The 138,285-nt window shown below is 40.1% G+C and overlaps 1 protein-coding gene across 2 annotated transcripts; it reads left to right on the top strand.

The window, feature by feature from the left end:
- The first annotated feature begins 19,541 nt into the window (after positions 1-19,541).
- dtwd2 (DTW domain containing 2) lies at positions 19,542-116,038 on the top strand. Of its 2 annotated transcripts, XM_060844594.1 has the most exons (6): positions 19,542-19,758; positions 61,507-61,597; positions 65,045-65,139; positions 82,232-82,424; positions 111,852-111,980; positions 113,441-116,038. In XM_060844594.1, exons 1-6 carry the CDS (start codon positions 19,604-19,606, stop codon positions 113,609-113,611), a joined length of 834 nt encoding a protein of 277 aa, XP_060700577.1. In that variant the 5' UTR covers positions 19,542-19,603; the 3' UTR covers positions 113,612-116,038. The 2 variants fall into 2 exon arrangements, with proteins under 2 accessions (XP_060700577.1, XP_060700588.1); XM_060844605.1 differs by lacking the exon at positions 111,852-111,980.
- The last annotated feature ends 22,247 nt before the right edge of the window (positions 116,039-138,285 follow it).

The following is a 138,285-nucleotide window of genomic DNA, read 5'->3' as shown; positions in this document are numbered from 1 at the left end:
CAGATCTAACAGTTGAAATTCTAAATTGGAGGAAGACAAATTTTGATGGTATGAGGCAAGAACTGTCAAAAGCTGATTGTGGGCAGATGTTTACAGGTAAAGGGACCAGTGGAAAAATGGGAAGCCTTCAGAAATGAGATAATGAGAGTCCAGAGACAGTATATTCCTGTTAGGATGAAAAGAAAGGCTGGTAGGTGCAGGGAATGATGGATGACTAGAGAAATTGATGGTTTGGTTAAGAAAAAGAAGGCAGCATATGTCAGGGTCACTGAGCCGGAGGGTGAAGCAGATTATGTTCAAATACCCAATCACACTATGGAAACAGGTAAATACCTCAGGCCCTCACATCACATAATCCGCCTTACCATGCTAAAGACTTGGGCCCTTTGGTCCACTGTGCAATCACCAGGGCTGATCCACAATGTTATCATCTGCAAACCGCCAAGAAGGGATGACTGTCCTCTATTATCGAAATCCTACCTCTCACCGGGCCTCACTCCTGTACCATGAAAGTTGGGATGTCCTTGATTTGTTGCACCCTGATGTATGGGCTGAAACATTCTCCCATGTTGGACTTATGGAACGTGAACCCATTCAGATCACTTTAAAACCAACCAAATGTTACTCTGCCATCGACCTGTCAATACCCACTGAAACAAAAGACGATACCGAGCCTTACTGCTCGAATTGATGATTTTCTCCATCAAGGCATCCTGGTCCCTTGCCAATCACCCTATACCGCCCAAAATCTGGCAGTATAGACTGGTTCTAGACTTAAGAGCTATCTATGCTATTTTACAGCCTCTTCATGCCCTGGTCCCAAATCCAGCTCATATTCTAGTCGTGGAACAATCACATGCTAAATTTTTCACTGTTGTTGACCTGCAACAGGCTTTTTTCTCTCTACCCATTCATGAAGATAGTCAGTACCCATTTGCCTTTACTTTTAATGGCCAACAGTTGATGTGGACTTGACTACTTCAGGGCTTCATACATTCACTGACGCTTTTCTCTCAGGCCTTACAGAAATAATTACAGTCTCTCACCCTCACAGATGGGTCTGCACTGATCCAATATGTAGACGACCTTCTTGTTGCCAGTCTAGATGAAGAATCTAATCACTCCGATGTTGTCCTCCTCCTCAACTATCTGAAACTCCTGAACTAGGTGTCTCTCGATTGCACAAACCTAGGAAAAGTTCCTAGGTTTCATCCTGTCGGCTGACTCATGCACCTTGAACAGAGCCATATAATTCCTATTGTCAACTTCCTGGTCCCGACAACTGCAAAACAGGTTTGTCAGTGGCTGGGCATGGTCAATTTCTGCCGACAATGGATCCCTAACGTTGCTGTCCTCGTCAAGATGTTGACCCCTTTTACTTCCTACAAAGGTACCTTCGAGCTTACCTCAGAGGCAAAGCAAGCCTTTGATGAACTTAAACATGCCTTGACACAAGCTCCAGCTTTGGGAAAACCCCTCTATGACAGACCTTTCCAACTTTACTGCACTATTCTGGATGACTGTGCTTCCTCAGTTCTCACTCAACTACATGGAGATCGATACTGCCTGGTAGTCTATTTCTCTACTAAACTTGACTCTGTTGCCTGAGGACATCCCCGTTGTATTCAACTTTTTACCGCTATTTATCTTAGTTTACAGTCTGCAGGGAATCTCATACTTCAGCAGGACATTGCCTCATGCAATGATCGCAAACAGTTGCAAACTCAACATTTGACTGCCGCTCGCCAAAACCATTATGAGGTAGATGTCCTCAACAACCCCGGACTGACCTTTATGTACTGTACCACTATCAATCCTGCGATTTCCTTGCACATTCCCCTGTCACCCTTATCCACTCCAGATCATGACTGTTTTCTCCTCACCTTTGAAGACATCCAAATTCATCCAGATCTTTCCAATGCCCCTATCCCTGACCCTGACATCAATATGTTCACTGATGGTAGTTCTTCTACTGACCATACAGATACTCGCCTTTCAGGCTACACGATAGTTGATGATCATGGCTCCGTCTTGAGATCAGCTTCTTTTGAGATTTTCTTTTTTGCCCAACAAGCTGAACTTTTTGTCCTGATTCGTGCCTGCATCCTCGGGACTGGCCTTCGAATTAACATTTACACTGACTCCCACGATGCTTTTGGGGTTGTGCATGATATTGTTCAGCTCTGGAAAAATAGAGGGTTTTTGATGTTTTCAGGTACTCCCATTTCTCACGGCCAGCTTGTCCCAGACCTTTTAACCGCACTCCTGCTCCCAAAACAGGTTTATAGAACATAGAACAACACAGCACAGAACAGGCCCTTCGGCCCACGATGTTGTGCCGAACATTTATCCTAGCTTAAGCACCTATCCATGTACCTATCCAATTGCCGCTTATAGGTCACCAATGATTCTGACTCTGCCACTCCCACAGGCAGCACATTCCATGCCCCCACCACTCTCTGGGTAAAGAACCTACCCCTGACATCCCCCCTATATCTTCCACCCTTCACCTTAAATTTGTGTCCCCATATATCACTCTGTTGTACCCAGAGAAAAAAGTCTCTAACTGTCTACTCTATCTATTCCCCTGATCATCATAGAAACCTCTATCAAGTCACCCCTCATACTTCGCTGTTCCAATGAGAATAGGCCTAGCACTCTCAACCTATCCTCGTACGACTTATTCTCCATTCCAGGCAACATCCTGGTAAACCTCCTCTGCACCGTCTCCAAAGCTTCCACATCTTTCCTAAAGTGAGGCAACCAGAACTGCACACAGTACTCCAAATGTGGCCTTACCAAGGTCTTGTACAGCTGCAACATCACCTCATGACTCTTGAATTCAATGAACGCTAATACACCATAGGCCTTCTTACAAGCTCTATCCACCTGAGTGGCAACTTTCAAAGAGCTATGAACATAGACCCCAAGATCCCTCTGTTCCTCCACCTTACTAAGAACCCTACCGTTAACTCTGTATTCCACTTCTTATTTGCCCTTCCAAAATGGACAGCCTCACACTTTACAGGGTTGAGCTCCATCTGTCATTCCTCAGCCCAGCTCTGCATCATATCTAAGTCCCTTTGCAGCCAACAACAGCCCTCCTCACTATCTACGACTCCACCAATCTTCATATCGTCTGCAAATTTACTGACCCACCCTTCAAGTCCCTCTTCCAAGTCATTGATCAAATTTACAAACAGCAGAGGACCCAGAACTGATCCCTGCGGAACTCCACTTGTAACTGGGCTCCAGGCTGAATATTTACCATCTACCACCACTCTCTGACTTCGACCGGTTAGCCAATTCTCTATCCAACTGGCCAAATTTCCCCTATCCCATGCCTCCTGACTTTCCGCATAAGCCTACCATGGGGAACCTTATCAAATGCCTCACTAAAATCCATGTACACTACATCCACTGCTCTACCCTCATCCACATGCTTGGTCGCCTCCTCAAAGAATTCAATAAGACTTGTAAGGCAAGACCTACCCCTCACAAATCAGTGCTGGCTGTCCCTAATCAAGCAGTGTCTTTCCAGATACTCATAAATCCTATCCCTCAGTACCCTTTCCATTACTTTGCCTACCACTGAAGTAAGACTAACTGGCCTGTAATTCCCGGGGTTATTCCTATTCCCTTTTTTGAACAGGGGCACAACATTTGCCACTCTCCAGTCCCCTGGTACCACCCCCGTTGACAGTGAAGACGAAAAGATCATTGCCAACGGCTCTGCAATTTCCTTTCTTGCTTCCCACATAATCCTAGGATATATCCTGTCAGGCCCGGGGGACTTGTCTATCCTCAAGTTTTTCAAAATGCCCAACACATCTTTCTTCATAACAAGTATCTCCTCTAGCTTACCAGCCCGTTTCATACACTCCTCTTCAACAATACGGTCCCTCTCATTTGTAAATACTGAAGAAAAGTACTCATTCAAGACCTCTCCTATCTCTTCTGACTCAATACAGAGTCTCCCACTACTGTCCTTGATCGGACCTCCCTCGTTCTAGTCATTCTCATCTTTCTCACATACACATAAAAGGGTTATCCTTGATCCTGGCCGCCAAAGATTTTTCATGCCCTCTCTTAGCTCTCCTAATCCCTTTCTTCAGCTCCCTCCTGGCTATCTTGTATTCCTCCAACGCTCTGTCTGAACCTTGTTTCCTCAACCTTATGTAAGTCTCCTTCATCCTCTTTACTAGATATTCAACCTCTCTCGTCAACCAAGGTTCCCTCACACGACCATCTCTTTCCTACCTGACAGGTACATACATATCAAGGACACATCCTATCTGTTCCTTGAAAAAGTTCCACATTTCAAAGACATCCTTCCCTGACAGCCTATGCTCCCAACTTATTCTCCTCAGATCCTGTCTTGCAGCATCGTATTTACCCTTCCCCTAATTGTAAAACCTACCCTGTTGCACGCACCTATCTCTCTCCATAACCAAGGTGAAAGTCACAGAATTGTGGTCACCATCACCAAAATGCTCACCCACTAACAAGCCCATCACTTGTCCCGGTTCGTTACCGAGTACCAAATCCAATATGGCCTCCCCTCTGGTCGGACAATCTACATACTGAGTTAGAAAAGCTTCCTGGACACACTGCACAAACACTGCCCCGTCCAACCTACTTGATCTAAGGAGCTTCCAATCAATATTTGTGCAGTTGAAATCGCCCATGACTACTACCCTGTGGCTTCTGCACCTTTCCAAAATCTGTTTCCCAATCTGTTTCTCCACATCTCTGCTGCTGTTTGGGGGCCTATAGTAAATACCCAACAAAGTGACTGCTTCTTTCCTATTTCTGACTTCAGCCCATACTACCTCCAAAGGCAGATCCCCCTCGAACTGCCTTTCTGCAGCCATTATACTATTTCTAATTAGCAACGCCACACCCCCTCCTTTTTTACCACCCTCCCTAATCTTACTGAAAGATCTGTAACCAGGAACCTCCAACAACCATTCCTGTCCCTCTTCTATCCATGTTTCCGTAGTCTCAAGTACTGATCCACGCCTTAAGTTCACCCACTTTATTTCTGATACTCCTTGCTTTGAAGTATACATACTTGAACCCATCTCTGTGTCTGCAAGTATTCCCTACCTTCTCCACAGCCTCCCTACATTCTTAGACATCCTGAAAAACAGCTAACCTACTTGCTGGACTACAAGTCTGGATCTCATCCCCCTGCCAAATTAGTTTAAAACCCTGCGAAGAGTGCTAGCAAACCTATCTCCCAGAATATTGGTACCCTTCTGGTTCAGGTGCAACTCGTCCTCTATTATCAAAAGTGTTGCCCATACCACTGGCCAATCCCCTGTTGACATTGGTAACCGTGCTGCTGATGAGTCTACGAAAGATGCCTCTCGTGGCCATCTTATGATTGTGCCTAAAATGATGAGCCAGACTGAAAGCTCTGACAAGGCTGAGTCGACCTCTGACAAACTAATGCCAACCATTTAAGATGTTGTTATCTTACAGGGGACACCTCTGACTCTGAAAAGCTGCTGTGGTCCAAGGCCAGCTGTTATTGTAATCCTGTTACTAATCTCTGGACCACTTTGGCTGGTCAAATTTGTATGTCTGATGCTCTTGCCTAATGGGTCATTGACTGTCTCCACAATGCTACTCATTGTGGTGCTCGCTCGACATCTGACCTCCTCTTGACTACCTGGTGGCACCCTCACCTCCAGCAGATGGCCCAAAGTGTCAGTGCTCGATGCTTCACCTGTCAAGAACACACCCCGGGCAAGTCACACTCCGGTGGGGCAGACACCCCTCCCTGAAGGGCCTTCCAAACCCTTCAGCTTGACTTTATTGAGTTCCAAAGGTATTAGCACTATTAGTACATTCTGGCACCTCCATCTTCCCAACTGTGGGATGGAAGGAAGCAGCCTGGGACAATAACAGCATCTCTTATTGAAAGACCCACCTCTTTTTATTGAACAACATTCACCCTAAGTGCCAAGGGCAACCATATTTTGTAGCCAAGGACTGCCTGTATGTTCAAGGTAGTCACAAAGATAGGCCTGCTTCTTATTGGGAAGCCCCCTCCATTATCTATACTAAGCCCGGTTATTACTTTTTCAGCCAAGGCAAAGCGACCAACTTCCTTGTTCTAGATGAAATAGGTACTCCCCGTGCTGTAGCTGTAGGGACACTCTTCCCAACCACTTGTCCCTGTTCAACTACCTGGGAATGGGGTTGGGGTTTCCCTACCAAACGTTGAGTTTCACCTGAATTCTGCACGCATTGGAAGAATGCTAAGGCTTTGGGCAACAGTAAAGCCCATTCTTGGGGCTACGCATGTCTTAGTGCTTTTTCCTTTGGAGGATCTGCAGGAGTTATTAGCCATCAAAACTGAAATTATCTTATTTGCGGTCTCACCCTCTTGGGCAATGAGATGGCCTTGGCAGGAGTTAATGATTTACTCTCAGAATTACATCTATTTTACCAGGAAAACCAGTACGCCCTCGACTACCTACTCACCAAAGAGAGTGGGGTTTGCGCCATAGTAAAGGGCAAGTGTATGATGGCGGTTACTGACCTCATTGAGAACATTACCAAGTATGTAGATAACATCTGCACCTTCGTCAATCAAATGATAGAAGGCACTGAATGGGGAGATTGGTTTCGGCTCATGGAACAACTAGTTGATAAATCTGGCCATGTATATTGGTATTATTTTAATTTGTCTCTTTGCTGGCATTGCTATCATTAAATGTATTATTGCTGAGCTAATTAATTCTGTTGACAACATTGATTCCCCTCAGAGAATGCTCCTTCTCCGTCCAGATGAGGATGAGGAGAAGCAGTTGTGAACCTATGCATCCTCCTTGGAGGAGGAGCAGGAAGTATGGCTGGCTGTAGCATCCATTCAATTGGACTGATCTAACCTATGTCCTCCCATCCTATGGTGTGGTCATGAAATGACCAAAGGGGGGGGGTGACGATCTAAAACTTGAATACAGGCTGACGTGACTAACTGTAGTCAGGGGCAACCACTTAACGAATGCTCTAAATAACTATTGGTGGCAACAAAATGGCTTCTCGATGCAAATAACATGACAAAATGACTTCTTGGCTGCAAACTGACAATTCTGCTAAAGCTGCATAAAATGGCTTTTAAGTTACTAACTGTTAATTCTGCTATAGCTGCATAAGTGACTAACCACAGTCTGTGTCAATAGAGATTAGCAGACAATGCGCTCTTTAAAAGCTTGAAGGCTTGGTTAGTGAGATAAGGGTGGCCTAAGTGTTGGAAAATGAAGTTGGTTCCCAGGAAATATCATTGGACCAAGTAACTATCAAATAAAGCAGTATCATGTATTGATTGGTAATAGTTTGAATGTACTATGAAAGCCTGTACCCTTCTCTAAGAAAAGTATAGAAATGCCTTTGTTTTAAGCCATGTGTGCAGCTCTTCCAAGGAACATGGAAGTGCATAACCTCTGTGTTTCAGGATGCTCTGTGCCCGGCCGTATGAAAAATCAAGAGTGAAGTCTTAGCAGCCAGACCGATTGCAAGTGTTTATTAACCGATCGCAGAATTGAGAAACTCTGTGGGGGTCCAGATCTTCACTGCCTCTATTACATCTGCTCCCAGGAGGAGCAATTCTGCTGTAGAACATCTTAGATGACCTCCTTTTTTCAAAGACCCCAAATTGGTCCCACGTGGTTGATGATGTCCTACAACATATCTCCTCCACTTCCCGCACCTCCTCCCTTGAACCCCACCCTTCCAACTGCAAGAAGGATAGAATCTCCCTGGGATCACCTTCCACCCAACCAACCGTCGGATACAACGTATCATCTTCTACCATTCCACAACCTACAAACAGACCCCACGACCAGAGATGCATTTCCCTCCCCACCCCTATCTGTGTTTCAGAGAGACCATTCCCTCGGCAACTCCCTTGTCAGATCCACACCTCCCATCAACCCACCCTCCCCTCCCAGCACCTTCCCCTGCCATCGCAAGAAGTGCAAAACTTGTGCTCACACCTCCTGCTTCATCTCTGTCCAAAATCCCAAAGCATCCTTCCACATCCGTCAGAAATTTTCCTGCACTTCCACACACGTCATCTACTGCATCCATTGCAACCGATGTGGTCTCCTATACATTGAGCAGACAGGTCGCCAACTTGCGGATTGTTTCAGAGGGACACCTGCACAAACCAACCTCACTGCCCTGTGGCTGAACACTTTAACTCTCCCTTACGGATTGTGGGTCTTCCGGAAGGCGAGGATCTTGTCGGCTTCTTGCAGGGGTGGCTCCCAAAGTTCCTGGGGCTGGAATTGGAGTTGGCCCTGGTTAGTGTGGAACAGGCCCACCGGATCGCAATGCTCAGGATTGGGCCAGATCTGCACCCTTGCACGGTCCTAGTGCGGCTTATGTATTATAAAGAAAAACAATTAACAGTTGAAACAGCAAGAAGACTGGGAATGAATTCACAAGCTTTAATGTACAAAGGCTCAAGGATAATGTTTTTTTCAGGACTTTTCGGAGCCCTAATTATGAGGAGAAGGACATTTGATGAAGTCAAGAAAGAATTAAGGGACCTGAACATTCAATACTCCTTGAGGTACCCCACCATGTTGTGTTTCACCCATGGGGAGATGATATATAATTTTGACTCCACAAAAAAGGTAAAGGACTTTGTGAAGTCTTTGAATTGAAGGATCTGAATTGAGGTGGGAGGGGAAGGGACATGATTGCGGACAATGGTATGGTTTTTTTATTGCTCTTTTGTTTTTATTTCTCTCTCCCCATTTCTTTTTGTGGTTATTGATTTTATATGTACAGCTTTGTTGTAAAATTGGAATTATTTTATATATCAATCGGTTGGGTATTATCTCAGGTTATTTTTTACTGCTGCCCTTTTGATATTGCATTGGGGGTGGCTATATCTGTGGCTAAGATGAGTAGAGGGGGGTGATGGGCATCCATTGTTAGCTTTCAGAATGTAAATAACAGGTTTTCCTCATTTGCGAATTGCCTGGGGCTAGGGCATGGCCTCAGCTACAGAGAGTTAAAGTGGTCGTAAGGCTTGGGAGGGGTGTCCCCTATGGGCAAGGGGGAAGATCTCGAGCAAATTGGGGTCATTTGGGTGTTTGTTTCAGTTAAATGTAGAGGTTTTTTTAGTTGTTGTCGTCTTTATAGGAATAGTTTTTAGATCTCGTAGAGTTAATGTCTGTAGCTCATCGTGCCTCAGATAAGCTCCCTCCTCCTGGGAAACCGCAGGCTGCCCTGGACGACCATGGCTAGTGATTTGTTCAGGTGGTGCATCTGGAATGTAAAAGGGAGTCATTCTCCTATTAAAAGAAAGAAAGTCTAATCAAGCCTTAGGAAGGAAAGGGTGGACATTGCCTTGCTGCAAGAGACGTATCTAACTGTTAAGGAACATCTGAAACTGCAGCAGGGGGCTTATGACAGGGTGTTTTTCTCATCCTTCAACTCTAAGAGTAGAGGAGCGGCTACACTGGCAAGAAGGAACCTCCTATTCCAGGTAACGGAGCAGATTAAGGATGAACATTGACGGTTTATCATTCTTAAAGCCCCTAATACACGGAGAAGGGTATGGTGGCTTGAATGTAATATTGTCCCCTGGTGCACCCTCTTAAATTTCTAATTGATGCAGTGACTAAATTAATTAATCTTGGGCAATGCCGTATGATTATAAGAGGGGATTTTAATCACCTAATAGATCCAGAGGTTGACAGGTTGCCAAAAGGCCTGGCAGGTATACCCACACAGTCTAAACATTTGGTGGACATGTGTGAAGAGTTGGGACTAGTGGATGTGCGGAGGTCCTCCACCCTAATGGGAGAGACTTCACGTTCTATTCCAACCCACACAAGTGTCATACGCGACTTGACATGTTTTTATGCCAGCTGACGGTTTGGACAGAACATTCGTGTGCAAAATTAGGAATATAGCTGTTACGGATCATTTGCCAGTATGGTTAGATGTTAAAATCAAGGGTAGTGAAATGGATGTATGTCACTGGCACATGTATCCATTTTTGTTAGGGGATAGCAAATTTGTTGAGTATATTAGAAGAGAGTTCAAGGCTTTTTGGGATATCAACTCAGGTACGGCTAGTAATCTGCCATTACTTTGAAAGGCCACTAAGGCATATTTACGAGGCCTGATCATTTCATATTCGATGTCTAGAAGGTGGCAGAGGGAGGAGCAGCTATGGATGCTGGAGGCCCGGCTGAAGGGAACTGAGAAAACATATTGTGATAGGCCGTCATTGGTTAAGCTGCAGCGGGTCACAGCTCTTTGGCTGCTGTCAACTCATTTCACACACAAGGAGCTAAAAAAGAGGTCTTTTACCAAATGAAGACTGTTTGAAGTTAGAGATAAGCCAGATAGATATCTGGCTTATTTGACTAGGAGGGAAAAAAACTTTCCAATCTATCATGTCTGTTAGGGAGAAGGCCGGTATGATTACCCATGAACTGGAGAAGATCAGTGTTAGGTTTAAGGAATATTTTGCGGAGTTACGTTGGTCGGAAGTGGGGGCGAACACGGTACAATGGAAATGCAGTCCTTCTTTGAAAATCTGGACCTCCCAATATAAACACGAAACAGGCTTCCCTTTTGAATGTGCCTATAATGGCACAGGAAGTGTAGGAAGCAATAAGGCATCTCCAGAGTGGCAAAGCACAAGGGCCAGATGGATTCCCAACTGAATTCTATAAGGAATTCATAAACATGTTAGTGAAGCCACTTCTGGGGATGTATAACAATTCTTATACACAGGAGTGTCTGCCACCCTCTCTTAGGGAGACTAATATCTCCCCCATTTTAAAGAAAGGGAAAGACCCAAAGAATGTGCTTCAAATAGCCTAATTTCACTGATGAATGTAGATTTTAAAATTATATCCAAGACACCGAGTCTGATGTTAGAGAAGGACCTGCACCATATTATAAAAGAAGACCAGAAGGGTTTTGTTAAGGGCCGTAGCTCCTCCAACAATTTCAGGAGAGTACTGAACACAGTGCAGGTATGTCAACAAAGATTGATTCTGGATTTGGAGGTCTCCCTAGACACAGAAAAGGCACTTGATTGGATAGAATGGCCAAATCTATTTGAGGTCCTGGAGCGCTTTAGTTTGGGGGGATCCTTTGCCATATGGGTGGCAGTATTGTATAATGATCCTAAGGCAGCAGTCATTCCAAACAGTACTAAGTTAGTCAACTTTAATATTGCAAGAGGTCGTCGACAGGGGTGTCCTTTATCACCGCTGTTATTTACCTTGGCAATTGAGCATTAGCTGAAGCTATCAAGAGGGACCCTGAAATAGTAGTGCCAAAGGTTGGAATGGGGAGCATAAGATCACCCTATACGCTGACAACGTCTTTTTATTTTTGGCCAATCTGAAGAAGTCTGCTCCTCGACTGATTCAAACAATTAATTCATTTAGTGGTTTCTTGGGTAACAGGATCAATTTTACAAAATTGAAAGGCATGCCAATAGGGGATTAGTGGAGGTGCATAATCTGAAGGATGGAATGCAGTTCCCGTTTAGATGGTCACCAAAAGGGTTTTTGTATTTGGCAATTTTTATTACCCCCTTCCTCCCACCAGCTGTATAAAGCTGACTATGTACAACTACTAGGATTTGCAGTGGTGGGATGGATTACTGTTATCGAATCGCCCTGATTAAAATTAATGTTCTTCCCTGCCTGCTGTATCCCATGAGAATGCTCCCATTGTTGTTACCTAGACAAGTGTTACGGAGGCTCAATGGTTGGCTAGGGTCCTCCAATTAACTTTACTAAATTGCAGCTTTCGCAGGATGAGGGAGGGGTGGATCTTCTGGATTTGAAGAAATACCAAATAAGCACCCTGTTAACATATGTTGGTGACTGGGTACGGGGAAATTCGGAGTTGATTTGGCTTGATATTGAAGCTTCACAGTCAAGATGTCCTTTAATTAATTTAGTATTTATGGATAAGATGAAATCAGTGACCCAGCAGTAGAAGAGCCCAATTATTTTAAGTACGGTGAGAGCCTGGAGGATAATGAGGCAAGACGAGGGCAATTGGCTAAGATTTTGCAATGGACTCCGGCTTAAAGGCATGGGAGAAAAAGGAAATCTCCTGTCTGGAAGATTTATTCAGGGGGAGGTCCTGATGTCATTTAGTCAGTTAAGTCAGAAATACAGATTGTCCAATAGGGACCTTTTCCGATACTTTCAGATAAGGGACGATATACAGAGGAAGACCACGCTCCTGGTCCAGTGTTAGGAATCAGATGTGGAGAAAAGAGTACCCCGGTGTACGAGTGCTCTTTCAGTCAGTACTTTACAATATTTACAGAAAGGTCATGTCCTGGGGGACATGGAAGGACTCTGTAGGATGTGAGTTGAGAGTTAGGAGAGGATATTTCATCAGAGTAATGGGAAGACATATGGGGAAATGTAAGGAAAATTTCAGTTTGTAACAGCGCAGGCCATGCAATTAAAGATCTTACACAGGGCTCAAAGGCACCAGAGAGGTTAGATAACTTCAAGAGAGGAGCGTCATCAGGGTGTCCCAAATGTAACATCAGTATAAGCACTCTTACATACTGCTACTGGTCATGTTGTAATATCCAGAGATACTGGAATGCTCCAGTAATGGGGCTAAAGGTCACCTTGGGGATTGAAATTAACATGGATCCGATAATTCTTTTTTTGGGGTTGCCGAATTTGTCCTCTCTGGGGCAACACAATTCTTACCCATTGTTCGAGGAAGAACATTCTATTGAATTGGATGTTAGAAACACCACCAGGCCTTATGGGACGACTACCTCACAAATATGGTGCACCACAAAACAGAACTGTTTTACAATATGTTGCGGCCTTTTTTAAATTATATTGACACTGACTTATCAGCAATATATAATTAAGGCCATGGTATAATCATGGGAATCAGTATAGTTGCCCATGGGGCCCCGGGAGGAGGATGCTGTGGGAAAAAAGAATATGGGTACTATAGATGGTGCTCCCAGGGATGGGAGCCTCAGTGGAGGTGTGATGAGTGAGATTGAATAAAGTAGTGAGATATGATTCAATTTAAGTTATTTTAGTTTAGTTTAAGTTAGTATTGATTTAATGTGTTGGAAGCTTAGTTTAAGTTAAGTAGATAAGTTTGTTCCGATAGAATAGTAGATCGTTCATTTATAACAGTACTGTGTAATTGCTTTGTTGTACTGCCTTTTTTCTGTTTCAGTTGTGTTTTTTCTGTATACAGATGTTTTGTAAAAGATTTAAGAAGATTTTCAATAAAAATATTTATAAAAATCTACACAAGGCACTAGTCAGACTACAACTGGAATATTGAAAATAGTTTTTGTTCCTTTATCTGTGGAAATATACACTGGCATTGGAGACAGTTCAAAAATAGTTCATTAGATTGATTCAGGGTATGGAGGAATTTTCTTATGAGGCATCATTGAGTAACTTATATTTATTGAACTTAAGAAGAATGGGAGGACTTCTTGTGAAAACATATAAGCTTCAAAGGGGTTTGACAGGGTACAGTCTCAGACCAAAGGGCTTGATCTCAGAATAAGCTGTCACCCATTTAGAGCACAGGTGAGGTTTTCTTTCCTCTTAGAGGGCACTGAATCTTTGGGTGCACTCTGGAGGCTGGATCATGTAGAATATTCAAAGCTAAGATAGAAAGATTTTTATCTGAAGTGAATTAAGGATAATGGGGATAAGGTAGGAAAATTCAGGGTTATCAAAATAGCCATGATCTCATTGAATGATGGGGCAGTCTCATTTGGTCAAATGGCCTACTTCTTTTCCCATGTCTTATCATCCTTTGTTTGATTTGGTGTCTCTGTATTTGATTATATAATATTCATTTTTTTCCCTTAATCTGATTTTATTCTACTCAGGATTCCATAGAATTGCAAACTGAGTCTGTTTTGGAAATTCAGTCCCTTTTACCAAATTGCAAATCATAGCTTGTGCTATATTTTTATGTTTCTTTGTGTATAATTATCTGTTCAGCTCACAGAGAATGCTTTGAGATCTTTGGAATCTTATAGATGACTATGGGCTCATGCCCGAAACGTCGATTCTCCTGCTCCTTGGATACTGCCTGACCTGCTGCGCTTTTCCAGCAACACATTTTCAGCTCTCATCTCCAGCATCTGTAGTCCTCACTTTCTCCTATAAGCACATTATCCAAATATCATTCCTGCTTTTCAGAAGCATGGGGCTCATCACATTATTATATTTGAGGTCAAGTTCAACGTGGCAGAGGCTGAAGGACTGAAATTACCATTAAAAGATACTACTTGGATGAGATGTGATTTGGAGATGCCGGTGTTGGACTGGGGTGTACAAAGTTAAAAATCACACAACACCAGGTTATAGTCCAACAGGTTTAATTGGAAGCACTAGCTTTCGGAGCAACGCTCCTTCATCAGATAGCAGTGGAGGGCTCAATCCTAACACACAGAATTTATAGCAAAAATTTACAGTGTGATCTAACTGAAATTATACATTGAAAAATTGACTGTCTGTTAAGCCTTTCATCTGTTAGAATACCATGACAGTTTCACTTCTTTCATGTGTAAATCACAAAACCTTTTTTTAAGATTAAAAATCACACAACACCAGGTTATAGTCCATCAGGTTTAATTGGAAGCACACTAGCTTTCGGAACAATGCTCCTTCATCAGATGATTGCCAATCACCTGATGAAGGAGCGATGCTCTGAAAGCTAGTGTGCTTCCAATTAAACCTGTTGGACTATAACCTGGTGTTGTGTGATTTTTAACGTTGTACGCCCCAGTCCAACACCGGCATCTCCAAATCATTTTTTTAAGAAGTTGCATTCTCAGGTTAGCTGTTAACAATGGTGATAGCTAGACAATATGTTGAAGGTGTTAGCCCCCTGTGTTCTCTGTCTATGCCATGATGTTTAGATTGATTCTAATCTAAATAACTGAGTTTTACATGAATTCATGCAGTTTTTGAGCAAAGTACAATGTAACTCTGCAAGTACAAACTCACCCCACAAAATATATGTGTGCATGTGGGTTTTTGTCTGTCTGTGTGTGTCTGTCTGTCTGGGTTGGGGGTTTTGAGTGTGAGAAAGTGTATGTGTGTGTGTAATGAGCGCAGAGTGTCTTAAGTCTGTGAGGGGGTGCATGTGTGAGTGTGGGAGTGTGTGTGTCTGTAAGGGTGTGTGCGGGTGTCTGTGTACACGTCTGTGTATATGTGTGTCCGTGTGTAGGAGTGCCTGTGTGTATGTGAGAGTGTGTGTGTGTAGGAGTATCTGTGTGTGTGTATAGTGCAGTGGTGGTCACCTCTAGTGTTGAGGCCCTTCCTACGAGTACCAAACTTAGCTATCAGATGGATGAGATGTGTAAGAGAATGAATGAAGCAATCCTGAAGATTCTCTGGAGTAAGAGAATTGAATTGCCAGGAAGGAGAGGTAAAAAGAAACAGATAGAAATGTGTGCTGGCAGCTGCTTAAGGCCAAAAACCAATCGCAAAAGTGGAGTAGGTGCATGAGAGGGTGGCAGTTCAAACTAACATATAAACAAGGTGACTGAGGAGCAAACACAGTGGGGAGAAGTCATGAAGGAGTCGGAAGAGGCTGCTCAAATTGAAGTTGCGTCTCAGATGGGCATGTTTTTGATCCTATCTAAGAATGATACATATGTTTTTGTAACCAGTGTTTCCATAATGTTATCTAGTTTTACCTCAAGTTTCTTAGATCTCTGCCTATTCTAAGAGAGCTGATCTTTTAAAACTGATCATTTAGAAGGCAAATGGAAGCCCAGGGCTAAATTATATATGTAAATTTTTAAAACAGACATTTAAATATACTTAATTCAAAACATATGCCAGAAAAGCTTGATTCGAAGCTTCATTTGAATTTGAAAATTGGAAGCAATTCCATGACGTTACGGTAGCTGATTGTTTGCCTAAATCGAAAATTCACCAACTAAAATCAAGTCCAAAAGTATCAAAGTTACAACAGTTAAAAAATATCATATTTTATGCACGTTTTTTCAAACTTTGTCAGAATATTTAGATTCCATTTGCAATCTAATTGTTATCTAATTTGGTACATGGAATATAGGGTATTGAATTCATAGTTAGTACTTCAATAACGCATATTTATGTAGCATGATTAAAAAAGAATGTTCCAGAGTGCTTCTTGGCTTTGTGTAAGGAAAGTAGATAAGCCAGGAAGGGCGGCAAAGGGCAATATGACTAAGGCTGAAAATGTGTTGCTGGTTAAAGCACAGCAGGTTAGGCAGCATCCAAGGAACAGGAAATTCGACGTTTCGGGCCAGAGCCCTTCATCAGGAATGAGGAGAGGGTGCCAGGCAGGCTCAGATAAAAGGTAGGGGGGAGGGACCTGGGGGAGGGGCGATGGAGATGTGATAGGTGGAAGGAGGTCAAGGTGAGGGTGATAGGCCGGAGAGGGGGTGGGGGCGGAGAGGTCAGGAAGAGGATTGCAGGTTAGGAGGGCGGTGCTGAGTCCAAGGGAATCGACTGAGACAAGATGGGGGGAGGAGAAATGAGGAAACTGGAGAAATCCGAGTTCATCCCTTGTGGCTGGAGGGTTCCCAGGTGGAAGATGAGGTGCTTTTCCTCCAACCGTCATGTTGTTATGTTCTGGCGATGGAGGAGTCCAAGGACCTGCATGTCTTCGGTGGAGTGGGAGGGAGAGTTAAAGTGTTGAGCCACGGGGTGGTTAGGTTGGTTGGTTCGGGCGTCCCAGAGGTGTTCCCTGAAGCGTTCTGCAAGTAGGCGGCCTGTCTCCCAATATAGAGGAGGCCACATCGGGTGCAGTGGATGCAATAGATGATGTGTGTGGAGGTACAGGTGAACTTGTGGCGGATATGGAAGGATCCCTTGGGGCCTTGGAGAGAAGTAAGGGAGGAGGTGTGGGCGCAGGTTTTGCATTTCCTGCGGTTGGAGGGGAAGGTGCCGGGAGTGGAGGTTGGGTTGGTGGGGGGTGTGGACCTGACGAGGGAGTCACGAAGGGAGTGGTCTTTGCGGAACGCTGATAGGGGAGGGAAGGGAAATATATCCCTGGTGGTGGGGTCCGTTTGGAGGTGGCGGAAATGACGGCGGATGATACGCTGTATACGGAGGTTGGTGGGGTGGTACGTGAGAACCAATGGGGTTCTGTCTTGGTGGCGGTTGGAGGGGCGGGGCTCAAGGGCGGAGGAGCGGGAAGTGGAGGAGATGCGGTGAAGGGTATCGTCGATCACGTCTGGGGGGAATCTGCGGTCCTTGAAGAAGGAGGCCATCTGGGCTGTACGGTATTGGAACTGGTCCTCCTGGGAGCAGATGCGGCGGAGACTAAGGAATTGGGAATATGGGATGGAGTTTTTACAGGGGGCAGGGTGGGAGGAGGTGTAGTCCAGGTAGCTGTGGGAGTCAGTCGGTTTATAGAAGATGTCTGTGTTGAGTCGGTCGCCCGAGATAGAAATGGAAAGGTCTAGGAAGGGGAGGGAGGAGTCTGAGACAGTCCAGGTGAATTTGAGGTCGGGATGGAAGGTGTTGGTAAAGTTGATGAACTGTTCAACAAAAGGCCCCCAACGCCTTATCTTCACGATGGACTCCTCCATCGCCAGAACATAACAACACGACGGTTGGAGGAAGAGCACCTCATCTTCCGCCTGGGAACCCTCCAGCCACAAGGGATGAACTCGGATTTCTCCAGTTTCCTCATTTCCCCTCCCCCCACCTTGTCTCAGTCGATTCCCTTGGACTCAGCACCGCCCTCCTAACCTGCAATCCTCTTCCTGACCTCTCCGCCCCCAACCCCTCTCCGGCCTATCACCCTCACCTTGACCTCCTTCCACCTGTCACATCTCCATCGCCCCTCCCCCAGGTCCCTCCCCCCTACCTTTTTATCTGAGCCTGCCTGGCACCCTCTCCTCATTCCTGATGAAGGGCTCTGGCCTGAAACGTCGAATTTCCTGTTCCTTGGATGCTGCCTAACCTGCTGTGCTTTAACCAGCAACACATTTTCAGCTCTGATCTCCAGCATCTGCAGACCTCACTTTTTACCCGCAATATGACTAAGGGTTTGGTCAAAGAGATGATTTTGAAAGAAGGCATAAAAGATTTAGAAGTTTAGAAGGGGAAATACAGAAATTGGGAGCCATATGACTGCCAGCTCTCTCAATATTGTTGAGACAAAGGGAGGAGAAAATAGTCAAAACAACAATCAAAATAATGCAGTGCTGCTTTGGAGAGTATTTGGAGGAATTAGAAGTTGCAAGCATTGTGTGGAAGTTATGAATGCAAATACAAAATTTGCACTGGTAAACTGAAAGTGTAGATTAGTGAGAATAATGGACATGAAAGGGTAAATGAATTGAGATAGACATCAGACATTATTTAAATGGTGAAAAGGCTCAAGGTGCTGAATGACCTAATCTTGTTCCTACAAATGATCTTTGCTCAGGACAGGACGCATGTGACACAGTTTTGCACACTTGAACTTTTGCAGTGTAAAATTAAGGAAAAATATAACTAAAATTTAAAAAATGAAAATAATGGAAATATGTGAGCAACTGTGAGGTGAAACAACCTTACTCCCAAACATTTCTGTATAAATACTAACAAAGAACTGTGTTTTTTTAACTTTCAGTTGCTTTGAAACTCAGCCACGTGGATCCAGTTCTGCTCAAATATCATTGCCTGTAGTCAAAATATAGGAACAGGTACAGGTCATTCAAATCTTGAACCTGTTTCAAATTCATTTAGATCTGTATCACAATGCCAGTTACCCATTAATCTTCAGTGTCCTCACAGATCTACGTTGACTTTTGATCATTCAGTCCAACAAATGAACAAGGCAGAAATGGAGACTGCAGGTGCTGAAGATTAGAGTCAAGATTAGAGTGGTGCTGGAGAAGCACAGCAGGTCAGGCAGCATCCAAGGAGCAGGAAAACCGATGTTTCGGGCAAAAACCCTTCATCAGGAATGATGATGAATGAACAATAAATGAACAAGTAGAGTTATAGTCTTATAGCATGGAAACAGATACTTTTATCTGTCCAATTATTCCATCTCAACCATGTTCCAAAACTAAATTAGTCCCACCTGCCATATTCCTCCATTTTTGTTTCAATTTATGTATTTATCAAAATGTCTTTTAAACATTGTAACTATAACTACATCCACTGCTTCCTCTGGCAGTTCATTCCACACAGTAACCACTCTCTGTTTAAAAAGGTTGGCCCTCGTGTCCTTTTAAATCTCTGTCCAGTGAAAAAGTCCCAGCCTATTTTTATAACTCGAACTCTACTTGACATACAGAATAGTTTCAAAATTTGCATATGATAAGAAAAACTTCGAAGTGCTGTGAATTTGAAGAAGATAGTGCAGAATTTCTAAAAGGAGATAGAAGTGACTTGTTCCTTCAGTGCACCAGCAGAGACAGGACGGGCTGAATGGCCTCTTTGTGTGTTGATTGTGTCATGAGGACAGTGTTGGTGCGCCCTCTGATGGAGAGGGTGGCACGGTGCGCCCGCTGCTCCCTCTGCCGGTGCTTTCTGCCCTGCGCTGGGGACGCGCCCTTCCTTCAACCTCACTCGTGTGCAACATGGAACCCGGCAGGGTGGCAGGAGAAGCAGCTGCAGACACGCAAGGCGGGAAGTTCGGTGCAACCTGTGCCGAAGAAGAACTAAATGTCTTGCAGGAGCTGTCCGAGTTGCCGGTGGAGACGGTGGGGAAGAGGCCGACATGCTCTCGCTGCAGGTACTGAAGGTGATGTTGGCAGGAGGGGGTCAGGCCTCAGTGAGCTAGAGACAGCCCAGCTGCAAGTCAGGAGCTGAGTGTCACAGGACGGAATATTCCTGTCTCCCCTGCATCAAACCTCTAACGATGCTACTTGCATCGAAACATGTCTGTCTCAAGCCCCTATAAATGCTATTGTAATCGAATATTAAATTATTTTTGACTTTATAAATCACCACTAATCGTTCTGCTCCAGGGAGGTTTTGGAGGTCTTGCTAGTTTTGACTGAAAGGCAGCCTATTGCCCCCCGTCCTTAAATCTTTAGTCGTCATGGAAACCGAAAGACGCACTTGGGAAAGTCCTGTTGCAGTTCTCACATTTGTAAACACCTCGAGATTTGTCCTCCTGAAATAATTCATTAAAAAAAAGTTTCAACAGGGTAGGGCTTTTGACCCACCATGTTTATATTAGCTCTCTGTAAGAGTTATTCTGGTAGACTTAATCCATTTTCCACATAGGCCCTGCAACATATCTCTTCCAATAATTCCAATACTTATCTTTTAAAAAAGACAATGTGCTTATCACCACCAAATTGTCAAGGAGTGCACTCCAGATTCTAACCAGGCAGTGCATAACATATTTTTCCTCCTGTTCCTCAAGTTTTTTGCCATTCAACTTACCTAGAGTTATAGAGTTATACAGGATGGAAAGAGACCCTTTAGCCCATCATGTCTGCACAAATCATTAAGTACCTATCTACTGTCATCCTGTTTTCAGTACTTGACCTGTAGTCTTAGATGACCATTTGAAGCATAATAACATATATGTACTACTTAAAATGTTGCGATGCGTTCTGATCAGTACTACCCTTTTCAGGTAGTGAGTTCCAGACATCCATTGTCCTCTGCATGAAAAAGTTTTCCTCAACCCCATCTGAACCTTCTGCCCCTCCCCTTAACTATCTTGCTGCTGATTATTGACCCCTGTACTAAGGGGAAAAATTTATTTTTCCTGTCTACCCTATGTTTGCCCCTCATAATTTCATGGAGTCAATCAGGTAACTCCGCAGCCTTCTCTTTTGTCAGAAAAATAATTCCAGCCTGTCTACTTGAAACTCTTAAGCCTAGGCCACATCTTGTTGAATCTCCTCTGTACCTTCTCCATTGCAATCACATCCTTCCTAAAATGCAGTGACCAAAACTGAAAACAGTACTCCAGCTGTAGCCTAACAATGACCTCTGATTCTTGATCATTCTGACAATGAGACAGTTTCTTTATGGACAGCACATGATTTTGAACACCTCAATCAAATCTCTCAACTTTTACTCCGGGTGCCAGGCCCAGTTTCATCAATTCACACATGTAAATGATGTGTTTCAAACTTCTCAGCATTCCACTGCTTTCACTTCCTGATATGCACTGCCCAGAATTGGATGTACTATTCCAGTTGAGGTTAAACCAGTACGAAATGGATGGTCAGGGTAATATCCTTCTTTATAAAACATAAGGTACCACATGTCTCATTAACTACTTTCAAAAACCAGCCCAGCCACATTCAGCAGTGTGTGTACATTTATCCCAACGTCCTTCTGATACGGCAGGCAATTCCGTTAGACTTTTTAGAATTATCTACTTTATATTGCCTTCGTGGTGTGCATACAAGTGCATATATGTATGAGCTGAAAGATGTGTGCATATTACTTAAAGTGAATGCAGTGAAAACCAGCAGCTGAAGCATTTGGATATAAAGAAATTTTAGAGTGGAAGATTGTGATGAATTGAAAAAAAAAAGTTGTTCAAAACATCCACAGAAAAGTGTATTATGCTGTGTATATTTTTCATAGTTTCTTAAAAGTTACTTGCAAAAGCATTGTTGGATAATACAGTGTATAAGTATGTTCTGTCGCTGAAGATGGTCTGAGCTTTTACCGTTAAAAAAATTATTTTATAAATAAGAATAACATAAGGATATTTTCAGTTCTTGGGAAACTACTTTCAAGTTTATAGAATATGACATTTTCACCTGCAGTATACACATTTGTATGTGTCTTGATGCCTGAAATGTGAAGATGTATTCTAAAATGTGAAACACACAATGAAATCCTGCAACGAATAGTCTGGTATCTGAACAATGATTATTTGTTTTACATAGTTTTGTTCCAAGAAGGGGAAGATCAGCAAAGTGTATGGAAATGGAGAATACAATACACTGATGCTCAGGAGGACAGTAGTAGACATGGAACTAGATCATGGAATATGTCAAGTACATGATTCAGAATTTTAATAACAAAACCATTGGATAAAAGAAACATGATGTTTATCTATTTATTCATGCCAATGATGGCAAGAGGTAATGACAGCACTAATGAAATTTATTTCCTCCTGGTATGATTTTTAATCACACCATTGTAGCTATGTCAAAGATTTCTTTGGTGTTTACTCAGAATCTTAATGCTATTCATTAATTCCAATTAGTACTAAAATAATTGTTAAGGTATTGCACTAGATAATGAAGAACATTACCAAAAACCTTATCCATATTCTCAGAATTTTTTTGTCCAACAATGTTTACAAAAAGATTTTCAAACAATTCATAATTAAAATATTGCTATTTCCTCCTTCCAGGTTGCTTATTGATAGCAGTTTGTTCACTACTGCTTTTTAATTTTGTAATTTTTATCCCACCTTTTATTATAGTTCAGTTGCTGTTAATTTCAGCTTTCCATTGGGATGTTACAAACTTAGTTGTAATTTGTGACTTTTCTGGGAATGAAAAACTGGAGCCAGATTTGCCTGTGTGACACATCTATAGACACATGGCTATTAATAATAATTAAACAACTACGCAATTTTTACACACACCAAATTTTTTTTAAAATTCCCTAGTATTGGTATATTGTCATCCCAGTTGAAGCATAATGTTCAAAGACAGTGTAGTTTAACTCCTTCGTCTCTCCTTCATCTTTATTCTGGGCCCTGGAGGGAGAGAGAACGATTGCCCATGTGCACAGGAACTTGTGTTCACGGTCACTTCTGGAACAGCAGTTTCTCAGTGAACTATATACTGATTTTACAGGGAAGAGCATCCATTACGGCAACATACATATTAATTGGGTGACCGTTACAATCAGTGAGTGTCAATAATAAAGATTAAGCCATCTGCTGTTACACAATGAATAACTGGCTCCACATAATAAATACTTTCATCTTGTTAAACTGACTTCCCATACTGAATGCTACCTCATCTTGTTAAATGGCTTTACATAATGAATGTTTTTCCACTTTGTTAACCCATTACCCTTGCCTGCAGCACCCCATTGTTAACTGTAATTTCTTATCTGATCTGAGTCATGCTCAGCTGAACCTCTTGTTTCAGAACTTAACTCACTAAGGCAGAGAAAGGGTTTTGAGAAGATTGGCACCTCAGGTTGAGGTGTTGGATGTAGGTTTGCTCGCTGAGCTGAAAGGTTCATTTCCAGACGTTTTGTTACCTTACTGGGTAACAACTTCAGTGGACCTCATGCGAAGCAATGTTGAAAATTCCTGCTTTTTATTGATATGTATGGGTTCTTTGGGTTGGTGATGTCATTTCCTGTGGTGAAGTCACATCCTGTTCCTTTTCTCAGGGGGTGGTATATGAGGTCTAACTTGATGTGTTTGTTGATAGAGGAAATCTTCAAGACCATCAATAATACCCTTACTGGCATAAAATTTACTAAAGGGGAGGAAAACAACAACAAACTGCCATTCCTAGATGTTACAGTAGAGCGAACAGCCAATGGGGAACTTCAAACCAGCATCTACAGAAAAACAACACTTACAGACCAAATATTGAACTACAGAAGCAATCATCCCAACACCCACAAACGAAGCTGCATCATTACTTCAACGAACCAACACACACTGCAGCACAGAGGAACTACGCAGAGCAGAGGAAAATCATCTATACAGTGTATTCAAAAAAGAATGGCATTGAATACCCAATGAACACAGTCAGCTGATTTCTCAGCTACAAACCCAAACAAGCAGATAAAACATGTCCAGAAACCTTAGCCACTCTGCCCTACATCAAAGACATCTCGGAAATAACCGCCAGACTACTCGGACCTCTTGGCATCATGGTAGCCCACAAACCCATCAAACACACTAAAACAGCAGCTAATGAACTTGAAACACCCTATACAGATGATGAGCAAAACGAACATCATTTACAAAATACTGTGCAAGGACTGTAACAAACTACATTGGACAAACAGGCAGAAAACTAGCCACCAGGATATGTGAACACCAACTAGCCACAAAAAGACATGACCCTCTTTTACTAGAATCTTCACATACGGGTGAGGAAGGACACCATTTCAACTGGGACAATACATTCATCCTAGGACAAGTCAAACAAAGACAAGCACGAGAATTCCTAGAAGCATGGCATTCCAACCGGAACTCGATCAACGAACACATCAAGTTAGACTCCATCTACCACCCCCTGAGAAAAGGAACAGGAAGTGACCACCAGAGGAAATGACATCACCAACCCAAAGAAATCAAACCTATCAATTGAAAGCAGGAATTTTCAGCGTTGCTTTACATGAGGTCCACTGAAGATGTTATCTAGTAGGGTAACGAAATGTCTGGAAACAAACCTTTCAGCACAGCGAGCAAACCTACATCTTTCCCTGCCTGCTTATACCCCATGCACGTTCTCGGGTGGAGGATGTCATGACCACAGGGTAGGATGTGATTTAACTTGGTGCATTGTGAAGGGAATTTGGCAAAATTTCTGGATTGGAAAGGGTGAAGGAATGTAGCATTTGGCTCACAGCTGGATAAGTGGGAGCAGTGGTGTGAATAACTAGTTTGAATATGCTAATTTGTAGATTTACGGTCAATTTTTACAAACCATGTTCTAGGTGAGAAAAATTTTGACTTGTGGAGTTCAGTGTGAGAATGTACATAATTCTTTGATGCTTGCATCAGATGTAGACAGGGCAGTTAAACATTTGGCATACTTGCCTTCATTGCACAGGTCTTTGAGTAGAGGAGTTGGTACAACATGTTTCTGTTGTACTGGGCATTGGTGAGGATTCTTTTGGAATATTGTGTCCAGTTTTGATCACCCTGTCATAGGAAGGATATTATTAAGCTGGAGATGTTTCAGGAAAGATTTTCTAGGATTTCTGGGAATGGAGGGTTTGAGTTTAAAGAGAGATGGGATAGGCTGGGATTTTATTTCACTGGAGCGTAGGAAATTGAGGGGTGATCTTTTCGAGGTTTAGAATCATGAGGGTGTAGACAAGATGAATGGTAGGTGTTTTTTTCCCTAGGGTGGGGGATTTCATGACTGGGGGCATATTTTTAAGATGAGTTGAGAAAGATTTATAAAAGACATGAGGGGCAACAGAGAATGGTTTGTGTGGAATGAACTTCCAGAGGAAGTGGTGGATGCGTGTACAGTTACAAGGTTTAAAAGCCATTTGGATATGTACAAGAATAAGAAATGTTTGGAAGGATATGGGCCAAGCATAGGCAGGTGGGACCAGTTTAATTTGGGATTATGGTTAGCATGGACTGGTTGGACTGAAGGGTTTGGTTCCGTGCTGTATCACTCTGTCTACGGTCATTCACTTTGAATCCAAGAAAAACAAATGGGATATTTTCGAATTGACAAAACCAGAAACCTTGCATGCATGAGTGGATTTGTATGAGAATTTGCGTACATCAGTTGGAACTAGTTATCGCATTAAAAAAAGTGTGTCAATGAGCTTTAGTCTTTTACTTCATGGGAATTATCTTATGGGGGATATCATATTGTCAAAAGTAATGTATCAATAATATTTTGGAAAACCACCTAAAATTTGTCATTTCTTAATGGCATTATATATAATACAGTCTGGATTCTTTGAAGAAGCATAGTACTCTGAGGTGTCTAACTACAATTACTAGAGAATGTTTTGTATTAAGTGTAGTTTGTTGATTTTTGAGCTGTAGTTTCAGGCACCTTAGTAAGACTGCTTCGGAGTATTGCATTCAGTTGTGGGCATTGTTTTGCAGAAAGGATATATTAACCTTGGGTTATACTGCAAATTTATCACTTTTGTTCAAGAGTTGTAAGGAATATAAAATTGAGGAATACACTGAAATATTGTTCAAGTAGTCAAGTATTGCACTTTTCCTTCTTCACTAAATATCTTCACAACAATACATTGTTGCTCTAAATATTTTTTCAAAATAATATTGTCCAACTTCAGGTCTTTGATTCAAACCTTATCTGTGTGTGTCAGAATTAAAGAGTCCTTTACAAAATTCCACCTGTATGCACTTTTTTACAGTTGTTTTGAGTTCTCCAAGAAACATGCATAAATCAAAAATCCTTAAATATATTTTGAAATAATTTAACAACAGAAATATTTCTAAGTGTAAAGGTTCACTTGACGACATGATAACATGCTGTATTTCCAAAACAAATAGTTCATGGAATATAATAAGTTATTTTTTCAGCAGAGTTACCTCAGAAAATGTTGAAGAGTTCATGCCTCACTTTGTTTTGGTGTTTTATACAAAAACAAAACATAATCTGGTTACTTTCCCATTTCATGATTTTCATGGGGGCTTTTGTCTTCAGTACTCCTTCATCGATGTACAGAAGTAAAAGGGAATGACACTTTAAAACAGTAACTTATGCCAAACTCCATAGATTTTCCTTGAATCAAGTGCAGTCTGAGTAAAGAGCAGGACACAGTGGGTTTTTAAAATTATGTTCTTTTAAGTTTCTTTGGATGACATATCTCCAGAATGCAAAATGGACTCTTGTTTTGCACTTCTGATTCACATTATTATCACAACCAAATCTATTAAAGCAGGGGCTAATGTATTGGTTCTTTGATAACTTACCTGTGAATTTTGTATTTGAAGCAACAGTAGCAATATTGGTTAAAGATGGAACCCACAATATTGACTCGTTGAGAACTACTCAGTTCACTCACATCATACATTTGGATATTGTTGGTAAGGTGAACATTTATCCCAAAGCACATTATGGTTTCTGTGCTAGGAGATTCACAGTGGAATTATATCGTCATTCTTTGACTGTGACTGGCTGAAAATCCTGGAACATCCTTCCAAGTAGCACTGTGCGTATATCTACATTACGTGAATTGCAAGAAAGAGCTCACCATCGTCTCAATCCTGCTCTGCCATTGAAGATTTTGGAAAATCTGATTACTCTATATTGCTGCCAACTCCCAATAACCTTTTACTGCTTGCTGAACAAAAATCTATCTACACCTGTCTTAAAAATATTTAAGGACTCTTCTTCCACCATCTTTTCAGGGACCGTTTCAAAGATTCTCAAACCTGAAAGAGAAAGAAATTTCCTTACTCTATTTTAAATGGGTGACTCCTGATTTTTAAACAGTGACCCCCACTAGTTCTACATCCTCTTAGAAGAGGAAACATCCTTTTCACATCTGCCTGTCTAACCTTTCCTCACAAGTCAGATTGCCCATTCTAGGTATTTGTGAAGTAAACCTTCTCTGAATTGCCTCCTACACATTTACATTCTTCCTAAAATAAAATGACCAATTTTATGGCCAATATTCTAGATGCAGTTTGACCAGTGCCCTGTATAATTTCACCTCACAATAAATGATAATACTGTAATAGCTTTCTTAGGTATTTGCTGTAGCTGCATACTAACCTGTTGTGGTTCAAGTATGAAGTTACCCAGATCTTGCTGCAATTTGTCACTGTTTCAAGAACATGCTTTTTTTTAATGCTTCCTGCCAAAATGGATTACTTCATATTTTGGCACATCTTTGTCCACTCAATATAAGTTTTCAATATCTTTCATCCTTTTCACAATTTATTTTCCATCTTTGTGTCATAAGTAAATTTGGCAACTATATCACATTTATGCAAATTGTAAACAGTTGAGGTCACAGTCCAATCGCTGTGATGCACCATTTATTAAATATTACCAACCTGAAAAAGGCCTATTTACACCTATTCTGAGCTATCTGTTTGCCAGCCAATTTTTTTTTGTTGATGCCAATATGTGATCCTGTACACCATGAGTTTTTAGTTTTTGCAGTAACCTTTGACGTGGCACCTTATCAAGTGCCTTCTAGAAATTGAAATATGGCGCATCTATCAATTCCCCTCTATCCATAGCAAGTATTATCTCTTCAAAGAACTCCACTAGATTGGTCAAATATTCCCCTTTCACAAAACCATGTTCACCCTGTTTGATTACTTTCAACTTATCCAAGTGCCTTGCTATAATTTCTCTAATAATATCAGCTAACATTCTCCCCATGACAGATGTTAAGCTAATTGGCCTGTACTTTCTAGGTTTATGTCCATCTCACTGTTTGAATAAAGGAGTTTCATTAACTATGTTATGATCTAGCAGGACTGTCCAACCACTTTTAGGATGAAGTGCATCAGGACCTCGGCACTTGACAACCTGCAGCTCCAATAATTTACTCAGTATCACTTGTCTGTTGGTTGTGATTGTCTCGAGGTTTCTCTCTCTCTTCCATTTCCTGATTTGTCACTGCTTTGAGAATGTTTCAAGTGTCATTTATGTCACCCCATAATGACAGATACAAATGCATCTCCTTATACACTCTTGATAGTGTGGCCCAATTTAGCTCTGACTCCATTTATAAATTTGATGACACCACTGTAGTGAATCAGATCCCAAACAACAACAAAACAGAGTACAGGAAAGAGACAACTTAGTGGCATGGGTGTAAAGACAACAATCTTTCCCTCAATGTCAGCAAAACAAACAAGTTGGTTATTGACTTCAAGAAGCGGAATGGAAGAAATTACAGACAGTTGTGAACACAACCCAGTCTGCTATGAAAACCAATCTTCCTCCCACTGACTCTATCTACATTTCCTGCTGCCTCAGGAAAGCAGCCAACATAATCAAAGACCCCCTCCCACCCAGATTATACTATTTTCCACCCTCTCCCATTGGGCAGAAGATAAAAGTTTGAAAACATGTTCCAACAGTTTCAAGAACACATTCTTCCTCACAATAGCCAGACTTCTGGACAGACCCCTCCTACATGAGAGTTGATCTTTTTCTGCATCTTCTCTGTAGCTATGACATTAAACTCTGTATCCTGTTTGGTTACCCTGATGTACTTATGTAAGATATGATTTGTCTGGTTAGCACATAATATAATACTTTTCACTGTACTCAGTACTCGTGACTATAATAAAGCAAGCCATATCAAATACCTGTTTAATTCAATTGCCCTTTATTTTACATTATTAATTCCCCAGTCTCATTTTCTGTCAGACTCACTCACTTTAATAACTATGTTTTTAAAAAGTATATTTTTTTAGAAACACTTTCTGTTTTTGTATTTCTCTAGCTGAGAGTAAATTAGCTTACTCTAATTTTTTCATCTGTTAATTTTTTGGTCATTCTTCACTATTTTTAAAACACTCTGTCCACTGTTCTGACCTGTCGCCTGCCTTTACGCAACTCAACTTTATTTGATAAATCTTTTACATTTCTTTTCCTTATTCATTGGAATGCCCCTCTTCTGCAGGTTCAGAAATATCACTTAAAGGTCTGCCACTCTTCTCCGTTGTCTTATCCTTTAAACTAATGTGCTAATTCACTTTAGCAAGCTTTGTTTTCATGCCCTATAAATGCTCTTTAAACATTTTATTTTAAACAAGTCATGGACCCTCTTCTCTCCCTCAAACAATGTAAAATTCAATAAATTTTTATTGCTGCTACCAGAGGACATCCTTACAATTAAATCATTAAATATTCCTATCTCATTACACAACACCAGGTCTAGTATAGCCTGCTCTCTGGTTAGCCCCAGAGCTGTTTTAAGAAACTATCCTTAAAAACATTTTATGAACTCCTAGGTTATCTTTGTCCATCTGACTTTTCAAGTCACTGTGTAAATTAAAATCTCACATTATTATCGCCATACCTTTCTGACAAGCTTTCATTATTTCTTCCTTTGTACTACCAAACTATGGGGAGACTATAAGGGATCATGTATACCACTTCCTTGAATGACTTTTTGCCTTTATCATTTCTCATTTTTACCTAAATTATTTCCACATCTAGCCTTCTTGAACCAAGATCATCCTCCCTATCATGCTGGTACTATCATTAACTAACAGAACCATCGGCCACATTTTTCTAGTTTCTAGTTATTCTTAAATGACCTGTATCTTTCAAGACTGTGACTCCAGCCCTTGTCATCCTACAGTTCTGTTGCTGTAACAGCGATCAGATCATAACCATTCATTTCTATTTGTAGTGGCTTTTCAATTTTTTTTGTTTTGAATGCTACCTGCATTCAGAAACAGGGCCATTTATGTTATGTTTTACTGTCTTTGTAAATTCCAGTTTTATTTGTTAGTTCACTCTTAGATCCATACTCTTTATTTCTATGGTCTGTTTATCATTTTTCCATATTAACACATTTGTCTTTGGTCATGGTTCCACTATTTGATTTGCCACATCTTCCCATAGTTGGTCTCTTTCCCTCACTATTCTATTTAAAATCTTGTCTATTTCCTTAATTATATGGTTGGCAACAATACTGGCAAACAGTTGGTTCAGTTGGACACCACATCAGTGCAGCAATGGTCCCTCTAAGTTGAGTGGCTGAAAGTGCATGCTACCACTCCAATATTCTGGGTCAACATGCCGATCGCTGCATTGAATTGCTGTGATTAGATTAGATTGGATTCCCTACAGTATGGAAACAAGTCACACCAACCCTCCGAAGACTAAGCCACCCAGATCCTTACCTGACATTTACCCCTGACTAATGCACCTAACACTATATGTAGCATGACCAATTCACAGGACCTGCACATCTTTGGATTATGGGAGGAAACTGGAGCACCCGGAGGAAACCCATGCAGACATGGGGAGAATGTGCAACCTCCACACAGACAGTCGCCTGATGCTGGAGTCAAACCCAGGTCCCTGGCGCTGTGAGGCAGCAGTGCTAACCACTGAGCCATCATGCTGCCCCGAGTGCATACACATTTCTTCACTACAGCAACTTGCTGCCAGCCCATATGTTTGAGGATAATGTTTCCTGGCTGGCTACAATTCTTAGGGAGCAGGAAATTTTGAAGAGCATCTTCCCATTTTCCACACTTAGCTCTGAATCTGTGGTGACTGACATTTGCTGTCTCCTTGATATGCTTATAATGATGAGCATTGTTAATCCTGCTATCATTTCAGCATAAAATCCACTTCATTTCATCCAAGTGAGAATTCAGAAAGCATGAATTTTGGTGATGATTAAAGTGAATAAAGCAGAAAGGCGGGGTTGACAACAGAATGCTCTCTTGATTGCAGTATACCTGGGTTAAGGACCTGTCAAAGCTCTTTTAACATTGTCCCAAAAATGTATGTCAACCAAAATAACAATAGCTTTGCACATGGGCATCAAAGCTTGCGCAGCTGTTAATAATATTTGAGGGAATGCTGATTCTCCAGTTGCAGCACTTCTGCCCCACAAATCTACTTTTCTTACACTGGTGTTTGAACACTGCATTCATCTCTAATCAGATATGTCAATGTGCATTGACTCTGGTAATAATGTGGAGATTATGTGCTTTGAGATTCTGCTTAATTTAAAGAATGAGAGGTAGTCTTATTTGAAATGTGTGTGATCCTGAGGGTATTTATTAGTGTTGGTGCCACAAGGCTGTACCTCTAGTGGAACACACTAGAACTCGGGGACAGAATTCTAGAATATAAGTCTTCCTTTTGTGATCAAAATTAAGACAATAATTTCCCTATGTAGTTAGCTTGTGCAATTTTCTTACCCAGAAAACAGTGGAGGCTGGGTCATTGAATTTATCCAAGGTAGGATTAGATCAATTTTTCAAAGACAAGAGATTATGTGGGGCAGACAAGAAAGTTGATATGGCAAACAGATCAGCCATGATCCTGTTGAATGGTGGAGAGGATTAAAGCACCAAGTGGAGTACCTCTGCTCTTAAACCCTATTTCTGACCACAAACATAATTTTGAGCTTCTGGTTTTCATTTCAGATTTAGCATGATAATATTTTGCTTTTGTATTCTCATCACCTCCTCTCATTTGTCATCTCACAACCAGACTTCTATTCACACAATACATAGAGTCATAGAGATGTACAGCATGGAAACAGATCCTTCGGTCCAACCTGTCCATGCCGACTAGATATCCCAACCCAATCTAGTCCCACCTGCGAGCAACCGGCCCATATCCCGCCAAACCCTTCCTATTCATACACCCATCCAAATGCCTCTTAAATGTTGCAATTGTCCTGAAGCAAATTGCACATGATCCCTGAGTTTCAAAATATACAATATATAATTCAGTCTCAATAAATTCAAGCCTGAGGCTGAAACATGCATTCCATCTCAAATTGATCAAAGAACTTTCTCAATTTTTGTAGCAAATTGGACCACTGAGTATCTGAATTCTCTCTTACTGCTCTGATCCCAAGTGGTTATTATTGAATAAGTCAGATTCCAGACTGAAATCTAGGTTGATTTTTTTTGCCTTTGACAATGTAGTTTTTACACTGAAACACAAACACAATGCTGCAGATTCAGTTTTAAAAATACAATATTAATATTGTACACTTACATCAGGAAGTGTTTCATCTCCAAAAGGAAAGTTAAAAATTAAAAAGTAAAGTTTTGTGCCTGGTGCCCACCAAAAAGAATCTAAAACAACTCAATTTAATTTGTACACAATGAATTCTGTTCACTGGGTATGTATATCAGTTAGAAACTTGAGTACTGTGGTCTGTTCAGTTGTATTGGTCCATTCCATTCACATGGTGGTGCTGTGGTGAACAGCTTTACATTAGAATCAAAATCCGAACCCTTAAGTATAGAACCTCCCAGCTGAAATGGGTTATCATTACAAAAGCTGAACAGATCTTGGGAGTTTTGAAATTCATTATTTGAAGAAAACTTTCAAACACTGGAATTTTTTGACAGTGGAATGTGACATTTCATATGTCTGTTCTGATTTCCTTCACAGCAAATTGAACAGATCCTTTTTTCTTTTGAATAATCCAGATTACAGTTTGATATAAGGTGAATAAAATGTCATACATTTTGGGATTAAGATTTAGAAATAGAGGCAGATGGGCATGGGTCAGATCTGAAGATGATTCATTTTTACAATCATTTGAAACAGTGATCTAAATGCATCAATTCCAAGGTAGTGTATGACCGTTTCTTGTATCTGGGAGTATCCCAATAGTGTTAATGGCTGGAATGTTTACTGAGTTTACAACAGTCCAGAAAGCCAGCAGATGTGTGCTTCTCTGTCGAAACGACAAAAAAAAACTTGTGCACGCAAAAGTATGTGATTTGTGACAATAGAGGATGGTTCATTAATACCAGAGGACGAACAGACAGCTAACACACTGGGCGCCAATTTCATTAGTGTTGTAAAATCGGCATTCGGCTAGCCAAAGTTTTAAGAAATTCTTGCCTGAGCCTTCCTTCTCCTCTTTGGTCTATTTATCTTCCAAAGAAGACAGCTGTCTGGACAGCATTGACACCTGTTGAGGGTTGCCCTCCCTGACTCTAAGGTATTGGTGATATACCATAATTATCTGGGTTGATGTTTTACCCTATATGAATCACCCATTTAACCCTCTAGTCATTGGATATGGGACAATTACTCGTGATGTCAGAATAACCATGTCTCCTTGCTCAACCATAGCTTGAGGTCAGCTACAATATTGTGAGAACAGACTCTTATTTTTCCTCAAAACCTTGGAAATTGAGAGTCGGTGGACTGGTAGTCTTTGTGAACTTTATCTTTAACTTGCCTTTTGTTTGTCAGAACTCTTTGTGTTTGGACAAAGTAGATAATTGCTGTTGTAGCAGTTTTATAATCTGTTTAGTGAGTGATGTAGATGCAGTTGTCTCCTGGACTTCTGGCATACCCACAAGCTCTTAATCTGTGATGTGACCAGTTTGGTAAACATGCTATCCACATAGATGTTAGCTGCAGTCTCATTGAAACCTTCAATCATGTTCTAAAACCAAAGCGCAAATTTTTGAAGTTGGAGATGCTTCCCAGACATGTGATTGTCAAGGACATGTGGAGCGTTCATGACTGCTTATGTGGCAGGTAATAGACATTCCATACAACCATATTGTCTTGCTTTGCCTTAAGCATTCTTTCAGACTATTCACTTTAAATAAGAGACTAGAAAGTTCAAAGTAAAATGACTCACCATGCAGCTCCTGCCCATCCAGCTCTTGGCAAACCGATATGTATTAGGTGCTCAGCAACCAATCAGCTTATGGATTTGATGTGATCTGATGAATTTAGTCAAAACTTGATGCATGCTGATCCCGAGCTGCTGTCTATGAGAGACTTCCATAACTTGCAGGTAAGAGAAAACCTCAATGTTTGGTCCAAATTTGTATCTCCCCACTCCACATTGTCTCCAAACAGCTCTCACTGCATAATTTGCAGCAAAGTATGGCATAAAGGAGCCCCAGGAAAACTGAAGTCAATGGGAAAGAAAGAAAATCACGACTGATTTCTTATCTAGAAAATAACATGGTTCTGGGTGTTGGAAGTCAGTCATCAACCCCGGAACATCACAGCAGAAGTTTCTTTGGTGATGCCTCAAGTCCAACCATATTCAGTTGCTTTATCATAAGGTTTAACTTCAGTACTGGAACCGAGTATCACTGATCCTCCGTCATCTTTCAATACTCACATCAGCTACAAATATACAGATGTTAGAAGAAAGTGTCAGATTTATTCTGTGCTGTTGGTCTCATTACTACTGTACAAAATTTAGGCCATTCATTAAACCTGCTGCTAAGTTTGATCCTTGCTTCGCTTTGGCAAGTTTGAAATTTTACCTTTAGATTAAAATATTGGAGAAATTTACTCACTTGGTGAGACTGTGAAGCTGATTGTTACTTGTCCTATATATCTGAATTCTCCAGTTTGTTGATAGTGATTGTTTATTTTTACGACAGACAACATGTAAGACAATTGGATTTAATTTTTATAAAGTAATCTTTTAATTTAAAAACATTTAATTTACAAGATGACTTTGGCAGCTGTATCCTAGCTTTTTTGAAATAATGAAGCTGAATGGTTAAGTTTCAACATCTTTGCGATTTTCTGGAAAACAGCAATGGCAAGCAGCTCTGTCATTGAGAATATATCTGCTTGCTTGTGACTGATTAGAGCATGTCATAATGGCAGTCACAGCTGGTGCAAATCAAGCAATACCATAATCCAATCTTTTTAATTAAACAAATGTCAAGTCTGTTTTGATCAAAATCGTTTTTGCAATTATTAGCATTTGCCATCACATTCAAAGGGATAGCTTGATGGCAAATCACAGAACTGTCATAAAACCTCAGCATGATTTTGATAGCTTGCTAAAATAAATATAACTTCTATTTACTTTTTATTCGTTGTAGTTTGTACACAGAACCCCCTCATAAGTCTTTCCTGCAGAAACAGCAGAGGTCTTATGGCTGTCAATTAGCTGTCGCTTTGCTCGAGAAGTCACAGTGGGGCTTCTTTGTGTGCTCTTTGTTTTCAGCTAGTGCTTCTCCCAGGGTGTTCCAGAACCTCTGCACCACTCAGTTCCCAGTATGGCAGTTTTAAAAGCCTGGATTATTCTGGACCAGCTAACTGGAATGAATATGTGAAACGCACACACTGGCCTTTTAATTTGCACTATTGATAAGATAACATAGTAACTGGCAAATTGATATTTGGACATTTTAGCATTTAAAAATTACATAAATATTTGTTACTGCTGATTTACAGAATCTGGATAACTAAAAAGCAAGAGCAGGTATTTTTGTTCAAACATCTGGCTGTAACTCTTTGTATGTTCTGGTGCAGCAGAGGAATTTGTAACATTGCTGCTATTGTGCTGTGTGACTGCATGAAATTAATATTTAAATATTATTCAGAGCTGATTCTAACATTGTGGACATTTATCTGAGTTAGAGCAGATATTGCAAATTGCTTAACTCCATCTCTTTCGGTATGAACAAAAAGTACAGTCCTTTAGGATTAACAGATATTTTAGTAAGATTTTAAAATTGCAGAGGGTCAAAGCAGGGATTTGCAGGTGATGCAGTCTCATGGTGTATTATGAGTAGATTCAGGGTCATGGCTTATACCTCAGAAGGAAAATAATCAAATATTTGTGCTACAGTGGTTCTATTCTTCAGTAAGAGTGAAATCACTTGTTTTGATCAAATTAAATATTTGTTTATAAAATGTATTTATTTCAGATCTTTGTTATCATTAAATGAACAAGCTGTCAGAAAATACTACAGTACTTCTACGAGTAAACATATTGATGGTATTTTTCATTACAAGTAGAATGGGAGTGGTATGAGTAAACTTTTTAAGTTACTATTGTAAGCATTCTAATGCATTTTTTTTGCTGTTTGATACTCGGGGACTGGCTGAGTTTGCTTCTCCTTCTAAAAATATTTCAGTTCCTGAAATATTGATTCATGTGGAGCTCAGTCTCCAGTAGTTCTCACTGCAGTACAATAGTTGGTCTTCATGTGTGACTGAAGACAGTGGATGTTTCATGGTTACTTGGCCATGAAGTGAAGTATCAAAAACGAACCTCCACTTGACCTCCCCGATCTTTACAGGTTTTCAGTATTTTTTTTAAGTGAGGTTTAATTTTAGAGCAATAAAGAACCACGGCCTTACTTGATATATTTTTCCCTTCCCTAACTGCTTGGAAATTGCCATTGAAATTTTGATTCGTGTGGTTCAGTATGATATAAAATCACATGATATTTTAACAGCTGAGCCTATGACAGGGTTTTCACACCTGATAATATTTAGATGGAATGGGGGAAATAAAATTTGCTTTAGACATCAGGAAAGCAATGGCAGCTTTGATGGATGTGACCGAAACCTTTGAAAGATACAATGGTCTAGCTCTATTCTGATCGTTTGTAGAGAAATGAGATGCCTGGAATTTTTAACATGAAAATTAATTAAGTTGTAATCGACTGCCTCTGACTGATGATGGTTGCCAGCTCTTCCTGGTAATTAAGTTGTGTTTGAAATAAAAGGTTATCTGGTTTAACTACAAGAAATGTTTTAAACATTTTAATCAAATTAGATTCGGACAGAAAGTGAGCAACCTACAAAAACCTTGTATAACTTTCTATGCCGTGCCCTTTGCTTTGACATTTACCTAATATTTTTAGGATCCCCAAATGTGTTGTACTGTAAAGTGTAAAATTATATTAGGCTTTTTGGGTGATAATCTCACATGGGGAGTTTTTTCAATTAAATCTGTAAATGACATTTTGATGTCAAAAATAGTAAAAGAGTAAGCTACACTCTGACTCTTAGAGTATTTCTTAAGGTGCACTAATCCAAGTAGAAAATCCGTTATAACCATTATGCAAATCCAACATTTTCTCTTACAATTATATTGTTTTTACCCAAATATCCATAACAACTCAACCTTCCAGATTCTTCAGGATTAGTGTTTATACGTGGAAAATAATCTAATAAAAATTCAGTGGAATTACCAGAAAATCAGTAATACTATGATCTCTTCACATTTACATGACAGTAGTATAAATAATATTTGTAATGACCTGTTCTGACCAGCTGCTCTCTGTCTTTCTCCGACACACCTTACCCAGCTTTTCATCTTTGATATGCATTCTAATTTTTCATAATTTTGTTGTGTGACAGAAAATGTGAATAAATAGGGCATGAGGAAAGAGGCAATAAAAATTCCCACAGGGCCAGTAATGTTTGAAATCATGAAGCACTATCTTCTAAATATCTTAATCACAGCTGGTTATAATGTAAACTTCTTTTTGAGGAAAAAGTACATGATTTAATTATTGTCATGGCAGCCCTTCATTTTACCTTGGGCTTCTTCACTTCTAACAATTGCTTTGTTAAGTGCCTTTGAGCACTGAGTGAAATATTTTCCACCCAATATCAATTAAAATCCAGAATATCAATTCATGTATTAAAGGAAAAGTTATTCTATCTACACGACTACAATTTAATTATCTCTCAAATCCCAGTGTTAATACACTGTTCTCAACTTACACTGTAGAGCAAACCCTCAGTGCTGGATTATCATACTTGACAGGGTAATTTTGATGTGGAGTCAATACTATGGTGTAATGCTGCAGCAAGATTGTGGCACGTGTCCAAGGAAGATTATATTATTCTGCAGACGGGAGATTGCATCTATGAATCCTGACAGTGTTGTTTGAGACCTACGTCTTAAAAAAAGTGCACTCCCAATATGAAAGAAGGAAAGTAGATGAAAAAAGTTCTCTCTCTGAAAGCACCATATGGTACAAGACATAAGGAAGTCAAGAGTTCAGCAGTTATGGGGGATTTGAACCTACATATGAAGTGAAAAAAATCAGACAGGAGAAAGTAGCCAAGATGTGAAATTCCTTTGAATGTACTTGGGACAATTTCTTAGGCCAGCATGTTAAAGCACCAACCTGAGAGCAGGCTATATTGGACTTAGTTTTGACGAATATGATAAGATGACTTACTGGTCTCATAGTCAAAGTGCCTCTGTATAACAGCAACCATAAAATGATTAAAGTTTACAAAGTTTCAGGGAGAGAAGTGTGAGTCCAAAGCAGCTGTTTTGAATTTAAACCAGGGCAATTAAGAGGGCCTGAAACCAGACTTAATAAAAGTGATTTTGCAATTTCGGGTTCAGGGATAAGTCAGTAGAAATGCATTTGCAAACATTTAAGGCAATATTCCAAAAAGCGCTGCATAGGTACATTCCAATAAACAAAACTTCTAAGGGTCAGAACTGCTATCCATGGTTAACTCGTGTCATTGAGTCATACAGCACAGAAGAGGCTCTTCCAGCCATCTTGTCTGCACCAACCTATCTATACTCCTGCTGCTTGATGCATAGCCTTGATTGTTATAATATTTCATCCACATGCATTTTAAAGGTTCTGAGGTTTCTGACTTCCATCGCCCTCTCAGGCTATGGATTCCAGATTCACACTTTCCTCGAAGCTCCATTCGTCCTCCTGTCCTTCAATTTAAACTTAGTCCCCCTTGTTATTGAACTTTCAACTAAGGGAAACAGCTACTTACTGTCCACCCTTTCCCCTTCAGCATTTCTTGCCCTAAAGAAAATGACACAAGACTGTCCAGCCTCTCTCCATAGTTAAAATGCTCCAACCAGGTAATATCCTGGTGAATCGCCTTTGAAGTCCTTCCAGTACAATCATCCTACAGTGTGCTGAACCAAATTGCACAGTAGTCCAGCTGTGGCTTAACTGAAATTAAAACTAAAATATCAAAATTTCTGTCAAGCACAAAGAAAAGGCATAAAATTGTGCGAAGGTAAGTGGCATGTCAGAAGATTGGACAGAATATCAAAAACAGCAAATAATTACTAGAAGACTAATAGGGAGGAAAAAATTAGATTACAATTACCAGAGCAAGTTGTTGGATCTGTGGGTTGACAAGTCCCCACATCCTGATGGATTTCATGCTAGGGTCTTAAAAGAAGTATCAAACGAGATGGTTAATGTGTTGACTTTAATTTTCGTGACCACATTGGATTCAGAGAAGGCTCTGTTAGATTGAAACATAGCTAATGTAATTACTTTATTCAAAAAGGGAAGAAGCAGGAAACTATAAGTCAGTTAGCTTAACATCTGCCATAGGGCAAGTGTTAGAAGCTATTATTGAAGATATTATAACTGACACTTGGATCATTTTAAGGTCATCAGGCAGAGTCAACATGGTTTTGTCAAAGGGACATGCTGTTTAATTTATTGGAGTTGCTCTGAGGAGTTCTTTCAAGAAATAACTTGTGCTGTAGGTAGAGGAGAACTAGTGAATGTGTTGTATTTAGAGTTCCAGAAGGATTGAAAGGTGTCACATCAAAGGTGATTGTGGAAAATAAAAGTTCATGGTGTGGGGGTAACATATTGAATAGAAGATTGGCTGGCTAAAAGGAAGCAGTGTTTAAAAAGGTGGAATTTTGATATAATGGCAAGATATCAGGAGTGGTTTGACACAAGGAACAGTGTTGGGCCCTCAACAGTTTACAATTTCTATTAATTATTTTGATGAAGAGATTGAAGGTATGGTAGCTAAATGTGCTGGTGACACAAAGATAGGTAGGAAATGAGTTGTGAAGAGGACACGGAGGCTCAGTGATTAGCACTGCTGCGTCACAGTGCCAGGGACCTGGGTTCGATTCCACCCTCGGTTGACTTTGTGGTGTTTGCACATTCTCCCTGTGTGCGTGGGTTTCCTCTGGATGCTTAGATTTCCTCCTACAGTCCAAAGGTGTGCAGGATAGACTGTTTGGCCATGCTGAATTGCCTATAGTGTCCAGGGATGTGCAGGCTAGGTGGATTAGCCATGAGATGCAGGATTACAGGGATGGGTAGGGGGTGGGATGCTGTTCATAGGGTTGGTGTGAATTGATGGGCCAAATGGTCTGCTCCCACACTGTAGGGAATTTTTAATTCTATGTGGCTGCAAAGGGATAGGTTAAGTGATTGTATTCCATTTGCCAGATCTTTATCCAGTATGTGAAATTGTGAAGTTGTTCATTTTGGCAAAAGAATATAAAAAATACATACTCTCTGAATGGAAAGAGGTTGCAGAGCTCTGAGATGCAGAAAGGTCTGGATGTCCTCGTGCATGAATTGCAAAATGTTAGTATGTAGATACAACAAGCAATCAAGAAAGTTAATAGAATGTTATATTTTATTGTGAGGTGAATTAAATGAATAGGATGGTTTTGGTTCAATTATACAGGGTATTGGTGAGACCACATCTGGAGTACTGTGTGCAGTAGTGGCCACCATACTTACAGAAAAATGTTCATGTGTTCGAAGTAGGTCACAGAAGGTTTACTTGACTAATATTTGGAATGAGGGAATTACCTAATGCAGAAAGGTTTGATGAACTAGGCATGTATCCTTTGAAGTTTAGCAGAGTTGGAGATAAGTTGTCATAATTTAAAAATAAGGGGTGCCCATTTAAAGCAGAGATGAGGAAACATGTCTTCTGAGAGTTGAGAGTCTTTGGATTCCTTCTTTCAAAAAGTAGTAGATGCAAAATTATTAAATATTTAAGACAGATGTAGCTAGATTCTTGATGACTAAGGGAGATGAAAGATTATCAGAAATATGCAGAAATGTAACTTTACAGTTAAAATCAGATAAGCCATGATCTTATTGAATGGTGGAGCAGGCTTGAAGGGCTGAATCACTTACTCTTGTTTGGTTGGTCGTATGAAGGGTGGAAATGTAGAGAAGGGCATTAATGTAAGATAGAGTATGTTGGACCATATTACATGGGAGCTTCTAAAACCTAGGTTCAAATCCGTTTTGTTCAACTGGGTGATCTTAGTAACAACTATGTGGGTCTGCCACACTTGACCTTAGTCACAGAAAGGAAAAAAAGAATTTCTGCTGCTGATAGCCAAACATGAAACCTACTGGACTTAGGTGGACATTAGAAGAGGGCCTACACTGTGCAGCAATGTGGAGCCTTCCATAGTTTGACAACCTACCTTTCTGTTTACAATATTGGCGAGGTACCAAGTGGTGCTAACTAGAACCTGTGAATCTGTATCCTGGTATGAATCACTAACTTCAGAAGATGAAACAAAAAGGATATGTAGCTCTATATGAAGAATAGTTGTTGGTTTTGCTAAAAGTGATTGAATCAAAATAAATTGAATGAACGATTCTGAGTTCAGTAATGTTTAATGTAGTTCAACCTTCACAATATATATGGAGAAAATTGTTTAGTCTGTATTAGTTTATTTCAGAATATTTAGATTTGTTTCTCTATATTTTACAAATGCAATCTGTCTTCACTAAATGTGGAGACAGTTTTTGTCATTTGCATGAACATTGAGTTGATTCCAGGCACTGCTGTAGTCAGTCACGTAATTGTTGTGTAGATTAAATACAGGTGAGTCTGAGAGCAGCAACACATACATTACTCTTGGAAATCCAATTTACTTGACTGATTTTGTCAATCGCAATGACATTCCTAACCACTGGAGAATTGTTTACCTTAAAATTGAAGTTATGCCTTGGTAGCTTTCAGAATGCAATGTATGTCAGCTTGTCAGTTATTTGACTAGGCCCATGATTAAAACTAGGGAATGCTTTCATTATGGTTGCCCTATTGTCATTTATTGTCTATTCCCTTTCTGTTCTGTATTTACTAGATAGCTGTAGAACTCCTATGTTTGGACACAATGATTTTGGAAAATGGAGGATAAATAAAGAAATTTAATTTCTGCTTTTAATTGCTATCCAGTAATTCTCTGCAGAAAGTTCACATGTGGATACTGGATATATAAGGATCAGATCATCTGTAATATTCTCCCAAGCACAAACATCGCTGTTTAAAGTATGCAAAAATCATAACTTTGTTTTGCCTGTGTACACTAATAAGGCAAAACAACCTGATATTGCAGTTACTTGTTCTCAAATGCCAAAGATTGTCAACTCAAGGAATATAAAGAATAATTAATATTTTCATAACTGAACCACATTATTTGTTGCAGAAGCCCACTCAACTTGTGAATTGCAAGAATCAGCAAGAATGTGACAATTTATGAAGTAGAAGCATGTTTGTGATTTCAAGTTAAATATCCGAAAGGAAGCAATTTGAGTAGTGAAACAAAAACAAAATTTGCTGGTGAAACTCAACAGGTCTGGCAAAACCTGTGGGGAGAAAGCACAGTTAATATTTTTAGTCCAGTGACTTTTCATCATTGCACTTTTACATTGTAAAACAAGATTTCACACAGAGCTGCATAGGTGGTATTAGGACTGATAGCCAAAAGCTTGGTTCAAGAACTGTGTTTTAAATATTGTTTTAAAGTTGGAAATCAACAGCGAGAAATATATAAGTTAGAGATGGAATTGCAAAACGTAGGAACTTACAACTTCAAAGTACAGCAACGTGGAGTGGATTGAGTAAAATCAGCTGTATTTGTATCAAGCCAGAAAATGAAGGGACATTGATTATCTCTAAAGGTTGTAGGGTTGGAGCAGGTAACAGAGATAGTGAGTTGTGAGACTGTGGAAGGTTTGAGAGCAATGAGAATATGAAAATTAAGATTTTGTTTAACAAGGAGCCAATTTAAGTCAGCCTATAAAAAGTGTTAGGTAAACTGAATGGCAATAGAATTTTGGATGGCTTTAAGTTTGAAGTGTATTGGGAGACTTGTCTGAATTGGTTGGAATAATAAATTGAGAGATAAAAATGACGTTGAAAGGTTTTGCAATTACATAGCAACATTCATGAGCACCCCATGCTTTACTGTTGAAGTGATTGTTGAAATGTAGCAAAATGGAGGCCAATATATGAGCAACAAATGTTCACAAACAATGTGATAATGATGAGTTTTTCTTTGTGATGCTCATTGAGGAAGTAGTATTGACCAGGATGACTAGGATAGCTGTCTATTCTTCAAAATTATGCCACAGGATCTTTTACACCCATCTGAGAGGCCAGTCTGAGCCTTGGTTTAGAATGGTGGCGCAATATGACAGTGCAATAGTCCTTCAAGCTGCTCTGGAGTATCAGTTTAAATGTTGTGGTTCTGTTCGCCGAGCTGGGAATTTGTGTTGCAGATGTTTCGTCCCCTGTCTAGGTGACATCCTCAGTGTTTGGGAGCCTCCTGTGAAGCGCTTCTGTGATGTTTCCTCCGGCATTTATCGTGATTTGTATCTGCAGCTTCCGGTTCTCAGTTCCAGCTGTCCGCTGTCGTGGCCGGTATATTGGGTCCATGTCAATGTGCTTGTTGATTGAATCAGTGGATGATTGCCATGCCTCTAGGAATTCCCTGGCTGTTCTCTGTTTGGCTTGTCCTATAATATTAGTGTTGTCCCAGTCAAACTCATGTTGCTTGTCATCTGAGTGTGTGGCTACTGAGGATAGCTGGTCATGTCGTTTCGTGGCTAGTTGGTGTTCATGGATGCAGATCGTTAGCTGTCTTCCTGTTTGTCCTATGTAGTGTTTTGTACAGTCCTTGCATGGGATTTTGTATACTACATTGGTTTTACTCATGCTGGGCATTGGGTCCTTCGTCCGGATGAGTTGTTGTCTGAGCACATCGACCTGGACCCAATATACCGGTCACTGCAGCGGACAGATGGAACTGACAACCGGAAGAGGCAGATGCAAACTACTATAAATGCCGGAGGAAACATCACAGAAGTGCTTCACAGGAGGCTCCCAAGCACTGAGGATGTCACCTAGACGGGACGAAACGTCTGCAACACAAATTCCCAGCTCAGCGAACAGAACCACAACAACGAGCACCCGAGCTACAAATCTTCTCCCAAACTTTGAATCTCAGTTTAAATCTTTATACTCTGACACTGGAGTAGGACACGAAGCCACATCCTTCTGACTCAAAGGCGAGGTGTTAACAATTGAGACACATAGATAAGAGTTTCAGCAACAGAGGAGCTGAGATACCAAGTTATAAAAACAAAGTGCTGGAAAAACTCAGGTCTTGCAATATCTGTGGAGTTCAAAATAGAGTTAATATTTTGAGTCCAGAGTCATATTGACTTCAAAGCATTACCTCTGTTTTTCTCTCCATAGATGCTGTCAACTCTGCTGAGTTTTTTCAGCACTTTGTGTTTATATCAGATCTCTAGCATCTGCATTATTTTATATTTATTTGCAACTTAAAGTAACTGGGTGCGATTACTTATGTGGAAAGTAAGCAGTCTTAGAGCTACCAGGAGTATGCTATTGGAAATTCATTTTAGGCTGAAGCAGGGCATCAAGATTATGAACAGTTTAGTTAATTCACAGTCAACTGATAGGGAAAGGAAAGGGTAACTGGTTAGGGAACAACGTGAAGTGAATTTGAGTTCATCATGACTGGATATTGGATAAACAGTCTTACAATTTAGAAATACTAGATGTGTTGAGAGAGGCAATAGTGATTTCAAACTGGGTGTCATCAGTCTGCATGTCCAAATTGACAATGCAGGTTTGTACATCGAACATTACAACGCAGTACAGGCCCTTCAGCCCTTGATATTCCACCGACCTATGAAGCCAATCTGAAGCCCACCTAACCTACACTATTTCATTAGCATTTATATGCTTATCCAATGTCCATTTGAATGCACTTAAAGTGGACAAGTTCACTATTGTTGCAGGCAGTGCGTTCCTCGCTCCTACTAATGTGTGAGTAAAGAAACTACCTCTGATGTCTGTCCTACATCTATCACCCCTCAGTTTAAAGATATATCCCTTTGTGCTGGCCATCGCCGAGGAAAAAGAAAGTGTTCACTGTTCACCCAATCTAACCCTCTGATTATCTTATATGTCTCAATTAAGTCACCTCTCAACCCCTTCTCTCTAATGAAAATAATCTCAAATCCCTCAGCCTTTCCTCATAAGACCTTCCCTCCATGCTAGGCAGCATCTCCTCTGAACCCTTTCCAAGGCTTCCACATTCTTTTTATAATGCAATGACTAGAACTGTACGCAATACACCAAGTGCAGCCACACCAGAGTTTTGTACAGCTGCAACATGACCTCATGGTACCGAAACTCAATCCCTCTACTAATAAAAGCTAACACACCATATGCCTTCTTAACAACCCTATTAACCTAGGTGGCAACTTTCAAGGATCAATGTACATTCACACCAAGATCTCTGTGCTGATCTACACTACCAAGAGCCTTACCATTAGCCCAGTACTCTGCATTCCTGTCACTTCTTCCAAAGTGAATCATCTCTCACTTTTCAGCATTAAATGCCATTTGCTACCTCTCAGCCAGCTTTACAGCTTATCTATGTCCTTCTGTAACCTATAACAATTCTACTGACCATAGTGTCATCTGCAAATTTACTAACCCATCTTTCTATACCCGCATCCACGTCATTTATAAAAATGACAAACAGCAATGGCCCCAAAACAGATCCTTGCCGTACACTATTAATAACTGAACTCTCGGATGAAAATTTCCCATCAACCAACACCCTCTGTCTTCCTTCAGCTAGCCAATTTCTGAACCAAACCGTTAAATCACCCTCAATCACATGCCTCTATATTTTGTGCAATAGCCTACTATGGGGAACCTTATCAAATGCTTTACTGAAATGTTTGAATGATGTTGCTGAGGGAGAGCATACAAATAGAAAAGTAGGAGAGGATAATGGGGAATTGAGTGTTCACCCCTGTCAGAGGCTTGCAGACAATGTCAAGTGGAGGAACAGCTCCTCATTTTCCACTTAAGCACTTGGCCTTCAGGGCCCTCATATAGTTCAACAGCTTCAAACAATGAGCTCTGTCTTCCATGTTGAATACCTTTCCGCATCAAACTCAACTGTTGCCCTAATGTCTTGTAGGTTTGGTTTTGCCCGAAATAGAACTGATCTTTATGCTTTTAAACACTGACCAGTAGTATGTATTCGTCATTAACATATTTTCTTGATGACCATTAGCATTACCTTTGCCTGTACATCTGAACACCACTATCATCTTTTAATCTTCCATCACTCAGCATCAAAAAATAAGTAACAACAAAAACAACATCCACGGGCAAAAAAAAACAAGTCTGCATTTTTGAACTTATTTTTCACTTATTTTCACTCATGAATTTCATAATTTGCTGGGGTTCTCAGGAATGGAACCTTCATGACACAGAGGAATGACTGTATATTCCATTACTTTTCATGAAAACTGAAGTGGGCTGGTAAAGTCTTTTTGGGTTCAAAACATTAGCCCTGTTTCTCTTTCCATCAATCCTGCCCGATCTGAGTTTCTCCAACACTTTGTTTTCATTTGAGAGGTGAAGGGATAGTTTACCTTTATCATAGTACTGCTCCTTCATCAGTTGAAGTATGAAACATGAAGTTCTACTTGGTAAAATAGAAATGGATTTGGGAAATGACAACACATTCTTGGGCTTTGAAATGGAAGGGGAAGTTGGATTTGGATCATAGCTTGCAAAGGGAGAGGAAATGCACCAGAGCTTTGAACACTATGGATCATGTGCTGGGAAATAGGATTAATATAGATGTGTGTTTGATGACCAGCATCAACACAAGCAGTGGCAGAAGGTTTTCTTTCCGTGCTGTAATATTTTACGACTGAATGAAAGCAACTGGGGAGGTGGTAGTAGTCAGACTGTAATAAAAGGGCATAAATCCTTTGTTCTATGTTCATTCATTGGGTGATTTTTCTTGATGTATTGTTGAATTGCTCACTAGCAACCTTTCTTGAAAGAATTACTTCTGCACTCCAAACTTTCATTCCTCCTTTTCACATGTTGCAAACTTGCTGCTGTTTTCATTACATTTTCAGTCTCCAACTTTTTTTGCCAACCTTTATGAAAGCTTGCTAAACCCTGTATCTTTTGTATACTCTAAGTTTGTTACTCAGTCTGTACGGTGCTTACAGACATTCCATTACTATATTTCCCAACCCTACACATACAACAAAAAGGCAGCCAATAGTTTGGAGATGAGTATTGCTAGTGTGTAGGAAGAGGGATGCTGTTGAAACATACAGATTTAACATTCGAACCTTGGACAAGGTTGAGAAGTACGGTCGGGAAGTATGTCATGTTTAGATGGAGGGGCAGGGTTATAAAAGTAGCAGAAACCTAAGAATGTGAAAAGGGATGGTCTTGAGCTAGATCTGGAAATGAGTGGGGCTATGTGGAGAATTATTAGGCTCTGATGAGACTTGGAGCAGATGACAAAAATTGCATTGCCAGAATGGTTAGGGATGAGGCAGTCTTGTGTTTGGAAAGGGCAAAAAGCTAATAAATATAACATGAGGAAGGAGAATAGACTATAGAACTTTGAATTGTGTCTGAAGTGACACCACTGGAACTTAGCCAGTATTGTGAATAGGGAGAGATTTGGACGTGTCAGACTAGGAGTCAAAGGGCAGGAGTTGTGCATCAGGCATATTTGAGATGGTCCCAGAATTGTATCTAAGTTCAAGGAGCATTAGAAACCAGTCTGAGCCAATAAAGTTGAGAATTTAAAATGAAATGAAAATGAAAATATTTTGAATACTAAAGCAAATTGAAATGTATTTCTGCCAGCAATGTAGTGAGCCTGTTTCATGATGTTTTAGCATTGACTCAGTATTAGAATTTGATTTGTCCATATACCTAGAGGGCCCAGCCAGTTTCTGTTAGAAACTCACCATAATGTAGAAGATTTTTTTTGTAGCTGCATCCACAGATGCGTCAGTCCAACTAGTCCATGCTGACCAAGTTTCCCAAATTAAACAAAGTCCCACTTGCCTGCGTTTAGCCCATATCCCCGTACACCTTTCCTGTTCATGTATTTTATCCAAATGTCTTTTAAATGTTGTAACTGTACCTGCATCCACCACTTCCTCTGGCAGTTCTTTCCACATATGAACCACTTTCTATGTGAAAAGGTTGATCTCAGATCCCCTTTTCAATTTCTCTCCTCTCACCTTAAAAATATGTTGACTAGTTTTTGAACTTCCCCACCCTAGGGCAAAGACCTTTCCCTAGGGTAAAGACCTTTGCTATTCTCTTTATCTATGTCCCTTGTGATCTTATAAACTTCTCTCAGGTCACTCCTCAACCTCCTGTGCTCCAGTGAAAAAAGTCCCAACCTATCTTTTTAACTCAGTCCCATCAACATCCTGATAAATCTTTTCTGAACCCTCTCAATTTAATAACATCCTTTCTATTGCAGTACAACCAGAACTGTACACAGTACATAAAAAAGTGGCCTCACCAACACCCTGTACAACCTCAACATCCCAACGCTATTCTCAATGGTCTGAGCAAAGAAGCCAAGTGTGCTAAATGCCTTAGTAACAACTCTGTCTACGTGTGATGCAACTTTCAAAGAACTATGTACCTGAACCCCTAGAGGTCTCTGCTCGACAACACCACCCAGGACCGACCCTTGTTTGTTTTACCAAAAAGAAATACCTCACATTTTTCGCAATTAAATTAAATGATTGACTGAATTGATCGAGATTCCTTAATAACTGACTTAAACTGAGTCATTTAGTTTTGTGGTTTATATCTCCTTATGTTAAGAAATGGCTCCTTTTCTAACACTACTATGATTTATAAAATACTTATGAACTTTGCATATCCAACACTGAAAATTGTAGTAACAAATTCAAGATCAGTTCTGAAAATTTTAACTTTTCCTTCTTTCCTCTCAAAAATATTGATTGTGAAATTATCTCACTTGGTGAATTCTTTGTTTTCTGTTGGGATGACTGTATTGTTTTGACATACCTCTCTGATGTCACTAGAGGTCAGTGTTGTATTTTCGCAGATGTTAAGACAAAGTATGTTCCCGGATTAGAGATGCTTGTCCTCATATTTTTTCAGTAATTCTCTTTTAGTCAGAATTGAACTTTACTTCAGTGAAACATAGATTAGACAGCTTGAGTGACTTTTTTTAATTACAGCATTTTATTTTTCAAACTATCAACTAACGTTTACATGCATGGATTCATTCCTGACACAGGAGAAGTGGTTGAGTTTCCTGTTGGGTCAAGTGTGATACTAAGATTGTTGGATTCAGCTTTAGATATTTGTCAGAGAAGGTTGGAATTCTTAATAAGAGTACAGATGGAAGACAATGTTGGATTAGATTAGATTCTCTACAGTATGGACACAATCCCTTCGGCCCAACATGTCCACACCTACCCAGACCCATTTCTGTACGCTATGTTTACCCCTGACTAATATGCTGATGGGCAATTGAGCATGGCTGATTCACCTGACCTGGACATCTTTGGATTATGGGAGGAAACTGGAGCACCCAGAGGAAACCCATGCAGACACTGGGAGAATGTGCAAACTCCATCCAGTCACCTGAGGCAGGAATGGAACTCGGGTCCTAGGTGCTGTGAGGCAGCAGTGCTAACCACTGAGCCACCATGCCGCCTGTTGGTGGTCATCCCTGTACTTAATTGGAGAAAATTTCTGCTTATCCAGCCTTGTCATGTCAAATTAGCAGTCCGACTATTTTGAGGCAGTGGAGGTAGTAATGAGTGCTTTACATGTACATTTGGAAACCGGTGTGGTTTTGTTGCTGAGGTTCAGCATATGTATGAGATATAGAAGGTATCCAAGGGTCAATCCTTTGGGTCATCAGATATAATAGTGTGGAAATGGGGAGAAGCACCATTGATGATGATCCTATGGTTATGAAAAAATAGATGAGAATGGAACCAAGTGAGAATAGCCTCTCCAAGCTGCATGACAGAGAATTGTAAGGTGAAAGACTAGGATGGAAGGTTTATTTTTGTCATAATCCGAAAGGACATCACTTTGTGACCATGGTAAAAGTGATTCTGTGTCAGGGTTGGAAAATTTAATTCTGGAATTTCAAGAAAGGTGAGCATATATTTGGGAGGTGATAACAGATTCAAGATGGAGATGTGACAGGGAGATTTAAATGATGGAGAAATTAAGCGTTTTTTGAGCAGAATGAAGATCATAAATTTCAAGAAAAGGTAATCATACCTGAGCAGAGAGAATTGTTAACAATATGGGCTCACGTAGCTTGTGTAGTTACTAGTTTGATGGGAATGGGATCAAGAGAACAGATGATGAACAACATAAACTCTGAGAGCAAAATGAAACTAAAAAGGAAACTAAAGTTCAGACACTACAGAGGGTAGAATCTTACACGTTGGCTTTGATGGGCTTGGAAGATGATATAGGTGGTTGATTGTATCGTCTTAGTTTTGGTGAGAAAGAAAACCATGAGCTCCTCTCAATAAAAATTAGAGCTGAGTTTGAAGGAAATGCAAAAGGATATAAAATGATGATCTACAATAGAGTAAGAAATTAGGGAGGAGAAAGTGAGGACTGCAGATGCTGAAGACCAGAGTTGAAAAATGTGATGCTGGAAAAACAGCAGGTCAGGCAGCATCCGAGGAGCAGGAGAATCCTACTTCTCGGATGCTGCCTGGCCTGCTGTGTTTTTCCAGCATCACATTTTTCAGCTAAGAAATTAGGGAGTAATTTTGCATTCACAGATGATCCTGAAAGAATCAGTGTTTTTCACTGAATAGATCAGTTCCTAATGCCCACTTAAAGTAGTCCAACCAGAACTGGTTAGGAATGCTTAGACTAGTTGTCCACCACAGTTTATTAAATTCCCATCCCTGGAAGCAAAATTAGAGATGTGACAAGGCAATGGCTAATGTGTGAGAGAGAGAGAAAGAGTAATGATTTTAACGCAGTCTAAATTGTCAAAAGTGGAGGCCATTTCCTCCTCATTTTTATTGAGCAACCTGGCTACATTCCATCCAGGCCTAGCAATTTATCCACTTTCAAGGATGCAAAACAACCTAATATTTACATCCTGAATAAGCTTCTCAAGCATTAATTCACATTCTAGCTTCTTAACCAAGACGTATTTCTTGGTTTGAAAGCAGACACCAAAGATCAGGTTTTTCCAGAATTGGGAATATTCTGCACTACCTTCAAAAATAGCAGCCTTTCTCCAAATGTGGAACAATTTCTGATTGATCAATTTATTTCCATTGTGGAAATTAGGGTATGATGGTGACTGGAGAAAAACCTCAATCCAGCAGGATCACTTGAACTTTATGTTGAATTCAAACAGATCATACTTGGCTGTTACAAATGCTATAACTATGCAAAGATGGAGTCAAGAAATTATAGAATAGACATAAGTAGGCTTGAAGGACAGGTGAGGCATGTTTAAACTGTCACGATCTGACATTTATAAATCTCCTGCTCTTTAAACTTAAAAATAAAGTGATTTAATTTATTGATGGTTTTTGGAGGAAACATCTCCTGCTATTCTATTATTCTCAACAGGATAGCTTATGTTGGATATGTTTGAAAAGTTCCAGCAGAGCTCTTTATTGAACTTTCCGGAAGGGCTGTGTTATTTCTTTTTGTCTGCATAGCTGAATTTTAAAAGCTTTAAGGATCTCATGGAGGCTGTGAGATGCCATGGGGAGAGTCTGTTGAAGGGGGAAGGCATGGGTTGTTCCAACATGTTCAGCATGAAGTAAATGGGGGTGATGGGATTCGGTGGGGCATGAGTTGGGACATAGGTCATGACGGGTCACAGTGACTGGGTGTAAACCAAGGATAAGATCCCAGAGAGCTAGGACTTAGCTTCTAACCAACCCACCTTGATACCCTCCACTTTTTCTGGAGTGAAACTTTCATGTTCACAGTACATTGACTGAGACAGGTACATCAAAATTTCCCAACTTGAGCTACCCACCTTGATAGCCAAAGTATTCAGACAGTATCTTCTCCACAACTTCAGCATCTGCATGTGTTAGTTTTTTGTTCCTTATTCATATTGTTCCCTTCATTAACCTCCTGCTGTTTACATATTTATAAAACATGACTGGGTCTTCCCTAATTTTAGTTGGTAGTATTTTTCATGCCCTCCATTTTATTTACTAATTTATTGAGATGTTTAGATTGGATCTTATCTTTGTAAAACCTTCAATTAGATATAGACTAGACTATGTTATTGTCCTTCTTCACTATTTGAAGAATGGTAACTAGGGGTTCTCTTTGATGTCAAAACAAATATACTCACTACAATCAGAAAGAAAATAGGCACATTAGCTGGTCATTCATCTTATGATTGTTTTATGATGTATTTAATGTTGGAGTCTGGTAATTGCTTTTGTGTACGGAACAGTTAATCAATTTTGAAAAGTAATTTGTTGTAGAAAGCACTTTGAGATAGTTCAATCTGCTATAGTAGTAATGTAAATAGTACAGGAAAATGTTAGATTATGGAGTTGCATTTAAAGACAATGAAGTAAGATGAACAGTAAGACACTCTTAACCTCTGCAATGAGCCTTAGTCTGAATTTCAGTTTCACGAAAGCACACGGTGAACCAGTGGGAATTATTTTCCATTTCCTCATCCAGCAACTGCCATTATTCATAACATTACCAGTTGTATGCCACCTTTCATTGAAGTATATGTTTTTTTTAATGTTATAGCCACATATCTTTTAAAAATGACACTGGACATCTCAAATTTGTCATGTGGTACAGTTATGAACATTTAGTTTGGTGGAACTTGAACACAGATTTGAGAGAACAAGCTGTATCACACTGTACTGAAACAGACCAAGCAGCTGTTGTCGCTTTGAAACAATATAGAAGAAGGCACAAATGATTTAGAAGTTCCAACAAATTTTGATCATTATAAATAATTATTTCATGGTAAAGAATCTGATTATTGCTGAAAAAAGGCATTTTGTCAAAAGTTTTTGTTTTGCACTTAACCGAACTACTGCTCTGATCTTCACTATTCTGATCAGAAAATTTCTTGCTCTTTAATCACAAAAATTTATGAATGACCCTGAGGCCATCACTTTTTATCCTGAAAAGTATCCTGTCTACCACACATTGCCCTTAAGGTATCTCAGAAGTTTAGGCCACAGGTGAAGCTAGGTGTTTCATCCTGCTCCATGAGCAGTGTTCACTGCGTACAGGTGATGATTCTGCCATAATGACCTTCTGCCAATCACACAAATGGGTAATATAGTGCATGAATTTTAGTGTTGCTGTGATGCCAAATATGTACACTGTTAGATACCAATGACTTATGGATCACATGAAATAGCATTTCCCTTTGGCTGTTCACACCTAGCAAGGTACTGAATAACTGTTCCATGTTTATAAAACTTGCAACATAGTGTCTAACATTAGGTGTGATTGTACAGTTGAACAACATTTGCTCGGCAATCCTGAGTGTGCAAGAAATTACACTGACAATCAATTTAGGATTATCAGTTGGGCTTATAGTGTGGTGCAGTTATATGCACTAGAAGCCTCATATGTAAATTCACAGACCCCTCTTCATTTCTAATGGTGAAAGAAAAATGTGTGCACATTACTCTATTTCAACTCAACAAAATTGGTGACAGCAGTTTGCTGGTTCAGGTATTGATGCCTTAACCTATCAGAGCAAACTTGTATGGTTTACACCATAAGAAACTACCATGACTATGTCGTACGCTGAAGGATACCACAAGATGCCAGAAATGACAATCAGGTCAAACACCATATTGTAGCAGCAAAGTGTGGATTCAAATTCCATACAGAGACTTGGGTCACAGTCAGAAAATTGCAGAAGAGCACCAAGAAAAGATTGTTTTTCTTTTAGAAATATTCTATCATTTAAAGGGTATTACTGCTTCAAGAAGAGACAGATGTTGATGAGCAGCTAAAATGCAATTATCAAGAGAGAGGCTGCAGTATCCTTGGAAGCAGCAACAGGGTGAGCTCAGCAATCCAAAGACAAACCTTTACTAAGAACAAAAACAGAAATCACTGGAAAATCTCAGCAGGTCTGGCTAACCCAAACCCCAACCCCTTTAAAAAGATGGAAGGCTACCATTTTGATCAGTTGAAAATGTGAGATTAACCTAAAAGAGATGGGGAAAACCCAGGAACTGGTACAGAAATACCGTACTAATAAAAACCATAACTTTGAAAACTTGAAAGTAGAAAATGCAGAATAGCCAAAATACAGTTTGAAGCTTTATTGAATAATTTAGTACATTGGACCAGTGCAGAGTTTAAAAGGACCGGCAAGCATAAAAATAAAATGTAGAGTCTAGCAAGCTCCACAGTAATTGAATTTAAAACAGCATTGATGAATACCAGACTACAGGCTTAAAGAACAGGTGATTACAAACAATATTGAAATAATAAAAATCACTGCAGAAATAAGAATGAATAAATACATTAAGAAGAAGTGGAAAAAAATAAAATGCTACCTTAAAGATTCAAGGTCAGAGTAGGACAACACAGATCACAAGATTGGACTTCTTGAAAGCACGAGTTCCTAAGATACAGAAGTGCCTCCACATGTGAACATATACACAGATACGTAAAATGAAGCATAAGTACCTTATCTACCACGTCAAGCTGGCTCTGCCATGCAACAAGTTCATGGCTGATCTATTTGAATTCAACATTTTCATGTACCCGATAACCTTTGATTGCCTTACTGCGCCTTGGAGGGAAGTAAGGGGGCAGGTGTGGGCACAAGTTTTGCATTTCTTGCGGTTGCAGGGGAAGGTGCCAGGAGTGGAGGTTGGGTTGGTGGGGGGTGTGGACCTGACGAGGGAGTCACGGAGGGAGTAGTCTTTTCGGAATGCTGATAGGGGAGGGGAGGAAAATATAGACCTGGTGGTGGGGTCCGTTTGGAGATGGCGAATGTGATGAAGGATGATGCGATGCATATGGAGGTTGGTGGGGTGGTAGGTGAGGACCAGTGGGGTTCTATCCTGCTGGCGTTTGGAGGGGCGGGGCTCGAGCGGAGGAGCGGGAAGTGGAGGAGATGCGGTGGAGAGCATCGTCGATCACGTCTGAGGGGAAATTGCGGTCTTTGAAAAAGGAGGCCATCTGGATTGTTCGGTATTGGAACTGGTCCTCCTGGGAGCAGATGCGGCGGAGACGAAGGAATTGGGAATATGGGATGGCATTTTTACAGGGTGCAGAGAGGGAGGAGGTGTAGTCTAGCTGGCTGTGGGAGTGGGTTGGTTTATAGTAAAAACACTGACATTTACCATAAACCAACCGACTCCCACAGCTACCTAGACTACACCTCCTCCCACCCTGCCCCCTGTGAAAATGCCATCCCATATTCCCAATTCCTTCGTCTCCGCCGCATCTGCTCCCAGGAGGACCAGTTCCAATACCGAACAATCCAGATGGCCTCTTTTTTCAAAGACCGCAATTTCCCCTCAGACGTGATCGACGATGCTCTCCACCGCCTCTCCTCCACTTCCCGCTCCTCCGCTCTTGAGCCCCGCCCCTCCAACCGCCAGCAGGATAGAACCCCACTGGTCCTCACCTACCACCCCACCAACCTCCATATACATCGCATCATCCTTCTTCATATTCGCCACCTCCAAACGGACCCCACCACCAGGTATATATTTTACTCCCCTCCCCTATCAGCATTCCGAAAAGACCACTCCCTCCGTGACTCCCTCGTCAGGTCCACACCCCCCACCAACCCAATCTCCACTCCTGGCACCTTCCCCTGCAACCGCAAGAAATGCAAAACTTGTGCCCACACCACCCCCCCTTACTTCCCTCCAAGGCCCCAAGGGATCCTTCTATATCCGCCTGCACCTCCATACACATCATTTACTGCATCCGCTGCACCCGATGTGGCCTCCTCTATATTGGGGAGACAGGCCGCCTACTTGCAGAATGTTTCAGTGAACACCTCTGGGACAGCCAGACCAACCAACCCGTGGCTCAACACTTCAACTCCCCCTCCCACTCTACCAAGGGCATGCAGGTCCTTGGACCCCTCCATCACCAGACCGTAGCAACATAATAGCTGGAGGAAGAGCGCCTCATCTTCCGCCTAGGAACCCTCCAACCACAAGGGATGAACTCAGATTTCTCCAGTTTCCTCATTTCCCCTCCCCCCACCTTGTCTCAGTCCCAACCTTCAAACTCAGCTCCACCTTTCTAACCTGCAATCTTCTTCCTGACCTCTCCGCCCCCACCCCAACTCTGGCCTATCACCCTCACCTTAACCTCCTTCCACCTATTGCATTTCCAACGCCCCTCCCCCAAGTCCCTCCTGCCTACCTTTTATCTTCGCCTGCTGGGCACACTTTCCTCATTCCTGAAGAAGGGCTCATGCCCGAAATGTCGATACTTGTGCTCCTTGGATGCTGCCTGACCTGCTGCATTTTTCTTATAAGCCTATCCCACTTGTCACTATGATGCTATTAAAAATATGGGATCAGATGCAATATCATTAGGATACCAGCCAAAACATCCTCATAGCTAGTTTTATGAAATTTTTCTTCACTGAATTTTTAATGATGTTTTTGTGCAGTATCCGTGGGACTGTTGACAATTTTCCAGAAGTACATTGTGGAGTTGTTTTCCAAATCTAATTGCGGTTAGAATTCTGTTCCTGGTAAACACTGTAATTTGAGGCCATTTAAAAAGTATTGCATGTTGTAATATATTCACTAAATTATCAATTTTCTGAAGTTATGTTCATACTGATGAGTTAACCAGGCCCAGTTTTTTTTTAACCAAGGGTAATAATAATACACTGACAATTGCTTTAGTAAAACTGTGTCAGGCAGGAACACTCTGCCAAGTGTGTTCTAAGCGATTTTATAGTCCATGTTTAGTCATTATGGAATGGTCTGGAACATAACAGGATCAAATCATTTGAGTGAAATAAATTGATTGTAAACCTTGTTTGACCCTGTTGCAAAAAGAAGTATTCGCAACTTACTAAACACTGTACCAGAATAACGTATTTTGCCTCAACAAACATTCCAATGATATTTTAAACTTCATCCTTTGTTTTGGTCATTAACGTTGTTGTTGGACATTGGCCGGTTGGCTTTTAGAGATTGAAAACTAAACCTTAATGATTTTTCCAAATATTTGTAATAAGGATTCAGGTTTTCAATATGGAAAATAATCTGTAATGGCTAACGTGAAGAACTAATAACTTATCCAAGAGCACATTTTAATCTGACTGACGTTTTTCGATTATATTACTCTCTGCAGGTGATCATTGGTTGAAATTCTTAAAGTTAATATGCAGTCATATAATTTGCAATTGGTTATTAACCGTGAAGTTACATATCTGTGTGATAGATGTTAAATAGCTCTTGTCTTTATATAATTCCTATCATCTCTTAAAGCACTTCGCGTAACGAATGACTTTGAGTGTAGTGACTGTTAAACAGGCATATCTGACAACATTTTTGTATCAGCAATGATTGTCAACCACTAATGAGACAGATGAATGAATGAATGACAGGTTCATCTGCTTCTGGCTAATCTTTTGGATACATTGAAAACTTATTTATGCTGATCATTTGGACTACAAGCCAGACTGACCACAATGTTGAAATTTCACTGCTATGTAATAACTGTTGACTTACAATAGTAGCAATAGCAACAATATAAATGTAAAACTGAATGGATTTTTCCATTATGTTCCACTGAATATTCATCAACAATTCACATAACTATCACGTATAGGTAAGAAAAAAAATTCACAAAGTTGGAGAATAATTTTTAAAAATCCATATGTAGTTTCATAAGTGCTAACCATGTTCCTATGCTGTTTGTGTGTTTTTACTACATTCTACAGATTATAAAAATACTTCATTGCTGAATGTGTTTTCTTTGGCTAGCACTTCGTGACCCGAAACGTTTTATTTAAGGTAGTGTAATAAAGAGATTTTTTTATCTTAATTGACAGACTTTTATTCTGTAATCTGAAGGACATAAATGTATTTTCTCTACTCACATGTGGAAGAATAATTTTGGTCTTGTGTGAAAATTTTTGACTCTGGAGGAGTTGGCTTGTTTTCAAGGACTAGAAAGAATAAAAAACAAAATGCAGATTTAAATGTTCGGATACGTGGTTGCCACATTTGGCAAACAGTAACTAATGGAGAACTGCAAAGGTCAGTGCTTGGGCTCTGACTATGCGTAATATATATCAACGGTTTGGATGAGAGAATCAAGAATACTTCCAAGTTTGTTGAGAAATAGAAACACATGGGATCATGAGTGGTGGGGGAGAATGTAAAGAGGCTTTAAAATAATTAAATCAAGTTGAGCATGTGGTCAACTTTAGCAGATGCAGTATTGTGTGGTTACGTGTAAACCTTTCTGCTTTAGTCGGTAAAACAGCATGGTTGCGTATTGTTCAAATGGAGATAGATTAGGAAATGTTGATGTGTCCTTGTATAGCAGTCAGTGGAGCAAGCACATAAGATTAAGGAGCATTTCAGAAAGCAAATGGTATGCCAGCTAAAGCTATACATGACACTAGTCAGACATCATCTAGAATACTGTGAACAGTTTTGGTCACCTATCAATGGAAATGCATACTGGCATTGGATCAGTCCAGAAAAGGTTTGTTAGGTTGATCGCAGGCATGGAGGGTTCACTTATGAGGAATGTTTGAATATGTTGGGCCCATACTCATTGGAGTTGAAAAGAATAGAATCAATCTTATTGAAACATAAACTTACCAGAGGGCTTGACAGGGTAGTAGCAAAGAGATTGTTTCTGCTTAAGGGAGAGTCTAGGCTAGAAGGCTAATCTCAGAAAAAGGGGTGTCCCATTTAAGACATGGATAAGGAAGAATTTCTTCCCTAAAACTTTAGTGAAAGAATTGAGAATTATGGGAAAAGGCAAGATATTGGAGTTGAGGATTATCAGATCAGTAATGGTATAATTGAACAGAAGAACAGGCATGATGGTCATTCAAACCTTTAGTTCTTGCATCGTACGGCTTTCATTGCAAGAGAATATTTGAGGACAGGAACACTTATATGTTTTTGCAGCTGGATAGGTACTAATGAGACTGCACCTGGAGTACGCTAGGCAATTTTGGTTTTCTTATCTAAGTAAGAATATACATCACATAGGGGGAGAACAGTAAAGGTTCACCAGACTGATTTCTGGGATAGAAGGTCTGTTTTATGAGAAGCAATTGGGTAAAATAGACCTGTATTCATTGAAGTTTAGAAGAATGAGCGAGGATCTCGTATATAAGATTCTGATAGGGTTGGACAGACTAGATGCTGGGATGATCCCTCTCGCTGGGGATTTTAGAACAAGTGGTCACAGTCTCAGAATACGGAGTAGAATGTTTAGGACTGAGATGAGGAATTTTCTTTCACTCTTAAGGGTGGTAAATTCTCTACCCCACTAGGCATTGGAGGCCTGACCAGTCAGTATGTCTAAGAAGATGAGGCAAATTTATGAACAGTAAAGATGTCAAGGGAGAAGAGAGAGAGAGTGTGATGTTGAGATTAACCATGATCATATTGAATGATGGAGCAGGTCTGCCTCTTGTCTTTCCATAATTAAAAACTGCTTACTTTCCATTTCATGCTTCATCCAAATATTAAAACAACATGTAAATCAAAGTTTCAATTTAAAAAGAACAATTGATAATGGTTAGAAATGGTATGTATTTCAAATTGTACTTATGCAACTTGTTTCTTTTTATTAGTACTGCCAAATTCTTATCTGTCAACATTACAGATAAGCTTTTGTTATTTTTGCTGAGGCCAGTAATTTTGTGTAATTCATTTGGACAAATTTCAAATGTTTTAGTCCATATTTTGGTTGTTTTTTTTTAAATTGGAAATTATGGGTGGTAGCAATCTCTATATGAGCTAATGGGCATATATCCATAACAATACTACACTGAATAACGTTACATCTGTAATCAATGTCGCCCCTCTGGATCAACTGCAATTTAAGTAACTTTTCTGAATATCACTTTATGATGCCTATATCCCTCATGGTTTGTAATTTGACAACGTCCTCGGTCAGGTAATTCTGCAGACAGAATTAACTTAAAAAAATGTAAAGCAAGAGGTAATCAGAAGATGTCTGAGACCCAACTTGAGCATAATTATTTTAATATTCATTGAACATTAGCATGTTAAACTAATTTGAAATGCAACACAAAGTAGAAATAAATATGTTTCATTTTAATAATAGATCTCAGAAAAAAAAATTACTTACTAAGTAGACCATTCTTCCAAATATTGGTCATGTTAATGATTGAAAAAGCAGACAAGTATCTCTGACTCCTATTGGTATTTCTGTTCTTTGTTTCCATCCTTTTAACCATAAATCAGATGTAAGTTTATATGCCTCGGTTCAGTAATGGACACTTGTCTCTGAGACAAAAGGTTTGAAGTTCTACTCCAAACACTTGAACACACAATCTCACCTGCCATTTCAGTAATGGAGTCACTGAGGGTGAGAGTGAAACCATCTTTCAGAGTCACCATGAACTGAGACCCCTGCTCTTGTGAGGATGCAATGGAACTAAATGGTGAAGATCAAATTAATTCTCCTGGTTTTGTCATCAAGATAATATATCAATGCTATTAAAAGTAGGTAGCATGATTACTTTGGAGTCTTATGTTTCAATGACTGCCACATTTCCGACTTCATAATAGTGAGAACATTTAAAAGTATTTCATGAAGTAAAGTGCTTTGAGGCCAATTGAGTGAGAGGTGCTGCGTAAATGTAAATGATTTATTTTTGTTAATTACATAGGTAAAATTGACCTTCTGTGCTATTAATCTTGCATATGTTTGTTTTAGAGTGTAGAATGCAGTGATTCCAGTTGCTAGCCTGACTTATTCACTGGAGTACCTGAGTAGTGGCATCAAAGTTCTTTAACTAAAGGTGCAGTTACTTTGTTGTGATCGTGAACATATTGACCCTTTAGGTTATCTTAAGGTTTGAGAAATAAGAGGAAAATCCCTGTTCTTTCTAGTGCATTTTCTTAAAAGTATATAAAGTCAGTCCTTCTGTAATGCGATGGCTGCGTTCTTGTGCAACCCTTTCTTATAGAAAAGTCGCACTTTAGAAACAGCGCTTAAAGTGTTGGCGCTGTAATTACGTTACAGTCAACACATGTTTTAAAAATTTGCACTGTAAGAATAGCATCCCCACTTCTTCAATCATATTGCAGCAAATTCACGTTGACAAAACCCATGTTAAAACACAAAATTATCATTGAACAAGATGTGACATCTAAATGTGATGGTGCCCTCAAAAAGAAAAACCTATCATGTTTCTGTGGCTAGCTGTTAGCAATATTTCTTCTTTCATATTATACTCATTGACCAGCATTATTTTTTCATTGCAGCCGCCCTCAAAAGGTTTGCCTCTGCCCATTCCTTCCAGTCCATCCACTGAACGTCTCCACGTGTCTGTATATAGTACAGCATCCGGCAGAGGTGAGTAAGCTTATAGTGATGGGACATAAATAGCAGCCATCTAACAGGGGTAAGACCATCGGAAACTACAAAAGGAAACCAGAAAATATGAATCAACTGTAATTTTCACAAGTGCTTCTCAGCAGTTATGAAGAAACATGTAAGCTTGCAATGGTTCTCCTCCCATTTCCATTTGCACACACCCATCACAATAACATATCATTATCTCTACTGTTCTGAAACCTCCTGCAATGACCTTCAGTGTAATTTCCCTTCCCAGGCGTTTGACACTGTTACTTGAGGCAAATGTCAGGGGATCTAATGTATTATGCTATATTAGAAGTGACTGGTTTGTCCAACCTTTACAAGAGCAGCGTGATTCAGTAATAGCAAAACATCCATCAGTTTTTTCTTTGTCAGGATAATTTGAGAAATATTAACTAAGAGCAGTCAGATGGTTGGATAAATCGTCCTGGGTTAAGTATGTGACTGAAAATTCGGCAGAAACCCATTTATGTTTGATGTTGGCCACACATCATTGAAGAAAAATTGCATTAGACTGCACTAAGCTTTGGAGTGCTATTCTGCAGTAAAGTCATCAATCCATCCCTCGCATCACTTTATGTATGATGCACTTGGATGAAGTGTGGGTAGCAACACCACTCCTGCCCAATAAATTCTTGAAACATTGTCTTTCAAAACTCAGTGTTTGTTGCTGCTTTATCAAATTTACTTGAAGGAACAGTCTGATAACTTCTGTCAATTCTGATTGCTGTAAAATAGCTGAAAGGAAAATAAATTACTTCACTTACTTGTAACATTTAGCACATTAATGCAGTCTTCTCTTAAATGAAAAGCTATGAACAGTAAAATATATCAATGTTTGTCAACTGTACAAACAATTTTGCAGGTAGGTATAATCATGTTGTTAATTATCAACAGTGCCAATTGGGCATGAGTTCTTGAAAGAGTTAGGCTGTGGACGATTGCATTATGATGGAGATTTCTTCACCTGGAGAAGGAAAATTGATTGTATTATGCTGTAGGTGTTTATTTTGGAAGGTAATTGCAGAGCAGTCTAGGTGCAGATCACAGAAGAAATTTATGTTCTGCCTCGATAAATTAAATAGCACAGGCGTAGGAGATCTTGTGGAAGAAAATAATTCTCATTTGTATGAAAGGATAGTGCACAGAATGTGAAGAGAAAGGAAGAATTTTCTCGGTGAGTAAAATTGTATTTACTTCACTAAATCCATGAATTCTAAATTAATTTATCAAGTAGAATGAACAAACTACGATTACAAGTCTGAGAGACATTCTTCACTGCCAGGTTAATTGAATATCTGATTAAAACTATTGTTTTTAAATTCTTTATAGTAACAGTAAGGTTCATGATTAGCTCATATACAGATTAACATTTATTTAAATTGAAGATTGCTGCTCTAGTGCAAACATGTTGGTGCTGTAACCAGCATAATCAACAAGCATGATGGAATATGATTTCATTCTTTTTTATTTATGCCCTTGTTAAAAAGAGAACTTAAGTGTTGTGGAAATATTACAGATTATTAATATTATTTAATTATTTTCCTATTTAACTACCTCCCACCTCCACCAGCCTACCAATAAATCCAGGAAGAGTAAGTTTCCTTGATCATCACGGGAACAGATTTGTTCAGTCAAATGTCTTGGAATTTGGAAGATGGCAAATTAGGAGGAAATCTAAATTTATCTGAATTTTATTTAGTCTCAATTCCAGAAGTTGTCATGACAGCACTTTGGTGGAATTTTATCAAAGAAGTAGCCAATTAAGGGATTACTCCTGCAGGTATTCTATGGGCAGGCTCTGGAATCGGGAATACCAGAGGAAGGCCGAAGGCTCTGTTTGGTTTGCAGCCTCACTGGGAAAAGTGGGAGATTCCATTGTGTTGGAGAGCCGCCTGAGAAGAATTTGTCACAATCCCTGTGGAGACCAATTTATTTTTGAAAAAGGGAGTAAATAGCTCAACAAGGTTTCACACTTTAAGACTTTTACTGTAACAAACACACAAAAATCAACATCATCTGAACATTGACTTGTTGGTAACCAATACACAAACTGCAGGAATGGTATCTCCTTTAACTTTAACGTAATCAAAAAAAATTTGTTGCATTTCCACATTACACTACACCTCAAGACAAGATGATAGACTTTACAAAAAGCCATCCAAACTTGCATGCATCTTTCAACAGTCTTCTTTTTCCCAATTTTCCTGAGTTATAATGTCTGGAGTCTACCTAATGTCTTCTGAGAATTCTGAGCTGTTTTTAAATGCAAGGTCCTCTCTGGCGACTCCATCTCTTGCCCATGACAAATCTTCCAGTGTCCTTAAATCTCTCTAACTCATGTTTTCAATCAGAGAATGAGCTGCTATCTGGTGGCTAAAAGAAAATAGTTTTTTTTCTCAGCAGCTGCTGTTCTGTTGTCTTTTTCTTTGGGCCTGTCTGTCTGTGTATGTGTTTCTTTCTTTTTCTCCTTTTCTCTCTTTTTCTCTGTATTTGTCTTTCTCTCTGCCTCTCTCCCTCCTTGTCTTTCTCTTTGTCTGTCTCGCTCTCGCTCTCTCTGCCCCTCTCACTTTCTCAATGTGTGTATGTCCAGGATCTCTACATCAATAAATTTGTTTGTTTGCTGACAGCTGTCCTTTTGTGTGTGTCTAGGTTTGAAAGCTGCTTCTGTGCTCTCAATGGGACATGGCTTGGTCCCTGGTCCCAATGACATCTAAGTCACATCAGCTAATTGTCGACACAACTCCTCTCCTTTATTCTATTTTACGTTGAAACATAGAGACATTTTAAAGCATAACTGTCTTAGAAAACTCACATTTATGTCGGTGTAAACCTGTATTAAAATGTATTATGGTCACTTCATTTTTGCTTAAGGAGAGTACTTTCATATAGGATGGTCTGTGGCTGTGGCCCTTTAGTGCCCAGCAGATCTGTGTTGGACTGCATCGCTGAGTGTAGCTTTGGCCTCCCTGGTCTGCTAACTCAGAGGCTTTCGCTATTCCATGTGATGGCTACAGTCACACTGGGGAGCTCCTGTCGGTAAAGTCCAGGTGGGATGTTAAATGGTACCCCCAATTGGTTCTTTAATTAGCCTAACTATCTATGCAGTACTAGCTAGCAGGTGCTGCTGACCCAGCAGAAGCTACCCTCCTGAAAAAACACCGGATGCAAAACTGTGCCATGCTGGCCAAATGCAAGAAATTGTTGACACACACGCCTCCAAATCCATTCCCGTCTCACTTTAAGAATTTTCTTCTTCGCACTCAACTCTTCTGTGACCACTTATATTTCACAATCAGAAGGTTAAAACATAAGCTGCAACAGTCTCATTATTTGAGAACAGATTTGTGTTAACTAAACTGAGACTTTTTCCGATGTAATGGTTTAAAACTCTGAATACTCTATATATTTGTCTTAAATCAGGGGAGTCGAGTACTACGAACTGTGCCTCTGCTAGCTGCCTGCCTTCCAGCTGACAAATGCAAGGTTTTTGTTGGTCGGCGTTTTAGTGAGGACAGGTAACGATCTGTACTATTTCATAATTGTATATCTGAAGGGTTCTGTTTGATGAAAATTGCTTTTGGACATCCTTTAGTTCAGAAAAGATCTGCCAGGGTATTGCTGGGAATGAAGGGTTTAAGTTATAAAAATAGGCTGGATAGGCTGAGACTTGTTTTTGCTAGAGCATAGGAGATTGAGGGCTCACCTTATTGAGGTTTATATAATCGTGAGGGGCAGGTATAAAGTGATGGCCAAAGGTCTTTTTCCTCAGATAGGGGAGTTCAAATTAGGGGGCATATTTTTAAGGTAAGAGGAGAAAAATTTTAATAAGACATAGGTAACGTTTTTACATGGGAAGTGGTTAGCGTGTGGAATGAGTGGATGTAGGTACAGGTCCAACGTGTAAAAGACGTTTGGATAAGTGCATGAACAAGAAAGGTTTGGAGCGATATGGGTTTTTCTGAATCCTCTCCTGTTTAATAAAATCCTTTCTATAATGGGGGGACCAGAACTGCACACAGTACTCCAAAAGTGGCATAACCAATGTCCTATACAACCTACAGTATTTGGACAAGTACATGAATAGGAAAGCTTTAGAGGGATTTGGACCAAATGCAGGTAAATTGATCCTGTTGTTTTTCTGGGAGAAAGTGAGGACTGCAGATGCTGGGGATCAGAGCTGAAAATGTGTTGCTGGAAAAGCGCAGCAGGTCAGGCAGCATCCAAGGAACTACCTGAAGAAGGGCTCATGTCCAAAATGTCGATTCTCCTGCTCCTTGGATGCTGCCTGACCTGCTGCGCTTTTCCAGCAACATATTTTCAGCCTTGTTCTTTTTCTGGGCAGTATACACCTGAAAATGTTTTTCATGCTGTTGAGCCAATGTCAGTAATGTAGCTCTACTAACTTAGCTTAATGATTAACTTTATTTAATACACAGATCCTGTGACTCTGCAAGGGCCCAAATGTATTATTACTGTCTCCATTGCTCATAGCTACTCTTAATGCCATGTTGGCTGGATGTTGCCTAACCCCAGTATATATTACTGCTGTTTTTGCCATTTAACCCTGAGGAATATTCTATGGTTGCTAGTTTCTGTGAAGAATCACCATTTTTCTAGGAATTGTCAGGGCTGTTTGCAAATGTTCTGCAGAAATCTAATGAAGCAATTTGAAGTATGCTTGATGCTTGGGTCTTTTACGTGTTTGTGAAGTTTCTGACTGACAAATTAACTTCACTTTCCAAACTTATTTGACTAACATTCATTCAGTTGAAGTTGTTCAAAATTAAATTACTTAGCAGTGTTGGTCAGCGTAAAAAAATTTGAACACATATTCTACTTCAGTAAATAAAACAGATGCACTAGTGCTATTTCCAGTTAAATTTGATCTAGCCTATGAAGCTATAAAACAGCATTGTATTTTTCTAATGAACCACAATATATTAATGATTCAGTTGCAATGAGAATTCTTAAATTATGATCTCCTGATACTGGATATTAATCATGCAGAAAATCTCTGACTAATTTCTTCTTGAACTCAACACAAGCAAAATGTAATTCATCGGAAACTGAGAGAAAACTCTTGTACTGGTTGGAGTCATACCTAGCATCAAAGAAGATCATTCTGGCTGTTGAAGGCTAATCACCACAACCCCAAGACACCACTGCTGCATTTGTCAGGCTTAACATAATACAATTCACTCCATAGGATGTCACAAAACAGCTGCGAGTACTGACTACTGTGAATCAGTGTGCTCAGCCCAAACATCTTCAGCTGCTTGATCAGTTATCTATCCTCTAACATAAAAAAAAGAAACCGTCACCTAAAGGGATCAAAATTAATAAGGAATAAATCTTGAAGAGGTTATTGGCACTTAGTTAACAAGGGAAGTTGTTAGTGTATGGAATGCACTACATTGTCTATAAATATGGTAGAAGCAGATTCAACTGAGACATTGAAGAGAGCATTGGATGGTCTTTGAATATTAGTGGTGTACAGGGATATTTGGAAGGGGCAAGAGATTGGTACTAGATCTCAGTTCAGGCACGCTGGGCCGAATGTCCTCCTTTTGCACCATAATAATTCTGAGATCCTGTGATGAGGTCAGAAGTGAAAATGCTCACTAATTGCACAACCACTCCTCTGGTACTGAAGCAGTCTCTGCTGCATATAGTGAGACCTGAAACAACATTCAGGCCTTTAACATTAATAAGTCGCAAATAATATTCATCTATAAAAGTGCCAGGTAATGACCATCTTCAACAAGAAAGAAATTCATCTCTTCTTGACATTCAATGCATTACCATTACTGAATTTCCACTATCAGCATCCTAGGTTTATCATTATCCAGAAACTTTACTAGAGTAGCATTATTAATACAGTGATTCAATGAGCGAGTCAAAGACAGAGAATTCTGTGATGAGTACATCCTTAAAGCCTGTCCAGTGCCTCAACATTCCAACAACTACTCATCACAAGTCAGTAGTGTGATGGAATGCCTGGCTGTGTGCAGTTCCAACAACACTCAAGAGACTCTACAGCATCCAAGCCATCCATCTATCATCATACACATTCGCTCCTTCTACCGCAAGATGCACAATGGCTGCTGTGCATACTGTCTATGAACTGTACTGCAGCAACTCACCAAGCCTCTCCCCCACCATCTTCCAAACTTGTGACCTTTACCATCTTGAAGATCAGGGGCATTTGATACATGGGAACACCAACCCCTGGTAACTCCCCTCCAGATCATATACTATTCCATCTTAGAAAAGATATGTAGTTACTACAGTCGCCAAGCTGAAACCTTGTGACTCCCTCCAACAGCACTGAATGTACCTCTATCTCTCTGATTGCAGTAGTTCAAGCAAGTAACACTAACAACTAACACCACCTCAAGGACAATTTAGGATAGGCAAGAAATATTGCTATTGCTATTGCTATTGCCAATCCTGCTTGCACACAAGGATTTTTTTGTTTTAAAAGTATTATAATTATCTAATATAAATGTTTACTGTGATTTGACCAATCTTTCATCATTCCAGATCCGATTGTAATGTGGACCATATGTTTTTAAACGAACAAGGATGAGAAATATATTGTTAAACAGATTCTTATGTGGCTTTTGTTGAAAGCTTTTGTTATCCTGTGAGTCCAACAATCATTCTGTCAGTTTGTAGTTAAATATATTGTACTAACGTGTAGAAAAGGTAAAAATAAAAAAACTGGAATTGAAGTAGCTGTATTCATTGGAGCTTGCCTACTGCTAGTAGGAAAAAAGAGAACATCATTACCAGTAGATGAGAAAAAGAGCAACAGTTTTCCCACTGTTTCACTTACCTTTCCTGGTAAATACCAAATAAACATTTGTAACCAAGACTATTTATTAAAATATAATATGTGTTCAAGGTTGTCATGGATTTTATTCGCCAGTGTTTGAAATGCTTTTCATAGATCCATGACTCTGTACAGCATGGAAACAGACCCATTGGTCAAACTTGTCCATGCTGAACCAGATATCCCAACCCAATCTAGTCCCAACTGCCAGTACCTGGCCATACCCCTCCAGAGCCTTCCTATTCATATATTCATCCAGATGCCTTTTAAATGTTGCAATTGTACCAGCCTCCAACATTTCCTCTGGCAACTCATTCCATACACGTACCACCCTCTGAGTAAAAAAGTTGCCTCTTAGATCTCTTTTATATCTTTCTCTTCTCACCCTAAACCTATGCCCTCTAGTTCTAGACTCTCCCGCACCATAGAAAAGACTTTGTCTATATATCCTATCCATGCCCCTCATGATTTTATAAACCTCCATAAGGTCACCCTCTCAGCCTCCGACGCTCCAGGGAAAACAGCCCCAGCCTATTCAACCTCTCCCTATAGCTCAAATCCTCCAACCTTGACAACATCCTTCTAAGTCTTTTCTGAACCCTTTCAAGTCTCACAACATCCTTCTGATAGGAAGGAGACCAGAATTGCATGCAATATTCCAACAGTTGCCTAACCAATGTCCTGCACAGCTGCAACATGACCTGCCAACTCCTGTACTCAATACTCTCACCAATAAAAAAAAGCATACCAAAAGCCGTCTTCACTATCCTATCTGCCTGTGACTCCACTTTCAAGGATCTATGAACCTGCACTCCAAGGTCTCTTTGTTCAGCAACACTCCCCAGGACCTAAGCATTAAGTGTATAAGTCCTGCTCTGATTAGCATTTCCAAAATGCAGCACCTTGTATTTAGCTAAGTTAAACTCCATCTGTCACTCCTCAGCCTATTGGCCCATCTGATCAAGATTCTGTTGAACTCTCAGATAACCTTCATTGTCCACTACGCATCTAATTTTGGTGTCATCTGCAAACTTACTAACTGTACCGCCTATGTTCACAAATCATTTATATAAACGATGAAAAGCAATGGACCCAGCAAAAGCTGGAGGCCTCTGACCAGCAGTGTGCCACCATTCCTTGTGACACTCCACTGGCCAGAGGCCTCCAGTCTGAAAAGCAACCCTCCACCACCATCCTCTGTCTTCTACCTTTGAGCCAGTTCTGTATCCAAGTGGCTAGTTCTCCCTGTATTCTGTGAGATCTAACCTGTCTCCCATGGGGAACCTTGTCAAATGCCTTACTGAAGTCTAGATCATGTCTACTGCTCTGCCCTCATCAATCCTCTTTGTTACTTCTTCAAAAAATTCAATCAAGTTTGTGAACCAAGCTTGTGTTAATGTGAAAACTCTAGTTGTTCTATTTTCTCATAGACTGAAGGCTGGCTTTTGTTCAGTTCTGACAAAAAAAAATTAAAGGGAACATATTAATGGTAATCACTATCCAACTTAAGAGTTGATGTTTTAGGACCAGTCAAAGCTGTTCAGTTGGGGTTTTGGCCTATTAAATCTGTGGGATCAATTCATAACACCAAAGTAATTAAATATTTTAATGTGTACTTGTTTTGTCAGCTTCTCCAAGTGAAGGTCTCTCACAACTAGCTACAAGCCCAAATGTAAACTGTCAGCAGTTGCTGATCCCAGTTGCCCATTTTTAATGGTTTTGTCTTATTCAACACGGCAGAACTGCTGCTAAATTGAAAGCTGGCTTTGACAGCAACACTGCTGATCTATGTGGCATTACAGTCAGCTATTTGTATTGGTTTGGCATTTCATGCATCTCCTTTATTGAAAGTATTTCTCAATTCCTGATGTGTACAATGAAAATTACAAGCAGTGGAAAGATAACTTAGTAAATTTCTGATAAATGAATTTATACCAGTTATTTGGAAAATAATCTGGTAAATAATGTTGCAAAAATATTTCAATAAACACAACTGACAGTAACTTATTTTACCATACAAAGTAATTTATGCATTATGATTCAAATAGAAAACAGAAATATCTGCCATATGGTGTGATCAATTGAATAGCAGTATTTGATGTAATATTTAATGAAACCATTTGTAGATAAATACCTGCCCTGCCCTATTCATCAAAGTTGAAGGAACTCACTACTACTCAGAAATCAGCATCCCTTTCACCATCACCGTATTTAAAAGGCTGTTGCTCAGCTGGACAAGTTCCATCAATCTTGAACTCCATGCACCTTTCTTTACATTTACCTGAGAAATGATAGATGTAGAGAATTTGACACCCTGCTTTGCAGATAGGCACTAAAGGTACAGTTGTGTGGTGTGCAGGGGAGGACTGCTCCCTTTCTTCCAAGTCTGGTTAGGGAAGCCATGACACTAGACCCTGCAGGCCTGGTCCAAGATTGCCACCCTGATCAATGCAATCTCAGCCATCTGGAGGAATGTCCAGCAGTGTACGGAAAATACCTATGACCACCTCGCATTCAACAGATAAGTGCCACTATCTGGTCTCTGCTATGTCTTCTGGTGCATCCACTTTCCAACAAGGCTCATGCTCAACCACTCTCTCTATCGTATGCAAAACCTTCCCTCACTTGCTCTCCTCCCTCCAACACCTCTGTACTATTAACCTTGCATGTCCTCTACACTGTCTACTCAGGACAATTCTGTACTTTTGCCCCACTTGGGCCAGTACTAATAGTTGTGCCAACCACTTCTTTTTTAACATCTTTAATCACTTCCTTTCTCTTGTTCCAGGAGGAAACAACCCACAATAGGGAAGAAGGAGTCAACACAGATGCCTGGTGACCTGGCATTTGATTCCTCACTCCTTAGATAAACCTGACCCTGACACCCCAAGTAGCTAGTAAAAAATGAGGTCTGCAGATGCTGGAGATCACAGCTGCAAATGTGTTGCTGGTCAAAGCACAGCAGGCCAGGCAGCATCTCAGGAATAGAGAATTCGACGTTTCGAGCATAAGCCCTGATGAAGGCTGATGATTCTCTATTCCTGAGATGCTGCCTGGCCTGCTGTGCTTTGACCAGCAACACATTTGCAACCCCAAGTAGCTAGCTGACTGTGTCCAAGTTGCTGGACTGTTTTGTGGGCTGCCCCTGACTTGACTGAGGGCTGCTAACAACCACATAAGATTTTCTGGCTTTGTGTCTGTACTAGTCAACAAGGCAAGACAGAATTAATGAGAGGAAAAAGTGAGCACTGCAGATGCGGAGATCAGAGTCGAGAATGTGGTGCTGGAAAAAAGCACAGCAGGTCAGGCAGCATCCGAGGAGCAGGGCAATCGACGTTTCAGGAATGAAGCTTGAGAGCCGAGAGGGTGGAGAGATAAGTGAGAGGTGTGTAGGGCTGTGGGGAAGATGACTGTGAGCGTGATAGGTAGATGGAGGTGGGAATAATGGTGATAGACCGGATAGGTGGGAAGCAAGATGGACAGGTAGGACAGATCGTGAGGGCGTGCCAAGTTGGAAGGTTGGAACTGGGATAAGGTGGGGGAAAGGGGAAATGGGGAAACTAGTGAAGTCCACATTTATGCTAATTGTTTGGAGGGTCCCAAGGCAGAAGATGAGGCATCCTTCCTCCAGGTGTCCTGTGGTTTGGGTGTGGCGATGGAGGAAGCCCAGGATTTGCAAGTAGAGCGCTTCAGAGAACATCTCTGGGACACTCGTACCAACCAACCCCCACCGTCCTGTGACCGAACACTTTAACTCCCCCCCCCCCCCCCCCACCCACCCCCCCACTCTGCCAAGGACATGCAGGCCCTGGGCCTCGTCTATCACCACACCCTAACCACATGACGCCTGGAGGAAGGATGCCTCATCTTCTGCCTTGGGACCCTCCAAACACACAGCATAAATGTGGACTTCACCAGTTTCCTCATTTCCCCTTATACCCCGACACCCTCATCCCAGCTCCAACCTTCCAACTTGGCACCACTCTCATGCGCTTTCCTACCTGTCCATCTTCCTTCCCACCTATCCACTCCACCCTCCTCTCTAACCTATCACCATCACCCCCCACCTACATCTTCCTATCTCACTCTGATCTACCTTCCCTCTAAACCCACCCTCCTCCCATTTATCTCTCCACCCCCTCGGTTCACTAACCTCATTCCTGATGAAGGGCTCCTACCCAAAACATCAATTCTCCTTCTCCTCGGATGCTACCTGACCGGCTTTGCTTTTCCAGCACCACACTCTCAACTCAGAATTAATCTGAAGGACTGACAATTCTGGCTGAGGGGGAAAGGTGCAAAAAGTCAAGGCAAGGCAAAGATTCTGCAAGCATCCAGGTAAGTTGAAAGTCAATGAACCTTAAGAGGGCAAACGAACTGTCCAGGTCGTCTGTTTCAATCCATCATCTAAATGCTTGCCCCTACACAGCAGTATTGCAATGATAATTGCCAGTGCAACCCAAAAGGCAGCTTTAAAGAGCAGAAACATACTGTAAATAGATCAGAGATGTGCCATGGCGCAGAGAAGTTAGCAAGTGTCCAATAGCAAGTTCCATGGATATGTGTACATGCCCATGGTGGCTGCATGTTAATGAGGTAAATCTGCAGTTAATTAGGGTGGCAAAACTAATAATCCCCTTTATAGTCATCTAGCCACTGCCTAGCAAAAATCTCATCTAAACATCTGGAACTCTGTTGAAAAATACTAATAGAGGCTCCTGATTTCAGAATAGGCCATGCTGGACTTTTCAAGCAAAGTGGCTAAAGTCTCCTCACCTGACTTGATGGCTCAGATTTCTCCGTAGCCCATGTCTTTCTGACCTCTATAACATTCTGTCTCTGTTTGTCTTATGGAGTATTTCACAACTTTATCAGGAAACCTTGCGTGATGTTTCTCAAACTGTTCATTTTTCAATTATTTATAAACAGTCGCACCACCCTAAGTTTCATTATAAAATCACCATTTCAGCTTTGTTGATACATTTCTTTAATCCATTAGTTACGTTGGACGAGAAAACCTGCTAGGCCTTGTAGCCAAAAGTTTGATGCAACTTGCACTTAGCCAAAAAAATGTAAGAGGCTGTTTCTCAATACCACCAGTTACAGAGACTCAATCAAATTCCGATCTCAGCTTTTAAATTCTTACTTAACTGACATATGACTTTTTTTTTGACTTTGGACTGTTGAAAATGGTTTGTACGATTTCAGAGTCTGATGGTGTGAACAGTTTACGGTTCTGATTGTTCAAAACTTTGTTTGTTCTAACAATTTGAAGGTTTCTGTATAAATACTTCTAGCGTGAAAGTTTCGCAAAGTAGAAACCACCTCTGCTGAGGTTATGGTTTCCCTAAACATAGTTGATTCCCCTACGAGTAGAGATTGTTCTACCCTCTGAACTGACCTCAGAGCTACGTTGTAGGCCAATCAGCCCCTCAAACCTAGTCTGTCATTCAATAAGATCATGGCTGATTTGTGATCTAACTCCATATGCATGTCTTGGGCCCATATCCCTTGATACCATTGCTTAATAAAAAGTTGTCTGTCTCAGATTTAAATTTAACAATTGATATGACATCAACCATTGTTTGAGGAAGAGAGTTCCAAACCTTCACTACACTTTCCTTGGAGAAACACTTTCTAGCATCTCTCTTGAATGGCCTGGCCCTAATCTTTAGACTTATACCCTTTGTTCTAGAATCTTCAACCAGTGGAAATAGTTTATCTTTACCCTGCCTCTCCCTGTCATGTCCTGAAGACTCAACCTTCTAAATTCTAGAGAACAAAGGTTAATTTGTCTAAAATCTCCTCATAACCCCTGAAGTCCAGGTATCATCCTTGTAAACCTGCGCTGATCTCCCTTCAGGGCCAAAATATCCTTTCTCGGGTATGGTGCTCAGATCTGCTCACAGTACTCTAAGTCGGGCTTAACTGTATTACTGTAATATAACACCTGCATCCCCATGCGGTAAGCCTTTAGATATGAGGGCCAGCATTGATTATTTTCTGCATTTGTTTGTGGCATTTCAAAGAGCTATGCACCTAAACCCCCAAATTTCATTTAGCATCCTCTTCTTTAAAATCGTGATCTATCCTTTCTAGGTCTAAAATGGATAACCTCACACTTGTTTACCTTAACATCCACCTGCTACAGCTTTGCCCATTCACCTCATCTGTTAATATCCTATTGTAATTTTATGATGTTGTCAACATTGTCTACATTGTTGCCCAATTTGGTGCTGTCAGCAAATTTGGATATTTGACTTTTTAATGTAATTATCCAAACTGTTAATGAACATTGTAAATACTTAAGCTCCCAACAGAGATGTTTTGAAGTAAAACTTTGAACCTTCTGTTCTGAAGTCTAGATTAAACCAGTTGCCATACTGTTTACATTGGTTGCCATTGACCCTACACATTAAACATTTCATTCATTGACATTGCAGAAGATCTTCAAAGCTGCAATAACATGCTTTCTTGGAACTGACGTATCAAAGACACTATTCCAAATGAGAGAGGATGGAGTCAGAGGGAAGGGTGGGAGAGAGGAGAAGAGTATGTGTGGGTGTCTTTGAATTGTTGCATCTTGGGTTCTTTAATGCATGGAAGGAAAATAAACCATCCCTGTCTCCTGTCATATATTTGCTATTCTCGTCTCCTGCTCTCTGATGCTGAACATTCTATACTCAGCAAGGGTCTATCCCTCCGCGCCCCCATTCAATGATTTTTGGGCACAACATGATATTGAACTCTTCTTCTGACGCCTTCACCTCCGTCCCTGTTTCTTGGACAGATCCCTTCATCCACTTCCAATTTGCTCCCTCCACATAGACTCAAGCCTTTTACCGACCCTCCACCTGTTCATTGAGAACTGTCAACATGATATTGGTCACCTCGACCTCTCTGTACCCCACTTGCTGCCCCACCCCCAACTACCCTACCCCAACCCATCTCCCTCTGAACTGACTGCATTCTATGCTCTCCGATCCAATCCTAACTTTGTTATTAAGCCTACTGACAGGAGTGGTGCTGTTGCAGTCTGGCGGACTGATATCTACATTGCAGAGGCTGGGTGCTAACTCTCAAATACCTCCTCCTATCTCCCCATAGACCACGACCCCATTATAGAACACCAGACCATTTTGTCCACAACAGTCCCTAGTGTCATTTTATCCATTGATCTATGTCCTGGTGCCTCCAAGCTCATAGGCCCCAATCCCGTACAACCTATTTCTGTCTCCTTTCCAAAGTCCACAGGATTGCCGGCTGCCTGGGCAGATCCATTGTTTCTACCTGCTTCTGACCCACAGAACTCATTTCTTCCTACCTCAACTCGATTTATTTACTCCCCTTGTACAATGGCTTCCCACTTATATCCATTATTCTTCTGACACTTTACACCAGTTTCAGAATTTCTAATTTGCGGGCTCCAGCCAGCTCCTCTTATCACAGACATGCAATCTCTTTACACAGTCCCTATCCAGATAGTCTGGGTTCGCCACTTCTTCCTGGGAAAAAAGGACTGAACCGTCCTCATCCTCCGCTGCCACCCTTTACCTGGCCAAACTTGTCCTCACCCTAAACAATTTCTCTTTTAACTCCTTTTACTTTGTTTAGGTCAAAGGTGTAGCCATGGGTACTCACATGGGCCCCAGTTATGCCTATCTCTTTATGAGGTACATGGAACAACTCTTTCTCCAGTACGTTGATGACATCATCAGTGCTGCTTTCTTCTCTCATTCAGAATTAGAAAAAATAATCAATTTTGCTTTCAATTTCCACCTTGCTCTCACCCTCACCTGGTCCATCTCCAACGTCTCCCTTCCCTTCCTTGACATCTTTGTTCCTATTTCTAGGTATAGGCTGGCCACCGATATCTGTAGAAACCCGCCAATTCCCACAGTTACCTTGACAATACACCCTCACACCTGCTTCCTGTAAAGACTCCATTCCATTCTCCCACTTCCTTCAATAAGGGGACCTCGCAAATGTCCTTCTTTTTCCTCAACTGGGGTTCCCCCACCACTGTGGTTGACAGGGCTGTCAGCTGTATCTGACCGACCTACCTACCACAGTAGGTCACTCACTGCCTCTGTCCCCTCCCATAACAGCATTAAGATCCCTATCATTCTCACCTACCATTCCACAAGTATCCACATCAAAAGGATCATAAGCTGACATTTCTGTCACCTTCAGTGGGATGCCACCACTAAGGCATATTCAGCATCCTCCCTTGTTAGCCTTCCACAGGGATTGTTCCCCTCTGGGGACATCTTGATGTATTCCTTCACTTCCAACATTTCCCCGTGCTCCCACAGCACCTTCCCATCCAATTGAAGAAGGTGTAAGACCTGCCCATTTACTTGCTCCCTTCTTACCATCCGAGGCCCCAGACACCTTCTAGGGGAACCAGGGCTTTACCTGCACTTAACTCAATCTAGTCTACTGTATACACTGCTGACAGTCTGGTCTGCTCTACAGTGGGGAAACAAAGCGTAAGTAGATGGGCAACTACTTTACAGAACATCTATGTGCTGTCCACAGAAATGACCCGGAGGTTTTGGTTGTCTGCCATTTTAATACACCACTGTGTTTCCTGGCCAATGTATCTGTCTTGGGCTTGCTACAGTGCTTCAATGAAGCTCAGGGCAAGCTGGAAGAATAGCATCTCACTTTTCGCTTGGGAACCCATAACCTTCTGGACTCAATATCAAGTTCAATAATTTCAGGGCCTGAGCACCTTCTCCCTTGTTTAGTCCAACTCCCACACAACAGGCCTTATCATCACATGAGCTGCAACCACAAACAACCCATTGTCAGCCAGTAACGATCCCCCACACTTTGTCAGCCCATCTGTTTTTCTCTTTCTCTCTAAGCTCCATCTCCACCTATCATTTACTCTTTCCCCCTGTCCTCAGTCCTTCTCTAGCATATATACCAACCTTTTCTTAGCTACTATCCATTCTGAAGAAGGGACCCAAGACCTTAACTCTGCTTTCTTTACACAGATCCTCCTTGACATGTTGAGTTTCTCAGCAACTCCTGATGTTGTTTCTGAATTCCAGCATCTGCAGTTCTTTGGTTATTTCACTTGGTGATATTTGGTGTAAATTAAAAATTTTGCACATAATGTCGAATGATTGGAAGTATTCCAATGCTGTCAAAAGCATTAATCTGTTCCTTCTTCTGGACTTGAAGACATTAAAATCAAATATAGTAAAACAAGTATAGATGTCTAGAGAATCTAATTATGTACTTTTAGGAGCAATATCTGCAACTTCTAGTAGAGTATAATTAGCCACCTGAATGCAGTAATTATTCTTTTGGGAACAAATACATTTGTTTGAACCAAAAAGCATCTGTTCTATTTTCTTCACTGTGATGCTTCATATTGTATATTTTTAACTTTTATTCCCTTTTTGAGTAAGTCCAACATTGACTTATATTAATAAATTAGAAATATAAGCCCAGTGCAAAATTTAGACATCCACAGAAATGCCACATTGTTAACTTATCAATGTTCTGTTGACTATTCCGAAGTAACAAATCTGATAATTAGAATTGAATAATGTAGTTAAATTACTGATAAAGTATTAAAGTATTCCACTTATTTTTCGGAAAGAATAATTTTATTTTTCTCCCAAACTTTTCACTCCTTTGGAGTATTGATTTATGTTAAAGTTATGCTCAAATATAAGGCCGGGAAGCCTGAAGAAAGCAGAGACCATGTATCAGCCAAATCCAAAAAAACGGTATTTCCTCAAACTAATTATTGATATTTAATAATTGTCAAAATGGTTTCAACCAGTGTATTCGTTTCAATTATATATAGCCAGACTGATACACTAATAGATGGTGAAATATTGTTGAAGTTGGAAATGTTAACTAAGTAAGCATGTTTCAAATCGGTGAACATTTAAGTTAGCATAGCTAAATGTCTTTTGGAATGTTGGGGTCTCACTACCCTTTTATTGATATTAATCTTGTGTATGTTACTTTAAAAATATCCAACATTTTGATCAGCTTGCTCTTAAATACCTGATATCCATCTTGCACATTAAAGAACATGGCAACATTTTGAACAGCAAGATCCTGTACAACTTAAAGGATACCAAGGTTGAGGCCATACTAATAAGTGTTAGTACCAAATATCTTTCTCGAAGAAAAGAGAGCAAAAAGAATGCTGTACCATGAGCTGCAACAAATGTGAAATGTGGCAGTGAAATTCCTACACTCAGTGATGAGAGTGTGGAATTCACGGCCACAGAAAATAAAAACAGGAGGCCAGAATTCTGAATTTTTTCAAGGAGGACTAAGATGTAGTTCTTAGAACTAAAAGGATCAAAGGATATGGGGTGAAAGCAGGAGCAGGATACCAATTGGATGGTTAGCCATGATCAAGTTGCATGGTGGAGCAGGCTCGAAGGGTTGAATAACCTACTCCTGCTCATATTTACTATGAAAGTTGTAAGAACATGCTTGAGCAGATCTTAATCCTATGTGAACCTGTTTTGACAGCTGGGAAACTTGCAATTGATCACGTAAGCTTGCAAAAAATGCCAACAGCAGTAATATAAATAACAGCAGTCTCTTGACATAACCTAAACTGTCTCGAGTCTGTGAAGTACATTGAAAAGCTTGGCCCTCATGAGTGGTTACTATTGCCATCAACACTGATTTTTTTTCTCCAATAAGGTTGCAGTTTCTGAGAATAAATTATTAGATTTGAGCTTTCTCCCTTTTTTGTATCAAATGTCCATTTTCTGTGAATCAGGATGTTTTTCAGAACTAAAGAAGAGTTATATCAGACTTGAAATATCGAACTATTTATTTCACCCCAGATGCTGCTGGATCTGTTGAATTTCTCCAGTATTCTCAGTTTGTTTCAGATTTCCAGCTTCAGCAGTATTTTGCTTTTATTATTAATGCTTCCCATGGCAGTTGTGACTAACGGACAGAAGGGACCCTAGTTTAATTTTCCTGTTACCAGCATGGAGGCCCCGAGGTTTTTCTCTGTCTATCTTGTTTAACTATCTCAACGAAGGATCAAAAGTAGAACCATATGAAGCTATTAAAGGATATGATGCAATATCCCATAAAATTGTTCTATGTGCATCATCAACGATCTGATTTCTTTTACTGTAACAGGATAATAAAGGTTTGTGATTTCATTGATGTTTTAATTTGGCCTCTGTCTGTTCCCTTTATTCTCATGGCAGTTCATGTCCAGCTACTTTGTAGAATGTAGCTTTTTTAGTTACATAGCACTACACATTGCATTTTTCCTTCTGTTGTACAACTGACTAGAGTCTGCAAAAATTATAAAATATCATAACGTTTTGTATATTTTTATCCAAAATTACCATGTTTTCTGTAGTTTTCACTCACATTTAAGTAGTGTATATAGGATATTATTTAGTAAAGAAAGACTATGCCATAAATTTGGCGAGAATGATTTCTTCTGAGTATCAGCAGTACAGTTACTACAAGTTGGGCAAAACAAAAGTTTCCCTAGCTTGGGACAGCATTTTATGAGTAAAACGTCTCCAGAGAGTGCTCAATAGGTGGTATTTCTGCCTCTCATTCACGAGGAAGCCCCACTACATGGACCTAGCAGCTGTCAGTCCAAATGGCAGCTACATAGTCCCAACAGTGCCATCTTGAGTGATGCCCACTGCTAAGACTGCAAGGTGTCCCAGCAGTCTGAAGTACGAGAACCCTCAACTGTGGGTATGTATAGGATCTCACAGCAGGGAGTGAAAGGGTGGCCCAGAGGAGGTGATGGTCAAGATGATGAGGTCAGGCAGGGAGAGAAAACCAGGAGGCAGACAAATCTTTGGGCCAAACCCTAAAGTCTGCCTTCCATTTCCTATTCCCAATCCCCACGGTTGAGATCTAATCGGCTTCACATTTGAACACTTTAATCAGGCCAATAAATTACAGCCAGATGCAAAATAATTCTTTGATCTCAACTGACAGATGAGCCACTTCCCTAGCAGTCATTTCTTTCTCCTACTCTGGCTCCCTGACTTCCCCTAATGTGTACAATTTCAGGTAAGATGGCAAGAGATCCTGTCCATAATATTGAAATATTCGATACAAGCAGTGACTTATGCTGCTGATGTGAGCGGCAATAAAATGCTTCTTCTCAAAACTCGCTCATGTTTTTTGTTGTTAGTAGACGATTGGCCTAGTGGGTGGCTATTACTTCAAGAAGTAAATAAAGAGAAAATAACAAAACCCTTTTGGCAATTTTTTTTAGTCAACAAACTAAATAAGTACTCTATATACATATGCAACAATAGTTTATATTCATTAATTTCCATGATATAACTTATATAAACAGTATGCTGCATATAAAACAGTAACAAATAACAAATCCTCCGTTCTCAAAATATACAGAGACGTTATTATTTACTGCTGTTTTTCTTGAATTGAGATAATTTGGATATTCTTGAATTAATAAAGAAAGGAGCCAAGTAACTGCCAGTCCAGAGAATCCATCAAAAAAGAATAATTAGCTTTGAATTGACCTTGTGATTTGATTTAATTGTATGCTTGGATTTGAACAGTCTGTGTAACTATGTTAGCACATGATCATTGAATTTCTGCTTAAGATTGTGCATAATTAATACCTCAGATGATCAGCTAGTACAGAAAAATAAACAAAACCTTCAGTTTAAAGGTCTGATTTTAGGAACTAGTAATTGTTTATTTTGAATATGTTAGAAACATTTTAGCTGATTTTAGATAAAATGCAAAGAGAAAGTACATTATGAAATTTAAAAACTGGATTGAATCATTTCTGAATAGTAACCATTGTGATGTCAGCAACTGAAAATATGCAGACAAGATCTTATGGGGAAAAAAGAACTGAGATCAGGGGTTTGTCTGATTTTGGTGATGTTGTTTCACTAGAAATATTGACCAGGACACTAATAGAGATCTTACTCTTTGAATTTTGCCATTAGATATTTACATTCACTTGACCAGGAAACAACTTAATATGTCATCTGTAAGCACTTGGAGCACTTTCTCAGTTGGTTAGTGAATTGTGAGTCAAGTCCTGGCATTAAACCCACAATCTTGTGACTCAGGCATGCCTGCTTAACAGAGAAAAATATTTTGTTCTGCATCTTATAAGGAAAATATTATTAAGATGTAAACCTTCTTCTACTTACTATCTACAATTGGAATCTGTGCCTGCATATTGCATTCCTTGCAGTCCATAGAAAGCACTCAGTTCCCAGATACAGCAAAGAGGGAAGGGTCAAAGACTGATTTAGTTGATTTGCTGCCTGAACTAACTAGCACAGATTTCCCTTAATTTCCTAAACTGAACAGAACTGTGCCTTTACCTGCAGTGGGGTGGTATTCTAATTAGGCTGAAAGTAATGTTCAATTCTGACCTCTTACTTTCCATTACATTCACCGATGGGGCATCCAAACAGAGGAGTAATCTAAAAGTCACTTAGTGTATCAGAACTCTCTGTCGACCAATAGCAATCCAAGAAAATCCAAAAAATGGAGCCTGGCTAAAAATAGACGTTGAGTCCTTTGGCAGGTTGATATGGAGTCTTGGAGCTTCTGGCTACTGCATAGGTTTGTCAGCTGATGGGAGGACCAAATGGAAAATTAGCCTTTAAATAATTTATTGCAAACATGGTTTGAGGAGATCAAATAGTATGTGACATATGTAACTTCATTTTAAAAGAAAAGAAAAATATAAAACACTTGTAAAAATGACTGAGAAGTTTATTTCTTTAATTTTAAAGGCATCCTGAACTCGCAGCTGTTTGCCAAAGTCTCAGTACATTAATCCTATATCCTGGACCTGAGGCAAAGAACCTAGAAGAACTTGAACTTGACTCATCACTGTCCCCATATAATATTATCATCATCGATGGAACGTGGAGCCAGGCCAAGGGGATGTTTTATGGAAATTCTCTTTTCCGCTTCCCAAAACAAGTACGTATTAGATTACAATGTCGCAGCAAAACATTGCTTCAGTGTCTTTTAAAAATAAAGTGTATATTTGTTTTTTTTCTGTATGATCCACCAGGGATCGTGACAGGGACTCAATAACCTGGCCTTGGTTAAATTAACTGCCTTGGTTGAGTTGGTAGTAGGACATTAATCTTGGACATTAGACCTGGAAAAGGGAAAGTCAGCCATTGTTTCACCCTTGTTAAAATTTAAAGTTAGCCTTGATCAAAATTATCTCAATATGAGCTAGTCAAATTCAGAAGTAGTATCATTGTATGACGCGCAGCCTACAATGAAAGAGAATACATCAGTGATCGGATTTTTAGTTAATGAAATGTCATATGGGCGTTCCTTGGGCAGACAAACTCGACATCAGACCAGGGACGATTTCAACACAGAAATGGTAGAAAGGGTTTATTAGTTACAGAGGTTACAGAGATAAGAGAATAAAGTCATTTACCATATTAAACAAAAAAAGTAAAGAGCTGAGAATGTTGGAAATCAGAAACAAAAACAGAAATTGCTAGAAGATGCAGCAGGTCTGGCAGAATCTGTGGAGAGGAAGTAGATTTAATGTTTCGCGTCCAGTGATCCTTTTTCTGAAGATTGGTCACTGGACCCAAAACATTAACTTTGCTTTCTCTCCATATATGCAACCAGACCTGCTGTGTTTTTGCAGCAATTTCTGGTTTTTGTTAATTGCTAATGAAGGTGTTTATTGACTATTATGAAAATTAGGATTTTAATCACCTTTTATTGTGCCACTTTTATTTGAAAACTTGCGAGAATACATTTTGAATGTACTTTGTTCCCTTCAGATTTTGTAGGGGCTCATATTATTTTGCTTTGCTTGTCTTTGCATTGTATATATAATGAAGTTATTGTAGAGTGTGGCTTTTTATTCACTGGAGAAGAAGGCTGCCATTTAGTATTATCTGAAGTTGAGATGAAGCGAAAGATTTTTGAAACATTTGTTTCTTTCTTTTTATCAATTGATATCTTTCTTCCTTTTTATTTATGTTATGGTTATTATAGATTTTCAAACATTGCAGTGCGAATTCTTCATACATTTTTTAAAAATGCTAGAGGGGACATCACACCATATTACAGGAAGTACATAATGGCTCCAGCGAGAGTGCAGAGAAGATTTCGTAGAATGTTGCCAGGGCTGGAGACTGTAGCTACGAGAATGGATTAGAGATAGATGTTGTTCTCCTTGGAACATAGAAGGCTGAGGGGTGATATGATTGAAGTATGCAAAATTGAGAGGGATAGGGATAGAGTAGACAAGAGGAACCTATTTATCTTAGTAGAGAGTACAAAAACCAGAGGTCATAAACTCAGGCTAAGTGGCGGACGGAGTAGAGAAGACATGAGGAAAACAGTTTTAGGCAGAGGGTGTGGGTGTCTGGAATTCGCTGCCTGAGTTGGTGGTGGAGGCACAGAACCTAAATTTTTTTTAAAAAGTCACTAGACCTGCACCTGAACTGCTGTAAGCTGCAAGGCTATGGACTGTCTGCAGGAAGGCAGAATTTGAAAGGGCATCTGGGCCAAATAGCCCCCTTCTGTCCTGTATCATTTTTATAATCCTATGGTACTATGACAGAAACAGAGCTTGTAATATACCAGAATATCAGAACTATACAAATTCCACCATTCCATAACACTAGTGAGGAAAGGCATCTTGAACATTTGGCTGCATGTAGCCTGATAGAATATGAATCATTTTGCTTGGGATGGGAATGTTCCCTTTAATTTTCTTTTGTCTATGGTCTCTCAGAGAATGTGAGCAGGCAGATCGTGGAATTGAGATAGAGATTAGCTAAGCATTCAGTGTTGAAACTGGTTCAAAGGGCTGTGTTTGTCTTCTCTTGTTCCTATTTGTTATTTATTTCATAGCAATCCCCTGAACTGGAATCAGACCAGTGACCTGGCAGAAAAGATTAGTAGAGACGTGAATAGACTTTAAATGAATAAAACAAACAGAGGGATCTGGTGAAAAATATGGGTCATAAATTAAAATACAGGCTACATGAACAAACATCATTGTGGGATAGGAGTATAAAATGACTGCTTAAAGTCAGGTGAACAATTATTTTAAAAAAAATCAAAATGGCTGGGCAGCAAAACTTGCATCTGCCTCAGACAGAACAAGTGCAGGCAGTTTGTGAATCAAGACCCCAAACTTTTAAAATGCTACCAATAAATGTTGCACCTACATCTTTAAATGAGAAGAGCAAAGGGATCTGAGCTAGAGAATCATTGGAAGTGAGAACAGATTAATAAAACATAACAAAGCAAACAAACTCGGCCACACATTTCTGGAGCAATGTAATTGAAAAGTAGGGAAGTCATGTCAAACTGTTTGGGTCCTTGGTTATACAACCCTTTGGAATACTGTGATCAGTTCAGGCCTCCATATTGTAGAGCCATTAGGGTCTCTATCACAGTAGAAGGTTCTCTGTCCCATCAAGTCTGTGCAGTTCAAAAACAAGACCTAATTATTCTAATCCTATTTTCCTTGTATACATTGGCAATGCAGGTGCACATTTCATACTTTTTTTTTAATGTAATGTCAGTTTATATCTCTACCTCTCTTTCAGGCAGAGAATTCCAAATTCTCCTCATCCTCTGGATAAAAAATATTTTTCCTCACGTTCCCTCTAAACCTCCTTCCCCTTACCTTCAATCTGTGTGCCCCCTATCATTGACCCCTCCACCAGGAGTAAAGGTCTTTTCTTGTCCACTGTCTATGTATCTCACAATATTATAAATCTCAATAATCTTCCCCTCAGACTCCTCTGCTCAAAGGAAAACAACCCCATTCTATCCAATATTTCTTCATAATTAAAGCTCTTGAACCCAGGCAACATCCTGGCAAAATCCCTCTGCACTCTTGCTAATGCAATCATAACACTCAGTTGTGTGGATTTTAGAACTGCATACAATACCATAGTTGTGGCCTTACCCACATTTTATATAGTTCCAGCATAATGTCTCTGCTCTTAAGCTTTATACCTTGGCTAATCAAAGCAAATATTCTATATTCCACCTTAACCACTTTATCCACCTGCCCTGCTACCTGTAGGGACTGGTGAAGATGCACACCAAAATCCCTCTGATTTTCAGTGTTCCCCATGCTCCTATCATTCATCATGAATTCCCTTAGCTGCATGTCCTGCTCAAGATATCATCTCACACTTGTACAGATTGAATTCCATTTGACACTGGTCAGTCCATCTGACCATCTCATCTATATCTTTCTGTAATCTAAGGCCATCCTCCTCATGATTAACCACCCTACCAATTTCTGTATCATTGAGATCAATGAGAAAGCAACTTTGATGTTTTTACAGATCTGCTGTTAAGGCCTTTGCTGTAGAAGCTGAACTCTGCACTTAATGTTTTAAATCATCCAAATATGTTTCCCAGGTTGAAGGAAAACTGAGACACTGAACAAGAATTAGGAACCGATACAGTCTCAAGAAAGAGCAGAAAGGCAGACAAATTGATGAATTCTTGACTTCAGTGAGCAAATGCATTTTATTGGATCTAACATGATATCTAATTGGTTACGAATTAAGAGAAGGCCTATTGTATCAAGAATGAAGTCACAACAATTTTTCTTATTTAGTTTCATTCATTGAGTTCTTGCTGAGGAACCCCACAGTGAAGATCAACACTGCAACAGTAGTTATCAGTAATAGTACATATAGATTAGATTCGATTCCCTACAGAGTGGAAACAGGCCCTTTGGCCAAACAGGTCAACACCGACCCTCTGAAGAGTAATACACCCAGACCCATTCCCTCATTTACCCCTGACTAATGCACCTAACACTATGGACAGTTTAATATGGCCAATTCACCTGACCTGCACATCTTTGGATCATGGGAGGAAACCGGAGCACCGGGAGGAAACCCATGCAGACACAGAGAAAATGTGCAAACTCCACACAGACAGTCACCCAAGGCTGGAATCTAACCTGGGTCCCTGGTGCTGTGAGGCAGTTGTGCTAAGCACTGAGCCATCATGCCACCCCATATTGTACTTCATATGTGCCTTGGTGTCAGTGTTGTACTCAGAACAAAGACAAATGACGGATATTGTTCCAGCGAGTTTATCGTGTGTGGTTTGGTTAGAAAACACAACAAATAAAGTATTTAATGCAACATTATAACAAAAGGTTACAGCTCTTCATTTTAACCTTTGCTTAAAGACCAATGTAAAAAATGAATGTCTGAGTACAGAAAAAGTTCCAAGCACACATGAGCTTCAATTAGTCTTTCTACTACTTGTAGTGCATCATTTTCTTTATGCAGTGTTACATGATGCAACTGGCCCTGTTGACTACAGCCCTCAAAATGTTCTAGTCTTGAAAAAAAAACATGATTTTCAGGCTTCTTTCATAAATTACATTTTAAAAACATTTTAATGTTGTATGCTTATAACTAATTAACTATATCCAATGCAAGCAAAAGCAATCTACTGGTTTGCCACAGTGTTGTGTTGTAGTGAAGCATCAAATTATACTGTTCAGAAACCCCCACAGAGATTATCGAATAATTTGAAATGTTCTGAAGCCAAGTACATATAGACATGGTGAATAGTTCAACCAAGAAAAACAGATGAAAGTTTGGGAAGCGAACACTCAGTAATGCGCTTAACTCCACCACACTCTGTTAACTTTGTATTGTTAAATAAGTCTTCTTTGAAGCTTTTCCTGATCAGACTAACAAACTGCAAATATAAAGCTCATAAAATAATTTATTTTGTTTAAAGTTTCCATCTCACTGAGGAGGCTTCAAGACAAGTCACATCCAACAAGCTGCTATGAAGACAATGCTCATGTTTTGACAGTTTGAATTCAGCAGCTGAAATAATTCACAACAAACATAAACAACAATTTTCAAAAAAAATTGTAAAACATTCCAAAGATGATAAATTCTTCAAGTCTGCCAATGTTAGTGGATTATTTTTTCTTAAAATTCCAAGATCCAGATCAATGTGTTTGCCAAAGACTAACTAGTTCTTTCTTGAACCGCTCCTTCTTGATGCACAAGGTTTGGTTTACATCCATCCGTCAGTCCTTGAGATATCAGTTCACAAATAGGGTGAAAACATTATTATTTCAGTGGTGGAGGTAATGATTGGTCCTAGCTAGGGCAGTCTTTATGTATTTTAGAAATGTGCAACAAAATTGATTTTTTTAATACCAAAACATGCACAAACTATGATAACAGGATTCCTTTTAGCCTGAAGAGAGAGAATAAAAGCGATACCAAAAATATTTTGTGCATTATGTCTGACATAAATTGTTTACTTTGTTAGTTAGGTTCAATCTTCTTTTGCAATATTGTAACTGTGGAGAATTAGAGGCTTTTAAATGATGCTGTCAGGTTGTATTGCTTTATCACTTCATCAATTTAATGAGAAGCATCTTGTTTAACATCATATGACAAACTGAACTCTTCACTTGAGCCAAAGTGGATTCTAAAACCTTGGCCCACTTTATACTGTCATAAATATTTAATGTGTGAACTAGGGCTTGGCAGTAATGCAGATGTGATGCAGATGATAGCTCTGTAACTACCATCTTTAGCTTTAGCGCATAAGCAAGCTTATCATGTACCTTATACATAAAAATTGCATTTCACTGAAACTGGTTTGGTGATAAGGCATAACGATTAGTTCATATGCCATGCATGAATTATTTGAGCATTCTCCTAATTTGTTAATTTAAAATCTGTGATAATTTTTGTCTAAGTTTTGAAACAAGTTTCAATGACCAAAATTATGCCAAAGAGTGATATCTAGCAGATCAGGTAGTAGTTGTGGAGAGTGTAATATTGAGAAGCATTGGACCTGAAAGATCGGTCTTCATTTTCTTCCAAGCAATGGGAAGCATGAGTCAGATTATTCATAGACTCAATTGCGTTTCCAATTTCACAAAATATGTCTGTTCGCAAATTTTCATCCCAAGAAGGCAGAGACTGGCTGATTTTAGGGGTTGTCACTTCCCACAGTAGATCCAGGGTAGTCACAAAAATGAGCAGATGTAGAAGCATACAGATTAGATGGCCCATCTCCATTCTCTTCAATATAAGACCAGTTCTGTTGACATTTCGACCCAATCCCTCATCCTTAATCTGCTCATGTCTCTCCATACCACTTAGTTTTAAGTATCTAATTTATGACTCATTTTAATATGTTCTTTTTATTTTTTTAATTAAAATTCAGTAATAGAAAATGTAGGAAATGCAATTAAAGAACATGGAAGTCTACTACATGGAATGTAATATAGTCCCAACCATTTAAGAGTTTAATACCTGGAAAGATGGGTTCAGAAACAGCTAGTGGCTGACAAATACAGCTATAGATGCTTGCTGTAATGACAGTTCCAAGTCATTGTTTATTTTGTGATCTAAAACCATTCAGAGAGTCAAAAATCTGTAAAATCTATTTATATAATTAGATTAAAAAATAAATTGTAAATGCAGGGTACTTAATTTATAAGTCAGGTTAAAGATTACTCGGAGCAGTCTATATCATCATGGATGTAGGTTTGAGTTTAAGATTCTGTTGTTTCAGTTTATCTGTTTGCTAGAAGAGGAATTTGTTGCAATTTGGAGCTGGGAAACTGCTAAAGCAGAAAAATTGACTCTAGATAGCCAAGCTGTTAGCAGACACTAAGCAGTTTTGGCTCAGGAAAAGGGTGTGACGACTCCTTCCTGTGCCATAAATGATAAAGGCAAGCATTGCATATGCTGCCTTAACTATCCTATGAACCTGTGATGCTACCTTTTAGAAATCTGAGGACAAGCACCCCTAGATCCTTGTTCTTTGAACTTTAGTGTCCCGCCATTCTTTGCGTACCCCGTTGTGTTGTTCTTTCTTCCAAAGCGCATCATCTCAAACTTATCGGGGTTAAATTCCATCTGCTACTGATTTGCCCATCTGACCAATTTATTTGTATTGCCCTGTAATAGAAGACCTTCTTCCTCTCTGCCAACTGCTCTGTCAATCTTTGTGTCGTCCATAAACTTATTTACCATCCCACCACATTCTCATCTACATCATTATGAATATCATAAACAATACTGTTCCCTGTGGAATGCCACTACACACTGGGCTCCAATCACACAAACAGCCTTCTATCACTACCCTCTGTTTCCTGTCACTAAGCTAATTTTAGATCCAACATGCCAAATTACCTTGAATTGCATGAGTTGTTATCTTTATCAGTTTACTATGTGGGACCTTGTCAAGGCCTTACTGAAATCTACATCAACTGCCTTACACTCGAAGAATTCAAGCTAGATTTGTTTGGCATAACCTCCCACTGATAAAGCCATATTGACTACTACGATCAAACCTTGCCTCTCTAAATGAAGATTAATTTACTCCTTCACTATTTTCTCTAATAGTTTCCCTATCACTAATGTTAAACTCACTGGTCTACAGTTTGGTCTATCCACCCTTCTTGTAAAGTGAAATCACATTAGCTGTCCTCTGGCACCTCCCTGTGATTCAAAACAATTTAAAAATGTTGGTCAGGTCCCCTGTAACTTCCTCCCTCATCTCCTACAACATCTATCTGGGATACAACTCATTAGGATCTGGCTATTTCCCCATTTTGGTATTGTAAAGGATGTTTTACCCTCGCTATGTTTTTAAATATTAAGAACTTCTTCACTGAAATGGTGATAAATGTTGGTAGCTTATTGGAACTTTTGATCTAAGGCATTTCAGAGAGGTTGTTTAAAAGTTGGATCTTAAACATATATGAATGCAATTTGGAAAATGTACTTGTTCATCTTTTTTCCAATTAACTAAGATGAAATTCCAGAAAGCCCAACTGTTGATATCAAAGGAATTAAGCTATTTGAAAGTAAATCTTTAGGTTTAATTTAGCTTTTTCTGAATAAAAGTATGTCTGCTTAATATAATTGCACAAGTTAATGGGTCAGAGATGAAATTATTATTCATTTGTGCTTCTTTTTCACTTCTTGACATATTGGTTTAAATAAAACTTCCTGATTCGAGCAAACATGTAGTTCTTTGTATTTCCTTGGGAATCCCAGACTTCTTTTGAAGATCACACATCAAAATGGGTTCATCTCTAACCTTTTTCCCAGAGGTGCAAATCAGAAATTTATTTACAATGCAGAAATTTTAAGAAGCACCGTAGGGTTCTAATTTAAAAATTTCTGAAACCATGAATATCTAATTTTCAAATGGAGGCTGTAATTAAAGAGAACAATTCTTTTAAGTAATTAAGTGTTGTAGAATTTGCGATAATAAGTTCATTTTGAAATCAACTTTGTGACTTCAGGCATTTAGTATTTGACGGTTCAGGTTCAGTTGTATCCTGTTTCTCAATGGTTTTGTTTCCTTGCTTCTATCAATGCAACATTAACTTAAAAGTTACTATCTAAGAATTAGTCATGCTGACATCTATTGAATGTTAAATAATTTAGAAAATATAGGCTGTTCATCTCTTTCTCTCCCCTCCTCATTGACCCAATATTCCGCTCTTCAGTTAAATATTCTCCCACCACTTTTACTCTTCCTATTAATAATTTAAGGAAATCTGCTAAATAAAAGATTCATGAGAATTCTGTCATTCCTAGAATGTATTCAATTTCAGAATATGGACAACATTAGGACTCTGTGAAGAACCTACACTCCTGTGCATTCTGCATCAAATATATTCCCTCAGCATTGACCTGGTTGTCAAAATATTTTAGTAAAACTCTGTTTTATGCTCATGATTTTTTTATTTGACAGAGAAAATGAAACGTTAAGCAATGCAGGTTCTTTGCCTCCTTCTGATATTTCTGTTCGGTGGATAAAGAAATAATAGTCACATTGTGGCATTGTTCTGTAAATTCTGGGCAGGTTGTATTAGCTGCATTTATCTTTCTTCTTCAAACTTCTGCGGTTATCCACACTTTATTTCTCATTTTAAAAACAAAATAAATCTGTTTTGAGCCTGGCAAGGTCTTGGAGGAATTGATATTGCTTGAAGCAAATATTTTGCTGTATTTAACAATCCATTCAGTCACTTGTTAACCTCCCACATGTAACTGGACCTGCAACTCAGTTTTGATCCACAAAAACTGAGTAAGTAAGTTTAAAGATAAATATAATTAAGAATGGGAAGTTAGTTCTTCAGACTTTAGATGATGTTCAAATTTAGAATTCCTAACCTGGTTGTTAGTATGCTTCACTTATGCTTTTTTTTAATGATGTCTGAGGAAATGCTAAAATGTGCCTCAGTAGATTTTGTGCCAACTTATATTAAATTATCGTATGTGTGCCTATATTACATCCTGTCACTTTGAAGGCCTCAGAAGCTACATCTAGACATTGTGAGATGTAAGGTCTTCATACTCGTCCTTTCAATAGCATGGCTATGCAACCCACTAGCTAACCCATATAATCTCTTTCTTTACCAGCTCATTGTGATTGTTTTGAGAGAGGTCTTCTGTTAGCAAGCTGACTTCTCTGTCAACCAATTTACACATTGGACTTCTATTATTAAAATTTGCTTTGTGTTGATGTGGCAATGTAGCTGAAACAATTGCTGTGATTATATGCAGGGCAGAGCTTTTACGTTTAGTTGAATGTGGTATATGTTGTTTCATGGCACATATCCAGACACTGCTGAAACCCACTTAGTTTGTTAAATCTGATTAGGAATACACATTGAATTCAGACAGATCACAAATGGCGGTTATTCCATTACTGTCTGCCTCACTGCAATTAACAAAGTAGTTGCACACATAATAATGAACTGGAAATTAAGCAAATAAGATATTAATGAAATAAGGTATAAAGAGTGTGAAAAAAGAAATAAGTGGATAATTTGAATTACACTTGCTAGCTCCAAGCATCTGAAGAAGATTTCCACCCATATTGTGATAGTTGCCAGTATCCAAAGCCAATTGTCCTGTTTAAAGGTGATGGTGATAAGGGTACAAGAAGTAGATTATCACACTATAAGATACAGGAGCAGAATTAGGCCATTTGGCCCATCGAGTCTGCTCTGCAATTTGATCATGGTTGACATGTTTCTTAACTTTATTTTCCTGCCTTCTCCCTCTAACACTTAGGGTCTTCATTAGTAAAGAAATTATGTAACTCACTCTTAATGGCACTGAATAACTTGGCCTCTACAGCCTCTGTGGCAATGAGATCCACAAATTAGCCACCCTCTGGCTAAAGAAATTCCTTCTCATCTCAAGTTCCAAGAGGTCATCCCTCCACTCTGAGGCTGTGCCCTCAGGTGCTAGGGTTTCTGTACTAATGGATGTGTACGTTCCACTCGATATAGGCCTCTTAGTATCGTGTAAGTTTCAATGAGATTCTCCCCTAATCCACCTAGTGTCCTCAACTGCTCCTCATAAGACAAACCCGTCAACCTGAGATCATTCTTGTCAACCTTCTCTGGACCCTTTCCGGTACCAGAACATCCTTCATTAGATACAGGGCCCACAACCGCTCACAAAATTCCAGATGTGGTCCGTTCAGAACCTTACATAGCTTCACCAGTACATCTCTGCTCTTGTATTCTAGCCGTATTGAATTGAATGCCAACATTACATTTGCCTTTCTAACTGCCAACTGAACCTGCATGTTAACCTTAAGATAATCTCTGAAATAGGATTCCTAAGTCACTTTGTGCTTCAGATTTCTGAAGCTTTTCCTCGTTTACAAAATACTCTATGCCTCTATTCTTCCTATAAACGTGCATAACCTCACACTTTCCCACATTATATTTCATCTGCCACATTGTTACCCACTCTTCTAGCCTGTCTATGTCCTTCTTTAGCCTCCCCCTTCCTCAACACCATTTACCCTTACACCTATCTTTGTGTCATCTGCAGACTTAGCAACAATGTCCTCAGTTCTTTTGTCCAAATCAATAATGTGTAATGTGAATAGCAGTGGGTTCAACATTGACCTCTGCAGAACTCCACTAGTTACCAGCTGCCATTCTGGAAAAAAAACCCTTTTACCTCCTCTCTGCCTTCAGCCAATCCTCTATCTGTGCCCGTATCTTGCCCCCAATACCATGAACTGTTATCTTATTAGCAGCCTCCTATGAATCAGCTCGTGAAAGGCCTTCTGGACATCCAAATAGATCATATCCACTGGCTCACCTTTGTCTAACTTGCTCATTACCTCCTCAAAGAATTCTAACAGGTTTGTCAGGCATGACAAAACCATGCTGACTCAGCATATTTTACCAGTCACTTCCAAGTACTCCCCAACTTCATTCTTAATAACAGGTTCTAAAATTTTACCAGTAACTCAAGGTCAGCCTAACCAGCCTATAATTCTCCATCTTTTGCCTCACTTAATTCTTAAACAGAGTTGTTACATTAGCCATTTATTTTCCAGAGCTCTGGGACCTTCCCTGACTTCAGTGATGGGTATAATCCTCTGGTCCAAGTGATTTATCCACCTTTAGATATTCCAACTTGCTCAGCACCCTCTCCTTAGTGATGGCCACTACACTCATCTCTGCACCCTGACTCTCGAAGTTCTGCTATGCTACTGGTATCTTCCACTGTGAAAACTGATGCAAAGTAACTATTCCATTCCTCCGTCATTTCTTTGTCCCCATTATTACTTCTCCAGCCTCATTTTCCAGTAGTCCAATGCCCAATCTTGTCTATCTCTTACCTTCCATATTTCTAAAAAAAACTTTTGCAGTCTTCTTTTACATTACAAGCTGGTTTGCCTTCATATTTCATCTTCTACCTTTCTGCTTTTTTAGTTATCCTCCTTTCAAAGGATTCCCAATTCTCTAGCTTTCCACAAGTCTTCACATTGTATTTTTTTTTTTGCTTTTATGCAGTCCCTGACTTCCCTTTTCTGCCTTGGTTGTCTCATCCTCCCCTTAATATGTTGCTTCTTTTATGGGATGAGTTTCTGCTGTGCCTCCTGAATTGCCCCGAGAAACTCCTGCCATTGCTGCTCCACTGTCTTCTGTGCTATGCTCCCTTTCCAATCAGTTCTGGCCTGCCCCTTCCTCATGTCTTTGTGGTTACCTTTACTCAATTGTAATACATCTGATCCTAGCATCTATCTCTCAAAGTGAAGGGTGAATTCTATCACAGACTCCTAGGGGTTCCTTTACCTTAAGCTCCCTGATCAAGTCTATCTCATTACACATTACCAAATCCAGAATTGTTTCCTAGTGGGCTCTATCACAAGCTGCTCCTACAAAAATCACATGGACATTCCACAATTCCCTCTTCGAGGTCGACTCTCAACTTGACTTTCCCAGCCCACCTGCATGTTGAAATAGAAAAATATGTTGAGTTGATGGCTATGGAATGTAAAACCGATGAGATACTCCTGGGAGCTCTGGCTCACCAGAAATTGCTGATTAATTTGTATTGATCCTCCGTTAGCCTCCCTTACAATTAACAAAATTAACATCTCACTGAGTTTTGATGTTGTAAAATATAAAGTTGCTGAAATACAAAAGATTCTCTTGCTCCTCGGATGCTGCCTGACATGCTGTACTTTTCTAGCACTACACTCTTGAGAAACCTATCAGCCATGATTGAATGGCGGAGCAGACTCAATGGGCTAAATGGTCTAATTTCTGTTCCTATGTCTTATGGTCTTATGGAATACTCATTGCTGGAACCATTTAGATTTGTTTCCTAGTTTATTGTTCACTTGCACATTTTTTCCTTTTGGTAATAGTGAGGAAGTATTGGAAAGATTAATATACTGAATAGCAACATGTTTGAGCCAAGCCATGAGTGCTCCCTCCTTGACCAATATGTCCTGGAATGGAAATTCAACTGGAGCTTCTGTCTTTAAGCATTAGCAACTGAGTTAAAAGGTTTCCCTGTTCATGTTATAAGGGTTCTGTTAATTAAGTGATTTTTGATCCCAAGATGCCATTCAACCATTGAAGAATAGAAAGAGGGCAATTCAGTTGGAGAGTTTCCCGATTGTATGTGAACTTTAGATTTTGATCTTTTTCTTGTATTTCCAATTTGCCTTTTAACACTGTCTCTTAAAATACCTATTGTCTTTCTCTTTCTGACTCTTAATTCATTCCAGTTCCTTTCCTACTTTTCAATTTGTTCATTTCTCTATTCATAGATTTCATTACCCAAAGAGTAGAACATTGGATGAGATATTCATGAGCAAACTCTTTCTTCTGCCTCCAGCTCCCAAACATGTGCATACAGGTTGACCCAGTCCTGGCTGCAACCCACTGAAGTCTGGCAGTGCATAACGTGCTAATCCCTGCTATATGCTAACTTTTAATATTTGTGTAGTGACATTGTCTGAATTAGTAACTGCAGTTCAGGTCAAATGACAGCTTTTCTTCTGTAAAGGACTTTACCTCCACCTGCCCTTCCAGTGAGGCTAATGTGACTGAGTGGCTGAGAGACTGTGTTCGAGGACAGGATTACCAGCTGGTAAATCTGATGGGTTTGATGTCTATAGACCTTATGGTAGAAGCAGTAAATTTCTGCCACGGTACTTAAATTGGTTTTAATGTAATTGCAAGCATCAAACCATTAGTGGAGAGGCAGGATGAAGAGAGACCTGGTGGGGAGGAAATCAGAAGAATCGTGGTCTCTCCAACAGTAGGTTTTCATTTCACTGCATCTTTCCGAATGAGGTTGAGCAGTGAGTGGCAAAGATACATAACACAGCAACTTACCACACGCCACAAGAATAAAACAACTGCACATGCTGGAGCTCTGAAACAAAATTAGAAATTGCTGGTGAAACTCAGCAGATCTGGCAGCACCTGTGGGGGAAAAAAGCAAATTAACATTTCGAGTGCAGTTCTCACACACTCACGTATCACACCAACTTCCTTCATTTCTTCAGCTCCATGAAGGCTGGAAACTTTCAATTAATTTGGTTTTTTAGCCTCCAATATTTCCGAATCCCAGCTAAACTGGAGAGATAGCAACTCCTGATGGTGTTTCACTTCGTGTCATAATTGGCCCTGTAAAAAGTAGGTAGTGACTCCACTGTTTATAAAATGTAGCCTAAACTGGTAGCCTGGTATCACAGAGACACAGCACACCTGGTTCCTTGGAATTTCCTGGTGGGTTGTTATGGCAAATGTCTGTTAGAATTTCTGAGTAAGTGCAGAGCTGTATTTTGTTTTCCTGTCATTTATAGAAATATAAGTAGCAGGTTAGAAATTTTGACAGCAAAGGAAAAGAAAATCAAGCAAGTGTAAAACAGACTGTCAAGCCTCTAACATTCATAATTCTCAACTGTACAAGTCAGATATTTACCTCGTCTCTTCCAAAATGCAAGAAGGTCTATTCTATAGATTCTACTTGTCTTATAAAATATAGAGTCTAAGGGCAGGGTTTCATGTGCAACTCCGAACGAATCAGTAAGGAATGCATTCCTGCTGATCACAGCATTCTCCAAAGCACTTTAACATACAATGGAGTGTTAATTAGCTGGAAACAGGACATCCACTCCTTCAACAGAGTCCTGTCTTAGATACCTGCCAGCAACTTGATCACAAAAAGAAGCCAGCCACAGATTCTAAGATTGAGCATACAGGACAAAGTAAAAGTGTGTCTCCTGGCAGGAAAGGAATGTGGTGCCTGGGACAGGATGGGGTATTAATGGAGGGGCCGGGGAGAGGGAGCACCTTTGAATTGTCGGCATGGGGTTTGGAGGGGTAGGCAGGGGGAGCAGACCTCCTCCTTACTGTACACTTCCACATCTGAGACACGATCAGTGCAACCAGTCACCTGCGAGGCTTGTATCCCTGCCCATATGCATACTGTTAGCATCAGAATTGAGGCAAGCTGGAAAGCAACACTGATAATTGATTTGAGGCCAGGGTGGCCCTTAACCTCACTTGGTCAACCTGAAATTGGAGACTGTGTTCGAGGACAGGATTACCAGCCGGTAAATCTGATGGGTTTGATGTCTATAGACCTTATGGTAGAGGCAGTAAATTTCTGCCTGGTACTTAAATTGGTTTTAATTTAACTGTACTATATGTTTGTACAATTTTTGCCGATTGGGATTCGTGTTTTGTTTTACATTTAAGTGGTGTTAAAGCTTCTTCTCGGTTGCACTGTTCTTTTCAGCATATTTTATCCAAACTGAACTTAACACACAAAAGTACATGTAACGTTCGGTGCAAATAGCGTTCCTCCAAGCTTTTACATGAGATGAAAAATGTTGCAGTACACCACCCACACTCTCAAAACTAACCATGTGCCCAGAAGGAAGTAAACAAATTGGAAATATCTTTTAATTGTCACATTTGCAAGCCTTCAGGGAGGCTCTCCAATTCAAATTAACCTGTTTCTTTTGGGTATGTGGACACTAATAGAGATGATTTAGAAACATTTGAATGGAAATTACTGCTGATCCGTAATGAAACTAGGAAATAGTTATATATAAATTTTGGTGAAAGTAATTTCCAGTCATTTAGAAACTAGATCCTCAGTGTTTTAGTCACTGATGAAAATGGTTCCTTTTGTTATAAAGTCTCTTTCAGTTGTACGAGTCAAACTCAACCAAATAATGTACTTAAATTTAATCAAGAATATTTTAAAGCAAAACTGTTATAAAAATATTTTTTAAAGCACTGCTCAATTGTGTGTTTGGCAATATGCAAATACATTTGAATGCAAAATTCATTTCCTAATGTGTGTGCAGTTTGCACATGGACTGTTGATTACATCCTAAATTGGAGCGAGAGACTCAATTTAGTGGAATTTTAACTACAGCGAACAATTTAATGTTGACTGAAAGACACTTAATCGGCATGACTTGAAGAAAGCTTAAGTGTTTCGTGCCTCCTTTTGCAACAGTTGCATGACTGGAAATCCCTGCAGAATCTATAAATAGACAGCTCTTAACCTGTCACTTTGAATTATTGCCACTTTATACTTTCCACTTGCCAATAACGGAAAAATAAATTATTTTTCAGTGTATGTAATATTTAAGTGTTCTTATTATGTTGTGTGTGTATACCAAAAGGGTTAAGGCTATTGGAGACATTAATTTTTTTGTGCTCGTTGGGTTTTAATATTGTTGTAAAATTTGTATGACTGAAAACAAATGTCTTTATGTGAGTAAAGTATCACTGATGCTTCTCAAATTTTTCTCAAAGGTTTTATTTAGTGGAAAAAAGAATCATAGAGTGTAGCCCATGTTAACATAAGTATTTCGTAGAATCAAGAATCATTGAATCCCTACAGTGTGGAAACAGGCCCTTCGGCCCAATGAGTCTACACCGACCCTCCGAAGAGTAACCCACCCAGACTCATTCCTCTACCCTATTACTCTACATTTACTCCTGACTAATGTACCTAACCTACACATCTCTGAACACTATTGGCAATTTATCATGGCCAATTCACTAAACCTGCACATCTTTGGATGGTGGGAGGAAACCGAAGCATCCCCACACAGATATGGAAAGAACGTGCAAATTCCGCACAGACAGCCGCCAGGGGCTAAAATCAAACCCACGTCCCTAGCGCTGTAAAGCAGCAGGGCGAACCACTGAGCTACCATGCCGCCCAACTATTTGCAACTACCTTCAGGATTTCATAGTGAATTTTCCACCTAGACTTCCTTCAGAGGCTCCCCCATTTCAACCAATACAATTAATTCCATGGAATACCTTGAAATTATGGTTTGCATTAGATATAAAAACACTCTGGATCACAGTAACATCCTGGTTATAGCACTGAAGACAGGCACTCCAGAACTAGCTTTGTCCCTCTGCAAGCAGCTCCAGTACATGTCCCACATGTTCTCAGCAAAAAAGATAAATCCGATTTGGCCAATTACTGAATCATTAGTCTGTTCGCAACCATTAGCAAAGTGATGGAAGGTGCTATTTATGCAGCACTTTCTTGGAGTCTGCCATAGTCAAACTCATCTGTTTTACCCTTCATGCACTTTTATGTTGGTACCTTTAGTATCAACTGTATTTTCACTTGTTTGTTTTATTGAATTGAATTTTTAGTGAAAGGCTGTGTCAATTAAGTCTTACGTTTTACTTCATGCTAATCTTCTACATCCCAAAGGAAATTCTCTTAGAATTCCACTTTACCTAGTGTAACTGTTGCAAAGTATGTCAATTCACACAGAACATTTTAATGAAATCTCTTTTTAACTCTCTCATGATTTCTGCTGAACCAGAAACAGATCTTTACAACTTATCCTGTTTGGGATAAAAATACAATACTATACTGATGTGTTTCCCAGCTTCTTGTAGTGATGTAACCTCTGGAATGAGTGACTAAGTGCTTCCATCTTGCAGCCGTTCAATAAAGTACACAATAAAGACACTAGTGCAGTGGATTAAACATGCAAATAATGTCAGAGTGGAGCTATTTAGAAGCACAACTACTGGCAGACAGACGTTGGAAGGCCCGCCCCTACTCTGCTCAAAGCCACCGAAAAGGAACAACCTGCTACTGTAGCATTGGGTAAAACTCAACAATTGCAACATTTTCCCTCCTAACATTGGTCAAACTGAAAGATGATGTGAAGCAAAGTTTGCCAGTTTTTCCATGTGCAATGGCAAATTTATGAAATTGTAACAGATCTACTTAACAAGCAAGAGCAGCAATGCATAGCTACACTGTTGTCACTGTTGGAGAGAGGCAGTTTTGATACCAAAAAACAGAAATAAAAAAGACTAGACATTTTAAAAACCTAAAAGGGACATTTTGAACATCAAGTTGCTGTAAATTATAAAGTCAATATTTGAGCTCAATGAAAACAAGTCCATTTATCAATATGTAACTTCATTAATAAATCTGTCAGAATCCTGGAAATTTACACAGCTAAAGATTAGATTCCCTACAGTGTGGAAACAGGCCCTTTGGCCCAACAAGTCCATACTGACCCTCCGAAGAGCAACACACCTCTGACTAATGCGCTTAATGCTATGAGCAATTTAATGTGGCCAAATCACCTGACCTGCACATCTTTGGACTGTGGGAAGAAACTGGAGGAAACCCACACAGACAATGTGCAAACTCCACACAGACAGTTGCCCGAGGCTAGAATTGAACCTGGGACCCAGGTGCCGTGAGGCAGCAGTGCTAACCACTGAGCCACCATGCCGCCCATATCATCTAGTTAAATCAGGATTGTTTGAGGCATAAAAGATCTTGCAGTGGGAGCAGATCTGGTGAGAGAAAAAAAGCTCACATCCAGGAAAGTGTTTGTTATGTGTAGAAGTACAGAGTTTGTAAATCTGCAACTGGAGCATATTCATTATAGAATGTACCAGGCCTTGCATCATCGGGATGGACATCAGCGATATCAGAAAAACATTAGAGACAAAGGATGTGAAGCAAATGTTGTGGAGAACATCACACAAATGAAAAGAAGGCATGGACAGCATAGGGAAAGCAATATTCTTAATATAAGATGTGTAAGATAGTTACTAGCAAATGAAGCTTGATGAAAGCATCAACTTCCTTACACATTTTGGATATCGTTTGCGCGAGACAGATAGTTGTGCATGAGGTTTGGAATTTCGACAGCACTTGAGTATCAATGCAGACAACATGAGAGTTTGTGATCTACCCCAGTGTGGAAAATATATTGGATGATTTGATAGTTTATTGATACCCATACACTTTGGAAGAAGCCATTGCTGACCACAATCAAAATCTACTGCAACTAGTAAACAAATCTCACCAAATGAATCTTACACTAAACTTTAAAAAAAATGAGTGAGTCAAGTACATAGGTCATGTCCTGACAGAACGTTTTCCCTGATCCTAAAAAGGTGAAAACTACAAAAGTGGTGCAATAACCAGTAGATGTAAACATGGTATAACAATTTTTTTGCCAATTAATTTGTGGAATGAGTGTACTACTGGCTAGACTTGTACTTTTTGCCCATCCCTAATTGTCCTGCAGAAATTGATAGTGAGCTGCCATTGTGCTGTTAGAGAGTTCCAGAATTTTGAGTCAGCAACATAGTTCTGAGTCAAGATGATGTGTGACTTTGAAGGGAGCTCACTCACATTTATTGCCCTTGTCATCCTCAATGCCAGCAATCATATGTTGGGAAGGTGCTATCGAAGTAGCTATGGTGAGTTAATCTGTGAATCTTGATGATGATACATACTGCAATTACTGTGCATTTGGCATGACCAAAATGAATGTTGAAGGTGGTTAATATGGTGCCAGTCAAGTAGCCTGCTTTGGCTTGGATGGCATCAAGTGTCTTGAGTTGATAAAGTGTGATGTTGAAAAAAAACACAGCAAGTCAGGCAGCACCCGAGAAGCAAGAGAATCGATGCTTTGGGCATAACTCTTCTTCAAGACTTGAGATCTTTGTGGAGAGAGGAAAAAGACTTGGAAGAGGCTTTGCAGTATGGTTTGCAGCAATTAGGAGAGAGTGAAGACTGCAGATGCAGGGGAGTTAGAGTTGATAAAGGGTGACGCTGGAAAAAGCACAAAGTCAGGCAGCATCCAAGGAGCAAGAGAGTCAACACTTTGAGACCTGAAGATGGGTTATACCTGAAATGTTGACTTTCTTGCTCCTCAGCTGCTGTCTGACCTGCTGTGCTTTTTCCAGCACCACACTTGATCAACTTTGACTTTCCAGCGTCTGCATTCCTCACTTTTTTCAAGTTTCTTGAGTGTTGATGGAGGTGCTGTGATCACAGCAGTGGAGAATATTCAAATAACTGCTTTATGGTGGAAGATACTTCAAACGTTCCATTAATACAGAAGAACACAAGGGAATAATTAAGAAGCAGTATTAGACAAATTTATGGGCTAATGGCAGACACATCTCTTGGCCTTGATAGCTTGTATCCCAGGATAGCTATAGCGATAGTTGATTCCAGAGAAGTACCAGAGGACTGTAAAACTGCTAATGTGGTACCTCTATTCAAAGAGTATTGGAATCAATTATTAAGGAAGCAATAGTAGGACATTTGGAACACTGTAATCTGATCAAGCAGAATCAGCATGGCTTCATGAAAGGGAATTTGTGTCTGATTAATTTATTAAAGATTTTTGAGGAAGTCTCAACTAGATTGGATAGAGGGCAACCAGTAGATGTGTTATATTTGGACTTCCTAAAGGTATTCAACAAGATACTTCAAAAAGTTAAGTCAAAATATAAGAGCACATGTGCTGGAGGTAATAAATTCAGATGGAGAATTTTTTTTTCAGACTGGTTAACAGCAGGAAACAGTTGGGTAAAAGGGGTTCTTTCTCATGTTGGTGATGCGTGACGAGTGAAATTCCACAGGATCAGTGCTGGGACTGCAACTGTTTACAATATATATTAATGACTTGGAGAAGGAAGCAAATGTACTGTAGCCAAATTTGCAGATGATACTAAAATAGGTGGAAAGGCAAGTTGTGAGAGAGATGCAAATAATTTACAAAGAGACACTGAAGAAGGGTCACTGGACCTGAAACATTAACACTGCTTTCTCTTCACAAATACTGCCAGACCTGCTGCGTTTTTCCAGAAATTTCTGTTTCTGTAACAGGTGACACTGATAGGTAAAGAAAGTGGACATAAAGTTGGCAACTGGAGTACAGTGTGGAAAAATGGGAAGTTAGCCACTCATTTTGGAAGAGAGTACACATGAACAGACTATTATTTAAATGGAGAAAAATTGCAGAAAGAAGCAACACAAATGGACTTTGGAGTACTTATGTACAAAACACAGAAAGCTAGGACTCGGGTGCGTCAGGTAATCAGGAAGGCTGATGGAGTATTGGCCCTTATTTCAAAGGGGTTGGAGTATAAGACTGCGGAAGTCTTACTGCAATTGTACAAGTACTGGTGAGACCACATCCGGAGTACTATGAGTAATGTTGGTCCTCATATTTAATGAAAGATATTGTTTCATGGGTGGCACTTCAGAGAAGGTTCACTAGGATGATCCCTGGTATATTTGATGGGCTGGATGGCCTTGTTTCCACTCCTACGTCCTATGGTCTTATAGAGGGATTGTCTTATGAGCAAACATTGACAGGTTGGGACTCCACTCACTGGAGTTTAGAAGAATGACAGATGATCTCATTGAAATGTTTAGATTTCTTAAAGAAGGAGAAAGTGAGGACTGAAGATGCTGGAGATCAGAGTCGAGAGTGTGGTGCTGGAAAAGGACAGCAGGTCAGGCAGCATTTGAGCAGCAGGAGAATCGGCGTTTTGGGCATAAGCCCTTCCTCAGGAATCGGATGCTCCCTGAGATTTCTTAAGGGGCCTTAAAGGGTAAATGCTGAGACAGTGTTTTCCTCACATGGGAGAGTCTTGGACCAGAGGGCATAGCTTCAAAATGGAGAGTGCCAATTTAAGATAAGATGAGAAGGAATTTCATCTCTCCACAGGAATGAGTGTCCTTGGAATTCCTTGCCTAGAGAGCTGTGGGGGCAGAGTCCTTGTGTATATTTAAGGCTAAGATAGGTTCTTGATCAGGAGGATAATCGAGGGTTTTGGGGAAAATACAAGAAAGTAGATATGAGAAATATTGGATGAGCCATGATCCCACTTAATGGTGAAGTAGACTTGAGGGGCCAAATGACCTTTTCCTGTTGCTATTTCTCTTGGTCTTACGATAATACAGATGATAAAAATTGCTTAAAGGAGACAAGTACTTGCACTCATCAGGATTAGGATGCAAGAAACAGACTTGAAAAAAAGGTCACACCAATTTGAACAACGTGAGAAGAGGGTGTTTGGGTTGGGTGATCTATCGCATGGCGATGCAGCAGGGACAGTAAATTGTTAATCTTAGTTCACAAATTAAGCAGGTCTGATTTTCAGTACGTTGTTGTCAGAATGTATCAAAGAGTCTCTAATACTCTGCCTTTAAAATTATAAAATGCCGTGATATACAAATTCCTCTTAGCCTTCTAAGACAAGACACTATGTGTTAGTATTCTACCAAGCACAAATGTATCATGCTGTGAGTCCAATTTATGATCTTAAATCCATTTTCTCCATAACTCTCGCATAATGTAGATTACTTGGTAAATGTTCAACAGCAGAATTACATTTAATGGTGCACGTAGTGTTCCAGGGCTTGTGAGCATGGGCTGGTTGATAACAATCTGCCTGCTACAAATGGTCAATGGGTTTTTTTTTATACAGTCCACTAGTCATTGGAGTGTATAGCCTGCATCACAATAGCACTGAAGTCCATATATTACATTGCTCACTTATGTGGTCAGCAGATGGTACTTTTGGCCTGATGGCAGTTAATGAGGGAAGCTATTTGTGGGTTTACTGCAAGGTAACAGTAAGAAAATAATTTTACATATTAATCAAACCTTCCCCTTCCAGATTGGTGAGGATGAGATCAAGTATGTTTTGTTCCCTCGTTTCCCTCACCACCACCTGCAAATGGACATTTAAGTCTTCCACCCAGAGTAAATTCTGTGTCCTTGCCACCCAAGTGCATTATCTATGTGATTCTCAACCTGAATGAGAACTGATTCTTCAGTCAAAGAGGGAGTGATAGGTGGTAATCAGTAAGAGGCTTCGTTTCTTATGTTTGACCTGATTCCATGAGATCTAATGGGGTCCAGAGTCAATGTTGCGAGGGCAACTCCTTCCCAACTGTATATTACTGTGCCAACATGTCTGGTGGGTTTGTCTATGGGTGAGACAGGACATACCCCTGGATGATGATGGTAGTATCTGAAATGTTATCTGTGAAATATGATTCTGTGAATATGACTGTGTCAGCTGATGCTTGACTACTCTGTGAAACAATTTTGGCATAGTCAACAGATGTTGACATGGGGGCCTTTAGCAAGATTTTTTCTAAGGCCCCTCATGATAGATTGGTCAAGAAAGTAAGAGCCAATGGGACCCAAGGTGAAGTGGCACTTTGGATGCAGAAAGCACATGGTTGAGAGCTATATCTGTGACTGGAAGTCTGTTTCCAGTGAGGTTCCTTAGGGCTAAGTGTTGGGGCCTTGGCTATTTGTATTGTACATTAATGATTTGTATATTAATGTAGGAGTTTGGTTCAAGAAGTTTGCAGATGATATAAAAATTGTTAAGATGGTAAATAGTGATGATGATAGCTGTAAATTTGCAGGCAGAAATCAATGAACTGGTCAGCTGGGTAAAGCGGTCGCAAATGGAATTCAACCTAGTCAAGGGTGAAGTGATACATTTGGGAAGACTAACAAGCCAAGAAATTACATAATGAATAGATGGTCCATGGAAAGTACTGAAGTCAGAGGGACCTCGTGTTTCTCCGAAGATCCTTGAAGGTAGCAGGGCAGATAATAAGATGGTCACAAAGGCATAAGGGGGATACTTGCCTTTATTTTATTTTAGCTGAGGTATAGAATACAAGAGCGAGGAGGTTATTGCTGGAACTGTATAAAAACCATCCACGACTGGATACATGTCTGAAAAAAAACGCCCAGAAAAGCTCACCTCGCCTTGTAATCTGTTAAAATATGAGTGACAGGGAAATCCCAAATTCCACTATTTAAATAAAATATATCAATGTATTCTTTAACTCTTAAAAGTGAACATTAAACGACAGCTGCTCAGAAGTCTAATCCCCCCTTTCTCTTAACTGCTTATTACCAGCCTCCAACTCTATAACAATATGATGTTCCAGGAGAAAGTGAGGACTGCAGATGCTGGAGATCAGAGTTGAGATCAGGCTTCATCCTGATGAAGGGCTTATGCCTGAAACGTCGATTCTCCTGCTGCTTAGATGCTGTCTAACTTGCAGTGCATTTCAAGCACCACTGTCTCAAATATGCTGTTCTAATAAGACACTTATTAAAATTACAGCAACTTAATTTCAAAACCATACAGCAGCTGTTGTCTTCAGTGTCTTTCTTGTACCGGCTGAATATCTCCCTGGGTCACCTTCTCTCCTTACCATGAATACGTTTCACATGAAAAGGTACCTTTGATAGAGAATGTTTCCTAATTTCTTGGCAGTTGCTCTGTCTAATTTGCAAAATGCCTGCATTTCTCTATCCCTAACTTTGGATCGTCTCATTGGTTCAATTTTGGCAAAACAATAAGTTCAAACTCGATTGGGTTTTAGAGTCCGAGGGCATAATTTAATCTGGTTAGATTTGAATTGTTGTCAAAGCAGCAACCAACTCACATATCCATTTCACAGCCAAATGTTGCATATCTCAATTTTCCAGTACTCTCTGAGACTGCCATCTAATCATATCACACAGGTGCTTGTAATCTTTCAGTTCGGAACAGCATTCACTCTCTCTTAAAGGTACAGTACAGCCTTCAACTTCTTAACACCAAGATTCTTCCCCTTACCTGATGTTTTGAGCTATGTGGAAAGATTTCCACATTAAACACCGTTTGCCACTTCTCAGCCCAGCTCTCCGTTTTATCTGCGTCCCTCTGTAACCCACAACATCCTTCGGCACGATCCACAACTCTGCCTACCTTAGTGTCATCTGCAAATTTACTAACCCATCCTTCTAACCCACCTCCAGATCATTTATAAAAATGACAAGCGGCAGTAGCCCAAAAACAGATCCTCACGGCACACCACTGGTAACTGAGCTCCAGGATGAACATTTCCCGAGAACCACCACTCTCTGTCTTCTTTCATCTAGCCAATTTCCAATCCAAGCCGCTAAATTGCCCTTTATCCCACAATTCGTTATTTTGTACAATGGTCTGCCGTGTGGAATCTTATCAAACACCTTACTGCACCACATCAACCACCTTACCTTGATCCACCTTTTTTGTCACCTTCTTAAAAAAATCAATAAGGTTAGTGAGGCATGACCTACCCTTCATAAAACCATGTTGACTATCCCTAATCAAATTATTCCTTTCCAGATGATTATAAATCCTGTCTATTATAACCTTTTCCAACACCTTACCCACAACTGAGGTAAGGCTCACTGGCCTGTAATTACCAGAGTTGTCCCAACTTCCCTCCTTAAACAAGGGAACAACATTTGCTATCCTCCAGTCTTCTGGCACTACTCCTGTCCACAATGGTGACATAAAGATCGAAGGCTCTACAATCGCCTCCCTGGCTTCCCAGAGAATCCACTGAAATCCCATCTGGTCCGGGGTCTTATTTGTATTCAGATCTTCCAAAATTGCTAAAACCTCCTCTTTGTCAACCTCAATCCCATTTAATCTTGTAGTCTGTATCTCCGTATTCTGACTGACGTTTCCCATTTCCAATGTGAATACTGACAAAAAGTATTCACTAAGCGCTTCCCCTATGTCCTCAGATTCCACACACAACTTTCCACTACTATCTTTGATTGGCCCTAATCTTACTCTAGTCATTCTTTTATTCCTGACATACCTATAGAAGGCCTTGGGGTTTCCTTGATCTGATCCGCTGACAACTTCTCATGTCCCTTCCTGACTCTTCTTCGCCCTCTCTCTAGATCTTTTCTGACTAACTTATAATCTCAAGCCCCCTAACTGAGCCGTAACGTCTCATCCTCACATAAGCCTCCTTCTTGCTCTTGACAAGATCTTCAACTTCTTTAGTAAATCATGATTCCCTCTATCGACAGCTACTTCCTGCTTGTTAGGTACAAACTTACCAAGGACCTGCAGTAGCTGCTTCTTGAATAAGTGCCACATTTCCAGTGTATCCATCCCCTGTAGTTTTCTTCCCCATCCTATGCATCCTAAATTTTGCCTAATCGCGTCATAATTACCTTTCCCCCAGTTATATCTCTTTCCCTGTAGTATATATCTATCCCTGCCCATTGCTATTGTAAACAAAGCCAAATTATAGTCACTATCGCCAAAGTGCTCACCTACCTCCAAATCTAACACCTGGTAGGGTTCACTCCCCAGTACCAATACAATATGGCATCGCCCCTTGTTGGCCTGTCTTACATACTGTGTCAGAAAACCTTCCTGTCCATATTGAACAAAAACTGACCCATCTAAATTACTTGAACTATAGTATTCCCAGTCAATATTGAGGAAGTTAAAGTCCCCCATATCAACTACCCTATTACTCTCACTCCTATGGAGACTCATCTTCACTGTCCTTTCCTCCACATCCCTGGAACAATTCAGAGGCTTATGGAAAACTCCCAACAGGGTGACCTCTCCTTTCCTGTTTCTAACCTCAGCCCAAACTACCCCAGTGAATGAGTTCCCAAATGTTATCTCAGCTACTGTAATACTAGCCTTGATTAACAGTGCCACACCCCTGTCTCTTTTACCATTTTCTCTGTTCTTGCTGAAACATCTAAATCCAGGAATCTGCAACAACCATTCCTATCCCTAATCTAGCCATATCTCTGAAATGTCCACAACATCGAAATCCCAGGTACCAATCCATGCTGCACCCACCTTATTCCGGATGCTCTTGCATTGAAATACACACATTTCAAACCAGCACCCTGATTGCCAGTGCCCTCTCGTGACCTTGTAACCTAATCCATGACCTCACTACCTGAACTTCCTGTACCCTGGAACTACAATTCAGGTTTCCATCCCCCTACTGCATTAGTTTAAACCTTCCTCCCCCCCCCCCCCCCCCCACACACACCAAAAGAGGATTAGCAAATCTCCCCCCACCCCCCTCAGGATATTGGTATCCCTCTGGTTCAGGTGAAGACCATCCTGTTTGTAGAGGTTCCCTCCTTCCCTAAAAAGAGTTCTAATTATCCAAGAATCCAAAACCCACCCTTCTACACCATCCCTGCCGGCACGTGTTCAGCTCCACTATCTCCCTGTTCCTCCACCAGCACGTGGCACGGGCAACAAACCAGAGACGACAACTTTGTTTGTTCTAGCTCTCAGCACCCACCCTAGCTCCCTCAATGTCTGCCTTAGATCCCCACCTTTCTTCCTGCCTATGTTGTTGGTGCCTATGTGGACCACGACTTGGGCTGCTCCCCTCTCCCTCAAGGATCCCGAAAACATGATCAGAAACATCACTAACCCCGGCAGCTGGGAGGCAACACACCAATTGTGAGTCTCTCTTGTTCCCATATGACCTCCTAACTATGGAGTCCCCAGTGTCTAAAGCTCTGCTCCTCTTCATCCTCCTCCTCTGAGCAACAGGGACAGATTCTGTCAGAGACCTGTGCCCAATTGCTTACTCCTGGTAACTCGTATTCCCCAACAGTATTCAAAACGGTGTACTTGTTATTGAGGGGAACCACCACAGGAGATCCCTACACTGTCTGCCAGTTCCCTGACGGTAACCTTTTCACCTTCCTGTAAATCCTGTCAATAACCTCCTACGCGTCCTGAATGACCCAAAGTTCACCCAGCTCCAGCTCCAGTTCCTTAACACTGTTCTCGAGGAGCTGGAGTTGGGTGCACTTTCAACACTTGCAGTCAACAGGGACACTAGAGGTGACCCTTAGCTCGCACATATTGCAAGAGGAACATTCAACTGCCCCAACCTCCATTCTCAATATACTAAATTCCCAAATAGACTGCCGGAGAAAAAAAACAAATGAAACACGAAAGAAAACACTTGTTACCTTACCAACTGAAGCACAGACCTTTTTATTTAGAGGAGGATGATGGGTGGCAGACACCACCCGAGTAGTGTTTCAGGTAAAGTAGCCACCCAAATATGTGACCTCGTGACCTCTCCAACTGGGTCTAGGAACTGAAGAAAAACTGGAACTAAAAGAAATTTAAACCATTAAACCAATGCTGACAGGGTCCATTGCTCCCTGGAAACCTCGTGACTTCTCTGATTGTATCCAGATCTTGTCATCACATGGGCTGCTACGAGACACAACCCATTCTCAGCTACTAATAGTCCCCATTAGCAGCTATTCATTCTCATATCTTGGTCTTTATCTGCTACTTTGTCTGTTCAACTTTCTCTTTGGACTTTATCTCTACCTATCGTTTACTCGAACCCCCTCTCCCCATCTTCTATAAAAAAAAACCTTCCTTTTCCTATCTACCATCAGCTCTGAAGAAGGGTCACTGGGCCGAATTCTGATTTCTTTGCACTGATGCTGCCATACTCAGAGCTTTTCCAACAATATCTGCTTTCCTTTCTGATTTCCGGCATCTGCAGTACTTTCGGTTTTTTGAATAACCTGGAGTTGTTTTCCTTGGAGCAGATAGACCTGATAAAAGTGTATAAGATCATGAAGGGTGTGGATAGAAAGGCACTTTTTCCATTCAAAGAGGGTTACTATGAGGAGAGTTGAGAATCTTTCTCGCTCACAGGGTGATAGGAGTCTAGAGCTCATTACAGAGAAACCTCAATTATCTGAATATCAATGAACCAAATATTGGATTATCCGAAGGAGATCTTGCGGTCCTGATAGAAACATTACATCAAAGAGGTGTTTCCAACACTGAGTGCGCCTTTTGTTTCCAATTATTAAAAACTAACTCGGTTTACTGAAATGCTGCCGAGAACGACCCTCGACATTGATGGGAGCCCAGGCACTGTCTCCAAGTGACTGACCACCTGCCCTCTCTCTCTCTCCCGCATGCTTCCCCTGGGGTTCTACACAGGAGTGTACCCTAAACCCCTCTTGCGCAGATAATATCTCTAACAATGTCCTGTACAGGGCAAAGGTAGAACTTGACAAAAAGTTGCAGTGAACAGTTATGTGTCCGCATGCGCTATTTGGAGACTCACTCCCCAAAGGCATCAGCAGTCTTACTGTTGGTGACTTGTCTGGCTGCCCTGGAGGCAGACGGGTGGCAGGTTTGGGGGAAAGACAGGGGGAGGTGGCGCAGATGGTGGGGGCATGGGGATGGGGTAGAGGCGGATGTGGCGGAGCGGAGTGGGGTCGGATGTGGGGGGCGGGGTCAGATGGGGTGTGAAGTTCTGTACGTGGCGTGTTGCGTGTGGGTGGCGGTGTTGACGACCGGGAGGGCTTCAGCAATGCTGCAGGTCCCTTACGCCCAAGTGTGTGTCTGCTCAGAAACAAACCCTGAGACAGAGAGGGGCAAGGCAGGCAGAGCGAGGAAAAGGGAAACTTCAGAAAACTCCGAGCCCCAGAAGAGAGGCATTGAATCAATTAACCAAATAATCGATTATCCAAACGAAATAGTGCCTGCCCATCAAGGTTCCTCTGTGCCTGAAAAAAGTGATTGAGTAAGAAAATCTTGTAACATTTTAAACAGCATTTAGATGTTCAGTTGTATTTCCATTGTTTCCATAGCTTCAAGGGCTTTTGGCCAGAATCTGGAAAATAGGATCAAGCTTTGTCAATTGGCATTGGCATGATGGGTCTAATGGCTTCCTTTGTGCTGTAAACATTCTTGAATCTATCTGCATGGTTTAGTATTACACCAGTCAGCACTTTTCTCTACTGTGGCATGGCTCTACTAGCATGTGTTATTGCATTTTGCTGACCCATATTTGTCTTCCTTATGAGCAAGTAACTAGATCAAAGAAAGTATAGCTTTGTAACTCTGTCTGTTTTTAGGTTCAACTCCAAACCAGTTTATCAAGCCAATACATAATTCGAACTCAGCCAACAAATACATGTCTCTCTACATTGGAGTGTGCAGCTTTTGCACTGTCGGTGGCTGAAAAGAATCATTGTATTCATGAGGTAAGAAGTCAGAAGCTGACACAATATCAGGCAATTTGTTTTAAGTTGTAAATTGTAAAATTAGATTGATAGGAAAAAAAGTTATTTGATTGGAAGCCTTTATTGCATTAGTGATTATATTGATTTGAGCTTAAGTTATATCTCTCTGCTCTATCTCAAAACTCTGCAAAAGTTTTGAAAGCTTTTAATATTTTTGGAAGAGGGGAGAAAACATTGTAAGTCACTTTGAAATATATGTTAATTAAGTAGTAGATTATGCATTCTTTTATTTTGTCTGAAATTTGGTCATCTGCCATTAATGTCAGATCAGTAGCAAGCCTCATCATCTTTCTCTATCCCTACGTACCCCATCCTCAGGTCCACATTACTGCTGACTACCAGCCACTGAGTTATAGCATATTTCCATCATACTGAAGAAACCTCACAGGTGATTTCAGAAAATAAAACACAGGACTACATAGGAGACCAAACTATGGCACCAAGCTAGATCAATTGATAATGGGTTAGCTGACAAAAAGCTTTGTTGTGGTTTACAGACAATCTTACAGAAAAGGTATAGAGACAGTGAGATGGAGAAAATCCTAGACCTTGGATCCTAAGCCACTGAAGGCACAGCCATTAGTAGTGGAGCACTTAAAATTGGAATGTACAAGAGACCAGAATTAAACAAGTGCAGACATCCCAGAATACTGTGGACAAGAGAATAGGAAGGAGCAAGGCCATAGAGGGACTTGAAAATAAGGATGAATATTTTAAAGTAAAGATTTTGCTTAACTCGGAACCAGAGTAGGTCAGCAGACACAGATGTGGGAGGGGTAAATGACTTGGAGTGTTAAGATACCGGAAACAGAGCTTTGAATCACCCTAGGTTTATGCACAGTGGAATATGGGATGCCAGCCAGGAGTGCATTGGAATAGTCAGTCCAGAAGTAAAGAAAGGAAGGTTTCATCTGTGGATGAACTGAGAAAAAAGGATGAATTTGGACAATGTTGTGAATGTGAAAGTAAGTATTCTTAGGGGTGGTACAATGGTATATAACTAATCTTGGAATTAAATGTGACACCCAGATGACATATGGCCTGGTTTAATTTCAGGCATTTGCCAGGGAGAAACTTAGATTGGTAGCTAGGAGGCTCAGTTTGGAGTGAAGACCAAAATCAATGACTTTAATTTTCCCAAAGTGGAAAAATCAAGAGGGTGGTATTGAGGTATGGCTGGATGTTGTCAGCATACACGTGAAAACTAACACGTCAAAGCGATGCACGATACATGAACGGCTTTGGACCCCTTCTGTGTCTTGATAGTTACCTTTTCTCTTTTATCTAGTAGTTTAATCATGGGAAGTTTGTGATATCTAACTTAAGCCATAATACTACAAGGAAAATGTTTCTATTAATGAAATCAATGAAGAACGATTGCTTCTAAATTTTCAATCTAGTTTCTTGTTTTAAATCTACAGGTTATTCTGCGTCCCCTTCGAGCTTTGTGTTCATTCCAGCTTCAGCATGGAGCTCAGATCCATCACAGCAAGGAACATCTGATCAAGAATGGATTGTATGCAAAATCAATGCCAAAGAATAAACGTAAACTTAATAGAATGGAACGTTTAGTGAACAATGTCAAAGTATAGGGGACAAGTATAATTTTAAGATGGCTATTTTTGTGAACAGAAATTTTCTTGTGACATTTTCTATGAAGTCCTCATCTTCTATCATTGAATTTTCATTTGGACTGTTGTCAATTATCTGACATCTGATTGCTTGTTGTTTGCTATTATTGTTTCAATCTTAGCATACACTTTGTGGGCAAGTTTCCTCAGTGCTTCCACTGCTACTCTGCAATAATTATGCCAGAAATTTGGCAGGAGTCTTGATTATGTGCATGAATGAGAATCTTATGAAAATTGAATTGGCTGGAATGCAGCATAATGACAGACGTTCTGAGGAAAGTCATCCTTTTAGAGGGTTGAAGCTATTCTTTTGTTTTCTGAGATCTTGTTTAAAATTCTACAATTCAGTCACATGGTAATGAAAGGTATATTTACCTAACATGTTTGTGTTAGCCTCACTTGGGAGTTTCTCTCTCCTTTGGACAAGAATTAGAAATTTTACCCAGCCTTATCTCAATCAAGATTAACTGGTTTGTTGGAGCTTCATTACCTGGATGTCTTCAGCCAGGATGATTTTAGCCACTTCATTCACTTAAATTATCACTTAGCAAAAGACAATACTGGACAGTTATAAATATGATTTCAACATTTACTTCTTGCATTGAAATACTAAATTTCCATAGCAGCTCAGAGTGCACTTTTAGCTCCTGTTTGTGCCTTAACCCTCTTATGCATCAAACCTGCTTCCTGGTAATTGGGGTTGGATGGAGAGTCTTTTCTAGTCAGGGTATTTCCCTATCCTGTTTACACGTATCACACTGTTGTCTTGGATGGAACTGGCCAGTTGCAACCTAAACTGGAGAAGTTGGTCTATCAGAGGTTGCTGAGGAAAGTCACACCTAGTATTTGGTTCTCAACTGGACTTAAATCTTGATGTGACTGATCCTCTTCTGAAGGGAGCTGTTAAGAAACTGACTGTGTTAATGACAGTAGAACTTTCTCTAGCTGTTGTGCAGGGGTGTGTTTCAAACCCTTCTTCTCAGCACCCTTTTCTGACAGATGGCCTCTCCATGCCCAGGTATTGTCACAGATACTTTAGTAGTATGGGGTGGGGGGGGGGAGGGGATGGGTATTGGTCCTCTCCATATCAGTTATGCCAATTAATTGGTACCATGTAGTTTCAGAGACCTGGATTATAATGAAGGTGCTGTTGTATCATTTACATTTCAGTTTTGTAGAAAGAAAATCCTGGTGATTACTGTGTTGTTCAGTTCACGTGTAAAGTTTATAGCTCAGTATTTATCAATGAAAATAGAAGGAAAGGGCAATGAAAAGTCAATGTAAAGATTGTGCATTCAAATTAGTATATCTGATAGAGTTTTCTTACCGAACCCTGCAAACATCAGGGTGTCCCCTGGAGTAGCATGCTAGAGTGAAACTGGTACTTCAATGGTTAGAATGGAGTAAGAAGGAAAATTAAAGATAAGCTTCATGTATTTATTTATTTGCCCTGGGAAGGTTTTTTTTAGCTGATCTGCAGTTATTGGGGGATGTATTAGTCTACAACTGATACTAGTTGGAGGACATGAATCAGGAGAAAGTGAGGACTGCAGATGCTGGAGATCAGAGTCAAAAAGTGTGGCGCAGGAAAAGCACAGCACATCAGACAGCATCCAAGGAGCAGGAGAGTCGACATTTCGGACATAAGCCCTTCATCAGGAATGTAAATGGCTGCCTCCAGTTCTTAATGAGTCTTCAATCATGTAAGCTTCAAAGCTTAGATTTTGGAATTGGAAAGAAAAAGATCTGAATAAAGAATCTGCTCAGTTTCATCACTGTCTTTGCTGCATTGCTTTGCATTTTATTGTGTTAAACTCATCCTCAGCTGGAATAAATAATCCATTTCAATATAGTTTTCAAGCCACTGCAACTGGTAAATAGTACATGATGAAAATGGGCCTTAGTTATATCATCAGCTTTCATAAGCAAAGTATTGAAAGTGATATTACTAAGAATGAAACAACTGCTGGGCTGGATTTCCAGCTACAGTTTACTGTCAGTTGTTGATATCAATCCTGTTACAAGGCACTTCAAGGGATTCTGATTGGGAAGAAAACCATGTGTTCAATTGTCCAGGTCACTTTGCTAGTAAGTGCCAGAACTGCCATTGGTAGCAACCTGAGAACAAATGTGAAACCCATGTTGTTAACCGATGGAAGTGCAGTGCATGGACATTTCAAAAGAAATATGGAAAATAAATGACGAACTTGTGACTGTGAATTTATTTAATTACATCTGTGTAAAGAAGTTTTTTATTTGCTTTGTTTGAGCAGATTTTTAAAAATATTTGTGTTCTATAATGGACTGGTGATTTAGATTTTAAAAAATGAAAGTATCAGTTGCAGATTTCTTTGCTATCAATGTGATATCCAACAACGGAAGTGGAAGATGTACCATTTAATTTTTTAAATCTATTTTTAATAAAGAACTGTTGGAGAGACTCCTTTCTAAACACAGTTTGGCTCTGTATTTGTGTACAATATATAATGTTTTCTGTACTAATTATGGCACCAGGATTGCAAACAATCCAGTTTAGCCTCAGACAGTGTTTATGGAGAGTGGTAGGCTGGGGAACAGAGTTTGCAACTGAAGAGATTGAAAACAATGACTTTCATCTTCCAACAACTGGTTGGAGGAAGTTTCTGCTCATCCAGTATTTGATGTTGGACAAGCAATATGACAATTTTCGTGATGGAGTGGTTGAAAGAAGTGGAGAAGAGGTTGAGCTAGTGTTTGCAACTTTACTTGCAAAAACTGACACCGTGTTTTCAGATGATATTGGTAGGGGGGGAAGTGTATAGATGAGAAATGGGAAGGGACCAAGGATTAATCACTAAAAAAAAAACAGAGTTTAAAGTTTGGGAGTAGGAAGAAAAGTTGATTTAGGTGTTGGATGTAGGTTTGCTCATTGAGTTTGAAGGTTCATTTCCAGACATTTCGTTGCCCTACTGGGCAACATCTTCAGTGGGCCTCAGGCGAAGCACTGCTGATAATTCCTGCTTTCTATTTATATGCTTGGGTTTCTTTGGGTGGGTGATGTTATTTCCTGTGGTGAAGTCATTTCCTATGGTGAAGTCACTTCCTGTTCCTTTTCTCAGAGGGTGGTGGATGGGCTCTAACTCGATATGTTTGTTGATCGAGTTCCGGTTGGAATACTATGCTTCTAGGAATTCTCATGCATGTCTTTGTTTGGCTTGTCCTAGGATGGGTGTATTGTCCCAGTCAAAGTGGTGTCCTTCTTTATCTGTATGTAAGGATACTAATGAGAGAGGGTCATGTCTTTTTGTGGCTATTTGGTGTTCATGTATCCTGCTGGCTAGTTTTCAGCCTGTTTGTCCAATGTAGTGTTTGTTACAGTCCTAGCACGGTATTTTGTAAATGACATTAGTTTTGTTTGTTATCTGTATAGGGACTTTCAAGTTCATTAGCTGCTGTTTAAGTGTATTTGCGGGCTACCATGATTCAAGGGATCTGAGCAGTCTGGCAGTCATTACTGAGATGTCTTTGATGTAGAGGAGAGTGGCTAGGGTTTCTGGACGTGTTTTGTCTGCTTGTTTGGGTGTGTTGCTGAGAAATTGGCGGACTGTGATCATTGGGTACCCATTCTTTTTGAACACACAGTACAGGTGATTTTCCTCTGCTCTGTGTAGTTCCTCTGTGCTGCAGTGTGTGTTCGCTTGTTTAAATAATGTTCTGATATAGCTTCGTTTGTGGGTGTTGGGATGATTGCTTCTGTAGTTAAGTATTTGGTCCGTATGTATTTTTTTCCTGCAGATGCTGGTTTGAAGTTTCCCATTGACTGTTCGCTCTACTGCAACACCTAGGAATGGCAGTTTGTTGTTGTTTTCCTCCCCTTTAGTGAATTTTATGCCAATAAGGATATTATTGATTGTCTTGAAGGTTTCCTCTAATTTGGTTTGTTTAGTGATGACAAAGGTGTCATCCACGTAGTGGACCCAAAGCATTGGTTGGTTGGTTGGCAGAGCTGTTTGTTCAAGTCTCTGCATTTCTGCCTCTGCTGAGAACCCTGATATCGGAGATCCCATGGGTGTTCTGTTGGTTTGTTTGTAGGTTTTGTTGTTGAAGGTGAAGGGGTGGTAAGGCATAGGTCCACTAGCTTGATTGATCTGTCCTTGTTGATGAAGTTAGTGGTGTTTGGTGTATGTGTCTTTGGGTCTTCTAATAGTGTAGTCAGTGTTTCCTTGGCCAGGTTAATGTTGATTTGATGTAACAGCTCTGTTTACATCAAGGAGACCATTATTTCATCCTCTTCTATCTTAGTGTCTTTGGTCTTCAGGAATTCTTGGATGGAGTGGCGTGAGTCTTCTACTAAGTATTCTAGTCTTTAGTGTAGCTCCTTAGCCCATCTGTGAGTTGGTGTTCCAGGTAGCGAGACTATGGGTTTGGGTGGGGGGGGGGCTTCTGGTTTGTGAATTTTGGGTAATCTGTAAAAGCGTGGTATGTTGAATCCGTCTGGTTTCATTTTTTTGGAAGTCAGTCTTATTTATTTCTCTAGATTTCTGAAGTTTTTTGAGTAGGGCTGTGATTCGGTTCTCTAGTTGAGGGGTCAGGTCTATCGCCACTTGTTGGCAAGTGTTGGTATTTGTAAGTAGTGTGTTCGCTTTTTTAATGTAGTCTCTTCGAATGACTGTCAAGCATCCTTTGTCTGCAGGTAGGAAACCTAAACATATAAATAGAAAGCAGGAATTATCAGCAGTGCTTCACCTGAGGCCCAATGAAGATTTTACCTAGTAGGGTGACGAAACATCTGGAAATGAACTTTCCAGCTCAGTGAGCAAACCTACATTCAAAATCTCAACCTGAGCTACAAATCTCAAAACTCGCTTGATTTAGGTGTTTCTCAGACTGTGTTTAGAAAGAAAGTTAAAGTCTATGCCACTAAGCTGAATAATAGTAGAGGGTAGATAGAAGAGGATGGGTTGGTCAAGTATATCAAAGACTGCAGGAAGGATGAGGATGAATAGATTACCTTTGCCATAGGCACATAGACTGACTCTTAGAATATTTTGGCTGTGTCATTTTGATCAAGTTTCCTGAAAGGTTTCTGTCCACAAGGTCTAGCGAGATTTTCTCATGCTATCCCCCCCAAAGTCACCTTGTGAATTACCTACCATGCCATAGCACCCATCTTGTCTGATGCTAGCCCAATTCTCCCACTCTTTGGATCCCTGATTTTAAAAGGCCATTGTGCACCCCATCAAGCTGTGTCAGTCTGGAGCTGAGCTGTATAGTTTATGATGTTTGCACAGAACAAGGCAGGCAATAGCAGTTGGTGCTCCACTTTGCAGAGATGCAATTAGAGCATCTAGAGGGCATAGTATAGTGATGCAGTCAGAAGCTGTCCTCTTCCCCAGGGCCTCCAGTAGAGCCACAACATCTAGCCCTGCCAGTCTGGTGCAAGGTTGCCTACCTGGTCAATGCAGTCTCCACTTTCTGGAGGAATGCCCAGCAGTGGAAGAAAGTCAGTGACCTTTTTCCACTTCACTAGGCTAAGTCCTGTTGGGGCAGATCCTCTGTCCCCGTGTTCGTTTGGAGGAGAGAGACACCGGGTCTGATTAAAAGTATAAACAGGTTTAATGAGAGAGAATTGTACACAGTACAGTGAGGTGTCTAGCTCACTGGAGAAGGCGCGTTCTGACTATTTTTTTAATTTGTCTATCCTTTTGTTCTCTCACATTCCAGAGTTACATCCTTATTTGGTAAAAAGCAGAATTTTAGTATGTCATTGGTTCTCACCTGATAACGTTCTATTACCTCAGTTTGAGCTACGTGCATCTAGACACGGCTCTAATGTCCTGTTATCTCTCACCCTCCCTGGGGCCTCTTCAGGCTATGCCATCAGCTTTTCAGTCTGTTCTTAGTGTAACATAATGGCTTACTGTTGTCTAGTGAAGCTAACAAGTTCCAGACTTGCTAATACTACCTTACGTGAGCACTACCTAACAATAAAGTTTCTTACACTACCTAACCTTAATAATGGATCCCAACAGTCCCAAAAATGGTGGTGTGCTTCCTCAACACCATATCTCTACTACTGCACCCACCTTTCACCAAGCCTTGTGTTTTACCTCTTTCAGTACTGCATGCAATATCTGCCCTCAATCTCACCTGCCAATTCCAGCTTACTTCGATTACTATATGTCTCTGCACTGCCTACTCACTCTCTTTTCCTGAGCCAGCACCAGCACTAACATTTTCATCTCTCTCAATCCAGGAGACAACAGCCCAAACAAGACTGAGCCGTGACAGATGGTGAAGTGCCTGACCTTCAACTGCTCAATCCCTATGAAAAAAGAATTCTGACTCTGACTACTTTGAACAACTGAATGATCCGATCGCATACCCTATATTTCATTTCTTCTCTATACCCATGACCACACAATTGAATGTTATACCATTAAACCCTTTATTATTTAGTATTGGCTTCCTCCATTGTATTCACATACCTTTATTGTTCTAGCTGCCCCCGCCTCCTTTCACTGCTCAAAATACATTTCATTTCTATCTTTTTTCAAAGTTGATGGAAACACATTGACCTAAAATGTTGACCCTTATCATCTCTGCTGATGCTACCTGACCTGTTGAGTATTTCCGTAGAACTGTATGGCTTAATCCTACTTCTATTTTCTACGTAATTCACCACATATCTACCGAATATATCGAACAAGATTCATACCTACAATTCATATGCTTCACCTTAGCCTTACACTCAAGGTGAATGACTTTAGATATAGAGTTGTAGAGTCATACAGCAAGGAAACAGTCCAACCAGCCCATGCCAACCCACAATCCAAACTAAATTAGTCATACCTGCCTGCACTTGGCCCATATCCCTCCGAACATTTCTTACTAATGTCTTTTAAATGTTATAACTGTACTCACATCTACCACTTCTTCTGGAGGTTCTTTCCACAAATGACCCACTCACTGTGGAAAAAGGTTGACCCTCATGTCTTTTAAAAATATTTCTCCTCTCACCTTACAAATACGTCTTCTGGTCTCCAAATCCCCTACCCTAGGGAAAAGACACCTTATCAATATCCTTATGATTTTATAAACCTCCTAAGGTCACCCCTCATCTTCCTATACTCCAGTGAAAGAAGTCCTAGCCTATCCAGATTCTCCTTATAACTCAAACCCTCCATTCCTGACAACATCCTGGAAAATCTTTTCTGAATCATCTCCAGCCTAATAATATCCTTCCTGTAGCAAGGTGATCAAAACTGGACACAGTACTCCTGAAGAAGTCTCACCAATGTCCTGCAGACCCTTAATATGTTGTACCAACGCCTATACTCAAGGGTCTGAGCAATGAAGGCAAGCATGCTAAATGCTACCTTAAACACCCTGTCTGCATATGATGCAAAGTTCAAAGAATTATAAGCATTGTCACTTTGAACTACATAAGTCACAATTTTTCTCACTTAGAACATGAAGTTTATAAAAATTGACTGTAAATCTACAAATTAGCACTTCCACACTGGTTACTCGCTCCAATGCTCCCACTAATCCACTAACCAGAATGCATCTGGTTAAATCACACCCTACCTTATTCTCATGACTCCCTCCACCACTACTATGGATTTTTTTTTTAACTAGTAGTGTGTGTAAAAATTGCTATTTATTTGAATCGGATTTGATTACTTACAGTGAGGAAACAGGCCCTTCGGCCCAACAAATCCACACCAACCCTCCGATGAGCAACCCACCCAGACCCATTTCCCTACATTTACCCATTCATCTAACACTATGGGCAATTTAGCATGGCCAATTCATCTAACCTGCACATCTTTGTGATTGTGGGAGGAAACCAACGCAGACACAGGTAGAATATGCAAACTCCACACAGACAGTTGCCCGAGGTGGGAATTGAACCTGGGTCTCTGGCGCTGTGAGGCGGCAGTGCTAACCACTGTGTCACCGTGCCGCCCCAAAGGTCATTAGTGAACCAGATGGAGTTTTTGGACAATCAACTCATGGTCATCATTCGACCCTTATTTCCAGATTTTATTTTAGAAATGAACTCAAATTCCATCATCTGCTGTGGTGGGATTTGAACCCAGGTCCACAGAACATTACCTGACTCCCTAAATTAGCAGTCCAGTGATAATACCTCTAGGCCATTATTTAACAGCTATCAATTAATAATCATGTGTCTGTGTCTATAAATATGATCACACTGGCCAATCTGTACTACTCTTGCACCTGGTTCCAGTTTTACATTCACAGAAAAATCACAAATTGCAACTAAGCTTATTACTTCCCAGTGGAAAGCTGAAATTAACAGCCACTGAGACAACTCTAGTAAAGATGGAATAAAAACTACAAAATTATAAAGCAGTAGTCAGCAAACTGCTGTCAGTGAGCGACCTAGAAGGGGTAATTGCAATGAATTAATTAAAAGTTTTTTGCAAATCATTATTGCAATCATTGGACAAAAGAAAAATGAGAATATGGATAAGGATTTTGGTAATGTTCTTCATAGTCTTGCACAATATCTTGACAATTAAGGCAGTACTAGTTGGAATGAATGAATAGCGTTAAGATTTTGAGTCAACACCACAAAAGATCCTTGACATAGATACAACATTGTGATTAAAAATCAGACCAGGAGGAAATACATTTCAAAAGTGCTGCCATCATTGCCATAAATTATTAGATTGGTATTATTTTTTTCCATCCAGTGGTTTATTATTAAAAATCTGAATAATGTACTTCACATATTCTATGATCTAGTTTCCACGTCTACCATTGCCCTCCTGACCTTCAGTGGAACTATCTCTAATTCATCCAGAACTTTCTCCTTGGAACAAAGTCTTGCAAAACAAATACTCATGGTTCAGACACCAGCCTATTCATTGCAGGAGATCGTTGTGTGTATCACATTTTAGAATGCATCTTCACATTTCAGGCATCAAGGCACATACACATTTGTATATTGCACTTGAAAATGTCATATTCTACTAACTTGAAAGAAAATTCTCAGAAACTGAAAATATTCTTAAATTGATCTTATTTCCAGAAGTAGGGATTTTTCATGGTGAAAACACAGATTGGGTTATGCGCAGGTCACCCTCTACAACAGAGCATATTTATACATTATACTATGTCACCATGCTTTTGCAAGTAATTTTAAAAATGCTGTGAAAAATATGCATGACACAATTTTCTTTTGTGTGGATGTCTTGGGCAACTTTTTAAAAAAAAATCATCTCAATCTTCCACTCAAGAAGTTCTTTGCATCCAACTGCCTCATTTGCTAGTTTTGCTGCTTTCACTTTAAGTAATGTGTACATATCTTTCAGCTCACCTATTTGCAAGCACTTGCATACTGCAGCTATATAAAGGAAAGAGGCAATACTGAAGGTACAATTCTAACAAATATTTTAAGCCTCGCACCCACATCTCGCTGTTTGTACACAATGTTCAACCATGACAGTATCTCAAACTGATTTTGTAATGCTCACTTATGAAAAATCCTCTGTCTTGCAGGACAATGTGACATACAGCCAGAGGCAACAGAAGATATCTGGGGGAGACAGGCACACTAGCATCTTCTAATCCCCATTGTGATGGTCTTAGCCAGTGGCAAGATGAAGTATCTTCAAGCACACATCCTTCTCACATCCATTTTCTCCTCATTCCAGTTTCACAAAGGGCAGATAGTGTAAGATTGCACTTTTATAACCCCCATCCAATCTTATGGCATTATGACATTTAGCTGTGTGAGAAACAAAACTCACATATTAATAAATTTCAGTCCGAGTCAAATTTTGAAGCAGCAAATTTTATTGATACATACTTGCAAGAACAGGTGCCTCACGAGTAAGCACCCCGATCTGAGGGTTACGTTCTGATTTATGCTGTTCAGCTGCATCTCTTGGTCCTCCCCTTTCACTCCATTGGTTACTTTTACTGTAGCGCGTAGCCTATCACAAGCTCTAGCTTCACTCCACCTTGCTCTAGTTTCTCTCCACCTCTGTTTACTTCTCCCATTACTCTAAGCCTGTCACCCTTTACTCTTATTTATCTCGTTCCTTATATGTTCCAAACTATCCTGGCATAGTTTCCTGTCCGTGCGATCAACCTGCCAAACTAAATTCCATCCATTGGCTACATCCCTCCTGAGACTGACACACTATTCTCCTGTTACTGGTACATCCTTCTACACGGTCGCTCTGCCCTATTAGTCATAGATAATTCTACCTGTTTTCGCTTCTTCTGTTTTCCTATGCCTGATACATCCCGCTCCACGATTCCTCTGCCTTATTAGTCATAGATAATTCTATCTGTTTTCACTTCTCACTGTTTAGTATTTGCATTCGCAGCCTAATTTTATAATGTCAGCTTTTGCAGAAGCAACACCTGTTCCCTTATTCTGCACAATTTTAACCCTATACCTTACAGCTGTAAGAACAATTTCTTTAAAATGTTTTTAACTGGGAATCTACTGTTTTTAAGAATATTTGAGAAGGTCTTTTAAAACTATATCAATTGTAAATGGATCAATTATCAATTTTTGAAAAATACAATATACTGGTCCATGTGAATTGGTAACTCAGTTGCAAGTATGTTATGACCACGAGCCATGTGATTAACAGAAAAAGGAGATTATCAAAAGGAGAAGCTGGCAGGTCCAACAGTCAGTGCACAGATTGAGAAAGAAGAGACAGAAAGAGCAACAAAGAATCCTTTTGAAGAGAAGAAGCAAATCATTTTCAAAGAGACATCAGTTTTTCTGAATGGCAGAAAAGGAAACAGGAGTATTTCGAGGTACTGTTGAAAATGATAAAGAAGGTTTAAAGCCTGGAAAGCTGTGTTAAGGTGGAGATATAAAAGAACTGGGTGTTTTCCAAAAATTAACAGAACCAAGATTATTATTTGTTGGTCAATTGATAAGGTACTGTGGGAAATCAACACTATAAGCACTGTTGCAACCTGAGGGAGAGGGTACTGAAAATTGTATCCATAAAACTAACGTGTGAAATTTGTTGTAAGATAGGACTCCCTGATCTACTGTGTGAATAAAGATTCACACACTGTGGAACTGTGTAGCTACATATTGCAACATTTGTGCAGGGAGCGATGCAAATACTCATAAGACCCTTTTAGTATTGAATGTATAAAGTGAATTTTACTTTTTTATTTGAGTACCATTCACATTGATTCTGATTCAGGTTAAAGTAAAAAAAAGCTACTGAAGGTAGAAACTTATTGATAATTTCTTCATTTGGGGGTCATTGAGTAAATTTGGTTATTTTGGTTTAAGGATCCTTCATGAGGATTATCCTTGCATCATTTTTCTTCAAGCTAACCAAGAGGAACCATCTGCCTGTACAGTGAGGGAACACCAAACAAAGAGTGATAATGAAGAGTCAGCACCATCATTTAAATTCATATTTGCAGCCACATACACTAATACTAACACTGCACATTTCTTAGGGGATAGATTAGAGGCAAGATCTGTTTGATGTGAGACCAGGAAAAAAATACAATGCTACCTGGACAGGGAGCAAGGTTGCATACGGGATCTAGATTTTGATGAGAGCTGCTAAGGGTCAGGCTTGAAAAGAAGGCTTAAAGTTGTTTGGTGCACTTAAAAAGCAAATCAGCCAGCAAGCCTGCAGGAGGAATTTAGGACCAACTTTGCAAAGAGTTTTGTGTAGAGCTTGGAGCATACCCATTCCACATGAAAGAGCTGGCAGACCAAATGCAAACACTGCTGAACCTAACTCTTAGTAGAATTCCTGAGGTGGCTCCCTGAAGGATAGCTGTGCTCTTTTAGAGTTGTCCTCTCTCAGAAGGACACAGTTTCCTCTCCCACCCTGCCACTCTGTACATGTCCGAGCTGTTGCCCATTTTCAAGCTAGATCCTATGGCTTGTACTCCCACTCCCAGTCTGAAGATGACCTGGGTGGGATCATGTGACAAATATGAATTTAAATGATGGTACTGACTCTTCAATATCATTCATCCACAGTCTTGTCTACTGAAACTCAGGAATCTTCCAGTAGCCATGCTGCTGTCACTTTAGTAGCTTTGCTTAGGACAGAAAAAGAAGTTTGATTATTGTTTAAATGAAAAATGGAATGATTTGATTTATAAACTTGATTTAGAGTATTTATTTTGTGGTCATGTTTACTTTTGTGTTGAGGTCAAATGGATGCTCTGATAATGATCTGTGACAGAAGAAAACTAAGGTTGAGACTGTCGAATGAATAATTGAGTTGTAGGTTACATTATTTGTTTGTCACTGATATCAGTTCTTCATGGACAACCCAGGCAGAAAGCAAATGTGTAGGCTATAAGTTCCCTTCTTTATTGTCCACTTTCTCTTCTTCCTTCTCTTGCTTCTAATGCTAAGGATCCTCAGCTAATAACTGTAAGGCCAGGATTGAGCCCTGATGACTGGGTTCCTTGCAGGGTATTTGCTTGTGCTGTTGAGTAGGATTTGAACTAACTCAGTACAAGAACATGAACATTATTAGGTAATACTAGGATGCACAAAGTACTGAGAGAGATAGGTAGCACTAAAATAGAAAAGAATACTTTAATAGGTGGAGTCAGAGTAGGACAAAAAGTAATGAAGTTTAAATGAGGCTTACGCTGCATGTATGTGAATGTGCATAATTAATAAAATTGGGGAGCTACAGGCATAGATTGCCAAATTATAAAGTTGTGGTAGTAACAGAAACCTGGCTCAAGGCAAGATCAGCTGCCCTGTCTCTCAGAACACAATTTATCCTCTCACTTTGCCACTCGCCTAGTGCCTATGTAGTAAATGTTCCTTTTTACAAGATGTTCAGAAAAGAAAGCAAAGGAGAAGGGGTAGAGCTATTAATTAAGTAATTAACTAAGGCCTGAGATAAGGAATAAGAAGGGTGCAATTGTGTTTCTCGCATAGCTACAATAATGGTTTGGCTAGATACATGGCAGATTCCATGGAGAAAAGTGTAAGTCAATACATTTACATGGAGAGACAGCTTAAGCTAAAAGGTACTATTCTAAGGGATATGCAGGAGCAGAGAAATCTGGTGGGTATGTGCATAAATCACCATATATACAGGACAGATAGAGAGAGCTGTTAATATTACATAGGGTATTCTAGGCTTCATTAATAAATGCATAGAGTTCAAGAGCAGGAAGATTATCCTGAAACTACATTGGATACAGTTTAGATTGCATCTGGAGTATTGTGTAAAGTTTTAGGTGTTACCTTTTGGGATGCGAGTACATTGGAGAGAGTGCAGAAGAGGTTGATGAGAATGGTTCCAAGGATGAGAAGCATCAGTTGTGGGGAAAGATTGGAGAAGGTGGGACAGTTTTCCTTGGAAAGGAGAAGGATGAGGAGAGATTCAAAATCATGACAAGTCTGCACAGAGTGAATAGGGAGAAACTGTTCCCACTTATACAAGGATCCAAAACCAGAGAGCACAGTTTTATAGTGTTCTGCAAAAAAATCAAATGTCGTTTGGATTTGGAATGCACTGCCTCAAAGTATGGTGGAGGCAGATTTAATTGAGGCATTCAAAAGTATATTGATTCCATTTAAATCATCATCACCCATTATGCAGGTCTGCAGGGAAAAGACAAGAGATTAGCACCAAATCAAAATGTTCAGAAAGCCAGTGCAAACATGATGTATCAAATGGCCTCAATTTTTTAGGAGAAAGTGAGGACTGCAGATGCTGGAGTATCAGAGTTGAAAAATGTGCTGCTGGAAAAACACAGCAGGCCAGGCAGCATCCGAGGAGCAGGAGAATGGAAGTTTTGGTCAATTTTTTATGCCGTCTTGGGAAAGGCCAGCATTCTTTGCCAATCCCTAATTGCCTAAGTTGACTCTGCTCATAACAAGTCTATAATTCATGATTGTGAAATTGTACAGCATGTAGCTGACTATGACATATGACATGTGTTCTGTTGAATTCTGTAAGATTCCTTCAGAACAATCTAGGCAGTGGAAGTAATATGTCTGATCTATAACATCCACCTGGTATCATAGCATAAACTGGTGACTCAACTAGGACCTTGTAGTATGCAATCTGCCTTTATCAGTTCAGCATTCCTTTCAAACATGAAGCATCACGACTGTCGCTGAAAATGATTTATAGCTGGCTATTTCGAAAAACAGTTTACATCCAAGGCAAAAGCTTAGTTTGAAAACAAATTCTGAAAAACGTGACCTCTTCACTTCAGGCTCTTGGACTATTCAACTTCAAGGCTGGAGGAGATATTTTAACAATGTGTCAGATGTTAATACATAATGCTTCAATTAATTCTGTTTCAAAAAATCATCTGCAGCACAAATTGCATTTAATTACAGTGCGGCTTAAAGACTGCAATTGTGTTTCTACTCAAGCATAACTGATAAGCTAGTCAGTGGCTGTAACACGCTTACAACACATTAAAAATATATTTGATGACATTATATTGGATACATCATTTTTCCATCCAGATGGAATGAGGCGACTTGTAAATTATTAAGTACCATAATGTATCACCTTGACATCACCTATGCTTGTATACAGTTTAGAAACAAACATCTCGTATTATCTATTATTGTTTTCAGATGAGATAATATTTAGTACATAAACTTTAAACATCATATTATTCGAATACATTTTCCAAAAGACGAGTCTTGAAGAAGATGCATTTGGACTTTTAGCCATGTGAAGGACTGTAACTGCAGGCAGGATTCTCATGCTGGCAATATTCCGGGAGAAATGAATTTCAAGCTGTATGTTAAGAATCAGTATGGGGATTTCACTGAACCCTCTCTAATAATGGCAACAATTTTCTTGCCAATGCAGGAAGTCAATAATAACAAGACTAGAAGCAGTAAACATCTTCTTTTGCTGCAAATCTAGGAAACTTTAATGGGACCACTACTGTAGATAATAACAGGTCCCTGCTACCCAGAGAAGATAATAACTGCATAGGTTCTTTGTTAGAAAGGCTAAACTATGTTAAAAATGCAAGTGGAATTAATCAAAAAAAGGGCTATTTTTTGGATGTCTGACTTTACCCACTCATTACTTCACTCGTGACTTTACTCACATGGCCAAATAATTTAAGATACCATTCCTAAAAGGCAAGAGTCTCAGAAAGAGTCATAAAGTCATAGAGGTGCACAGCATGGAAACAGACCCTTCGGTCCAACCTGTCCATGCTGAACAGATATCCCAACCCAATCTAGTCCCACCTGCCAGTACCCAGCCCATATCCCTCCAAACCCTTCCTATTCATATACACATCCAAATGCCTCTTAAATGGTGCAATTGTACCAGCCTCCACCACTTCCCCTGGTAGCTCATTCCATACACGTACCACCCTCTCACCCTAAACCTATGGCCTCTAGTTATGGACTCCCTGACCCCATTATGCGGTGGAATATGTTTGATCAAAAGGTAAACTATTCCTAACAATGCTAATGACAAAGATACATCTCATTTCAGAAAACGGCTGTTATTATCCATCAAACATTTTATACGTAAATAGACTTTTCCACCATGTGTCTTATTATCCCATGCATTTTGGTTTTGTTCCCACAAAGATATATCATTTTACTGGGTAATTCCCAGTTTTTCTTTACTAAAAATAAAGCCAGAAATTGCTGAAATGTGCAGCAGGTTAGGCAGCAGAGAGGAACAATTTTAATATTTGGGTCCATGACCCTTTGACAAAACTGGAAAAAGTTCAATTTTTTTTACACTCTCCCCTCACTTCTCTCATAAAAACATACTTTGTCACCCACCATGACCACCTTTGGTTTAACACTTATATTCCCTATTCCTCTAATTCCTCTCATAAACCATAATTTGAAGAGATGCATTTAGATCACTGCAACTCTGCAACTGGTCCAGTAATTAACTGCTTTAATTCTATTTCTCTACTTTTGCTATCCTTGCAAAACAGCTAGTTTCCATAACATTGCTCATTGTGTAATGTTGTAAAACATTCCATGTACCCAGCAATCCTCTATGTGAATATAATTTTTTTTCTTTAAGTTGGTTCTCTGGTGACCATGGAAATAAGTAGAATTGGGTTTATTGTCACTAGAATTAACTGTTCACATCGAGTCACTATAAATAGCTATAGGTCATAAAGTCTATTTGGTTAATTCATGTTCTTTAGGGAAGGTCTGCATTTCTTACCTTGTTTGGCCATGTGACTCCAGACCCATAACAATGTGGTTGAGTTTAACTGCTGTCTGGGCAATTAGAAAAGCTACGAATGAATACAGAAAGCAACTGTTTTTACATTTTTCTTGTAGAATCTCCTCAGTTGCTGCTTGTAGCCATTGCTGATTCCAATTCTTGTGAATGATCTGGTTTTGATTTATAGCTGAAAGATTCTTTTCCATGCTTCACCAACTTTACTTATGTCCTTACCATTCTCCAAATTTTAACATTGTGTCTTATTTCAGGGAATGTGGGCTTTGTTGGCTGGTCCAGCTTTTATTGCTCACCCTTAGTTGCACTTGGGAAGCTGCCTTCTTGGTCAGCTCCATTCTTTTTTTTAACATGTGGCACATAGGTGTTGCTAGCTGGGACAACATTTATTGCCAATCTCTAGTTGCCCTTGAGAAGGTCATGGGAACTATTTTCTTGTTATAGTCCTTGTGCTCCAGGTAGACCCCTAATGCCAAAGGGAGAGAGTTCCAGGATTTTGATTCCGGCAACAGTGAAGGAATGGTGATCTATTTCCAAGTCAGAGTGGTGAGTGGCTTGGAGGGAAACTTGCTGATATTAGTGTTCCCGCATTTCTGCTGCTCTTGTAAATGGCAGTAGTCATGGGTTTGGAAGGTGCTACCTAAGGCTTTTTGGTGTATTTCTATAGTACATCTTGTAGATAGCACACTGCTACTGCTTCTGAGCATCAATGGTGCAATGACGGAGATTTTGTGGATATGGTGCCAATCATGTGGGCTGCTTTGTCCTGGATGGTGTCAAGCTTCTTGAGTGTTGTTGAAACTGTACTCATCCAAGTAGGCAAGAGCGTATTCCATTAGAGTTTTGTAGTCCCTTGTAGGTGATGGAGAGGCTTGGGGAATCAGGAAGGGAGTTACTTGCTGCAGGATTTTGTGTATGTAGAGCCATAATCCTGTTAAGAAGAAATATCTAGAATTTTGAGCTTAGGGCACTGAAGAAACAGGGATAGATCTGGATGGAGGTTTGCTCACTGAGCTGGAAGGTTCATTTTCAGACGTTTTGTCACCATACTAGGTAATAACTTCAGTGAGCCTCTGAATGAAGCACTGGTGGTGTAGCCTGCTTTCTATTTATATGTTTGGGTTTCCTTGAGTTGAAGATGTCATCTCCTGCGGTGACATCATTTCCTACGGTGATGGCATTCCTGTTCTTTTTCTTAGGGCGTGGTAAATGGGATCCAAGTCAATGTGCTTTGGATAGATGTCCAAGTCAGGATGGAGAGTGGCAGGATGACAAACCTGTAGGTATTTGCCTTCCACTGTATCGGCTGTTTTTATCTTACCAGAGGGTAGTGGTTATGGGTTTGGAGAAACTATCTAGGAGCCTTGGTGAATTCACCTTGGTGAATATGGCGTGTATTATGGATGGTACACACTGTTGCCACTGTGTGTCAGTGATGTAGAATGTGTTTTGGTTGATATGGTGACAGTCAAGCATATTGCTTTGTCCAAAATAGTGTCAAGTTCCTTGAGTGTTTTTGGAGCTGAACTCCAGGCCAATGTGAATATTGCATCATACTCCTGAATTGTGCCTTGCAGAGAGTGATAAGACTTTGGGGAGTCAGTAGTTGAGTTACTGTCTGAAGAATTCCTATCCTCTAACCAGCTCTTGCAGGTATAATATTTATATGGCTAGCCAGTTCAGTTTCTAGTCAATGGTAATACAAGAATTTTGAGACAGTGGAGGATTCAGTGATGGTAATGCCATTGTATGCCAGGGAGTGGCGATTATGTTCTCTCTTGTTTAAGATGGATATTGCCTGATTCTCATTTGGCATGAATGATACTTGGTACTTGTTGGTCCAAGCCTGAATATTATACAGGTCTTGCTGCATTTGAACATGGACTGCTGAGTGTCTAAGAAGTTGTGAATGGTGCTGATTCATCAACGAATATCCCCATTTTTGATCTTATGATGAAGTAGCTGAAGGTGGTTGGGCTTAGGATACTTAAGTATAACTTCTCATTTTTTAGAAAACAAAATGCAATTTCATTGGTTTAGAAGTAAAATCACCCTCAGAATAAGCAATTGAAATTTGGCCCGGTTGAGTTGACCATGTTAACAAACCTTCTACATCCCTAGAAAGCAAATGATGAGCCATTTAAAATGGTTGTCAAGGAGCTGGAGGACTATTTCAATCCTAAATGGAAATCCAGAAATTAGGAACCACAAACCATAGGGATTGTGAAGGAGCTAGTGAGTGTAATGTGATGCTGAAGAATTTATCGTGACATTCCGACTTTGTTAGGTTCTTAGGTCATGCATTACGAGACAGATTTGTGATTGGATTGGTGGGCAATATAATTGAATCAAAGTAACTAACACAATCTTTCAATTAGGATGTTATGTAACATTGCTCTTTCAGTAGAGAGAGCATCAAAATAGTCTCAGGAATTTTGATCTTTATAAGTGATTAGTGTAGTTTCTGTCCAGGAGGTTTCTACCAGGCCTAAATATTCTTGAGAGATTGTCCTGTGAAGTTATTTGGGTGGAATTGAGAAAGAGATGATCACCTTGTTGGGATTATATTAGAGGCCCCCCAATAGTTAGCGGGAAATTGAGAAGCAAATATGTAAGGAGATCTCAGACATTTGTAAGAATAATAGCATTGTAATGATTGAGGATTTTGCTGTTCAGGAGATTGCTGTGATGTGGAGGTGCTGATGTTGGACTTAGGTGGACAAAGTCAGAAGACACATGATACCAAGTTATAGTACAACAGGCTTATCTGAAATCACATACTTTTGGAACATTGCTCCTTTGTCAGGGTCAGAGGAGGGAAGTGCACCAGCACAGCATATGTATGCAGAGAGATAATGGCAAGATAATTCTTGGCCATAGCCTATTTTTCTTGACATCCAGCATTTCCTGCACCGATCAGCCTTGTCCTTCACACTAACAGGAACATACTGTCTCTGAACTCTCATTATTTTGTTCTTAAGGACCCCAACTTCTAACTGTTCCTTTGCCTGTGATTAGCCTCCCCCAATTAGATTAGATTAGATTACTTACAGTGTGGAAACAGGCCCTTCGGCCCAACAAGACCACACCGACCCGCCGAAGTGCAACCCACACATACCCCTACATTTACCCCTTACCTAACACTACGGGCAATTTAGCATGGCCAATTCACCTGATCCGCACATCTTTGGACTGTGGGAGGAAACCGGAGCACCCAGAGGAAACCCACACAGACACGGGGAGAACATGCAAACTCCACACAGTCAGTCGCCTGAGTCGGGAATTGAACCCAGGTCTCTGGCGCTGTGAGGCAGCAGTGCTAACCACTGTGCCACCGTGCCGTCTATTGAAAATTCCGGCCTAATGCCATTAAAATTTGTCTTACTCTAATTGAGAATTTTAACTTTTAAATCAGGTCTATCCTTTTCCATTGCCATTTTAAAACTAATAGAATTATCATCACTGGCCCCAAAATGTTCTCCCATTGACACCTCAGTCACTTTCCCTGCCTTATTTCCCACCAGAGGTCAAGTATTGCTCCTTCTCTAATAGGTGCATCCGCATATTGAATAAGAAATACTTCTTGTAACACACTTAACAAATTCCTTTCCATCCAAATCCTTAACACTGTGACAGTCTCAGTCTATTTTGGGAAAATTAAAATCCTCAGTCATTGCAATGGTATTATTCTTACAAATGTCTGAGATCTCCTTACATATTTGCTTCTCAATTTCCCGCTAACTATTGGGGGGGCCTCTAATATAATCCCAACAAGGTGATCATCCCTTTCTCAATTCCACCCAAATAACTTCACAGGACAATCTCTCAAGAATATCCTTCCTAATTCTAGCCGTAATGTTCTCCCTAATCAAAGATGCCACTCTCTCTCCTCGCATGTGTATGGAACTAGCTACCAGATGAAATAGTGGAGGCGGGCACAATTGTAACATTTAATAGGTATGTGAATAGGAAGGGTTTAGAGGGATTTGGGTCGAATGTTGGAAAATGAGACTAGGTCAAATTAGGATGTCTGATCAGCACCGATAAGTTGGACTGAAGGATTTGTTTCTGTACTGTATGACTCTATGACTTTAGAAAGTTTGAGGTGTCCCATGCAATGCACAGTTCCTAGATCAAGAGTGACAGCAGAATCACACATATCTCATGGTTTTCCCATATCGGGTTATACTTCTACACAAAGCTGCCCTATGGTGTAATAATTTTCAAAACTTTTCCAAGCTACAATGTCTAAGATTTTCCAAGGAATGGCACATTGCATCGCATAATTAGCATTGGTTGTTCATTCTGACCAAAACATGACGCAGACCAATGCCACTGAGCCCGGTATGCATCCTTTGCATGTCAGTGCACTATTCCAGGATCTACTCACCATGCTGTCACAAATGCATTCCAAGAGGTTGGCCACTCTTTCAAGCTTGGAGATGTGGTGCTCATGAGGTAAATGGGTTCTTCCATTAGAATCCTGTTGGTCCATGCTTTCTCCAGTAAGTCAGTCATGTACCCACATCTAATGTGGCTTCTGCCTGTTTCAAGCTCCTGGAGCTCTGTAACTTTACCATACTCAGTGTGTGCCTGTCCTCATTCCATCAACTAGTACTTGCTGTACTGAAAACAAAAAAATGCTGGAGATCACAATGGGTCAGACAGCATCAATGGAGAGACAGCATGCTAAGATTTTGAGTCTAAATAACTCTTCATCAGAGCTGAAGCACACCTACATGTCTGTTTTCGGCCTGCTGCAGCTCCAGTGAATCACAGCGCAAACTGGAGGAACATCATCTCATTTTCAGACTAGGCACTTTACAGTCTTCTGGACTTAATATTGAGTTCAACACCTTTAAATTGTGAGCATTTCTTCCCTTTCTTTTAGCTTGTTTTCATGTCCACCCCTCTCCCCATCCCCTTTCAAATCTGGCAATTAATTGACCTTCATTCTCATGTTCTGATCACTTAATCTGAATCATAACATCTCTTCACCAGCACACTACATGCAGTACCCCCACATCCCCTCAAACTGTAGCATAAATGCTATCCCCTCCATACTTCAGCTCTGATGAAGAGTTTTCTAAACTCAAATTGTTTGCTTGCTCTCTCTCCATTGATGCTGTCAGACCCACTGTGAACTCCAGCATTTGGTGTTTTCAGTGCAGATTCTGGCATCTGCAGTAATTTGTTACGACCAGCACTTGCTGTAGCTGATTTTAATCCCCCCAAATACTTCACCTCTAACATGTCACATCCTTTATACTATGCCATCGTATCTAATGATATGCGAGGACTCACCATGGTGCTAATGTCTGCTCTGATGGATAAAGTGTTAATGACATGTGATAGTGCAGCCTGTGAGGAGTTACGCAGAAATGTGTTCCCTGCAAATGAACCCCTCAGCAGCTGACCCTGTGGGAAACACTAGAGTTGATGCTGATGAGGGATTAGTGATAGTGACAAATGTCTTTTCTGTTTAATTTTTCTTCATTTATTAATGGACTGTGGGCTTCGATGGCTGGGCCAGCAATTATCACCCATTGCTAGTTTCCCTTGAAATTTACCTACACTACCTGGATGAAGAAGTTCACAAAGGCAGTATTTGGTTAGCACTGCTATCTCACAGTGCCAGGGAACTGGGTTTGATTCCAACCTTGGGTAATTGTCCTGGAATCGCATTAGTGTTTTCCACTGCTCTCAACACTGAAGACAATTTTGAGTTCAAGAACCAGCTAAGTATACAACGATAAAACAAGTGTAAGATAGCCAATGAACAGCATAGAGTTACAAAAATGCTGTATATTTAGTATTGCTTGGAAGACCTAAACTTTGAATGGTTGTGGAAAATGGATTCCACACATACTTCAAGAAGTATGTGTATATCTGGAATGATTTCTTTAAAAATATACTCATTGCAGTTCACTGTGGACATTGGAGATTTTATTTTACCAAGATTTCTTATAAAAATCACACGACTGGTGATAAGATTTTGTTTTGCTCTACTACCTGTTTTGAACAGTGAATTATTGGAGAGGTCTTGTTTTATCTGGATCATTTGGAGGGAAACCTTCGAAGAACAAGTGGAGTTGGAGGAAAAATTGCTACAAACAAATTGTCCAGTTGATCTCTTAGACTTCTGAAAAGAAAACCTTTACATCTATTCAGGATGCTCCTATTGTAAGAACATCTCAGGACTGTATTTTCTGAGCAAGCTGGGTCTGCAAGAATTTAGAGACAATCTTGTATGATTAGTGACTAGATCAACTATGTCAAAACATCAGAGCAACTGACACCGGTATATCCTACACTTTACCCCGTCTCAGTAACATCCCTGTAAATTTTTTTCCATTTTAATGACATCTTTCCAAAAGTACGGCAACCAGAATTGTAGTCAGTACTCCAGATGTGGCCTTACTAATATCTTGTACAGATGTAACATGATGTCCCAACTTCTGTACTTAATGTTCTGACCAATAAAAACAAGCATGCCAATTGCTTTCTTCGCCACCCTGTCTACTTGTGATGCCACTTTCAAGGAGCTGTGCACCTGCATCCCTAGGTCTCTCTGTTCAACAACACCCCCAAGGTCTGACCATTAACAGTGCAAGGCCTACTTGATTTGTCTTACCAAAATGCAACACCTCAATTTTTCTAACTTAAACTCTATTTGCCATTTCTTGGCCCACAGGCCAATTGATCAAGATCCCCTTATACTCTCAGATAACGTTCTTCATTGTCCACTATATCATTCACAAACTTACTAACCATGCCACCAAAGCCCTTATCCAAATTGTTTATATAAATAACAAACAACAGTGGACCCAACACCCATACTTACAGCACACTGTCGATCACAGGCCTCCACTCTGAACAACAATCGTCTACCACCACTCTCTGTCTCCTACCATCAAGTCAATTTTGTATTAGCCAACTCTGTCCTGATCTAACCTTCCTAATCAGTCTACCAGTTGGAACCTTGTTGAATGCCATGCTAAAGTCAATGTAGACAACATCTACCACGTTGTCTATTCACCTGTCTTCTTGGTAACATCTTCAAAAGACTCAATCAAGTTTGTGAGATATGATTTCCCATGAACAAAGCCATGCTAACTGTCCCTAATCAGTCCTTGTCATTCCAAATGCATTTAGGTCTTGTCTCTCAGAATCCCCTCGAACAACCAACCAATATTGTCAAGCTCACCTAATATAAAGTCTAATACAGATAAGATACTGATTTGGTCATCTTGGTACCTGGATGAAGTATTTTTATTTTAGGTTGTGACTTGTGGGGTGGTGAGACAAGAGTGTCAATGCAGTCCTCCAAGCAACTATATTCCACTTGAGCCAATTGACAAATCTATTATTGTTGTAACTCGGAGTGCAACACAACATCATGGCCATGACAGATTCAAGTCTGTTGTCTGGTTCAGAAGAGGCAGTTATAGAGTCATAGAGTCATAGAGATGTACAGCACAGAAACAGACCCTTTGGTCCAAATCATCCATGCCGACCAGATATCCTAACCTAATCTAGTCCCATTTGCCAGCACTTGGCCCATATCCCTCTAACTCCTTCCTATTTACATACCCATTCAGATGCCTTCTAAATATTGTAACTGTACCAGCCTCCATCACTTCCTCTGGCAGCTCATTTCATCAAACACCACTCTCTGCATGAAAACGTTGCCCTTTTGGTCCCTTTTATATCTTTCCCTCTCACCCTAAACCTATACCCTCCAGTTCTGGAGTCCCCCACCTCAGGTCACCTTATCTATTTACCCTATGCTTGCCCCTCATGATTTTGTAAACTTTTATAAAGTCAACACACAGACTCTGATGCTCCAGGGAAAGAAGCCTCAGCCTATTCAGCCTCTTCCTATAGCTCAAATCCTCTGACCCTGGCAACATCCTTGCAAATCTTATTTATCTTGCTTTGCATTGGACTGTCCTCTGCAGCTGACAGGCCTCTAGTGGGTGCTCACGCTTTTAAAACCCACTCTCTAAATCTGTCTTCATTCAGGACTCACCCATAAAAATCGTGACTTTAATCAATTCCCCGCCATAAGCAAGTTCATGACCAAGAAATTGTTACAATTCCTGCTTGTCACTCATAACCTGGTTATTGTTGAAGTTCTGAATGGAGTATTGTTTGTTGAACATCCTGGAGAGAAGCAGTTGGTTTGTGCTTTGAGTTACCCGCAATGAAGTTCCTGCACCAACCCAATCACTTCTATAGACAATCAAAATAATTAGGAAGGATAGGAAAATACCCAAAGCATGTAGAATTGCGGCAACTGCCAGAATAACATTTCCAATAATCTGCTTCAATTAGTTGATGACCACTTTAACACACTGTAGGTGTTAGAAATTGGTGTTCCCTTTAAAATTGTGTGCTTTTAGTATTCCATATTTTGTGTTTCTTGTGCAGCATAAAACC

Source organism: Hemiscyllium ocellatum, chromosome 2 (assembly GCF_020745735.1).
Source record: "Hemiscyllium ocellatum isolate sHemOce1 chromosome 2, sHemOce1.pat.X.cur, whole genome shotgun sequence".
Classification (NCBI taxonomy): Eukaryota; Metazoa; Chordata; class Chondrichthyes; order Orectolobiformes; family Hemiscylliidae; genus Hemiscyllium; species Hemiscyllium ocellatum.
The sequence above is the reverse complement of the archived record's forward strand: the minus strand, read 5'-3'. Positions and strand labels throughout refer to the sequence as shown.

Excerpts from the sequence above, each read along its gene's own strand:
- dtwd2 (XM_060844594.1), top strand. The coding sequence starts at position 19,604 with ATGGAACCCGGCAGGGTGGCAGGAGAAGCAGCTGCAGACACGCAAGGC. Across the intron at positions 19,759-61,506 it reads CCGACATGCTCTCGCTGCAG|CCGCCCTCAAAAGGTTTGCC; the intron begins GTACTGAAGGTG and ends TTTTCATTGCAG. Across the intron at positions 61,598-65,044 it reads TAGTACAGCATCCGGCAGAG|GGGAGTCGAGTACTACGAAC; the intron begins GTGAGTAAGCTT and ends GTCTTAAATCAG.